This window comes from Rhipicephalus microplus, unplaced genomic scaffold (assembly GCF_043290135.1).
Source record: "Rhipicephalus microplus isolate Deutch F79 unplaced genomic scaffold, USDA_Rmic scaffold_81, whole genome shotgun sequence".
NCBI lineage: Eukaryota > Metazoa > Arthropoda > Arachnida > Ixodida > Ixodidae > Rhipicephalus > Rhipicephalus microplus.
The window spans coordinates 1,157,748-1,288,071 of record NW_027464653.1 but is presented as its reverse complement, the minus strand read 5'-3'; positions in this window follow the sequence as shown (position 1 = coordinate 1,288,071).

Below are 130,324 nucleotides of genomic sequence, written 5' to 3'. Positions count from 1 at the left end.
GAGTTTCTAGTTGTGAAGTCTCTAGTTTTGCAGTTTCTAGCTGTGGAGTTTCTAGATATGGAATTTCTAGTTGCCGAATCTGTATTTGTGGAGTTTGTAGTTGTGGAGTTTCTAGTTGTGGAGTTTCTAGTTTAGGAGTCTCTAGTTGCGGAGTTTCTAGTTGCGGAGTTTCTAGTTGTGGAGTTTCTGGTTGTGGAGTTTCTAGTTGAGGAGTTTCAAGTTGAAGAGTTTTTAGTTGTGGAGTGTCTAGTTGTGGAGTTTCCAGTTGTGGAGTTTCGAGTTGTGGAGTTTCTAGTTTTGGAGTTTCTAGTTGTGGAGTTTCTAGTTGTAGAGTCTCCTGTTGCGGAGTTTCTAGTTGCGGAGTTTCTAGTTGGGGAGTTTCCAGTTGTGGAGTTTCTAGTTGTGGAGTTTCTATTTGTGGAGTCTATAGTTGTGTAGTTTCTAGCTGCGGAGTTTCTAGTTGCGGAGTTTCTAGTTGTGGAGTTTCGAGTTGTGGAGTCTCTAGTTGTGGAGTTTCTAGTTGTGGAGTTTCCAGTTGTGGAGTATCTAGTTGTGGAGTTTCAAGTTGTGGAGTTCCTTAATGCGGATTTTCTAGTTGCGGAGTTTTTAATAGCGGAGTTTATTGTGGTGGAGTTTCAAGTTGCGGAGTCTCAAGTTGTGGAGTTTCCAGTTGTGAAGTTTTTAGTTGTGGAGTTTCTAGTTGTTGAGTTTTAGTTGTGAAGTCTCTAGTTTTACAGTTTCTCGTTGTGGAGTTTCTAGATATGAAATTTCTAGTTGCCGAGTCTCTATTTGTGGAGTTTCTAGTTGCGGAGTTTCTAGTTGTGGAGTTTCTGGTTGGGGAGTTTCTAGTTGTGGAGTTTCAAGTTGTGGAGTTTCTAGTTGTGGAGTCTCTAGTTGCGGAGTTTCTAGTTGTGAAGTTTCTAGTTGTGGAGTTTCTAGTTTTGAAGTTTCTAGTTGTGGAGTTTCCAGTTGTAGAGTCTCCTGTTGCGGAGTTTCTAGTTGCGGAGTTTCTAGTTGGGGAGTTTCCAGTTGTGGAGTTTCTAGTTGTGGAGTTTCTTGTGGAGTCTCAAGTTGTGGAGTTTAAACTTGTGGAGTTTCAAGTTGTGGAGTCTATAGTTGTGGAGTTTCTAGTTGTAGATTTTCTAGTTGTGGAGTATCTAGTTGTGGATTTTCCAGTTGTGGAGTTTCTAGTTGTTCAGTTGCGGAGTATCTAGTTGTTGAGTTTCTAGTTGCAGAGTCTCTAGTTGTGGAGTTTCAAATTGTGAAGTCTCTAGATGTGGAGTTTCTAGTTGTCGAGTTTCCAGTTGTGGAGTATCTAGTAGTGGAGTTTCGAGTTGTGGAGTCCCTAGTTGCGGAGTTTCTAGTTGCGAAGTTTCAAGTTGTGGAGTTTCAAGTTGCGGAGTCTCAAGCTGTTGAGTTTCTAGTTGTGGAGTTTCCAGTTGTGGAGTTTCGAGTTGTGGAGTTTCTAGTTGCAGAGTCTCTAGTTGTGGAGTTTCAAGTTGTAGAGTCTCTAGTTGTGGAGTTTCTAGTTGCCGAGTTTCCAGTTGTGGAGTATCTAGTAGTGGAGTTTCCAGTTGTGGAGTTTCTAGTTGTGGAGTTTCTAGTTGCGGAGTCCCTAGTTGTGGAGTTTCTAGTTGCGGAGTCTCAGGCTTCGGAGTTTCAAGTTGTGGAGTTTCTAGTTGTGGAGTCTCAAGTTGTGGAGTTTCAAGTTGTGGAGTTTCAAGTTGTGGAGTCTCTAGTTCTGGAGTTTCTAGTTGCAGAGTATCTAGTTGTGGAGTTTCCAGTTGTGGAGTTTCTAGTTGTGAAGCTGTGGAGTCTCTGGTTGTGGAGTTTTTAGTTGTGGAGTTTCTAGTTGTGGAGTTTCGAGTTGAGGAGTCTCTAGTTGTGGAGTTTCCAGTTGTGGAGTATCTAGTTGTGGAGTTTCCAGTTGTGAAGTATCTAGTTGTGGAGTTTCCAGTTGTGGAGTATCTAGTTGTGGAGTTTTAAGTTGTGAAGTTTCTAGTTGCGGAGTTTTTAATAGCGGAGTTTCTAGTTGTGAAGTTTCAAGTTGCGGAGTCTCAAGTTGTGGAGTTTTTAGTTGTGGAGTTTCTAGTTGTTGAGTTTCTAGTTGTGAAGTCTCTAGTTTTGCAGTTACTAGTTGTGGAGTTTCTAGATATGGAATTTCTAGTTGCCGAGTCTGTATTTGTGGAGTTTGTAGTTGTGGAGTTTCTAGTTGTTGAGTTTCTAGTTGTGGAGTCTCTAGTTGCGGAGTTTCTAGTTGAGGAGTTTCTAGTTGTGGAGTTTCTGGTTGTGGAGTTTCTAGTTGAGGAGTTTCAAGTTGTGGAGTTTCTAGTTGTGGAGTCTCAAGTTGTGGAGTTTAAACTTGTGGAGTTTCTAGTTGTGGAGTTTCTCGTTTTGGAGTTTCTAGTTGTGGAGTTTCTAGTTGTACAGTCTCCTGTTGCGGAGTTTCTAGTTGCGGAGTTTCTAGTTGGGGAGTTTTCAGTTGTGGAGTTTCTAGTTGTGGAGTCTCAAGTTGTGGAGTTTACACTTGTGGAGTTACAAGTTGTAGGGTCTATAGTTGTGGAGTTTCTAGTTGTATATTTTTTAGTTGTGGAGTATCTAGTTGTGGATTTTCCAGTTGTGGAGTTTCTAGTTGTTGAGTTGCGCAGTCTCTAGTTGTTGAGTTTCTAGTTGCAGTCTCTAGTTGTGGAGTTTCAAGTTGTGGAGTCCCTAGTTGTGGAGTTTCTAGTTGCGGAGTCTCAAGCTGTGGAGTTTCAAGTTGTGGAGTTTCCAGTTGTGGAGTCTCAAGCTATGGAGTTTAAAGTTGTGGAGTTTCGAGTTGTGGAGTCTCTAGTTGTGGAGTTTCTAGTTGCAGAGTATCTATTTGTGGAGTTTCAAGTTGTGGAGTTTCTAGTTGTGAAGTAGCGGAGTCTCTGGTTGTGGAGTTTCTAGTTGTGGAGTTTCTAGTTGTGGAGTTTCGACTTGTGGAGTCTCTAGTTGTGGAGTTTCTAGTTGTGGAGTTTTTAGTTGTGGAGTATCTAGTTGTGAAGTTTCCAGTTGTGAAGTATCTAGTTGTGGAGTTTCCAGTTGTGGAGTATCTAGTTGTGGAGTTTTAAGTTGTGGAGTTTCTAGTTGCGGAGTTTCTAGTTGCGGAGTTTTTAATAGCGGAGTTTCTAGTTGTGAAGTTTCAAGTTGCGGAGTCTCAAGTTGTGGAGTTTCCAGTTGTGGAGTTTTTAGTTGTGGAGTTTCTAGTTGTTGAGTTTCTAGTTGTAAAGTCTCTAGTTTTGCAGTTTCTAGCTGTGTAGTTTCTAGATATGGACTTTCTAGTTGCCGAACCTGTATTTGTGGAGTTTGTAGTTGTGGAGTTTCTAGTTGTGGAGTTTCTAGTTTAGGAGTCTCTAGTTGCGGAGTTTCTAGTTGCGGAGTTTCTAGTTGTGAAGTTTCTGGTTGTGGAGTTTCTAGTTGAGGAGTTTCAAGTTGAAGAGTTTTTAGTTGTGGAGTGTCTAGTTGTGGAGTTTCGAGTTGTGGAGTTTCGAGTTGTGGAGTTTCTAGTTTTGGAGTTTCTAGTCGTGGAGTTTCTAGTTGTAGAGTCTCCTGTTGCGGAGTTTCTAGTTGCGGAGTTTCTAGTTGGGGAGTTTCCAGTTGTGGAGTTTCTAGTTGTGGAGTTTCTATTTGTGGAGTCTCTAGTTGTGTAGTTTCTAGCTGCGGAGTTTCTAGTTGCGGAGTTTCTATTTGTGGAGTTTCTAGCTGCGGAGTTTCTAGTTGCGGAGTCTCTGGTTGTGGAGTTTCTAGTTGCGGAATCTCTAGTGGAGTTTCTAGTTGTGGAGTTTCTAGTTGTGGAGTTTCTAGTTGTGGAGTTTCTAGTTGCGGAGTTTCTAGTTGTGGAGTTTCTAGTTGTGGAGTCTCTAGTTGCAGAGTTTCTAGTTGTGGAGTTTCTAGTTGTGGAGTTTCAAGTTGTGGAGTCTCTAGTTGTGGAGTTTCTAGTTGCGGAGTATCTAGTTGTGGAGTTTCCAGTTGTGGAGTTTCTAGTTGTGGAGTTTCTAATTGTGGAGTTTCGAGTTGTGGAGTCTCTAGTTGTGGAGTTTCTAGTTGTGGAGTTTCCAGTTGTGGAGTATCTAGTTGTGGAGTTTCCATTTGTGAAATATCTAGTTGTGGAGTTTCCAGTTGTGGAGTCTCAAGTTGTGGAGTTTCCAGTTGTGGAGTTTCTAGTTGCGGAGTTTCTAGTTGTTGAGTTTCTAGTTGTGAAGTCTAGTTTTACAGTTTCTCGTTGTGGAGTTTCTAGATATGAAATTTCTAGTTGCCGAGTCTCTATTTGTGGAGTTTCTAGTTGCGGAGTTTCTAGTTGTGGAGTTTCTGGTTGTGGAGTGTCTAGTTGTGGAGTTTCAAGTTGTGGAGTTTCTAGTTGTGGAGTCTCTAGTTGCGGAATTTCTAGTTGTGAAGTTTCTAGTTGTGGAGTTTCTAGTTTTGAAGTTTCTAGTTGTAGAGTCTCCTGTTGCGGAGTTTCTAGTTGCGGAGTTTCTAGTTGGGGAGTTTCCAGTTGTGGAGTTTCTAGTTGTGGAGTTTCTACTTGTGGAGTCTCAAGTTGTGGAGTTTAAACTTGTGGAGTTTCAAGTTGTGGAGTCTATAGTTGTGGAGTTTCTAGTTGTAGATTTTCTAGTTGTGGAGTATCTAGTTGTGGATTTTCCAGTTGTGGAGTTTCTAGTTGTTCAGTTGCGGAGTATCTAGTTGTTGAGTTTCTAGTTGCAGAGTCTCTAGTTGTGGAGTTTCAAATTGTGGTCTCTAGATGTGGAGTTTCTAGTTGTCGAGTTTCCAGTTGTGAAGTATCTAGTAGTGGAGTTTCGAGTTGTGGAGTTTCTAGTTGTGGAGTTTCTAGTTGTGGAGTCCCTAGTTGCGGAGTTTCTAGTTGCGAAGTTTCAAGTTGTGGAGTTTCAAGTTGCGGAGTCTCAAGCTGTTGAGTTTCTAGTTGTGGAGTTTCCAGTTGTGGAGTTTCGAGTTGTGGAGTTTCTAGTTGTGGAGTTTCCAGTTGTGGAGTTTCTAGTTGTGAAGCTGTGGAGTCTCTGGTTGTGGAGTTTTTAGTTGTGGAGTTTCTAGTTGTGGAGTTTCGAGTTGAGGAGTCTCTAGTTGTGGAGTTTCCAGTTGTGGAGTTTCTAGTTGTGGAGTTTCCAGTTGTGAAGTATCTAGTTGTGGAGTTTCCAGTTGTGGAGTATCTAGTTGTGGAGTTTTAAGTTGTGAAGTTTCTAGTTGCGGAGTTTTTAATAGCGGAGTTTCTAGTTGTGAAGTTTCAAGTTGCGGAGTCTCAAGTTGTGGAGTTTCCAGTTGTGGAGTTTTTAGTTGTGGAGTTTCTAGTTGTTGAGTTTCTAGTTGTGAAGTCTCTAGTTTTGCAGTTACTAGTTGTGGAGTTTCTAGATATGGAATTTCTAGTTGCCGAGTCTGTATTTGTGGAGTTTGTAGTTGTGGAGTTTCTAGTTGTGGAGTTTCTAGTTGTGGAGTCTCTAGTTGCGGAGTTTCTAGTTGCGGAGTTTCTAGTTGTGGAGTTTCTGGTTGTGGAGTTTCTAGTTGAGGAGTTTCAAGTTGTGGAGTTTCTAGTTGTGGAGTCTCAAGTTGTGGAGTTTAAACTTGTGGAGTTTCTAGTTGTGGAGTTTCTCGTTTTGGAGTTTCTAGTTGTGGAGTTTCTAGTTGTAGAGTCTCCTGTTGCGGAGTTTCTAGTTGCGGAGTTTCTAGTTGGGGAGTTTTCAGTTGTGGAGTTTCTAGTTGTGGAGTCTCAAGTTGTGGAGTTTACACTTGTGGAGTTACAAGTTGTAGGGTCTATAGTTGTGGAGTTTCTAGTTGTATATTTTTTAGTTGTGGAGTATCTAGTTGTGGATTTTCCAGTTGTGGAGTTTCTAGTTGTTGAGTTGCGCAGTCTCTAGTTGTTGAGTTTCTAGTTGCAGTCTCTAGTTGTGGAGTTTCAAGTTGTGGAGTCTCTAGATGTTGAGTTTCTAGTTGTCGAGTTTCCAGTTGTGGAGTATCTAGTAGTGGAGTTTCGAGTTGTGGAGTTTCTAGTTTTGGAGTTTCTAGTTGTGGAGTCCCTAGTTGCGGAGTTTCTAGTTGTGGAGTTTCAAGTTGCGGAGTCTCAAGCTGTGGAGATTCTAGTTGTTGAGTTTTTAGTTGTGGAGTTTCTAGTTGTTGAGTTTCTAGTTTGAAGTCTCTAGTTGTAGATTCTCTAGTTATGGAGCCTCTAGTTTAGGAGTTTCTAGTTGAAGAGTTTTTGTTGTGGAGTGTCTAGTTGTGGAATTCCAGTTGTGGAGTTTCGAGTTGTGGAGTTTCTAGTTGCAGATTTTCTAGTCGTGGAGTTTCAAGTTGTGGAGTCTCTAGTCGTAGAGTTTCTAGTTGCCGAGTTTCCAGTTGTGGAGTATCTAGTAGTGGAGTTTAAAGTTGTGGAGTTTCTAGCTGTGGAGTTTCTAGTTGCGGAGTCCCTAGTTGTGGAATTTCTAGTTGCGGAGTCTCAAGCTGCGGAGTTTCTAGTGGCCGAGTTTCCAGTTGTGGAGTATCTAGTAGTGGATTTTCCAGTTGTGGAGTTTCTAGTTGTGGAGTTTCTAGTTGCGGAGTCCCTAGTTGTGGAGTTTCTAGTTGCGGAGTCTCAGGCTTCGGAGTTTCAAGTTGTGGAGTTTCTAGTTGTGGAGTCTCAAGTTGTGGAGTTTCAAGTTGTGGAGTTTCAAGTTGTGGAGTCTCTAGTTCTGGAGTTTCTAGTTGCAGAGTATCTAGTTGTGGAGTTTCCAGTTGTGGAGTTTCTAGTTGTGAAGCTGTGGAGTCTCTGGTTGTGGAGTTTCTAGTTGTGGAGTTTCCAGTTGTGGAGTTTCGAGTTGTGGAGTTTCTAGTTGTGGAGTTTCCAGTTGTGGAGTTTCTAGTTGTGAAGCTGTGGAGTCTCTGGTTGTGGAGTTTTTAGTTGTGGAGTTTCTAGTTGTGGAGTTTCCAGTTGAGGAGTCTCTAGTTGTGGAGTTTCCAGTTGTGGAGTTTCTAGTTGTGGAGTTTCCAGTTGTGAAGTATCTAGTTGTGGAGTTTCCAGTTGTGGAGTATCTAGTTGTGGAGTTTTAAGTTGTGAAGTTTCTAGTTGCGGAGTTTTTAATAGCGGAGTTTCTAGTTGTGAAGTTTCAAGTTGCGGAGTCTCAAGTTGTGGAGTTTCCAGTTGTGGAGTTTTTAGTTGTGGAGTTTCTAGTTGTTGAGTTTCTAGTTGTGAAGTCTCTAGTTTTGCAGTTACTAGTTGTGGAGTTTCTAGATATGGAATTTCTAGTTGCCGAGTCTGTATTTGTGGAGTTTGTAGTTGTGGAGTTTCTAGTTGTGGAGTTTCTAGTTGTGGAGTCTCTAGTTGCGGAGTTTCTAGTTGCGGAGTTTCTAGTTGTGGAGTTTCTGGTTGTGGAGTTTCTAGTTGAGGAGTTTCAAGTTGTGGAGTTTCTAGTTGTGGAGTCTCAAGTTGTGGAGTTTAAACTTGTGGAGTTTCTAGTTGTGGAGTTTCTCGTTTTGGAGTTTCTAGTTGTGGAGTTTCTAGTTGTAGAGTCTCCTGTTGCGGAGTTTCTAGTTGCGGAGTTTCTAGTTGGGGAGTTTTCAGTTGTGGAGTTTCTAGTTGTGGAGTCTCAAGTTGTGGAGTTTACACTTGTGGAGTTACAAGTTGTAGGGTCTATAGTTGTGGAGTTTCTAGTTGTATATTTTTTAGTTGTGGAGTATCTAGTTGTGGATTTTCCAGTTGTGGAGTTTCTAGTTGTTGAGTTGCGCAGTCTCTAGTTGTTGAGTTTCTAGTTGCAGTCTCTAGTTGTGGAGTTTCAAGTTGTGGAGTCTCTAGATGTGGTGTTTCTAGTTGTCGAGTTTCCAGTTGTGGAGTATCTAGTAGTGGAGTTTCGAGTTGTGGAGTTTCTAGTTTTGGAGTTTCTAGTTGTGGAGTCCCTAGTTGCGGAGTTTCTTGTTGTGGAGTTTCAAGTTGCGGAGTCTCAAGCTGTGGAGTTTCTAGTTGTTGAGTTTTTAGTTGTGGAGTTTCTAGTTGTTGAGTTTCTAGTTTGAAGTCTCTAGTTGTAGATTCTCTAGTTGTGGAGCCTCTAGTTTAGGAGTTTCTATTTGAAGAGTTTTTGTTGTGGAGTGTCTAGTTGTGGAATTCCAGTTGTGGAGTTTCGAGTTGTGGAGTTTCTAGTTGCAGAGTTTCTAGTCGTGGAGTTTCAAGTTGTGGAGTCTCTAGTCGTAGAGTTTCTAGTTGCCGAGTTTCCAGTTGTGGAGTATCTAGTAGTGGAGTTTAAAGTTGTGGAGTTTCTAGCTGTGGAGTTTCTAGTTGCGGAGTCCCTAGTTGTGGAATTTCTAGTTGCGGAGTCTCAAGCTGCGGAGTTTCAAGTTGCGGAGTTTCTAGTTGTGGAGTCTCAAGTTGTGGAGCTTAAAGTTGTGGAGTTTCAAGTTGTGGAGTCTCTAGTTGTGGAGTTTCTAGTTGTGGAGTTGCGGAGTTTCTGGTTGTGGAGTTTCTAGTTGTGGAGTTTCTAGTTGTGGAGTCTCTAGTTGTGGAGTTTCTAGTTGTGGAGTATCTAGTTGTGGAGTTTCCAGTTGTGAAGTATCTAGTTGTGGAGTTTCCAGTTGTGGAGTATCTAGTTGTGGAGTTTTAAGTTGTGGAGTTTTTAGTTGCGGAGTTTCTAGTTGCGGAGTTTTTAATAGTGGAGTTTCTAGTTGTGAAGTTTCAAGTTGCGGAGTCTCAAGTTGTGGAGTTTCCAGTTGTGGAGTTTTTAGTTGTGGAGTTTCTAGTTGTTGAGTTTCTAGTTGTGAAGTCTCTAGTTTTGCAGTTTCTAGCTGTGGAGTTTCTAGATATGGAATTTCTAGTTGCCGAATCTGTATTTGTGGAGTTTGTAGTTGTGGAGTTTCTAGTTTAGGAGTCTCTAGTTGCGGAGTTTCAAGTTGTGGAGTTTCTAGTTGTGGAGTTTCTATTTGTGGAGTCTCTAGTTGTGTAGTTTCTAGCTGCGGAGTTTCTAGTTGCGGAGTTTCTATTTGTGGAGTTTCTAGCTGCGGAGTTTCTAGTTGCGGAGTCTCTGGTTGTGGAGTTTCTAGTTGCGGAATCTCTAGTTGTGGAGTTTCTAGTTGTGGAGTTTCTAGTTGTGGAGTTTCTAGTTGTGGAGTTTCTAGTTGCGGAGTTTCTAGTTGTGGAGTTTCTAGTTGTGGAGTCTCTAGTTGCAGAGTTTCTAGTTGTGGAGTTTCTAGTTGTGGAGTTTCTAGTTGTGGAGTCTCTAGTTGTGGAGTTTCTAGTTGCGGAGTATCTAGTTGTGGAGTTTCCAGTTGTGGAGTTTCTAGTTGTGGAGTTTCTAATTGTGGAGTTTCGAGTTGTGGAGTCTCTAGTTGTGGAGTTTCTAGTTGTGGAGTTTCCAGTTGTGGAGTATCTAGTTGTGGAGTTTCCATTTGTGAAGTATCTAGTTGTGGAGTTTCCAGTTGTGGAGTCTCAAGTTGTGGAGTTTCCAGTTGTAGAGTTTCTAGTTGCGGAGTTTCTAGTTGTTGAGTTTCTAGTTGTGAAGTCTCTAGTTTTGCAGTTACTAGTTGTGGAGTTTCTAGATATGGAATTTCTAGTTGCCGAGTCTGTATTTGTGGAGTTTGTAGTTGTGGAGTTTCTAGTTGTGGAGTTTCTAGTTGTGGAGTCTCTAGTTGCGGAGTTTCTAGTTGCGGAGTTTCTAGTTGTGGAGTTTCTGGTTGTGGAGTTTCTAGTTGAGGAGTTTCAAGTTGTGGAGTTTCTAGTTGTGGAGTCTCAAGTTGTGGAGTTTAAACTTGTGGAGTTTCTAGTTGTGGAGTTTCTCGTTTTGGAGTTTCTAGTTGTGGAGTTTCTAGTTGTAGAGTCTCCTGTTGCGGAGTTTCTAGTTGCGGAGTTTCTAGTTGGGGAGCTTTCAGTTGTGGAGTTTCTAGTTGTGGAGTCTCAAGTTGTGGAGTTTACACTTGTGGAGTTACAAGTTGTAGGGTCTATAGTTGTGGAGTTTCTAGTTGTATATTTTTTAGTTGTGGAGTATCTAGTTGTGGATTTTCCAGTTGTGGAGTTTCTAGTTGTTGAGTTGCGCAGTCTCTAGTTGTTGAGTTTCTAGTTGCAGTCTCTAGTTGTGGAGTTTCAAGTTGTGGAGTCTCTAGATGTGGTGTTTCTAGTTGTCGAGTTTCCAGTTGTGGAGTATCTAGTAGTGGAGTTTCGAGTTGTGGAGTTTCTAGTTTTGGAGTTTCTAGTTGTGGAGTCCCTAGTTGCGGAGTTTCTTGTTGTGGAGTTTCAAGTTGCGGAGTCTCAAGCTGTGGAGTTTCTAGTTGTTGAGTTTTTAGTTGTGGAGTTTCTAGTTGTTGAGTTTCTAGTTTGAAGTCTCTAGTTGTAGATTCTCTAGTTGTGGAGCCTCTAGTTTAGGAGTTTCTATTTGAAGAGTTTTTGTTGTGGAGTGTCTAGTTGTGGAATTCCAGTTGTGGAGTTTCGAGTTGTGGAGTTTCTAGTTGCAGAGTTTCTAGTCGTGGAGTTTCAAGTTGTGGAGTCTCTAGTCGTAGAGTTTCTAGTTGCCGAGTTTCCAGTTGTGGAGTATCTAGTAGTGGAGTTTAAAGTTGTGGAGTTTCTAGCTGTGGAGTTTCTAGTTGCGGAGTCCCTAGTTGTGGAATTTCTAGTTGCGGAGTCTCAAGCTGCGGAGTTTCAAGTTGCGGAGTTTCTAGTTGTGGAGTCTCAAGTTGTGGAGCTTAAAGTTGTGGAGTTTCAAGTTGTGGAGTCTCTAGTTGTGGAGTTTCTAGTTGTGGAGTTGCGGAGTTTCTGGTTGTGGAGTTTCTAGTTGTGGAGTTTCTAGTTGTGGAGTCTCTAGTTGTGGAGTTTCTAGTTGTGGAGTATCTAGTTGTGGAGTTTCCAGTTGTGAAGTATCTAGTTGTGGAGTTTCCAGTTGTGGAGTATCTAGTTGTGGAGTTTTAAGTTGTGGAGTTTTTAGTTGCGGAGTTTCTAGTTGCGGAGTTTTTAATAGTGGAGTTTCTAGTTGTGAAGTTTCAAGTTGCGGAGTCTCAAGTTGTGGAGTTTCCAGTTGTGGAGTTTTTAGTTGTGGAGTTTCTAGTTGTTGAGTTTCTAGTTGTGAAGTCTCTAGTTTTGCAGTTTCTAGCTGTGGAGTTTCTAGATATGGAATTTCTAGTTGCCGAATCTGTATTTGTGGAGTTTGTAGTTGTGGAGTTTCTAGTTTAGGAGTCTCTAGTTGCGGAGTTTCAAGTTGTGGAGTTTCTAGTTGTGGAGTTTCTATTTGTGGAGTCTCTAGTTGTGTAGTTTCTAGCTGCGGAGTTTCTAGTTGCGGAGTTTCTATTTGTGGAGTTTCTAGCTGCGGAGTTTCTAGTTGCGGAGCCTCTGGTTGTGGAGTTTCTAGTTGCGGAATCTCTAGTTGTGGAGTTTCTAGTTGTGGAGTTTCTAGTTGTGGAGTTTCTAGTTGTGGAGTTTCTAGTTGCGGAGTTTCTAGTTGTGGAGTTTCTAGTTGTGGAGTCTCTAGTTGCAGAGTTTCTAGTTGTGGAGTTTCTAGTTGTGGAGTTTCTAGTTGTGGAGTCTCTAGTTGTGGAGTTTCTAGTTGCGGAGTATCTAGTTGTGGAGTTTCCAGTTGTGGAGTTTCTAGTTGTGGAGTTTCTAATTGTGGAGTTTCGAGTTGTGGAGTCTCTAGTTGTGGAGTTTCTAGTTGTGGAGTTTCCAGTTGTGGAGTATCTAGTTGTGGAGTTTCCATTTGTGAAGTATCTAGTTGTGGAGTTTCCAGTTGTGGAGTCTCAAGTTGTGGAGTTTCCAGTTGTAGAGTTTCTAGTTGCGGAGTTTCTAGTTGTTGAGTTTCTAGTTCTGAAGTCTAGTTTTACAGTTTCTCGTTGTGGAGTTTCTAGATATGAAATTTCTAGTTGCCGAGTCTCTATTTGTGGAGTTTCTAGTTGCGGAGTTTTTAGTTGTGGAGTTTCTGGTTGTGGGGTTTCTAGTTGTGGAGTTTCAAGTTGTGGAGTTTCTAGTTGTGGAGTCTCTAGTTGCGGAATTTCTAGTTGTGAAGTTTCTAGTTGTGGAGTTTCTAGTTTTGAAGTTTCTAGTTGTGGAGTTTCTAGTTGTAGAGTCTCCTGTTGCGGAGTTTCTAGTGGCGGAGTTTCTAGTTGGGGAGTTTCCAGTTGTGGAGTTTCTAGTTGTGGAGTTTCTACTTGTGGAGTCTCAAGTTGTGGAGTTTAAACTTGTGGAGTTTCAAGTTGTGGAGTCTATAGTTGTGGAGTTTCTAGTTGTAGATTTTCTAGTTGTGGAGTATCTAGTTGTGGATTTTCCAGTTGTGGAGTTTCTAGTTGTTCAGTTGCGGAGTATCTAGTTGTTGAGTTTCTAGTTGCAGAGTCTCTAGTTGTGGAGTTTCAAATTGTGGAGTTTCTAGTTGTGGAGTCTCTAGTTGCGGAGTTTCTAGTTGTGAAGTTTCTAGTTGTGGAGTTTCTAGTTGTCGAGTTTCCAGTTGTGGAGTATCTAGTAGTGGAGTTTCGAGTTGTGGAGTTTCTAGTTGTGGAGTTTCTAGTTGTGGAGTCCCTAGTTGCGGAGTTTCTAGTTGCGAAGTTTCAAGTTGTGGAGTTTCAAGTTGCGGAGTCTCAAGCTGTTGAGTTTCTTGTTGTGGAGTTTCCAGTTGTGGAGTTTCGAGTTGTGGAGTTTCTAGTTGTGGAGTTTCCAGTTGTGGAGTTTCTAGTTGTGAAGCTGTGGAGTCTCTGTTTGTGGAGTTTTTAGTTGTGGAGTTTCTAGTTGTGGAGTTTCGAGTTGAGGAGTCTCTAGTTGTGGAGTTTCCAGTTGTGGAGTTTCTAGTTGTGGAGTTTCCAGTTGTGAAGTATCTAGTTGTGGAGTTTCCAGTTGTGGAGTATCTAGTTGTGGAGTTTTAAGTTGTGAAGTTTCTAGTTGCGGAGTTTTTAATAGCGGAGTTTCTAGTTGTGAAGTTTCAAGTTGCGGAGTCTCAAGTTGTGGAGTTTCCAGTTGTGGAGTTTTTAGTTGTGGAGTTTCTAGTTGTTGAGTTTCTAGTTGTGAAGTCTCTAGTTTTGCAGTTACTAGTTGTGGAGTTCCTAGATATGGAATTTCTAGTTGCCGAGTCTGTATTTGTGGAGTTTGTAGTTGTGGAGTTTCTAGTTGTGGAGTTTCTAGTTGTGGAGTCTCTAGTTGCGGAGTTTCTAGTTGCGGAGTTTCTAGTTGTGGAGTTTCTGGTTGTGGAGTTTCTAGTTGAGGAGTTTCAAGTTGTGGAGTTTCTAGTTGTGGAGTCTCAAGTTGTGGAGTTTAAACTTGTGGAGTTTCTAGTTGTGGAGTTTCTCGTTTTGGAGTTTCTAGTTGTGGAGTTTCTAGTTGTAGAGTCTCCTGTTGCGGAGTTTCTAGTTGCGGAGTTTCTAGTTGGGGAGATTTCAGTTGTGGAGTTTCTAGTTGTGGAGTCTCAAGTTGTGGAGTTTACACTTGTGGAGTTTCAAGTTGTAGGGTCTATAGTTGTGGAGTTTCTAGTTGTATATTTTTTAGTTGTGGAGTATCTAGTTGTGGATTTTCCAGTTGTGGAGTTTCTAGTTGTTGAGTTGCGCAGTCTCTAGTTGTTGAGTTTCTAGTTGCAGTCTCTAGTTGTGGAGTTTCAAGTTGTGGAGTCTCTAGATGTGGAGTTTCTAGTTGTCGAGTTTCCAGTTGTGGAGTATCTAGTAGTGGAGTTTCGAGTTGTGGAGTTTCTAGTTTTGGAGTTTCTAGTTGTGGAGTCCCTAGTTGCAGAGTTTCTAGTTGTGGAGTTTCAAGTTGCGGAGTCTCAAGCTGTGGAGTTTCTAGTTGTTGAGTTTTTAGTTGTGGAGTTTCTAGTTGTTGAGTTTCTAGTTTGAAGTCTCTAGTTGTAGATTCTCTAGTTGTGGAGCCTCTAGTTTAGGAGTTTCTAGTTGAAGAGTTTTTTGTTGTGGAGTGTCTAGTTGTGGAATTCCAGTTGTGGAGTTTCGAGTTGTGGAGTTTCTAGTTGCAGAGTTTCTAGTCGTGGAGTTTCAAGTTGTGGAGTCTCTAGTCGTAGAGTTTCTAGTTGCCGAGTTTCCAGTTGTGGAGTATCTAGTAGTGGAGTTTAAAGTTGTGGAGTTTCTAGCTCTGGAGTTTCTAGTTGCGGAGTCCCTAGTTGTGGAATTTCTAGTTGCGGAGTCTCAAGCTGCGGAGTTTCAAGTTGCGGAGTTTCTAGTTGTGGAGTCTCAAGTTGTGGAGCTTAAAGTTGTGGAGTTTCAAGTTGTGGAGTCTCTAGTTGTGGAGTTTCTAGTTGTGGAGTTGCGGAGTTTCTGGTTGTGGAGTTTCTAGTTGTGGAGTTTCTAGTTGTGGAGTTTCTAGTTGTGGAGTCTCTAGTTGTGGAGTTTCTAGTTGTGGAGTATCTAGTTGTGGAGTTTCCAGTTGTGAAGTATCTAGTTGTGGAGTTTCCAGTTGTGGAGTATCTAGTTGTGGAGTTTTAAGTTGTGGAGTTTTTAGTTGCGGAGTTTCTAGTTGCGGAGTTTTTAATAGTGGAGTTTCTAGTTGTGAAGTTTTAAGTTGCGGAGTCTCAAGTTGTGGAGTTTCCAGTTGTGGAGTTTTTAGTTGTGGAGTTTCTAGTTGTTGAGTTTCTAGTTGTGAAGTCTCTAGTTTTGCAGTTACTAGTTGTGGAGTTTCTAGATATGGAATTTCTAGTTGCCGAGTCTGTATTTGTGGAGTTTGTAGTTGTGGAGTTTCTAGTTGTGGAGTTTCTAGTTGTGGAGTCTCTAGTTGCAGAGTTTCTAGTTGCGGAGTTTCTAGTTGTGGAGTTTCTGGTTGTGGAGTTTCTAGTTGAGGAGTTTCAAGTTGTGGAGTTTCTAGTTGTGGAGTCTCAAGTTGTGGAGTTTAAACTTGTGGAGTTTCTAGTTGTGGAGTTTCTCGTTTTGGAGTTTCTAGTTGTGGAGTTTCTAGTTGTAGAGTCTCCTGTTGCGCATTTTCTAGTTGCGGAGTTTCTAGTTGGGGAGTTTTCAGTTGTGGAGTTTCTAGTTGTGGAGTCTCAAGTTGTGGAGTTTACACTTGTGGAGTTTCAAGTTGTAGGGTCTATAGTTGTGGAGTTTCTAGTTGTATATTTTTAGTCGTGGAGTATCTAGTTGTGGATTTTCCAGTTGTGGAGTTTCTAGTTGTTGAGTTGCGCAGTCTCTAGTTGTTGAGTTTCTAGTTGCAGTCTCTAGTTGTGGAGTTTCAAGTTGTGGAGTCTCTAGATGTGGAGTTTCTAGTTGTCGAGTTTCCAGTTGTGGAGTATCTAGTAGTGGAGTTTCTAGTTGTGGAGTTTAATGTTGTGGAGTTTCTAGCTGTGGAGTTTCTAGTTGCGGAGTCCCTAGTTGTGGAATTTCTAGTTGCGGAGTCTCAAGCTGCGGAGTTTCAAGTTGCGGAGTTTCTAGTTGTGGAGTCTCAAGTTGTGGAGCTTAGAGTTGTGGAGTTTCAAGTTGTGGAGTGTCTAGTTGTGGAGTTTCTAGTTGCAGAGTATCTAGTTGTGGAGTTTCCAGTTGTGGAGTTTCTAGTTGTGGAGTTGCAGAGTTTCTGGTTGTGGAGTTTCTAGTTGTGGAGTTTCGAGTTGTGGAGTCTCTCGTTGTGGAGTTTCTAGTTGTGGAGTTTCGAGTTGTGGAGTATCTAGTTGTGGAGTTTCCAGTTGTGAAGTATCTAGTTGTGGAGTTTCCAGTTGTGGAGTATCTAGTTGTGGAGTTTTAAGTTGTGGAGTTTTTAGTTGCGGAGTTTCTAGTTGCGGAGTTTTTAATAGTGGAGTTTCTAGTTGTGAAGTTTCAAGTTGCGGAGTCTCAAGTTGTGGAGTTTCCAGTTGTGGAGTTTTTAGTTGTGGAGTTTCTAGTTGTTGAGTTTCTAGTTGTGAAGTCTCTAGTTTTGCAGTTTCTAGTTGTGGAGTTTCTAGATATGGAATTTCTAGTTGCCGAGTCTGTTTTAATGGAGTTTGAAGTTGTGGAGTTTCTAGTTGTGGAGTTTCTAGTTGTGGAGTCTCTAGTTGCGGAGTTTCTAGTTGCGGAGTTTCTAGTTGTGGAGTTTCTGGTTGTGGAGTTTCTATTTGAGGAGTTTCAAGTTGTGAAGTTTCTAGTTGTGGAGTCTCTAGTTGCGGAGTTTCTAGTTGTGAAGTTTCTAGTTGTGGAGTTTCTAGTTTTCGAGTTTCTAGTTGTGGAGTTTCTAGTTGTAGAGTCTCCTGTTGCGGAGTTTCTAGTTGCGGAGTTTCTAGTTGGGGATTTTCCAGTTGTGGAGTTTCTAGTTGCGGAGTTTCTAGTTGTGGAGTCTCAAGTTGTGGAGTTTAAACTTGTGGAGTTTCAAGTTGTGGAGTCTATAGTTGTGGAGTTTCTAGTTGTAGATTTTCTAGTTGTGGAGTATCTAGTTGTGGATTTTCCAGTTGTGGAGTTTTTAGTTGTTGAGTTGCGGAGTCTCTAGTTGTTGAGTTTCTTGTTGCAGAGTCTCTAGTTGTGGAGTTTCAAGTTGTGGAGTCTCTAGATGTGAAGTTTCTAGTTGTCAAGTTTTCAGTTGTGGAGTATCTAGTAGTGGAGTTTCGAGTTGTGAAGTTTCTAGTTGTGGAGTTTCTAGTTGTGGAGTTTCTAGTTGTGGAGTTTCAAGTTGCGGAGTTTCTAGTTGTGGAGTTTCAAGTTGCGGAGTCTCAAGCTGGGGAGTTTCTAGTTGTTGAGTTTTTAGTTGTGGAGTTTCTAGTTGTTGAGTTTCTAGTTTGAAGTCTCTAGTTCTAGATTCTGTAGTTGTGGAGTCTCTAGTTTAGGAGTTTCTAGTTGAAGATTTTTTTGTGTTCGAGTGTCTCGTTGTGGAGTTTCCAGTTGTGGAGTTTCGAGTTGTGGAGTTTCTAGTTGCAGAGTCTCTAGTTGTGGAGTTTCAAGTTGTGAAGTCTCTAGTTGTGGAGTTTCTAGTTGCCGAGTTTTCAGTTGTGGAGTATCTAGTAGTGGAGTTTCCAGTTGAGGAGTCCCTAGTTGTGGAGTTTCTAGTTGCGGAGTCTCAAGCTGTGGAGTTTCAAGTTGTGGAGTTTCCAGTTGTGGAGTCTTAAGCTATGGAGTTTAAAGTTGTGGAGTTTCAAGTTGTGGAGTCTCTAGTTGTGGAGTTTCTAGTTGCAGAGTATCTATTTGTGGAGTTTCCAGTTGTGGAGTTTCTAGTTGTGAAGTCGCGGAGTCTCTGGTTGTGGAGTTTCTAGTTGTGGAGTTTCTAGTTGTGGAGTTTCGACTTGTGGAGTCTCTAGTTGTGGAGTTTCTAGTTGTGGAGTTTTAGTTGTGGAGTATCTAGTTGTGAAGTTTCCAGTTGTGAAGTATCTAGTTGTGGAGTTTCCAGTTGTGGAGTATCTAGTTGTGGAGTTTTAAGTTGTGGAGTTTCTAGTTGCGGAGTTTTTAATAGCGGAGTTTCTAGTTGTGAAGTTTCAAGTTGCGGAGTCTCAAGTTGTGGAGTTTCCAGTTGTGGAGTTTTTAGTTGTGGAGTTTCTAGTTGTTGAGTTTCTAGTTGTAAAGTCTCTAGTTTTGCAGTTTCTAGCTGTCGAGTTTCTAGATATGGAATTTCTAGTTGCCGAATCTGTATTTGTGGAGTTTGTAGTTGTGGAGTTTCTAGTTGTGGAGTTTCTAGTTTAGGAGTCTCTAGTTGCGGAGTTTCTAGTTGCGGAGTTTCTAGTTGTGAAGTTTCTGGTTGTGGAGTTTCTAGTTGAGGAGTTTCAAGTTGAAGAGTTTTTAGTTGTGGAGTGTCTAGTTGTGGAGTTTCCAGTTGTGGAGTTTCGAGTGTTGAAGTTTCTAGTTTTGGAGTTTCTAGTCGTGGAGTTTCTAGTTGTAGAGTCTCCTGTTGCGGAGTTTCTAGTTGCGGAGTTTCTAGTTGGGGAGTTTCCAGTTGTGGAGTTTCTAGTTGTGGAGTTTCTATTTGTGGAGTCTCTAGTTGTGTAGTTTCTAGCTGCGGAGTTTCTAGTTGCGGAGTTTCTATTTGTGGAGTTTCTAGCTGCGGAGTTTCTAGTTGCGGAGTCTCTGGTTGTGGAGTTTCTAGTTGCGGAATCTCTAGTTGTGGAGTTTCTAGTTGTGGAGTTTCTAGTTGTGGAGTTTCTAGTTGTGGAGTTTCTAGTTGAGGAGTTTCTAGTTGTGGAGTTTCTAGTTGTGGAGTCTCTAGTTGCAGAGTTTCAAGTTGTGGAGTTTCTAGTTGTGGAGTTTCAAGTTGTGGAGTCTCTAGTTGTGGAGTTTCTAGTTGCGGAGTATCTAGTTGTGGAGTTTCTAGTTGTGGAGTTTCGAGTTGTGGAGTTTCGAGTTGTGGAGTCTCTAGTTGTGGATTTTCTAGTTGTGGAGTTTCCAGTTGTGGAGTATCTAGTTGTGGAGTTTCCATTTGTGAAGTATCTAGTTGTGGAGTTTCCAGTTGTGGAGTATCTAGTTGTGGAGTTTCAAGTTGTGGAGTTTCTAGTTGCGGAGTTTCTAGTTGCGGAGTTTTAATAGCGGAGTTTATTGTTGTGGAGTTTCAAGTTGCGGAGTCTCAAGGGTTGGAGTTTTTAGTTGTGGAGTTTCTAGTTGTTGAGTTTCTAGTTGTGAAGTCTAGTTTTCCAGTTTCTCGTTGTGGAGTTTCTAGATATGAAATTTCTAGTTGCCGAGTCTCTATTTGTGGAGTTTCTAGTTGCGGAGTTTCTAGTTGTGGAGTTTCTGGTTGTGGAGTTTCTAGTTGTGGAGTTTCAAGTTGTGGAGTTTCTAGTTGTGGAGTCTCTAGTTGCGGAGTTTCTAGTTGTGAAGTTTCTAGTTGTGGAGTTTCTAGTTTTGAAGTTTCTAGTTGTGGAGTTTCTAGTGTTAGAGTCTCCTGTTGCGGAGTTTCTAGTTGGGGAGTTTCCAGTTGTGGAGTTTCTAGTTGTAGAGTTTCTACTTGTGGAGTCTCAAGTTGTGGAGTTTAAACTTGTGGAGTTTCAAGTTGTGGAGTCTATAGTTGTGGAGTTTCTAGTTGTAGATTTTCTAGTTGTGGAGTATCTAGTTGTGGATTTTCCAGTTGTGGAGTTTCTAGTTGTTCAGTTGTGGAGTATCTAGTTGTTGAGTTTCTAGTTGCAGAGTCTCTAGCTGTGGAGTTTCTAGTTGTGGAGTTTCTAGTTGCGAAGTTTCAAGTTGTGGAGTTTCAAGTTGCGGAGTCTCAAGCTGTGGAGTTTCTAGTTGTGGAGTTTAAAGTTGTGTAGTTTCGAGTTGTGGAGTTTCTAGTTGCAGAGTCTCTAGTTGCGGAGTTTCAAGTTGTGGAGTCTCTAGTTGTGGAGTTTCTAGTTGCCGAGTTTCCAGTTGTGGAGTATCTAGTAGTGGAGTTTCCAGTTGTGGAGTTTCTAGTTGTGGAGTTTCTAGTTGCGGAGTCCCTAGTTGTGGAGTTTCTAGTTGCGGAGTCTAGAGCTGCGGAGTTTCAAGTTGTGGAGTTTCTAGTTGTGGAGTCTCAAGTTGTGGAGTTTCAAGTTGTGGAGTTTCAAGTTGTGGAGTCTCTAGTTGTGGAGTTTCTAGTTGCAGAGTATCTAGTTGTGGAGTTTCAAGTTGTGGAGTTTCTAGTTGTGAAGCTGTGGAGTCTCTGGTTGTGGAGTTTTTAGTTGTGGAGTTTCTAGTTGTGGAGTTTCGAGTTGTGGAGTCTCTAGTTGTGGAGTTTCCAGTTGTGGAGTATCTAGTTGTGGAGTTTCCAGTTGTGAAGTATCTGGTTGTGGAGTTTCCAGTTGTTGAGTATCTAGTTGTGGAGTTTTAAGTTGTGAAGATTCTAGTTGCGGAGTTTCTAGTTGCGGAGTTTCTAGTTGCAGAGTTTCTAGATGTGAAGTTTCAAGTTGCGGAGTTTCCAGTTGTGGAGTTTTTAGTTGTGGAGTTTCTAGTTCTTGAGTTTCTAGTTGCGGAGTATCTAGTTGTGGAGTTTCCAGTTGTGGAGTTTTTAGTTGTGGAGTTTCTAGTTGTGGAGTTTCGAGTTGTGGAGTCTCTAGTTGTGGAGTTTCTAGTTGTGGAGTTTCCAGTTGTGGAGTATCTAGTTGTGGAGTTTCCATTTGTGAAGTATCTAGTTGTGGAGTTTCCAGTTGTGGAGTATCTAGTTGTGGAGTGTCAAGTTGTGGAGTTTCTAGTTGCGGAGTTTCTAGTTGCGGAGTTTTTAATAGCGGAGTTTATTGTTGTGGAGTTTCAAGTTGCGGAGTCTCAAGTTGTGGAGTTTCCAGTTGTGGAGTTTTTAGTTGTGGAGTTTCTAGTTGTTGAGTTTCTAGTTGTGAAGTCTAGTTTTACAGTTTCTCGTTGTGGAGTTTCTAGATATGAAATTTCTAGTTGCCGAGTCTCTATTTGTGGAGTTTCTAGTTGTGGAGTTTCTAGTTGTGGAGTTTCTGGTTGTGGAGTTTCTAGTTGTGGAGTTTCAAGTTGTGGAGTTTCTAGTTGTGGAGTCTCTAGTTGCGGAGTTTCTAGTTGTGAAGTTTCTAGTTGTGGAGTTTCTAGTTTCGAAGTTTCTGGTTGTGGAGTTTCTAGAGTTAGAGTCTCCTGTTGCGGAGTTTCTAGTTGCGGAGTTTCTAGTTGGGGAGTTTCCAGCTGTGGAGTTTCTAGTTGTGGAGTTTCTACTTGTGGAGTCTCAAGTTGTGGAGTTTAAACTTGTGGAGTTTCAAGTTGTGGAGTCTATAGTTGTGGAGTTTCTAGTTGTAGATTTTCTAGTTGTGGAGTATCTAGTTGTGGATTTTCCAGTTGTGGAGTTTCTAGTTGTTCAGTTGTGGAGTATCTAGTTGTTGAGTTTCTAGTTGCAGAGTCTCTAGTTGTGGAGTTTCAAATTGTGGAGTCTCTAGATGTGGAGTTTCTAGTTGTCGAGTTTCCAGTTGTGGAGTATCTAGTAGTGGAGTTTCGAGTTGTGGAGTTTCGAGTTGTGGAGTTTCTAGTTGTGGATTCCCTAGTTGCGGAGTTTCTAGTTGCGAAGTTTCAAGTTGTGGAGTTTCAAGTTGCGGAGTCTCAAGCTGTTGAGTTTCTAGTTGTGGAGTTTCCAGTTGTGGAGTTTCGAGTTGTGGAGTTTCTAGTTGCAGAGTCTCTAGTTGTGGAGTTTCAAGTTGTGGAGTCTCTAGTCGTAGAGTTTCTAGTTGCCGAGTTTCCAGTTGTGGAGTATCTAGTAGTGGAGTTTCCAGTTGTGGAGTTTCTAGTTGTGGAGTTTCTAGTTGCGGAGTCCCTAGTTGTGGAGTTTCTAGTTGCGGAGTCTAGAGCTGCGGAGTTTCAAGTTGTGGAGTTTCTAGTTGTGGAGTCTCAAGTTGTGGAGTTTCAAGTTGTGGAGTTTCAAGTTGTGGAGTCTCTAGTTGTGGAGTTTCTAGTTGCAGAGCATCTAGTTGTGGAGTTTCAAGTTGTGGAGTTTCTAGTTGTGAAGCTGTGGAGTCTCTGGTTGTGGAGTTTTTAGTTGTGGAGTTTCTAGTTGTGGAGTTTCGAGTTGTGGAGTCTCTAGTTGTGGAGTTTCCAGTTGTGGAGTATCTAGTTGTGGAGTTTCCAGTTGTGAAGTATCTGGTTGTGGAGTTTCCAGTTGTTGAGTATCTAGTTGTGGAGTTTTAAGTTGTGAAGATTCTAGTTGCGGAGTTTCTAGTTGCGGAGTTTCTAGTTGCAGAGTTTCTAGATGTGAAGTTTCAAGTTGCGGAGTTTCCAGTTGTGGAGTTTTTAGTTGTGGAGTTTCTAGTTGTTGAGTTTCTAGTTGCGGAGTATCTAGTTGTGGAGTTTCTAGTTGTAGATTTTCTAGTTGTGGAGTATCTAGTTGTGGATTTTCCAGTTGTGGAGTTTCTAGTTGTTCAGTTGTGGAGTATCTAGTTGTTGAGTTTCTTGTTGCAGAGTCTCTAGTTGTGGAGTTTCAAGTTGTGGAGTCTCTAGATGTGAAGTTTCTAGTTGTCAAGTTTTCAGTTGTGGAGTATCTAGTAGTGGAGTTTCGAGTTGTGAAGTTTCTAGTTGTGGAGTTTCTAGTTGTGGAGTTTCTAGTTGTGGAGTTTCAAGTTGCGGAGTTTCTAGTTGTGGAGTTTCAAGTTGCGGAGTCTCAAGCTGGGGAGTTTCTAGTTGTTGAGTTTTTAGTTGTGGAGTTTCTAGTTGTTGAGTTTCTAGTTTGAAGTCTCTAGTTCTAGATTCTGTAGTTGACGAGTCTCTAGTTTAGGAGTTTCTAGTTGAAGATTTTTTTGTGTTCGAGTGTCTCGTTGTGGAGTTTCCAGTTGTGGAGTTTCGAGTTGTGGAGTTTCTAGTTGCAGAGTCTCTAGTTGTGGAGTTTCAAGTTGTGAAGTCTCTAGTTGTGGAGTTTCTAGTTGCCGAGTTTTCAGTTGTGGAGTATCTAGTAGTGGAGTTTCCAGTTGAGGAGTCCCTAGTTGTGGAGTTTCTAGTTGCGGAGTCTCAAGCTGTGGAGTTTCAAGTTGTGGTGTTTCCAGTTGTGGAGTCTTAAGCTATGGAGTTTAAAGTTGTGGAGTTTCAAGTTGTGGAGTCTCTAGTTGTGGAGTTTCTAGTTGCAGAGTATCTATTTGTGGAGTTTCCAGTTGTGGAGTTTCTAGTTGTGAAGTCGCGGAGTCTCTGGTTGTGGAGTTTCTAGTTGTGGAGTTTCTAGTTGTGGAGTTTCGACTTGTGGAGTCTCTAGTTGTGGAGTTTCTAGTTGTGGAGTTTTAGTTGTGGAGTATCTAGGTGTGAAGTTTCCAGTTGTGAAGTATCTAGTTGTGGAGTTTCCAGTTGTGGAGTATCTAGTTGTGGAGTTTTAAGTTGTGGAGTTTCTAGTTGCGGAGTTTTTAATAGCGGAGTTTCTAGTTGTGAAGTTTCAAGTTGCGGAGTCTCAAGTTGTGGAGTTTCCAGTTGTGGAGTTTTTAGTTGTGGAGTTTCTAGTTGTTGAGTTTCTAGTTGTAAAGTCTCTAGTTTTGCAGTTTCTAGCTGTCGAGTTTCTAGATATGGAATTTCTAGTTGCCGAATCTGTATTTGTGGAGTTTGTAGTTGTGGAGTTTCTAGTTGTGGAGTTTCTAGTTTAGGAGTCTCTAGTTGCGGAGTTTCTAGTTGCGGAGTTTCTAGTTGTGAAGTTTCTGGTTGTGGAGTTTCTAGTTGAGGAGTTTCAAGTTGAAGAGTTTTTAGTTGTGGAGTGTCTAGTTGTGGAGTTTCCAGTTGTGGAGTTTCGAGTGTTGAAGTTTCTAGTTTTGGAGTTTCTAGTCGTGGAGTTTCTAGTTGTAGAGTCTCCTGTTGCGTAGTTTCTAGTTGCGGAGTTTCTAGTTGGGGAGTTTCCAGTTGTGGAGTTTCTAGTTGTGGAGTTTCTATTTGTGGAGTCTCTAGTTGTGTAGTTTCTAGCTGCGGAGTTTCTAGTTGCGGAGTTTCTATTTGTGGAGTTTCTAGCTGCGGAGTTTCTAGTTGCGGAGTCTCTGGTTGTGGAGTTTCTAGTTGCGGAATCTCTAGTTGTGGAGTTTCTAGTTGTGGAGTTTCTAGTTGTGGAGTTTCTAGTTGTGGAGTTTCTAGTTGTGGAGTTTCAAGTTGTGGAGTCTCTAGTTGTGGAGTTTTTAGTTGCGGAGTATCTAGTTGTGGAGTTTCTAGTTGTGGAGTTTCGAGTTGTGGAGTTTCGAGTTGTGGAGTCTCTAGTTGTGGATTTTCTAGTTGTGGAGTTTCCAGTTGTGGAGTATCTAGTTGTGGAGTTTCCATTTGTGAAGTATCTAGTTGTGGAGTTTCCAGTTGTGGAGTATCTAGTTGTGGAGTTTCAAGTTGTGGAGTTTCTAGTTGCGGAGTTTCTAGTTGCGGAGTTTTAATAGCGGAGTTTATTGTTGTGGAGTTTCAAGTTGCGGAGTCTCAAGGGTTGGAGTTTTTAGTTGTGGAGTTTCTAGTTGTTGAGTTTCTAGTTGTGAAGTCTAGTTTTCCAGTTTCTCGTTGTGGAGTTTCTAGATATGAAATTTCTAGTTGCCGAGTCTCTATTTGTGGAGTTTCTAGTTGCGGAGTTTCTAGTTGTGGAGTTTCTGGTTGTGGAGTTTCTAGTTGTGGAGTTTCAAGTTGTGGAGTTTCTAGTTGTGGAGTCTCTAGTTGCGGAGTTTCTAGTTGTGAAGTTTCTAGTTGTGAAGTTTCTAGTTTTGAAGTTTCTAGTTGTGGAGTTTCTAGTGTTAGAGTCTCCTGTTGCGGAGTTTCTAGTTGGGGAGTTTCCAGTTGTGGAGTTTCTAGTTGTAGAGTTTCTACTTGTGGAGTCTCAAGTTGTGGAGTTTAAACTTGTGGAGTTTCAAGTTGTGGAGTCTATAGTTGTGGAGTTTCTAGTTGTAGATTTTCTAGTTGTGGAGTATCTAGTTGTGGATTTTCCAGTTGTGGAGTTTCTAGTTGTTCAGTTGTGGAGTATCTAGTTGTTGAGTTTCTAGTTGCAGAGTCTCTAGCTGTGGAGTTTCTAGTTGTGGAGTTTCTAGTTGCGAAGTTTCAAGTTGTGGAGTTTCAAGTTGCGGAGTCTCAAGCTGTGGAGTTTCTAGTTGTGGAGTTTAAAGTTGTGTAGTTTCGAGTTGTGGAGTTTCTAGTTGCAGAGTCTCTAGTTGCGGAGTTTCAAGTTGTGGAGTCTCTAGTTGTGGAGTTTCTAGTTGCCGAGTTTCCAGTTGTGGAGTATCTAGTAGTGGAGTTTCCAGTTGTGGAGTTTCTAGTTGTGGAGTTTCTAGTTGCGGAGTCCCTAGTTGTGGAGTTTCTAGTTGCGGAGTCTAGAGCTGCGGAGTTTCAAGTTGTGGAGTTTCTAGTTGTGGAGTCTCAAGTTGTGGAGTTTCAAGTTGTGGAGTTTCAAGTTGTGGAGTCTCTAGTTGTGGAGTTTCTAGTTGCAGAGTATCTAGTTGTGGAGTTTCAAGTTGTGGAGTTTCTAGTTGTGAAGCTTTGGAGTCTCTGGTTGTGGAGGTTTTAGTTGTGGAGTTTCTAGTTGTGGAGTTTCGAGTTGTGGAGTCTCTAGTTGTGGAGTTTCCAGTTGTGGAGTATCTAGTTGTGGAGTTTCCAGTTGTGAAGTATCTGGTTGTGGAGTTTCCAGTTGTTGAGTATCTAGTTGTGGAGTTTTAAGTTGTGAAGATTCTAGTTGCGGAGTTTCTAGTTGCGGAGTTTCTAGTTGCAGAGTTTCTAGATGTGAAGTTTCAAGTTGCGGAGTTTCCAGTTGTGGAATTTTTAGTTGTGGAGTTTCTAGTTGTTGAGTTTCTAGTTGCGGAGTATCTAGTTGTGGAGTTTCCAGTTGTGGAGTTTTTAGTTGTGGAGTTTCTAGTTGTGGAGTTTCGAGTTGTGGAGTCTCTAGTTGTGGAGTTTCTAGTTGTGGAGTTTCCAGTTGTGGAGTATCTAGTTGTGGAGTTTCCATTTGTGAAGTATCTAGTTGTGGAGTTTCCAGTTGTGGAGTATCTAGTTGTGGAGTTTCAAGTTGTGGAGTTTCTAGTTGCGGAGTTTCTAGTTGCGGAGTTTTTAATAGCGGAGTTTATTGTTGTGGAGTTTCAAGTTGCGGAGTCTCAAGTTGCGGAGTTTCCAGTTGTGGAGTTTTTAGTTGTGGAGTTTCTAGTTGTTGAGTTTCTAGTTGTGAAGTCTAGTTTTACAGTTTCTCGTTGTGGAGTTTCTAGATATGAAATTTCTAGTTGCCGAGTCTCTATTTGTGGAGTTTCTAGTTGTGGAGTTTCTAGTTGTGGAGTTTCTGGTTGTGGAGTTTCTAGTTGTGGAGTTTCAAGTTGTGGAGTTTCTAGTTGTGGAGTCTCTAGTTGCGGAGTTTCTAGTTGTGAAGTTTCTAGTTGTGGAGTTTCTAGTTTTGAAGTTTCTGGTTGTGGAGTTTCTAGTGTTAGAGTCTCCTGTTGCGGAGTTTCTAGTTGCGGAGTTTCTAGTTGGGGAGTTTCCAGCTGTGGAGTTTCTAGTTGTGGAGTTTCTACTTGTGGAGTCTCAAGTTGTGGAGTTTAAACTTGTGGAGTTTCAAGTTGTGGAGTCTATAGTTGTGGAGTTTCTAGTTGTAGATTTTCTAGTTGTGGAGTATCTAGTTGTGGATTTTCCAGTTGTGGAGTTTCTAGTTGTTCAGTTGTGGAGTATCTAGTTGTTGAGTTTCTAGTTGCAGAGTCTCTAGTTGTGGAGTTTCAAATTGTGGAGTCTCTAGGTGTGGAGTTTCTAGTTGTCGAGTTTCCAGTTGTGGAGTATCTAGTAGTGGAGTTTCGAGTTGTGGAGTTTCGAGTTGTGGAGTTTCTAGTTGTGGATTCCCTAGTTGCGGAGTTTCTAGTTGCGAAGTTTCAAGTTGTGGAGTTTCAAGTTGCGGAGTCTCAAGCTGTTGAGTTTCTAGTTGTGGAGTTTCCAGTTGTGGAGTTTCGAGTTGTGGAGTTTCTAGTTGCAGAGTCTCTAGTTGTGGAGTTTCAAGTTGTGGAGTCTCTAGTCGTAGAGTTTCTAGTTGCCGAGTTTCTAGTTGTGGAGTATCTAGTAGTGGAGTTTCCAGTTGTGGAGTTTCTAGTTGTGGAGTTTCTAGTTGTGGAGTCCCTAGTTGTGGAGTTTCTAGTTGCGGAGTCTAGAGCTGCGGAGTTTCAAGTTGTGGAGTTTCTAGTTGTGGAGTCTCAAGTTGTGGAGTTTCAAGTTGTGGAGTTTCAAGTTGTGGAGTCTCTAGTTGTGGAGTTTCTAGTTGCAGAGTATCTAGTTGTGGAGTTTCAAGTTGTGGAGTTTCTAGTTGTGAAGCTGTGGAGTCTCTGGTTGTGGAGTTTTTAGTTGTGGAGTTTCTAGTTGTGGAGTTTCGAGTTGTGGAGTCTCTAGTTGTGGAGTTTCCAGTTGTGGAGTATCTAGTTGTGGAGTTTCCAGTTGTGAAGTATCTGGTTGTGGAGTTTCCAGTTGTTGAGTATCTAGTTGTGGAGTTTTAAGTTGTGAAGATTCTAGTTGCGGAGTTTCTAGTTGCGGAGTTTCTAGTTGCAGAGTTTCTAGATGTGAAGTTTCAAGTTGCGGAGTTTCCAGTTGGGGAGTTTTTAGTTGTGGAGTTTCTAGTTGTTGATTTTCTAGTTGCGGAGTATCTAGTTGTGGAGTTTCTAGTTGTAGATTTTCTAGTTGTGGAGTATCTAGTTGTGGATTTTCCAGTTGTGGAGTTTCTAGTTGTTCAGTTGTGGAGTATCTAGTTGTTGAGTTTCTAGTTGCAGAGTCTCTAGTTGTGGAGTTTCAAATTGTGGAGTCTCTAGATGTGGAGTTTCTAGTTGTCGAGTTTCCAGTTGTGGAGTATCTAGTAGTGGAGTTTCGAGTTGTGGAGTTTCGAGTTGTGGAGTTTCTAGTTGTGGATTCCCTAGTTGCGGAGTTTCTAGTTGCGAAGTTTCAAGTTGTGGAGTTTCAAGTTGCGGAGTCTCAAGCTGTTGAGTTTCTAGTTGTGGAGTTTCCAGTTGTGGAGTTTCGAGTTGTGGAGTTTCTAGTTGCAGAGTCTCTAGTTGTGGAGTTTCAAGTTGTGGAGTCTCTAGTCGTAGAGTTTCTAGTTGCCGAGTTTCCAGTTGTGGAGTATCTAGTAGTGGAGTTTCCAGTTGTGGAGTTTCTAGTTGTGGAGTTTCTAGTTGCGGAGTCCCTAGTTGTGGAGTTTCTAGTTGCGGAGTCTAGAGCTGCGGAGTTTCAAGTTGTGGAGTTTCTAGTTGTGGAGTCTCAAGTTGTGGAGTTTCAAGTTGTGGAGTTTCAAGTTGTGGAGTCTCTAGTTGTGGAGTTTCTAGTTGCAGAGTATCTAGTTGTGGAGTTTCAAGTTGTGGAGTTTCTAGTTGTGAAGCTGTGGAGTCTCTGGTTGTGGAGTTTTTAGTTGTGGAGTTTCTAGTTGTGGAGTTTCGAGTTGTGGAGTCTCTAGTTGTGGAGTTTCCAGTTGTGGAGTATCTAGTTGTGGAGTTTCCAGTTGTGAAGTATCTGGTTGTGGAGTTTCCAGTTGTTGAGTATCTAGTTGTGGAGTTTTAAGTTGTGAAGATTCTAGTTGCGGAGTTTCTAGTTGCGGAGTTTCTAGTTGCAGAGTTTCTAGATGTGAAGTTTCAAGTTGCGGAGTTTCCAGTTGTGGAGTTTTTAGTTGTGGAGTTTCTAGTTGTTGAGTTTCTAGTTGCGGAGTATCTAGTTGTGGAGTTTCCAGTTGTGGAGTTTTTAGTTGTGGAGTTTCTAGTTGTGGAGTTTCGAGTTGTGGAGTCTCTAGTTGTGGAGTTTCTAGTTGTGGAGTTTCCAGTTGTGGAGTATCTAGTTGTGGAGTTTCCATTTGTGAAGTATCTAGTTGTGGAGTTTCCAGTTGTGGAGTATCTAGTTGTGGAGTTTCAAGTTGTGGAGTTTCTAGTTGCGGAGTTTCTAGTTGCGGAGTTTTTAATAGCGGAGTTTATTGTTGTGGAGTTTCAAGTTGCGGAGTCTCAAGTTGTGGAGTTTCCAGTTGTGGAGTTTTTAGTTGTGGAGTTTCTAGTTGTTGAGTTTCTAGTTGTGAAGTCTAGTTTTACAGTTTCTCGTTGTGGAGTTTCTAGATATGAAATTTCTAGTTGCCGAGTCTCTATTTGTGGAGTTTCTAGTTGAGGAGTTTCTAGTTGTGGAGTTTCTAGTTGTGGAGTCTCTAGTTGCAGAGTTTCTAGTTGTGGAGTTTCTAGTTGTGGAGTTTCAAGTTGTGGAGTCTCTAGTTGTGGAGTTTCTAGTTGCGGAGTATCTAGTTGTGGAGTTTCTAGTTGTGGAGTTTCGAGTTGTGGAGTTTCGAGTTGTGGAGTCTCTAGTTGTGGATTTTCTAGTTGTGGAGTTTCCAGTTGTGGAGTATCTAGTTGTGGAGTTTCCATTTGTGAAGTATCTAGTTGTGGAGTTTCCAGTTGTGGAGTATCTAGTTGTGGAGTTTCAAGTTGTGGAGTTTCTAGTTGCGGAGTTTCTAGTTGCGGAGTTTTAATAGCGGAGTTTATTGTTGTGGAGTTTCAAGTTGCGGAGTCTCAAGGGTTGGAGTTTTTAGTTGTGGAGTTTCTAGTTGTTGAGTTTCTAGTTGTGAAGTCTAGTTTTCCAGTTTCTCGTTGTGGAGTTTCTAGATATGAAATTTCTAGTTGCCGAGTCTCTATTTGTGGAGTTTCTAGTTGCGGAGTTTCTAGTTGTGGAGTTTCTGGTTGTGGAGTTTCTAGTTGTGGAGTTTCAAGTTGTGGAGTTTCTAGTTGTGGAGTCTCTAGTTGCGGAGTTTCTAGTTGTGAAGTTTCTAGTTGTGGAGTTTCTAGTTTTGAAGTTTCTAGTTGTGGAGTTTCTAGTGTTAGAGTCTCCTGTTGCGGAGTTTCTAGTTGGGGAGTTTCCAGTTGTGGAGTTTCTAGTTGTAGAGTTTCTACTTGTGGAGTCTCAAGTTGTGGAGTTTAAACTTGTGGAGTTTCAAGTTGTGGAGTCTATAGTTGTGGAGTTTCTAGTTGTAGATTTTCTAGTTGTGGAGTATCTAGTTGTGGATTTTCCAGTTGTGGAGTTTCTAGTTGTTCAGTTGTGGAGTGTCTAGTTGTTGAGTTTCTAGTTGCAGAGTCTCTAGCTGTGGAGTTTCTAGTTGTGGAGTTTCTAGTTGCGAAGTTTCAAGTTGTGGAGTTTCAAGTTGCGGAGTCTCAAGCTGTGGAGTTTCTAGTTGTGGAGTTTAAAGTTGTGTAGTTTCGAGTTGTGGAGTTTCTAGTTGCAGAGTCTCTAGTTGCGGAGTTTCAAGTTGTGGAGTCTCTAGTTGTGGAGTTTCTAGTTGCCGAGTTTCCAGTTGTGGAGTATCTAGTAGTGGAGTTTCCAGTTGTGGAGTTTCTAGTTGTGGAGTTTCTAGTTGCGGAGTCCCTAGTTGTGGAGTTTCTAGTTGCGGAGTCTAGAGCTGCGGAGTTTCAAGTTGTGGAGTTTCTAGTTGTGGAGTCTCAAGTTGTGGAGTTTCAAGTTGTGGAGTTTCAAGTTGTGGAGTCTCTAGTTGTGGAGTTTCTAGTTGCAGAGTATCTAGTTGTGGAGTTTCAAGTTGTGGAGTTTCTAGTTGTGAAGCTGTGGAGTCTCTGGTTGTGGAGTTTTTAGTTGTGGAGTTTCTAGTTGTGGAGTTTCGAGTTGTGGAGTCTCTAGTTGTGGAGTTTCCAGTTGTGGAGTATCTAGTTGTGGAGTTTCCAGTTGTGAAGTATCTGGTTGTGGAGTTTCCAGTTGTTGAGTATCTAGTTGTGGAGTTTTAAGTTGTGAAGATTCTAGTTGCGGAGTTTCTAGTTGCGGAGTTTCTAGTTGCAGAGTTTCTAGATGTGAAGTTTCAAGTTGCGGAGTTTCCAGTTGTGGAGTTTTTAGTTGTGGAGTTTCTAGTTGTTGAGTTTCTAGTTGCGGAGTATCTAGTTGTGGAGTTTCCAGTTGTGGAGTTTTTAGTTGTGGAGTTTCTAGTTGTGGAGTTTCGAGTTGTGGAGTCTCTAGTTGTGGAGTTTCTAGTTGTGGAGTTTCCAGTTGTGGAGTATCTAGTTGTGGAGTTTCCATTTGTGAAGTATCTAGTTGTGGAGTTTCCAGTTGTGGAGTATCTAGTTGTGGAGTTTCAAGTTGTGGAGTTTCTAGTTGCGGAGTTTCTAGTTGCGGAGTTTTTAATAGCGGAGTTTATTGTTGTGGAGTTTCAAGTTGCGGAGTCTCAAGTTGTGGAGTTTCCAGTTGTGGAGTTTTTAGTTGTGGAGTTTCTAGTTGTTGAGTTTCTAGTTGTGAAGTCTAGTTTTACAGTTTCTCGTTGTGGAGTTTCTAGATATGAAATTTCTAGTTGCCGAGTCTCTATTTGTGGAGTTTCTAGTTGTGGAGTTTCTAGTTGTGGAGTTTCTGGTTGTGGAGTTTCTAGTTGTGGAGTTTCAAGTTGTGGAGTTTCTAGTTGTGGAGTCTCTAGTTGCGGAGTTTCTAGTTGTGAAGTTTCTAGTTGTGGAGTTTCTAGTTTTGAAGTTTCTGGTTGTGGAGTTTCTAGTGTTAGAGTCTCCTGTTGCGGAGTTTCTAGTTGCGGAGTTTCTAGTTGGGGAGTTTCCAGCTGTGGAATTTCTAGTTGTGGAGTTTCTACTTGTGGAGTCTCAAGTTGTGGAGTTTAAACTTGTGGAGTTTCAAGTTGTGGAGTCTATAGTTGTGGAGTTTCTAGTTGTAGATTTTCTAGTTGTGGAGTATCTAGTTGTGGATTTTCCAGTTGTGGAGTTTCTAGTTGTTCAGTTGTGGAGTATCTAGTTGTTGAGTTTCTAGTTGCAGAGTCTCTAGTTGTGGAGTTTCAAATTGTGGAGTCTCTAGATGTGGAGTTTCTAGTTGTCGAGTTTCCAGTTGTGGAGTATCTAGTAGTGGAGTTTCGAGTTGTGGAGTTTCGAGTTGTGGAGTTTCTAGTTGTGGATTCCCTAGTTGCGGAGTTTCTAGTTGCGAAACTTCAAGTTGTGGAGTTTCAAGTTGCGGAGTCTCAAGCTGTTGAGTTTCTAGTTGTGGAGTTTCCAGTTGTGGAGTTTCGAGTTGTGGAGATTCTAGTTGCAGAGTCTCTAGTTGTGGAGTTTCAAGTTGTGGAGTCTCTAGTCGTAGAGTTTCTAGTTGCCGAGTTTCCAGTTGTGGAGTATCTAGTAGTGGAGTTTCCAGTTGTGGAGTTTCTAGTTGTGGAGTTTCTAGTTGCGGAGTCCCTAGTTGTGGAGTTTCTAGTTGCGGAGTCTAGAGCTGCGGAGTTTCAAGTTGTGGAGTTTCTAGTTGTGGAGTCTCAAGTTGTGGAGTTTCAAGTTGTGGAGTTTCAAGTTGTGGAGTCTCTAGTTGTGGAGTTTCTAGTTGCAGAGTATCTAGTTGTGGAGTTTCAAGTTGTGGAGTTTCTAGTTGTGAAGCTGTGGAGTCTCTGGTTGTGGAGTTTTTAGTTGTGGAGTTTCTAGTTGTGGAGTTTCGAGTTGTGGAGTCTCTAGTTGTGGAGTTTCCAGTTGTGGAGTATCTAGTTGTGGAGTTTCCAGTTGTGAAGTATCTGGTTGTGGAGTTTCCAGTTGTTGAGTATCTAGTTGTGGAGTTTTAAGTTGTGAAGATTCTAGTTGCGGAGTTTCTAGTTGCGGAGTTTCTAGTTGCAGAGTTTCTAGTTGTGAAGTCTAGTTTTCCAGTTTCTCGTTGTGGAGTTTCTAGATATGAAATTTCTAGTTGCCGAGTCTCTATTTGTGGAGTTTCTAGTTGCGGAGTTTCTAGTTGTGGAGTTTCTGGTTGTGGAGTTTCTAGTTGTGGAGTTTCAAGTTGTGGAGTTTCTAGTTGTGGAGTCTCTAGTTGCGGAGTTTCTAGTTGTGAAGTTTCTAGTTGTGGAGTTTCTAGTTTTGAAGTTTCTAGTTGTGGAGTTTCTAGTGTTAGAGTCTCCTGTTGCGGAGTTTCTAGTTGGGGAGTTTCCAGTTGTGGAGTTTCTAGTTGTAGAGTTTCTACTTGTGGAGTCTCAAGTTGTGGAGTTTAAACTTGTGGAGTTTCAAGTTGTGGAGTCTATAGTTGTGGAGTTTCTAGTTGTAGATTTTCTAGTTGTGGAGTATCTAGTTGTGGATTTTCCAGTTGTGGAGTTTCTAGTTGTTCAGTTGTGGAGTATCTAGTTGTTGAGTTTCTAGTTGCAGAGTCTCTAGCTGTGGAGTTTCTAGTTGTGGAGTTTCTAGTTGCGAAGTTTCAAGTTGTGGAGTTTCAAGTTGCGGAGTCTCAAGCTGTGGAGTTTCTAGTTGTGGAGTTTAAAGTTGTGTAGTTTCGAGTTGTGGAGTTTCTACTTGCAGAGTCTCTAGTTGCGGAGTTTCAAGTTGTGGAGTCTCTAGTTGTGGAGTTTCTAGTTGCCGAGTTTCCAGTTGTGGAGTATCTAGTAGTGGAGTTTCCAGTTGTGGAGTTTCTAGTTGTGGAGTTTCTAGTTGTGGATTCCCTAGTTGCGGAGTTTCTAGTTGCGAAGTTTCAAGTTGTGGAGTTTCAAGTTGCGGAGTCTCAAGCTGTTGAGTTTCTAGTTGTGGAGTTTCCAGTTGTGGAGTTTCGAGTTGTGGAGTTTCTAGTTGCAGAGTCTCTAGTTGTGGAGTTTCAAGTTGTGGAGTCTCTAGTCGTAGAGTTTCTAGTTGCCGAGTTTCCAGTTGTGGAGTATCTAGTAGTGGAGTTTCCAGTTGTGGAGTTTCTAGTTGTGGAGTTTCTAGTTGCGGAGTCCCTAGTTGTGGAGTTTCTAGTTGCGGAGTCTAGAGCTGCGGAGTTTCAAGTTGTGGAGTTTCTAGTTGTGGAGTCTCAAGTTGTGGAGTTTCAAGTTGTGGAGTTTCAAGTTGTGGAGTCTCTAGTTGTGGAGTTTCTAGTTGCAGAGTATCTAGTTGTGGAGTTTCAAGTTGTGGAGTTTCTAGTTGTGAAGCTGTGGAGTCTCTGGTTGTGGAGTTTTTAGTTGTGGAGTTTCTAGTTGTGGAGTTTCGAGTTGTGGAGTCTCTAGTTGTGGAGTTTCCAGTTGTGGAGTATCTAGTTGTGGAGTTTCCAGTTGTGAAGTATCTGGTTGTGGAGTTTCCAGTTGTTGAGTATCTAGTTGTGGAGTTTTAAGTTGTGAAGATTCTAGTTGCGGAGTTTCTAGTTGCGGAGTTTCTAGTTGCAGAGTTTCTAGATGTGAAGTTTCAAGTTGCGGAGTTTCCAGTTGTGGAGTTTTTAGTTGTGGAGTTTCTAGTTGTTGAGTTTCTAGTTGCGGAGTATCTAGTTGTGGAGTTTCCAGTTGTGGAGTTTTTAGTTGTGGAGTTTCTAGTTGTGGAGTTTCGAGTTGTGGAGTCTCTAGTTGTGGAGTTTCTAGTTGTGGAGTTTCCAGTTGTGGAGTATCTAGTTGTGGAGTTTCCATTTGTGAAGTATCTAGTTGTGGAGTTTCCAGTTGTGGAGTATCTAGTTGTGGAGTTTCAAGTTGTGGAGTTTCTAGTTGCGGAGTTTCTAGTTGCGGAGTTTTTAATAGCGGAGTTTATTGTTGTGGAGTTTCAAGTTGCGGAGTCTCAAGTTGTGGAGTTTCCAGTTGTGGAGTTTTTAGTTGTGGAGTTTCTAGTTGTTGAGTTTCTAGTTGTGAAGTCTAGTTTTACAGTTTCTCGTTGTGGAGTTTCTAGATATGAAATTTCTAGTTGCCGAGTCTCTATTTGTGGAGTTTCTAGTTGAGGAGTTTCTAGTTGTGGAGTTTCTAGTTGTGGAGTCTCTAGTTGCAGAGTTTCTAGTTGTGGAGTTTCTAGTTGTGGAGTTTCAAGTTGTGGAGTCTCTAGTTGTGGAGTTTCTAGTTGCGGAGTATCTAGTTGTGGAGTTTCTAGTTGTGGAGTTTCGAGTTGTGGAGTTTCGAGTTGTGGAGTCTCTAGTTGTGGATTTTCTAGTTGTGGAGTTTCCAGTTGTGGAGTATCTAGTTGTGGAGTTTCCATTTGTGAAGTATCTAGTTGTGGAGTTTCCAGTTGTGGAGTATCTAGTTGTGGAGTTTCAAGTTGTGGAGTTTCTAGTTGCGGAGTTTCTAGTTGCGGAGTTTTAATAGCGGAGTTTATTGTTGTGGAGTTTCAAGTTGCGGAGTCTCAAGGGTTGGAGTTTTTAGTTGTGGAGTTTCTAGTTGTTGAGTTTCTAGTTGTGAAGTCTAGTTTTCCAGTTTCTCGTTGTGGAGTTTCTAGATATGAAATTTCTAGTTGCCGAGTCTCTATTTGTGGAGTTTCTAGTTGCGGAGTTTCTAGTTGTGGAGTTTCTGGTTGTGGAGTTTCTAGTTGTGGAGTTTCAAGTTGTGGAGTTTCTAGTTGTGGAGTCTCTAGTTGCGGAGTTTCTAGTTGTGAAGTTTCTAGTTGTGGAGTTTCTAGTTTTGAAGTTTCTAGTTGTGGAGTTTCTAGTGTTAGAGTCTCCTGTTGCGGAGTTTCTAGTTGGGGAGTTTCTACTTGTGGAGTCTCAAGTTGTGGAGTTTAAACTTGTGGAGTTTCAAGTTGTGGAGTCTATAGTTGTGGAGTTTCTAGTTGTAGATTTTCTAGTTGTGGAGTATCTAGTTGTGGATTTTCCAGTTGTGGAGTTTCTAGTTGTTCAGTTGTGGAGTATCTAGTTGTTGAGTTTCTAGTTGCAGAGTCTCTAGTTGTGGAGTTTCAAATTGTGGAGTCTCTAGATGTGGAGTTTCTAGTTGTCGAGTTTCCAGTTGTGGAGTATCTAGTAGTGGAGTTTCGAGTTGTGGAGTTTCGAGTTGTGGAGTTTCTAGTTGTGGATTCCCTAGTTGCGGAGTTTCTAGTTGCGAAACTTCAAGTTGTGGAGTTTCAAGTTGCGGAGTCTCAAGCTGTTGAGTTTCTAGTTGTGGAGTTTCCAGTTGTGGAGTTTCGAGTTGTGGAGATTCTAGTTGCAGAGTCTCTAGTTGTGGAGTTTCAAGTTGTGGAGTCTCTAGTCGTAGAGTTTCTAGTTGCCGAGTTTCCAGTTGTGGAGTATCTAGTAGTGGAGTTTCCAGTTGTGGAGTTTCTAGTTGTGGAGTTTCTAGTTGCGGAGTCCCTAGTTGTGGAGTTTCTAGTTGCGGAGTCTAGAGCTGCGGAGTTTCAAGTTGTGGAGTTTCTAGTTGTGGAGTCTCAAGTTGTGGAGTTTCAAGTTGTGGAGTTTCAAGTTGTGGAGTCTCTAGTTGTGGAGTTTCTAGTTGCAGAGTATCTAGTTGTGGAGTTTCAAGTTGTGGAGTTTCTAGTTGTGAAGCTGTGGAGTCTCTGGTTGTGGAGTTTTTAGTTGTGGAGTTTCTAGTTGTGGAGTTTCGAGTTGTGGAGTCTCTAGTTGTGGAGTTTCCAGTTGTGGAGTATCTAGTTGTGGAGTTTCCAGTTGTGAAGTATCTGGTTGTGGAGTTTCCAGTTGTTGAGTATCTAGTTGTGGAGTTTTAAGTTGTGAAGATTCTAGTTGCGGAGTTTCTAGTTGCGGAGTTTCTAGTTGCAGAGTTTCTAGTTGTGAAGTCTAGTTTTCCAGTTTCTCGTTGTGGAGTTTCTAGATATGAAATTTCTAGTTGCCGAGTCTCTATTTGTGGAGTTTCTAGTTGCGGAGTTTCTAGTTGTGGAGTTTCTGGTTGTGGAGTTTCTAGTTGTGGAGTTTCAAGTTGTGGAGTTTCTAGTTGTGGAGTCTCTAGTTGCGGAGTTTCTAGTTGTGAAGTTTCTAGTTGTGGAGTTTCTAGTTTTGAAGTTTCTAGTTGTGGAGTTTCTAGTGTTAGAGTCTCCTGTTGCGGAGTTTCTAGTTGGGGAGTTTCCAGTTGTGGAGTTTCTAGTTGTAGAGTTTCTACTTGTGGAGTCTCAAGTTGTGGAGTTTAAACTTGTGGAGTTTCAAGTTGTGGAGTCTATAGTTGTGGAGTTTCTAGTTGTAGATTTTCTAGTTGTGGAGTATCTAGTTGTGGATTTTCCAGTTGTGGAGTTTCTAGTTGTTCAGTTGTGGAGTATCTAGTTGTTGAGTTTCTAGTTGCAGAGTCTCTAGCTGTGGAGTTTCTAGTTGTGGAGTTTCTAGTTGCGAAGTTTCAAGTTGTGGAGTTTCAAGTTGCGGAGTCTCAAGCTGTGGAGTTTCTAGTTGTGGAGTTTAAAGTTGTGTAGTTTCGAGTTGTGGAGTTTCTACTTGCAGAGTCTCTAGTTGCGGAGTTTCAAGTTGTGGAGTCTCTAGTTGTGGAGTTTCTAGTTGCCGAGTTTCCAGTTGTGGAGTATCTAGTAGTGGAGTTTCCAGTTGTGGAGTTTCTAGTTGTGGAGTTTCTAGTTGTGGATTCCCTAGTTGCGGAGTTTCTAGTTGCGAAGTTTCAAGTTGTGGAGTTTCAAGTTGCGGAGTCTCAAGCTGTTGAGTTTCTAGTTGTGGAGTTTCCAGTTGTGGAGTTTCGAGTTGTGGAGTTTCTAGTTGCAGAGTCTCTAGTTGTGGAGTTTCAAGTTGTGGAGTCTCTAGTCGTAGAGTTTCTAGTTGCCGAGTTTCCAGTTGTGGAGTATCTAGTAGTGGAGTTTCCAGTTGTGGAGTTTCTAGTTGTGGAGTTTCTAGTTGCGGAGTCCCTAGTTGTGGAGTTTCTAGTTGCGGAGTCTAGAGCTGCGGAGTTTCAAGTTGTGGAGTTTCTAGTTGTGGAGTCTCAAGTTGTGGAGTTTCAAGTTGTGGAGTTTCAAGTTGTGGAGTCTCTAGTTGTGGAGTTTCTAGTTGCAGAGTATCTAGTTGTGGAGTTTCAAGTTGTGGAGTTTCTAGTTGTGAAGCTGTGGAGTCTCTGGTTGTGGAGTTTTTAGTTGTGGAGTTTCTAGTTGTGGAGTTTCGAGTTGTGGAGTCTCTAGTTGTGGAGTTTCCAGTTGTGGAGTATCTAGTTGTGGAGTTTCCAGTTGTGAAGTATCTGGTTGTGGAGTTTCCAGTTGTTGAGTATCTAGTTGTGGAGTTTTAAGTTGTGAAGATTCTAGTTGCGGAGTTTCTAGTTGCGGAGTTTCTAGTTGCAGAGTTTCTAGATGTGAAGTTTCAAGTTGCGGAGTTTCCAGTTGTGGAGTTTTTAGTTGTGGAGTTTCTAGTTGTTGAGTTTCTAGTTGCGGAGTATCTAGTTGTGGAGTTTCCAGTTGTGGAGTTTTTAGTTGTGGAGTTTCTAGTTGTGGAGTTTCGAGTTGTGGAGTCTCTAGTTGTGGAGTTTCTAGTTGTGGAGTTTCCAGTTGTGGAGTATCTAGTTGTGGAGTTTCCATTTGTGAAGTATCTAGTTGTGGAGTTTCCAGTTGTGGAGTATCTAGTTGTGGAGTTTCAAGTTGTGGAGTTTCTAGTTGCGGAGTTTCTAGTTGCGGAGTTTTTAATAGCGGAGTTTATTGTTGTGGAGTTTCAAGTTGCGGAGTCTCAAGTTGTGGAGTTTCCAGTTGTGGAGTTTTTAGTTGTGGAGTTTCTAGTTGTTGAGTTTCTAGTTGTGAAGTCTAGTTTTACAGTTTCTCGTTGTGGAGTTTCTAGATATGAAATTTCTAGTTGCCGAGTCTCTATTTGTGGAGTTTCTAGTTGAGGAGTTTCTAGTTGTGGAGTTTCTAGTTGTGGAGTCTCTAGTTGCAGAGTTTCTAGTTGTGGAGTTTCTAGTTGTGGAGTTTCAAGTTGTGGAGTCTCTAGTTGTGGAGTTTCTAGTTGCGGAGTATCTAGTTGTGGAGTTTCTAGTTGTGGAGTTTCGAGTTGTGGAGTTTCGAGTTGTGGAGTCTCTAGTTGTGGATTTTCTAGTTGTGGAGTTTCCAGTTGTGGAGTATCTAGTTGTGGAGTTTCCATTTGTGAAGTATCTAGTTGTGGAGTTTCCAGTTGTGGAGTATCTAGTTGTGGAGTTTCAAGTTGTGGAGTTTCTAGTTGCGGAGTTTCTAGTTGCGGAGTTTTAATAGCGGAGTTTATTGTTGTGGAGTTTCAAGTTGCGGAGTCTCAAGGGTTGGAGTTTTTAGTTGTGGAGTTTCTAGTTGTTGAGTTTCTAGTTGTGAAGTCTAGTTTTCCAGTTTCTCGTTGTGGAGTTTCTAGATATGAAATTTCTAGTTGCCGAGTCTCTATTTGTGGAGTTTCTAGTTGCGGAGTTTCTAGTTGTGGAGTTTCTGGTTGTGGAGTTTCAAGTTGTGGAGTTTCTAGTTGTGGAGTCTCTAGTTGCGGAGTTTCTAGTTGTGAAGTTTCTAGTTGTGGAGTTTCTAGTTTTGAAGTTTCTAGTTGTGGAGTTTCTAGTGTTAGAGTCTCCTGTTGCGGAGTTTCTAGTTGGGGAGTTTCCAGTTGTGGAGTTTCTAGTTGTAGAGTTTCTACTTGTGGAGTCTCAAGTTGTGGAGTTTAAACTTGTGGAGTTTCAAGTTGTGGAGTCTATAGTTGTGGAGTTTCTAGTTGTAGATTTTCTAGTTGTGGAGTATCTAGTTGTGGATTTTCCAGTTGTGGAGTTTCTAGTTGTTCAGTTGTGGAGTATCTAGTTGTTGAGTTTCTAGTTGCAGAGTCTCTAGCTGTGGAGTTTCTAGTTGTGGAGTTTCTAGTTGCGAAGTTTCAAGTTGTGGAGTTTCAAGTTGCGGAGTCTCAAGCTGTGGAGTTTCTAGTTGTGGAGTTTAAAGTTGTGTAGTTTCGAGTTGTGGAGTTTCTAGTTGCAGAGTCTCTAGTTGCGGAGTTTCAAGTTGTGGAGTCTCTAGTTGTGGAGTTTCTAGTTGCCGAGTTTCCAGTTGTGGAGTATCTAGTAGTGGAGTTTCCAGTTGTGGAGTTTCTAGTTGTGGAGTTTCTAGTTGCGGAGTCCCTAGTTGTGGAGTTTCTAGTTGCGGAGTCTAGAGCTGCGGAGTTTCAAGTTGTGGAGTTTCTAGTTGTGGAGTCTCAAGTTGTGGAGTTTCAAGTTGTGGAGTTTCAAGTTGTGGAGTCTCTAGTTGTGGAGTTTCTAGTTGCAGAGTATCTAGTTGTGGAGTTTCAAGTTGTGGAGTTTCTAGTTGTGAAGCTGTGGAGTCTCTGGTTGTGGAGTTTTTAGTTGTGGAGTTTCTAGTTGTGGAGTTTCGAGTTGTGGAGTCTCTAGTTGTGGAGTTTCCAGTTGTGGAGTATCTAGTTGTGGAGTTTCCAGTTGTGAAGTATCTGGTTGTGGAGTTTCCAGTTGTTGAGTATCTAGTTGTGGAGTTTTAAGTTGTGAAGATTCTAGTTGCGGAGTTTCTAGTTGCGGAGTTTCTAGTTGCAGAGTTTCTAGATGTGAAGTTTCAAGTTGCGGAGTTTCCAGTTGTGGAGTTTTTAGTTGTGGAGTTTCTAGTTGTTGAGTTTCTAGTTGCGGAGTATCTAGTTGTGGAGTTTCCAGTTGTGGAGTTTTTAGTTGTGGAGTTTCTAGTTGTGGAGTTTCGAGTTGTGGAGTCTCTAGTTGTGGAGTTTCTAGTTGTGGAGTTTCCAGTTGTGGAGTATCTAGTTGTGGAGTTTCCATTTGTGAAGTATCTAGTTGTGGAGTTTCCAGTTGTGGAGTATCTAGTTGTGGAGTTTCAAGTTGTGGAGTTTCTAGTTGCGGAGTTTCTAGTTGCGGAGTTTTTAATAGCGGAGTTTATTGTTGTGGAGTTTCAAGTTGCGGAGTCTCAAGTTGTGGAGTTTCCAGTTGTGGAGTTTTTAGTTGTGGAGTTTCTAGTTGTTGAGTTTCTAGTTGTGAAGTCTAGTTTTACAGTTTCTCGTTGTGGAGTTTCTAGATATGAAATTTCTAGTTGCCGAGTCTCTATTTGTGGAGTTTCTAGTTGTGGAGTTTCTAGTTGTGGAGTTTCTGGTTGTGGAGTTTCTAGTTGTGGAGTTTCAAGTTGTGGAGTTTCTAGTTGTGGAGTCTCTAGTTGCGGAGTTTCTAGTTGTGAAGTTTCTAGTTGTGGAGTTTCTAGTTTTGAAGTTTCTGGTTGTGGAGTTTCTAGTGTTAGAGTCTCCTGTTGCGGAGTTTCTAGTTGCGGAGTTTCTAGTTGGGGAGTTTCCAGCTGTGGAATTTCTAGTTGTGGAGTTTCTACTTGTGGAGTCTCAAGTTGTGGAGTTTAAACTTGTGGAGTTTCAAGTTGTGGAGTCTATAGTTGTGGAGTTTCTAGTTGTAGATTTTCTAGTTGTGGAGTATCTAGTTGTGGATTTTCCAGTTGTGGAGTTTCTAGTTGTTCAGTTGTGGAGTATCTAGTTGTTGAGTTTCTAGTTGCAGAGTCTCTAGTTGTGGAGTTTCAAATTGTGGAGTCTCTAGATGTGGAGTTTCTAGTTGTCGAGTTTCCAGTTGTGGAGTATCTAGTAGTGGAGTTTCGAGTTGTGGAGTTTCGAGTTGTGGAGTTTCTAGTTGTGGATTCCCTAGTTGCGGAGTTTCTAGTTGCGAAACTTCAAGTTGTGGAGTTTCAAGTTGCGGAGTCTCAAGCTGTTGAGTTTCTAGTTGTGGAGTTTCCAGTTGTGGAGTTTCGAGTTGTGGAGATTCTAGTTGCAGAGTCTCTAGTTGTGGAGTTTCAAGTTGTGGAGTCTCTAGTCGTAGAGTTTCTAGTTGCCGAGTTTCCAGTTGTGGAGTATCTAGTAGTGGAGTTTCCAGTTGTGGAGTTTCTAGTTGTGGAGTTTCTAGTTGCGGAGTCCCTAGTTGTGGAGTTTCTAGTTGCGGAGTCTAGAGCTGCGGAGTTTCAAGTTGTGGAGTTTCTAGTTGTGGAGTCTCAAGTTGTGGAGTTTCAAGTTGTGGAGTTTCAAGTTGTGGAGTCTCTAGTTGTGGAGTTTCTAGTTGCAGAGTATCTAGTTGTGGAGTTTCAAGTTGTGGAGTTTCTAGTTGTGAAGCTGTGGAGTCTCTGGTTGTGGAGTTTTTAGTTGTGGAGTTTCTAGTTGTGGAGTTTCGAGTTGTGGAGTCTCTAGTTGTGGAGTTTCCAGTTGTGGAGTATCTAGTTGTGGAGTTTCCAGTTGTGAAGTATCTGGTTGTGGAGTTTCCAGTTGTTGAGTATCTAGTTGTGGAGTTTTAAGTTGTGAAGATTCTAGTTGCGGAGTTTCTAGTTGCGGAGTTTCTAGTTGCAGAGTTTCTAGTTGTGAAGTCTAGTTTTCCAGTTTCTCGTTGTGGAGTTTCTAGATATGAAATTTCTAGTTGCCGAGTCTCTATTTGTGGAGTTTCTAGTTGCGGAGTTTCTAGTTGTGGAGTTTCTGGTTGTGGAGTTTCTAGTTGTGGAGTTTCAAGTTGTGGAGTTTCTAGTTGTGGAGTCTCTAGTTGCGGAGTTTCTAGTTGTGAAGTTTCTAGTTGTGGAGTTTCTAGTTTTGAAGTTTCTAGTTGTGGAGTTTCTAGTGTTAGAGTCTCCTGTTGCGGAGTTTCTAGTTGGGGAGTTTCCAGTTGTGGAGTTTCTAGTTGTAGAGTTTCTACTTGTGGAGTCTCAAGTTGTGGAGTTTAAACTTGTGGAGTTTCAAGTTGTGGAGTCTATAGTTGTGGAGTTTCTAGTTGTAGATTTTCTAGTTGTGGAGTATCTAGTTGTGGATTTTCCAGTTGTGGAGTTTCTAGTTGTTCAGTTGTGGAGTATCTAGTTGTTGAGTTTCTAGTTGCAGAGTCTCTAGCTGTGGAGTTTCTAGTTGTGGAGTTTCTAGTTGCGAAGTTTCAAGTTGTGGAGTTTCAAGTTGCGGAGTCTCAAGCTGTGGAGTTTCTAGATGTGGAGTTTAAAGTTGTGTAGTTTCGAGTTGTGGAGTTTCTACTTGCAGAGTCTCTAGTTGCGGAGTTTCAAGTTGTGGAGTCTCTAGTTGTGGAGTTTCTAGTTGCCGAGTTTCCAGTTGTGGAGTATCTAGTAGTGGAGTTTCCAGTTGTGGAGTTTCTAGTTGTGGAGTTTCTAGTTGCGGAGTCCCTAGTTGTGGAGTTTCTAGTTGCGGAGTCTAGAGCTGCGGAGTTTCAAGTTGTGGAGTTTCTAGTTGTGGAGTCTCAAGTTGTGGAGTTTCAAGTTGTGGAGTTTCAAGTTGTGGAGTCTCTAGTTGTGGAGTTTCTAGTTGCAGAGTATCTAGTTGTGGAGTTTCAAGTTGTGGAGTTTCTAGTTGTGAAGCTGTGGAGTCTCTGGTTGTGGAGTTTTTAGTTGTGGAGTTTCTAGTTGTGGAGTTTCGAGTTGTGGAGTCTCTAGTTGTGGAGTTTCCAGTTGTGGAGTATCTAGTTGTGGAGTTTCCAGTTGTGAAGTATCTGGTTGTGGAGTTTCCAGTTGTTGAGTATCTAGTTGTGGAGTTTTAAGTTGTGAAGATTCTAGTTGCGGAGTTTCTAGTTGCGGAGTTTCTAGTTGCAGAGTTTCTAGATGTGAAGTTTCAAGTTGCGGAGTTTCCAGTTGTGGAGTTTTTAGTTGTGGAGTTTCTAGTTGTTGAGTTTCTAGTTGCGGAGTACCTAGTTGTGGAGTTTCCAGTTGTGGAGTTTTTAGTTGTGGAGTTTCTAGTTGTGGAGTTTCGAGTTGTGGAGTCTCTAGTTGTGGAGTTTCTAGTTGTGGAGTTTCCAGTTGTGGAGTATCTAGTTGTGGAGTTTCCATTTGTGAAGTATCTAGTTGTGGAGTTTCCAGTTGTGGAGTATCTAGTTGTGGAGTTTCAAGTTGTGGAGTTTCTAGTTGCGGAGTTTCTAGTTGCGGAGTTTTTAATAGCGGAGTTTATTGTTGTGGAGTTTCAAGTTGCGGAGTCTCAAGTTGTGGAGTTTCCAGTTGTGGAGTTTTTAGTTGTGGAGTTTCTAGTTGTTGAGTTTCTAGTTGTGAAGTCTAGTTTTACAGTTTCTCGTTGTGGAGTTTCTAGATATGAAATTTCTAGTTGCCGAGTCTCTATTTGTGGAGTTTCTAGTTGTGGAGTTTCTAGTTGTGGAGTTTCTGGTTGTGGAGTTTCTAGTTGTGGAGTTTCAAGTTGTGGAGTTTCTAGTTGTGGAGTCTCTAGTTGCGGAGTTTCTAGTTGTGAAGTTTCTAGTTGTGGAGTTTCTAGTTTTGAAGTTTCTAGTTGTGGAGTTTCTAGTGTTAGAGTCTCCTGTTGCGGAGTTTCTAGTTGCGGAGTTTCTAGTTGGGGAGTTTCCAGCTGTGGAGTTTCTAGTTGTGGAGTTTCTACTTGTGGAGTCTCAAGTTGTGGAGTTTAAACTTGTGGAGTTTCAAGTTGTGGAGTCTATAGTTGTGGAGTTTCTAGTTGTAGATTTTCTAGTTGTGGAGTATCTAGTTGTGGATTTTCCAGTTGTGGAGTTTCTAGTTGTTCAGTTGTGGAGTATCTAGTTGTTGAGTTTCTAGTTGCAGAGTCTCTAGTTGTGGAGTTTCAAATTGTGGAGTCTCTAGATGTGGAGTTTCTAGTTGTCGAGTTTCCAGTTGTGGAGTATCTAGTAGTGGAGTTTCGAGTTGTGGAGTTTCGAGTTGTGGAGTTTCTAGTTGTGGATTCCCTAGTTGCGGAGTTTCTAGTTGCGAAACTTCAAGTTGTGGAGTTTCAAGTTGCGGAGTCTCAAGCTGTTGAGTTTCTAGTTGTGGAGTTTCCAGTTGTGGAGTTTCGAGTTGTGGAGTTTCTAGTTGCAGAGTCTCTAGTTCTGGAGTTTCAAGTTGTGGAGTCTCTAGTCGTAGAGTTTCTAGTTGCCGAGTTTCCAGTTGTGGAGTATCTAGTAGTGGAGTTTCCAGTTGTGGAGTTTCTAGTTGTGGAGTTTCTAGTTGCGGAGTCCCTAGTTGTGGAGTTTCTAGTTGCGGAGTCTAGAGCTGCGGAGTTTCAAGTTGTGGAGTTTCTAGTTGTGGAGTCTCAAGTTGTGGAGTTTCAAGTTGTGGAGTTTCAAGTTGTGGAGTCTCTAGTTGTGGAGTTTCTAGTTGCAGAGTATCTAGTTGTGGAGTTTCAAGTTGTGGAGTTTCTAGTTGTGAAGCTGTGGAGTCTCTGGTTGTGGAGTTTTTAGTTGTGGAGTTTCTAGTTGTGGAGTTTCGAGTTGTGGAGTCTCTAGTTGTGGAGTTTCCAGTTGTGGAGTATCTAGTTGTGGAGTTTCCAGTTGTGAAGTATCTGGTTGTGGAGTTTCCAGTTGTTGAGTATCTAGTTGTGGAGTTTTAAGTTGTGAAGATTCTAGTTGCGGAGTTTCTAGTTGCGGAGTTTCTAGTTGCAGAGTTTCTAGTTGTGAAGTCTAGTTTTCCAGTTTCTCGTTGTGGAGTTTCTAGATATGAAATTTCTAGTTGCCGAGTCTCTATTTGTGGAGTTTCTAGTTGCGGAGTTTCTAGTTGTGGAGTTTCTGGTTGTGGAGTTTCTAGTTGTGGAGTTTCAAGTTGTGGAGTTTCTAGTTGTGGAGTCTCTAGTTGCGGAGTTTCTAGTTGTGAAGTTTCTAGTTGTGGAGTTTCTAGTTTTGAAGTTTCTAGTTGTGGAGTTTCTAGTGTTAGAGTCTCCTGTTGCGGAGTTTCTAGTTGGGGAGTTTCCAGTTGTGGAGTTTCTAGTTGTAGAGTTTCTACTTGTGGAGTCTCAAGTTGTGGAGTTTAAACTTGTGGAGTTTCAAGTTGTGGAGTCTATAGTTGTGGAGTTTCTAGATGTAGATTTTCTAGTTGTGGAGTATCTAGTTGTGGATTTTCCAGTTGTGGAGTTTCTAGTTGTTCAGTTGTGGAGTATCTAGTTGTTGAGTTTCTAGTTGCAGAGTCTCTAGCTGTGGAGTTTCTAGTTGTGGAGTTTCTAGTTGCGAAGTTTCAAGTTGTGGAGTTTCAAGTTGCGGAGTCTCAAGCTGTGGAGTTTCTAGTTGTGGAGTTTAAAGTTGTGTAGTTTCGAGTTGTGGAGTTTCTACTTGCAGAGTCTCTAGTTGCGGAGTTTCAAGTTGTGGAGTCTCTAGTTGTGGAGTTTCTAGTTGCCGAGTTTCCAGTTGTGGAGTATCTAGTAGTGGAGTTTCCAGTTGTGGAGTTTCTAGTTGTGGAGTTTCTAGTTGCGGAGTCCCTAGTTGTGGAGTTTCTAGTTTCGGAGTCTAGAGCTGCGGAGTTTCAAGTTGTGGAGTTTCTAGTTGTGGAGTCTCAAGTTGTGGAGTTTCAAGTTGTGGAGTTTCAAGTTGTGGAGTCTCTAGTTGTGGAGTTTCTAGTTGCAGAGTATCTAGTTGTGGAGTTTCAAGTTGTGGAGTTTCTAGTTGTGAAGCTGTGGAGTCTCTGGTTGTAGAGTTTTTAGTTGTGGAGTTTCTAGTTGTGGAGTTTCGAGTTGTGGAGTCTCTAGTTGTGGAGTTTCCAGTTGTGGAGTATCTAGTTGTGGAGTTTCCAGTTGTGAAGTATCTGGTTGTGGAGTTTCCAGTTGTTGAGTTTCTAGTTGTGGAGTTTTAAGTTGTGAAGATTCTAGTTGCGGAGTTTCTAGTTGCGGAGTTTCTAGTTGCAGAGTTTCTAGATGTGAAGTTTCAAGTTGCGGAGTTTCCAGTTGTGGAGTTTTTAGTTGTGGAGTTTCTAGTTGTTGAGTTTCTAGTTGCGGAGTACCTAGTTGTGGAGTTTCCAGTTGTGGAGTTTTTAGTTGTGGAGTTTCTAGTTGTGGAGTTTCGAGTTGTGGAGTCTCTAGTTGTGGAGTTTCTAGTTGTGGAGTTTCCAGTTGTGGAGTATCTAGTTGTGGAGTTTCCATTTGTGAAGTATCTAGTTGTGGAGTTTCCAGTTGTGGAGTATCTAGTTGTGGAGTTTCAAGTTGTGGAGTTTCTAGTTGCGGAGTTTCTAGTTGCGGAGTTTTTAATAGCGGAGTTTATTGTTGTGGAGTTTCAAGTTGCGGAGTCTCAAGTTGTGGAGTTTCCAGTTGTGGAGTTTTTAGTTGTGGAGTTTCTAGTTGTTGAGTTTCTAGTTGTGAAGTCTAGTTTTACAGTTTCTCGTTGTGGAGTTTCTAGATATGAAATTTCTAGTTGCCGAGTCTCTATTTGTGGAGTTTCTAGTTGTGGAGTTTCTAGTTGTGGAGTTTCTGGTTGTGGAGTTTCTAGTTGTGGAGTTTCAAGTTGTGGAGTTTCTAGTTGTGGAGTCTCTAGTTGCGGAGTTTCTAGTTGTGAAGTTTCTAGTTGTGGAGTTTCTAGTTTTGAAGTTTCTGGTTGTGGAGTTTCTAGTGTTAGAGTCTCCTGTTGCGGAGTTTCTAGTTGCGGAGTTTCTAGTTGGGGAGTTTCCAGCTGTGGAGTTTCTAGTTGTGGAGTTTCTACTTGTGGAGTCTCAAGTTGTGGAGTTTAAACTTGTGGAGTTTCAAGTTGTGGAGTCTATAGTTGTGGAGTTTCTAGTTGTAGATTTTCTAGTTGTGGAGTATCTAGTTGTGGATTTTCCAGTTGTGGAGTTTCTAGTTGTTCAGTTGTGGAGTATCTAGTTGTTGAGTTTCTAGTTGCAGAGTCTCTAGTTGTGGAGTTTCAAATTGTGGAGTCTCTAGATGTGGAGTTTCTAGTTGTCGAGTTTCCAGTTGTGGAGTATCTAGTAGTGGAGTTTCGAGTTGTGGAGTTTCGAGTTGTGGAGTTTCTAGTTGTGGATTCCCTAGTTGCGGAGTTTCTAGTTGCGAAGTTTCAAGTTGTGGAGTTTCAAGTTGCGGAGTCTCAAGCTGTTGAGTTTCTAGTTGTGGAGTTTCCAGTTGTGGAGTTTCGAGTTGTGGAGTTTCTAGCTGCAGAGTCTCTAGTTGTGGAGTTTCAAGTTGTGGAGTCTCTAGTCGTAGAGTTTCTAGTTGCCGAGTTTCCAGTTGTGGAGTATCTAGTAGTGGAGTTTCCAGTTGTGGAGTTTCTAGTTGTGGAGTTTCTAGTTGCGGAGTCCCTAGTTGTGGAGTTTCTAGTTGCGGAGTCTAGAGCTGCGGAGTTTCAAGTTGTGGAGTTTCTAGTTGTGGAGTCTCAAGTTGTGGAGTTTCAAGTTGTGGAGTTTCAAGTTGTGGAGTCTCTAGTTGTGGAGTTTCTAGTTGCAGAGTATCTAGTTGTGGAGTTTCAAGTTGTGGAGTTTCTAGTTGTGAAGCTGTGGAGTCTCTGGTTGTGGAGTTTTTAGTTGTGGAGTTTCTAGTTGTGGAGTTTCGAGTTGTGGAGTCTCTAGTTGTGGAGTTTCCAGTTGTGGAGTATCTAGTTGTGGAGTTTCCAGTTGTGAAGTATCTGGTTGTGGAGTTTCCAGTTGTTGAGTATCTAGTTGTGGAGTTTTAAGTTGTGAAGATTCTAGTTGCGGAGTTTCTAGTTGCGGAGTTTCTAGTTGCAGAGTTTCTAGATGTGAAGTTTCAAGTTGCGGAGTTTCCAGTTGTGGAGTTTTTAGTTGTGGAGTTTCTAGTTGTTGAGTTTCTAGTTGCGGAGTATCTAGTTGTGGAGTTTCCAGTTGTGGAGTTTTTAGTTGTGGAGTTTCTAGTTGTGGAGTTTCGAGTTGTGGAGTCTCTAGTTGTGGAGTTTCTAGTTGTGGAGTTTCCAGTTGTGGAGTATCTAGTTGTGGAGTTTCCATTTGTGAAGTATCTAGTTGTGGAGTTTCCAGTTGTGGAGTATCTAGTTGTGGAGTTTCAAGTTGTGGAGTTTCTAGTTGCGGAGTTTCTAGTTGCGGAGTTTTTAATAGCGGAGTTTATTGTTGTGGAGTTTCAAGTTGCGGAGTCTCAAGTTGTGGAGTTTCCAGTTGTGGAGTTTTTAGTTGTGGAGTTTCTAGTTGTTGAGTTTCTAGTTGTGAAGTCTAGTTTTACAGTTTCTCGTTGTGGAGTTTCTAGATATGAAATTTCTAGTTGCCGAGTCTCTATTTGTGGAGTTTCTAGTTGTGGAGTTTCTAGTTGTGGAGTTTCTGGTTGTGGAGTTTCTAGTTGTGGAGTTTCAAGTTGTGGAGTTTCTAGTTGTGGAGTCTCTAGTTGCGGAGTTTCTAGTTGTGAAGTTTCTAGTTGTGGAGTTTCTAGTTTTGAAGTTTCTAGTTGTGGAGTTTCTAGTGTTAGAGTCTCCTGTTGCGGAGTTTCTAGTTGCGGAGTTTCTAGTTGGGGAGTTTCCAGCTGTGGAGTTTCTAGTTGTGGAGTTTCTACTTGTGGAGTCTCAAGTTGTGGAGTTTAAACTTGTGGAGTTTCAAGTTGTGGAGTCTATAGTTGTGGAGTTTCTAGTTGTAGATTTTCTAGTTGTGGAGTATCTAGTTGTGGATTTTCCAGTTGTGGAGTTTCTAGTTGTTCAGTTGTGGAGTATCTAGTTGTTGAGTTTCTAGTTGCAGAGTCTCTAGTTGTGGAGTTTCAAATTGTGGAGTCTCTAGATGTGGAGTTTCTAGTTGTCGAGTTTCCAGTTGTGGAGTATCTAGTAGTGGAGTTTCGAGTTGTGGAGTTTCGAGTTGTGGAGTTTCTAGTTGTGGATTCCCTAGTTGCGGAGTTTCTAGTTGCGAAGTTTCAAGTTGTGGAGTTTCAAGTTGCGGAGTCTCAAGCTGTTGAGTTTCTAGTTGTGGAGTTTCCAGTTGTGGAGTTTCGAGTTGTGGAGTTTCTAGTTGCAGAGTCTCTAGTTGTGGAGTTTCAAGTTGTGGAGTCTCTAGTCGTAGAGTTTCTAGTTGCCGAGTTTCCAGTTGTGGAGTATCTAGTAGTGGAGTTTCCAGTTGTGGAGTTTCTAGCTGTGGAGTTTCTAGTGGCGGAGTCCGTAGTTGTGGAATTTCCAGTTGCGGAGTCTCAAGCTGCGGAGTTTCAAGTTGCGGAGTTTCTAGTTGTGCAGTCTCAAGTTGTGGAGCTTAAAGTTGTGGAGTTTCAAGTTGTGGAGTCTCTAGTTGTGGAGTTTCTATTTGCAGAGTATCTAGTTATGGAGTTTCCAGTTGTGGAGTTTCTAGTTGTGGAGTTGCGGAGTTTCTGGTTGTGGAGTTTCTAGTTGTGGAGTTTCTAGTTGTGGAGTTTCGAGTTGTGGAGTCTCTAGTTGTGGAGTTTCTAGTTGTGGAGTTTCCAGTTGTGAAGTATCTAGTTGTGGAGTTTCCAGTTGTGGAGTATCTAGTTGTGGAGTTTTAAGTTGTGGAGTTTTTAGTTGCGGAGTTTCTAGTTGCGGAGTTTTTAATAGCGGAGTTTCTAGTTGTGAAGTTTCAAGTTGCGGAGTCCCAAGTTGTGGAGTTTCCAGTTGTGGAGTTTTTAGTTGTGGAGTTTCTAGTTGTTGAGTTTCTAGTTGTGAAGTCTCTAGTTTTGCAGTTACTAGTTGTGGAGTTTCTAGATATGGAATTTCTAGTTGCCGAGTCTGTATTTGTGGAGTTTGTAGTTGTGGAGTTTCTAGTTGTAGAGTTTCTAGTTGTGGAGTCTCTAGTTGCAGAGTTTCTAGTTGCGGAGTTTCTAGTTGTGGAGTTTCTGGTTGTGGAGTTTCTAGTTGAGGAGTTTCAAGTTGTGGAGTTTCTAGTTGTGGAGTCTCAAGTTGTGGAGTTTACACTTGTGGAGTTTCAAGTTGTAGGGTCTATAGTTGTGGAGTTTCTAGTTGTATATTTTTTAGTTGTGGAGTATCTAGTTGTGGATTTTCCAGTTGAGGAGTTTCTAGTTGTTGAGTTGCGCAGTCTCTAGTTGTTGAGTTTCTAGTTGCAGTCTCTAGTTGTGGAGTTTCAAGTTGTGGAGTCTCTAGATGTGGAGTTTCTAGTTGTCGAGTTTCCAGTTGTGGAGTATCTAGTAGTGGAGTTTCGAGTTGTGGAGTTTCTAGTTTTGGAGTTTCTAGTTGTGGAGTCCCTAGTTGCGGAGCTTCTAGTTGTGGAGTTTCAAGTTGCGGAGTCTCAAGCTGTGGAGTTTCTAGTTGTTGAGTTTTTAGTTGTGGAGTTTATAGTTGTTGAGTTTCTAGTTTGAAGTCTCTAGTTGTAGATTCTCTAGTTGTGGAGCCTCTAGTTTAGGAGTTTCTAGTTGAAGAGTTTTTTGTTGTGGAGTGTCTAGTTGTGGAATTCCAGTTGTGGAGTTTCGAGTTGTGGAGTTTCTAGTTGCAGAGTTTCTAGTCGTGGAGTTTCAAGTTGTGGAGTCTCTAGTCGTAGAGTTTCTAGTTGCCGAGTTTCCAGTTGTGGAGTATCTAGTAGTGGAGTTTAAAGTTGTGGTGTTTCTAGCTGTGGAGTTTCTAGTTGCGGAGTCCCTAGTTGTGGAATTTCTAGTTGCGGAGTCTCAAGCTGCGGAGTTTCAAGTTGCGGAGTTTCTAGTTGTGGAGTCTCAAGTTGTGGAGCTTAAAGTTGTGGAGTTTCAAGTTGTGGAGTCTCTAGTTGTGGAGTTTCTAGTTGTGGAGTTGCGGAGTTTCTGGTTGTGGAGTTTCTAGTTGTGGAGTTTCTAGTTGTGGAGTTTCTAGTTGTGGAGTCTCTAGTTGTGGAGTTTCTAGTTGTGGAGTTTCCAGTTGTGGAGTATCTAGTTGTGGAGTTTCCAGTTGTGAAGTATCTAGTTGTGGAGTTTCCAGTTGTGGAGTATCTAGTTGTGGAGTTTTAAGTTGTGGAGTTTTTAGTTGCGGAGTTTCTAGTTGCGGAGTTTTTAATAGTGGAGTTTCTAGTTGTGAAGTTTCAAGTTGCGGAGTCTCAAGTTGTGGAGTTTCCAGTTGTGGAGTTTTTAGTTGTGGAGTTTCTAGTTGTTGAGTTTCTAGTTGTGAAGTCTCTAGTTTTGCAGTTTCTAGTTGTGGAGTTTCTAGATATGGAATTTCTAGTTGCCGAGTCTGTTTTATTGGAGTTTGAAGTTGTGGAGTTTCTAGTTGTGGAGTTTCTAGTTGTGGAGTCTCTAGTTGCGGAGTTTCTAGTGGCGGAGTTTCTAGTTGTGGAGTTTCTGGTTGTGGAGTTACTATTTGAGGAGTTTCAAGTTGTGAAGTTTCTAGTTGTGGAGTCTCTAGTTGCGGAGTTTCTAGTTGTGAAGTTTCTAGTTGTGGAGTTTCTAGTTTTCGAGTTTCTAGTTGTGGAGTTTCTAGTTGTAGAGTCTCCTGTTGCGGAGTTTCTAGTTGCGGAGTTTCTAGTTGGGTGTTTCCAGTTGTGGAGTTTCTAGTTGCGGATGTTCTAGTTGTGGAGTCTCAAGTTGTGGAGTTTAAACTTGTGGAGTTTCAAGTTGTGGAGTCTATAGTTGTGGAGTTTCTAGTTGTAGATTTTCTAGTTGTGGAGAATCTAGTTGTGGATTTTCCAGTTGTGGAGTTTCTAGTTGTTGAGTTTCTAGTTGCAGAGTCTCTAGTTGTGGAGTTTCAAGTTGTGGAGTCTCTAGATGTGAAGGTTCAGGTTGTCGAGTTTCCAGTTGTGGAGTATCTAGTAGTGGAGTTTCGAGTTGTGAAGTTTCTAGTTGTGGAGTTTCTAGTTGTCGAGTCCCTTGTTGTGGAGTTTCAAGTTGCGGAGTTTCTAGTTGTGGAGTTTCAAGTTGCGGAGTCTCAAGCTGGGGAGTTTCTAGTTGTTGAGTTTTTAGTTGTGGAGTTTCTAGTTGTTGAGTTTCTAGTTTGAAGTCTCTAGTTCTAGATTCTCTAGTTGTAGAAGTCTCTAGTTTAGGAGTTTCTAGTTGAAGAGTTTTTTGTTGTGGAGTGTCTCGTTGTGGAGTTTCCAGTTGTGGAGTTTCGAGTTGTGGAGTTTCTAGTTGCAGAGTCTCTAGTTGTGGAGTTTCAAGTTGTGGAGTCTCTAGTTGTGGAGTTTCTAGTTGCCGAGTTTTCAGTTGTGGAGTATCTAGTAGTGGAGTTTCCAGTTGTGGAGTCCCTAGTTGTGGAGTTTCTAGTTGCGGAGTCTCAAGCTGTGGAGTTTCAAGTTGTGGAGTTTCCAGTTGTGGAGTCTCAAGCTATGGAGTTTAAAGTTGTGGAGTTTCAAGTTGTGGAGTCTCTAGTTGTGGAGTTTCTAGTTGCAGAGTATCTATTTGTGGAGTTTCCAGTTGTGGAGTTTCTAGTTGTGAAGTCGCGGAGTCTCTGGTTGTGGAGTTTCTAGTTGTGGAGTTTCTAGTTGTGGAGTTTCGACTAGTGGAGTCTCTAGTTGTGGAGTTTCTAGTTGTGGAGTTTTTAGTTGTGGAGTATCTAGTTGTGAAGTTTCCAGTTGTGAAGTATCTAGTTGTGGAGTTTCCAGTTGTGGAGTATCTAGTTGTGGAGTTTTAAGTTGTGGAGTTTCTAGTTGCGGAGTTTCTAGTTGCGGAGTTTTTAATAGCGGAGTTTCTAGTTGTGAAGTTTAAAGTTGCGGAGTCTCAAGTTGTGGAGTTTCCAGTTGTGGAGTTTTTAGTTGTGGAGTTTCTAGCTGTTGAGTTTCTAGTTGTAAAGTCTCTAGTTTTGCAGTTTCTAGCTTTGGAGTTTCTAGATATGGAATTTCTAGTTGCCGAATCTGTATTTGTGTAGTTTGTAGTTGTGGAGTTTCTAGTTGTGGAGTTTCTAGTTTAGGAGTCTCTAGTTGCGGAGTTTCTAGTTGCGGAGTTTCGAGTTGTGGAGTTTCAAGTTGAAGAGTTTTTAGTTGTGGAGTGTCTAGTTGTGGAGTTTCTAGCTGCGGAGTTTCTAGTTGCGGAGTCTCTGGTTGTGGAGTTTCTAGTTGCGGAATCTCTAGTTGTGGAGTTTCTAGTTGTGGAGTTTCTAGTTGTGGAGTTTCTAGTTGCGGAGTTTCTAGTTGTGGAGTTTCTAGTTGTGGAGTCTCTAGTTGCAGAGTTTCTATTTGTGGAGTTTCTAGTTGTGGAGTTTCAAGTTGTGGAGTCTCTAGTTGTGGAGTTTCTAGTTGCGGAGTATCTAGTTGTGGAGTTTCCGGTTGTGGAGTTTCTAGTTGTGGAGTTTCTAGTTGTGGAGTTTCGAGTTGTGGAGTCTCTAGTTGTGGAGTTTCTAGTTGTGGAGTTTCCAGTTGTGGAGTATCTAGTTGTGGAGTTTCCATTTGTGAAGTATCTAGTTGTGGAGTTTCCAGTTGTGGAGTATCTAGTTGTGGAGTTTCAAGTTGTGGAGTTTCTAGTTGCGGAGTTTCTAGTTGCGGAGTTTTAATAGCGGAGTTTATTGTTGTGGAGTTTCAAGTTGCGGAGTCTCAAGTTGTGGAGTTTCCAGTTGTGGAGTTTTTAGTTGTGGAGTTTCTTGTTGTTGAGTTTCTAGTTGTGAAGTCTAGTTTTACAGTTTCTCGTTGTGGAGTTTCTAGATATGAAATTTCTAGTTGCCGAGTCTCTATTTGTGGAGTTTCTAGTTGCGGAGTTTCTAGTTGTGGAGTTTCTGGTTGTGGAGTTTCTAGTTGTGGAGTTTCAAGTTGTGGAGTTTCTAGTTGTGGAGTCTCTAGTTGCGGAGTTTCTAGTTGTGAAGTTTCTAGTTGTGGAGTTTCTAGTTTTGAAGTTTCTAGTTGTGGAGTTTCTAGTTGTAGAGTCTCCTGTTGCGGAGTTTCTAGTTGCGGAGTTTCTAGTTGGGGAGTTTCCAGTTGTGGAGTTTCTAGTTGCGGAGTTTCTACTTGTGGAGTCTCAAGTTGTGGAGTTTAAACTTGTGGAGTTTCAAGTTGTGGAGTATCTAGTTGTGGATTTTCCAGTTGTGGAGTTTCTAGTTGTTCAGTTGCGGAGTATCTAGTTGTTGAGTTTCTAGTTGCAGAGTCTCTAGTTGTGGAGTTTCAAATTGTGGAGTCTCTAGATGTGGAGTTTCTAGTTGTCGAGTTTCCAGTTGTTGAGTATCTAGTAGTGGAGTTTCGAGTTGTGGAGTTTCTAGTTGTGGAGTTTCTAGTTGAGGAGTCCCTAGTTGCGGAGTTTCTAGTTGCAAAGTTTCAAGTTGTGGAGTTTCAAGTTGCGGAGTCTCAAGCTGTTGAGTTTCTAGTTGTGCAGTTTCCAGTTGTGGAATTTCGAGTTGTGGAGTTTCTAGTTGCAGAGTCTCTAGTTGTGGAGTTTCAAGTTGTGGAGTCTCTAGTTGTGGAGTTTCTAGTTGCCGAGTTTCCAGTTGTGGAGTATCTAGTAGTGGAGTTTCCAGTTGTGGAGTTTCTAGTTGTGGAGTTTCTAGTTGCGGAGTCCCTAGTTGTGGAGTTTCTAGTTGCGGAGTCTCAAGCTGCGGAGTTTCAAGTTGTGGAGTTTCTAGTTGTGGAGTCTCAAGTTGTGGAGTTTCAAGTTGTGGAGTTTCAAGTTGTGGAGTCTCTAGTTGTGGAGTTTCTAGTTGCAGAGTATCTAGTTGTGGAGTTTCCAGTTGTGGAGTTTCTAGTTGTGAAGCTGTGGAGTCTCTGGTTGTGGAGTTTTTAGTTGTGGAGTTTCTAGTTGTGGAGTTTCGAGTTGAGGAGTCTCTAGTTGTGGAGTTTCCAGTTGTGTAGTTTGTAGTTGTGGAGTTTCTAGTTGTGGAGTTTCTAGTTTAGGAGTCTCTAGTTGTGGAGTTTCTAGTTGCGGAGTTTCTATTTGTGAAGTTTCTGGTTGTGGAGTTTCTAGTTGAGGAGTTTCAAGTTGAAGAGTTTTTAGTTGTGGAGTGTCTAGTTGTGGAGTTTCCAGTTTTGGAGTTTCGAGTTGTGGAGTTTCTAGTTTTGGAGTTTCTAGTCGTGGAGTTTCTAGTTGTAGAGTCTTCTGTTGCAGAGTTTCTAGTTGCGGACTTTCTAGTTGGGGAGTTTCCAGTTGGGGAGTTTCTAGTTGTGGAGTTTCTATTTGTGGAGTCTCTAGTTGTGTAGTTTCTAGCTGCGGAGTTTCTAGTTGCGGAGTTTCTATTTGTGGAGTTTCTTTCTGCGGAGTTTCTAGTTGCGGAGTCTCTGGTTGTGGAGATTCTAGTTGCGGAATCTCTAGTTGTGGAGTTTCTAGTTGTGGAGTTTCTAGTTGTGGAGTTTCTAGTTGTGGAGTTTCTAGTTGCGGAGTTTCTAGTTGTGGAGTTTCTAGTTGTGGAGTCTCTAGTTGCAGAGTTTCTATTTGTGGAGTTTCTAGTTGTGGAGTTTCAAGTTGTGGAGTCTCTAGTTGTGGAATTTCTAGTTGCGGAGTATCTAGTTGGGGAGTTTCCAGTTGTGGAGTTTCTAGTTGTGGAGTTTCTAGTTGTGGAGTTTCGAGTTGTGGAGTCTCTAGTTGTGGAGTTTCTAGTTGTGGAGTTTCCAGTTGTGGAGTATCTAGTTGTGGAGTTTCAATTTGTGAAGTATCTAGTTGTGGAGTTTCCAGTTGTGGAGTATCTAGTTGTGGAGTTTCAAGTTGTGGAGTTTCTAGTTGCGGAGTTTCTAGTTGCGGAGTTTTAATAGCGGAGTTTATTGTTGTGGAGTTTCAAGTTGCGGAGTCTCAAGTTGTGGAGTTTCCAGTTGTGGAGTTTTTAGTTGTGGAGTTTCTAGTTGTTGAGTTTCTAGTTGTGAAGTCTAGTTTTACAGTTTCTCGTTGTGGAGTTTCTAGATATGAAATTTCTAGTTGCCGAGTCTCTATTTGTGGAGTTTCTAGTTGCGGAGTTTCTAGTTGTGGAGTTTCTGGTTGTGGAGTTTCTAGTTGTGGAGTTTCAAGTTGTGGAGTTTCTAGTTGTGGATTCTCTAGTTGCGGAGTTTCTAGTTGTGAAGTTTCTAGTTGTGGAGTTTCTAGTTTTGAAGTTTCTAGTTGTGGAGTTTCTAGTTGTAGAGTCTCCTGTTGCGGAGTTTCTAGTTGCGCAGTTTCTAGTTGGGGAGTTTCCAGTTGTGGAGTTTCTAGTTGTGGAGTTTCTACTTGTGGAGTCTCAGTTGTGGAGTTTAAACTTGTGGAGTTTCAAGTTGTGGAGTCTATAGTTGTGGAGTTTCTAGTTGTAGATTTTCTAGTTGTGGAGTATCTAGTTGTGGATTTTCCAGTTGTGGAGTTTCTAGTTGTTCAGTTGCGGAGTATCTAGTTGTTGAGTTTCTAGTTGCAGAGTCTCTAGTTGTGGAGTTTCAAATTGTGGAGTCTCTAGATGTGGAGTTTCTAGTTGTCGAGTTTCCAGTTGTGGAGTATCTAGTAGTGGAGTTTCGAGTTGTGGAGTTTCTAGTTGTGGAGTTTCTAGTTGTGGAGTTTCAAGTTGTGGAGTCTCTAGTCGTAGAGTTTCTAGTTGCCGAGTTTCCAGATGTGGAGTATCTAGTAGTGGAGTTTCCAGTTGTGGAGTTTCTAGCTGTGGAGTTTCTAGTGGCGGAGTCCGTAGTTGTGGAATTTCCAGTTGCGGAGTCTCAAGCTGCGGAGTTTCAAGTTGCGGAGTTTCTAGTTGTGCAGTCTCAAGTTGTGGAGCTTAAAGTTGTGGAGTTTCAAGTTGTGGAGTCTCTAGTTGTGGAGTTTCTAGTTGCAGAGTATCTAGTTATGGAGTTTCCAGTTGTGGAGTTTCTAGTTGTGGAGTTGCGGAGTTTCTGGTTGTGGAGTTTCTAGTTGTGGAGTTTCTAGTTGTGGAGTTTCGAGTTGTGGAGTCTCTAGTTGTGGAGTTTCTAGTTGTGGAGTTTCCAGTTGTGAAGTATCTAGTTGTGGAGTTTCCAGTTGTGGAGTATCTAGTTGTGGAGTTTTAAGTTGTGGAGTTTTTAGTTGCGGAGTTTCTAGTTGCGGAGTTTTTAATAGCGGAGTTTCTAGTTGTGAAGTTTCAAGTTGCGGAGTCCCAAGTTGTGGAGTTTCCAGTTGTGGAGTTTTTAGTTGTGGAGTTTCTAGTTGTTGAGTTTCTAGTTGTGAAGTCTCTAGTTTTGCAGTTTCTAGTTGTGGAGTTTCTAGATATGGAATTTCTAGTTGCCGAGTTTGTTTTAATGGAGTTTGAAGTTGTGGAGTTTCTAGTTGTGGAGTTTCTAGTTGTGGAGTCTCTAGTTGCGGAGTTTCTAGTTGCGGAGTTTCTAGTTGTGGAGTTTCTGGTTGTGGAGTTTCTATTTGAGGAGTTTCAAGTTGTGAAGTTTCTAGTTGTGGAGTCTCTAGTTGCGGAGTTTCTAGTTGTGAAGTTTCTATTTGTGGAGTTTCTAGTTTTTGAGTTTCTAGTTGTGGAGTTTCTAGTTGTAGAGTCTCCTGTTGCGGAGTTTCTAGTTGCGGAGTTTCTAGTTGGGGAGTTTCCAGTTGTGGAGTTTCTAGTTGTGGAGTTTCTAGTTGTGGAGTCTCAAGTTGTGGAGTTTAAACTTGTGGAGTTTCATGTTGTGGAGTCTCGAGTTGTGGAGTTTCAAGTTGTGGAGTCTCTAGATGTGGAGTTTCTAGTTGTCGAGTTTCCAGTTGTGGAGTATCTAGTAGTGGAGTTTCGAGTTGTGGAGTTTCTAGTTGTGGAGTTTCGAGTTGTGGAGTCCCTAGTTGTGGAGTTTCTAGTTGCGGAGTTTCTAGTTGTGGAGTTTCAAGTTGCGGAGTCTCAAGCTGTGGAGTTTCTAGTTGTTGAGTTTTTAGTTGTGGAGTTTCTAGTTGTTGAGTTTCTAGTTTGAAGTCTCTAGTTGTAGATTCTCTAGTTGTGGAGCCTCTAGTTTAGGAGTTTCTAGTTGAAGAGTTTTTTGTTGTGGAGTGTCTAGTTGTGGAATTCCAGTTGTGGAGTTTCGAGTTGTGGAGTTTCTAGTTGCAGAGTTTCTAGTTGTGGAGTTTCAAGTTGTGGAGTATCTAGTAGTGGAGTTTAATGTTGTGGAGTTTCTAGCTGTGGAGTTTCTAGTTGCGGAGTCCCTAGTTGTGGAATTTCTAGTTGCGGAGTCTCAAGCTGCGGAGTTTCAAGTTGCGGAGTTTCTAGTTGTGGAGTCTCAAGTTGTGGAGCTTAGAGTTGTGGAGTTTCAAGTTGTGGAGTGTCTAGTTGTGGAGTTTCTAGTTGCAGAGTATCTAGTTGTGGAGTTTCCAGTTGTGGAGTTTCTAGTTGTGGAGTTGCGGAGTTTCTGGTTGTGGAGTTTCTAGTTGTGGAGTTTCGAGTTGTGGAGTCTCAAGTTGTGGAGTTTCTAGTTGTGGAGTTTCGAGTTGTGGAGTATCTAGTTGTGGAGTTTCCAGTTGTGAAGTATCTAGTTGTGGAGTTTCCAGTTGTGGAGTATCTAGTTGTGGAGTTTTAAGTTGTGGAGTTTTTAGTTGCGGAGTTTCTAGTTGCGGAGTTTTTAATAGTGGAGTTTCTAGTTGTGAAGTTTCAAGTGGCGGAGTCTCAAGTTGTGGAGTTTCCAGTTGTGGAGTTTTTATTTGTGGAGTTTCTAGTTGTTGAGTTTCTAGTTGTGAAGTCTCTAGTTTTGCAGTTTCTAGTTGTGGAGTTTCTAGATATGGAATTTCTAGTTGCCGAGTCTGTTTTAATGGAGTTTGAAGTTGTGGAGTTTCTAGTTGTGGAGTTTCTAGTTGTGGAGTCTCTAGTTGCGGAGTTTCTAGTTGCGGAGTTTCTAGTTGTGGAGTTTCTGGTTGTGGAGTTTCTATTTGAGGAGTTTCAAGTTGTGAAGTTTCTAGTTGTGGAGTCTCTAGTTGCGGAGTTTCTAGTTGTGAAGTTTCTAGTTGTGGAGTTTCTAGTTTTCGAGTTTCTAGTTGTGGAGTTTCTAGTTGTAGAGTCTCCTGTTGCGGAGTTTCTAGTTGCGGAGTTTCTAGTTGGGGAGTTTCCAGTTGTGGAGTTTCTAGTTGTGGAGTTTCAAGTTGTGGAGTCTATAGTTGTGGAGTTTCTAGTTGTAGATTTTCTAGTTGTGGAGTATCTAGTTGTGGATTTTCCAGTTGTGGAGTTTTTAGTTGTTGAGTTGCGGAGTCTCTAGTTGTTGAGTTTCTTGTTGCAGAGTCTCTAGTTGTGGAGTTTCAAGTTGTGGAGTCTCTAGATGTGAAGTTTCTAGTTGTCAAGTTTTCAGTTGTGGAGTATCTAGTAGTGGAGTTTCGAGTTGTGAAGTTTCAAGTTGCGGAGTTTCTAGTTGTGGAGTTTCAAGTTGCGGAGTCTCAAGCTGGGGAGTTTCTAGTTGTTGAGTTTTTAGTTGTGGAGTTTCTAGTTGTTGAGTTTCTAGTTTGAAGTCTCTAGTTCTAGATTCTGTAGTTGTGGAGTCTCTAGTTTAGGAGTTTCTAGTTGAAGATTTTTTTGTGTTCGAGTGTCTCGTTGTGGAGTTTCCAGTTGTGGAGTTTCGAGTTGTGGAGTTTCTAGTTGCAGAGTCTCTAGTTGTGGAGTTTCAAGTTGTGAAGTCTCTAGTTGTGGAGTTTCTAGTTGCCGAGTTTTCAGTTGTGGAGTATCTAGTAGTGGAGTTTCCAGTTGAGGAGTCCCTAGTTGTGGAGTTTCTAGTTGCGGAGTCTCAAGCTGTGGAGTTTCAAGTTGTGGAGTTTCCAGTTGTGGAGTCTTAAGCTATGGAGTTTAAAGTTGTGGAGTTTCAAGTTGTGGAGTCTCTAGTTGTGGAGTTTCTAGTTGCAGAGTATCTATTTGTGGAGTTTCCAGTTGTGGAGTTTCTAGTTGTGAAGTCGCGGAGTCTCTTGTTGTGGAGTTTCTAGTTGTGGAGTTTCTAGTTGTGGAGTTTCGACTTGTGGAGTCTCTAGTTGTGGAGTTTCTAGTTGTGGAGTTTTAGTTGTGGAGTATCTAGTTGTGAAGTTTCCAGTTGTGAAGTATCTAGTTGTGGAGTTTCCAGAGCTGGAGTATCTAGTTATGGAGTTTTAAGTTGTGGAGTTTCTAGTTGCGGAGTTTTTAATAGCGGAGTTTATAGTTGTGAAGTTTCAAGTTGCGGAGTTTTTAGTTGTGGAGTTTCCAGTTGTGGAGTTTTTAGTTGTGGAGTTTCTAGTTGTTGAGTTTCTGGTTGTAAAGTCTCTAGTTTTGCAGTTTCTAGCTGTCGAGTTTCTAGATATGGAATTTCTAGTTGCCGAATCTGTATTTGTGGAGTTTGTAGTTGTGGAGTTTCTAGTTGTGGAGTTTCTAGTTTAGGAGTCTCTAGTTGCGGAGTTTCTAGTTGCGGAGTTTCTAGTTGTGAAGTTTCTGGTTGTGGAGTTTCTAGTTGAGGAGTTTCAAGTTGAAGAGTTTTTAGTTGTGGAGTGTCTAGTTGTGGAGTTTCCAGTTGTGGAGTTTCGAGTGTTGAAGTTTCTAGTTTTGGAGTTTCTAGTCGTGGAGTTTCTAGTTGTAGAGTCTCCTGTTGCGGAGTTTCTAGTTGCGGAGTTTCTAGTTGGGGAGTTTCTAGCTGCGGAGTTTCTAGTTGCGGAGTTTCTATTTGTGGAGTTTCTAGCTGCGGAGTTTCTAGTTGCGGAGTCTCTGGTTGTGGAGTTTCTAGTTGCGGAATCTCTAGTTGTGGAGTTTCTAGTTGTGGAGTTTCTAGTTGTGGAGTTTCTAGTTGTGGAGTTTCTAGTTGAGGAGTTTCTAGTTGTGGAGTTTCTAGTTGTGGAGTCTCTAGTTGCAGAGTTTCTAGTTGTGGAGTTTCTAGTTGTGGAGTTTCAAGTTGTGGAGTCTCTAGTTGTGGAGTTTCTAGTTGCGGAGTATCTAGTTGTGGAGTTTCCAGTTGTGGAGTTTCTAGTTGTGGAGTTTCTAGTTGTGGAGTTTCGAGTTGTGGAGTCTCTAGTTGTAGATTTTCTAGTTGTGGAGTTTCCAGTTGTGGAGTATCTAGTTGTGGAGTTTCCATTTGTGAAGTATCTAGTTGTGGAGTTTCCAGTTGTGGAGTATCTAGTTGTGGAGTTTCAAGTTGTGGAGTTTCTAGTTGCGGAGTTTTAATAGCGGAGTTTATTGTTGTGGAGTTTCAAGTTGCGGAGTCTCAAGGGTTGGAGTTTTTAGTTGTGGAGTTTCTAGTTGTTGAGTTTCTAGTTGTGAAGTCTAGTTTTACAGTTTCTCGTTGTGGAGTTTCTAGATATGAAATTTCTAGTTGCCGAGTCTCTATTTGTGGAGTTTCTAGTTGCGGAGTTTCTAGTTGTGGAGTTTCTGGTTGTGGAGTTTCTAGTTGTGGAGTTTCAAGTTGTGGAGTTTCTAGTTGTGGAGTCTCTAGTTGCGGAGTTTCTAGTTGTGAAGTTTCTAGTTGTGGAGTTTCTAGTTTTGAAGTTTCTAGTTGTGGAGTTTCTAGTGTTAGAGTCTCCTGTTGCGGAGTTTCTAGTTGGGGAGTTTCCAGTTGTGGAGTTTCTAGTTGTAGAGTTTCTACTTGTGGAGTCTCAAGTTGTGGAGTTTAAACTTGCGGAGTTTCAAGTTGTGGAGTCTATAGTTGTGGAGTTTCTAGTTGTAGATTTTCTAGTTGTGGAGTATCTAGTTGTGGATTTTCCAGTTGTGGAGTTTCTAGTTGTTCAGTTGTGGAGTATCTAGTTGTTGAGTTTCTAGTTGCAGAGTCTCTAGTTGTGGAGTTTCAAATTGTGGAGTCTCTAGATGTGGAGTTTCTAGTTGTCGAGTTTCCAGTTGTGGAGTATCTAGTTGTGGAGTTTCGAGTTGTGGAGTTTCTAGTTGTGGAGTTTCAAGTTGTGGAGTCTCTAGTTGTGGAGTTTCTAGTTGCCGAGTTTCCAGTTGTGGAGTATCTAGTAGTGGAGTTTCCAGTTGTGGAGTTTCTAGTTGTGGAGTTTCTAGTTGCGGAGTCCCTAGTTGTGGAGTTTCTAGTTGCGGAGTCTAGAGCTGCGGAGTTTCAAGTTGTGGAGTTTCTAGTTGTGGAGTCTCAAGTTGTGCAGTTTCAAGTTGTGGAGTTTCAAGTTGTGGAGTCTCTAGTTGTGGAGTTTCTAGTTGCAGAGTATCTAGTTGTGGAGTTTCAAGTTGTGGAGTTTCTAGTTGTGAAGCTGTGGAGTCTCTGGTTGTGGAGTTTTTAGTTGTGGAGTTTCTAGTTGTGGAGTTTCGAGTTGTGGAGTCTCTAGTTGTGGAGTTTCCAGTTGTGGAGTATCTAGTTGTGGAGTTTCCAGTTGTGAAGTATCTGGTTGTGGAGTTTCCAGTTGTTGAGTATCTAGTTGTGGAGTTTTAAGTTGTGAAGATTCTAGTTGCGGAGTTTCTAGTTGCGGAGTTTTTAATAGCGGAGTTTCTAGATGTGAAGTTTCAAGTTGCGGAGTCTCAAGTTGTGGAGTTTCCAGTTGTGGAGTTTCGAGTTGTGGAGTTTCTAGTTGCAGAGTCTCTAGTTGTGGAGTTTCAAGTTGTGGAGTCTCTAGTTGTGGAGTTTCTAGTTGCCGAGTTTCCAGTTGTGGAGTATCTAGTAGTGGAGTTTCCAGTTGTGGAGTTTCTAGTTGTGGAGTTTCTAGTTGCGGAGTCCCTAGTTGTGGAGTTTCTAGTTGCGGAGTCTAGAGCTGCGGAGTTTCAAGTTGTGGAGTTTCTAGTTGTGGAGTCTCAAGTTGTGCAGTTTCAAGTTGTGGAGTTTCCAGTTGTGGAGTATCTAGTTGTGGAGTTTCGAGTTGTGGAGTTTCTAGTTGTGGAGTTTCTTGTTGTGGAGTCCCTAGTTGCGGAGTTTCTAGTTGCGAAGTTTCAAGTTGTGGAGTTTCAAGTTGCGGAGTCTCAAGCTGTGGAGTTTCTAGTTGTGGAGTTTCCAGTTGTGTAGTTTCGAGTTGTGGAGTTTCTAGTTGCAGAGTCTCTAGTTGTGGAGTTTCAAGTTGTGGAGTCTCTAGTTGTGGAGTTTCTAGTTGCCGAGTTTCCAGTTGTGGAGTATCTAGTAGTGGAGTTTCCAGTTGTGGAGTTTCGAGTTGTGGAGTTTCTAGTTTTGGAGTTTCTAGTCGTGGAGTTTCTAGTTGTAGAGTCTCCTGTTGCGGAGTTTCTAGTTGCGGAGTTTCTATTTGGGGAGTTTGCAGAGTTGGAGTTTCTAGTTGTGGAGTTTCTATTTGTGGAGTCTCTAGTTGTGTAGTTTCTAGCTGCGGAGTTTCTAGTTGCGGAGTTTCTATTTGTAGAGTTTCTAGCTGCGGAGTTTCTAGTTGAGGAGTTTCTAGTTGTGGAGTTTCTAGTTGCGGAATCTCTAGTTGTGGAGTTTCTAGTTGTGGAGTTTCTAGTTGTGGAGTTTCAAGTTGTGGAGTCTCTAGTTGTGGAGTTTCTAGTTGCGGAGTATCTAGTTGTGGAGTTTCCAGTTGTGGAGTTTCTAGTTGTGGAGTTTCGAGTTGTGGAGTTTCGAGTTGTGGAGTCTCTAGTTGTGGATTTTCTAGTTGTGGAGTTTCCAGTTGTGGAGTATCTAGTTGTGGAGTTTCCATTTGTGAAGTATCTAGTTGTGGAGTTTCCAGTTGTGGAGTATCTAGTTGTGGAGTTTCAAGTTGTGGAGTTTCTAGTTGCGGAGTTTCTAGTTGCGGAGTTTTTAATAGCGGAGTTTATTGTTGTGGAGTTTCAAGTTGCGGAGTCTCAAGTTGTGGAGTTTCCAGTTGTGGAGTTTTTAGTTGTGGAGTTTCTAATTGTTGAGTTTCTAGTTGTGAAGTCTAGTTTTACAGTTTCTCGTTGTGGAGTCTCTAGATATGAAATTTCTAGTTGCCGAGTCTCTATTTGTGGAGTTTCTAGTTGCGGAGTTTCTAGTTGTGGAGTTTCTGGTTGTGGAGTTTCTAGTTGTGGAGTTTCAAGTTGTGGAGTTTCTAGTTGTGGAGTCTCTAGTTGCGGAGTTTCTAGTTGTGAAGTTTCTAGTTGTGGAGTTTCTAGTTTTGAAGTTTCTAGTTGTGGAGTTTCTAGTGTTAGAGTCTCCTGTTGCGGAGTTTCTAGTTGGGGAGTTTCCAGTTGTGGAGTTTCTAGTTGTAGAGTTTCTACTTGTGGAGTCTCAAGTTGTGGAGTTTAAACTTGTGGAGTTTCAAGTTGTGGAGTCTATAGTTGTGGAGTTTCTAGTTGTAGATTTTCTAGTTGTGGAGTATCTAGTTGTGGATTTTCCAGTTGTGGATTTTCCAGTTGTGGAGTTTCTAGTTGTTCAGTTGTGGAGTACCTAGTTGTTGAGTTTCTAGTTGCAGAGTCTCTAGTTGTGGAGTTTCAAATTGTGGAGTCTCTAGATGTGGAGTTTCTAGTTGTCGAGTTTCCAGTTGTGGAGTATCTAGTAGTGGAGTTTCGAGTTGTGGAGTTTCTAGTTGTGGAGTTTCTAGTTGTGGAGTCCCTAGTTGCGGAGTTTCTAGTTGCGAAGTTTCAATTTGTGGAGTTTCAAGTTGCGGAGTCTCAAGCTGTGGAGTTTCTAGTTGTGGAGTTTCTAGTTGCAGAGTCTCTAGTTGTGGAGTTTCAAGTTGTGGAGTCTCTAGTTGTGGAGTTTCTAGTTGCCGAGTTTCCAGTTGTGGAGTATCTAGTAGTGGAGTTTCCAGTTGTGGAGTTTCTAGTTGTGGAGTTTCTAGTTGCGGAGTCCCTAGTTGTGGAGTTTCTAGTTGCGGAGTCTCAAGCTGCGGAGTTTCAAGTTGTGGAGTTTCTAGTTGTGGAGTCTCAAGTTGTGGATTTTCAAGTTGTGGAGTTTCAAGTTGTGGAGTCTCTAGTTGTGGAGTTTCTAGTTGCAGAGTATCTAGTTGTGGAGTTTCCAGTTGTGGAGTTTCTAGTTGTGGAGTTTCCAGTTGTGGAGTATCTAGTTGTGGAGTTTTAATTTGTGAAGTTTCTAGTTGCGGAGTTTTTAGTTGCGGAGTTTTTAATAGCGGAGTTTCTAGTTGTGAAGTTTCAAGTTGCGGAGTCTCAAGTTGTGGAGTTTCCAGTTGTGGAGTTTTTAGTTGTGGAGTTTCTAGTTGTGGAGTTTCGAGTTGTGGAGTCTCTAGTTGTGGAGTTTCCAGTTGTGGAGTATCCAGTTGTGGAGTATCTAGTTGTGGAGTTTCCAGTTGTGAAGTATCTAGTTGTGGAGTTTCCAGTTGTTGAGTATCTAGTTGTGGAGTTTTAAGTTGTGAAGATTCTAGTTGTGGAGTTTCTAGTTGCGGAGTTTTTAATAGCGGAGTTTCTAGATGTGAAGTTTCAAGTTGCGGAGTCTCAAGTTGTGGAGTTTCCAGTTGTGGAGTTTTTAGTTGTGCAGTTTCTAGTTGTTGAGTTTCTAGTTGTGAAGTCTCTAGTTTTGCAGTGACTAGTTGTGGAGTTTCTAGATATGGAATTTCTAGTTGCCGAGTCTGTATTTGTGGAGTTTCTAGTTGTAGAGTTTCTAGTTGTGGAGTCTCTAGTTGCAGAGTTTCTAGTTGCGGAGTTTCTAGTTGTGGAGTTTCTGGTTGTGGAGTTTCTAGTTGAGGAGTTTCAAGTTGTGGAGTTTCTAGTTGTGGAGTCTCAAGTTGTGGGCTTTAAACTTGTGGAGTTTCTAGTTGTGGAGTTTCTCGTTTTGGAGTTTCTAGTTGTGGAGCTTCTAGTTGTAGAGTCTCCTGTTGCGGAGTTTCTAGTTGCGGAGTTTCTAGTTGTGAAGTTTCTGGTTGTGGAGTTTCTAGTTGAGGAGTTTCAAGTTGAAGAGTTTTTAGTTGTGGAGTGTCTAGTTGTGGAGTTTCCAGTTGTGGAGTTTCGAGTTGTGGAGTTTCTAGTTTTGGAGTTTCTAGTCGTGGAGTTTCTAGTTGTAGAGTCTCCTGTTGCGGAATTTCTAGTTGCGGAGTTTCTAGTTGGGGAGTTTCCAGTTGTGGAGTTTCTAGTTGTGGAGTTTCTATTTGTGGAGTCTCTAGTTGTGTAGTTTCTAGCTGCGGAGTTTCTAGTTGCGGAGTTTCTATTTGTGGAGTTTCTAGCTGCGGAGTTTCCAGTTGTGGAGTATCTAGTTGTGGAGTTTCCATTTGTGGAGTATCTAGTTGTGGAGTTTCAAGTTGTGGAGTTTCTAGTTGCGGAGTTTCTAGTTGCGGAGTTTTTAATAGCGGAGTTTATTGTTGTGGAGTTTCAAGTTGCGGAGTCTCAAGTTGTGGAGTTTCCAGTTGTGGAGTTTTTAGTTGTGGAGTTTCTAATTGTTGAGTTTCTAGTTGTGAAGTCTAGTTTTACAGTTTCTCGTTGTGGAGTTTCTAGATATGAAATTTCTAGTTGCCGAGTCTCTATTTGTGGAGTTTCTAGTTGCGGAGTTTCTAGTTGTGGAGTTTCTGGTTGTGGAGTTTCTAGGTGTGGAGTTTCAAGTTGTGGAGTTTCTAGTTGTGGAGTCTCTAGTTGCGGAGTTTCTAGTTGTGAAGTTTCTAGTTGTGGAGTTTCTAGTTTTGAAGTTTCTAGTTGTGGAGTTTCTAGTGTTAGAGTCTCCTGTTGCGGAGTTTCTAGTTGCGGAGTTTCTAGTTGGGGAGTTTCCAGTTGTGGAGTTTCTAGTTGTGGAGTTTCTACTTGTGGAGTCTCAAGTTGTGGAGTTTAAACTTGTGGAGTTTCAAGTTGTGGAGTCTATAGTTGTGGAGTTTCTAGTTGTAGATTTTGTAGTTGTGGAGTATCTAGTTGTGGATTTTCCAGTTGTGGATTTTCCAGTTGTGGAGTTTCTAGTTGTTCAGTTGTGGAGTACCTAGTTGTTGAGTTTCTAGTTGCAGAGTCTCTAGTTGTGGAGTTTCAAATTGTGGAGTCTCTAGATGTGGAGTTTCTAGTTGTCGAGTTTCCAGTTGTGGAGTATCTAGTAGTGGAGTTTCGAGTTGTGGAGTTTCTAGTTGTGGAGTTTCTAGTTGTGGAGTCCCTAGTTGCGGAGTTTCTAGTTGCGAAGTTTCAATTTGTGGAGTTTCAAGTTGCGGAGTCTCAAGCTGTGGAGTTTCTAGTTGTGGAGTTTCTAGTTGCAGAGTCTCTAGTTGTGGAGTTTCAAGTTGTGGAGTCTCTAGTTGTGGAGTTTCTAGTTGCCGAGTTTCCAGTTGTGGAGTATCTAGTAGTGGAGTTTCCAGTTGTGGAGTTTCTAGTTGTGGAGTTTCTAGTTGCGGAGTCCCTAGTTGTGGAGTTTCTAGTTGCGGAGTCTCAAGCTGCGGAGTTTCAAGTTGTGGAGTTTCTAGTTGTGGAGTCTCAAGTTGTGGATTTTCAAGTTGTGGAGTTTCAAGTTGTGGAGTCTCTAGTTGTGGAGTTTCTAGTTGCAGAGTATCTAGTTGTGGAGTTTCCAGTTGTGGAGTTTCTAGTTGTGGAGTTTCCAGTTGTGGAGTATCTAGTTGTGGAGTTTTAATTTGTGAAGTTTCCAGTTGCGGAGTTTTTAGTTGCGGAGTTTTTAATAGCGGAGTTTCTAGTTGTGAAGTTTCAAGTTGCGGAGTCTCAAGTTGTGGAGTTTCCAGTTGTGGAGTTTTTAGTTGTGGAGTTTCTAGTTGTTGAGTTTCTAGTTGTGAAGTCTCTAGTTGTGGAGTTTCCAGTTGTGGAGTATCTAGTTGTGGAGTTTCCAGTTGTGAAGAATCTAGTTGTGGAGTTTCCAGTTGTGGAGTATCTAGTTGTGGAGTTTCCAGTTGTGGAGTATCTAGTTGTGGAGTTTTAAGTTGTGAAGTTTCTAGTTGCGGAGTTTCTAGTTGCGGAGTTTTTAATAGCGGAGTTTCTAGATGTGAAGTTTCAAGTTGCGGAGTCTCAAGTTGTGGAGTTTCCAGTTGTGGAGTTTTTAGTTGTGGAGTTTCTAGTTGTTGAGTTTCTAGTTGTGAAGTCTCTAGTTTTGCAGTTACTAGTTGTGGAGTTTCTAGATATGGAATTTCTAGTTGCCGAGTCTGTATTTGTGGAGTTTGTAGTTGTGGAGTTTCAGGTTGTGGAGTTTCTAGTTGTGGAGTCTCTAGTTGCGGAGTTTCTAGTTGCGGAGTTTGTAGTTGTGGAGTTTCTGGTTGTGGAGTTTCTAGTTGAGGAGTTTCAAGTTGTGGAGTTTCTAGTTGTGGAGTCTCAAGTTGTGGACTTTAAACTTGTGGAGTTTCTAGTTGTGGAGTTTCTCGTTTTGGAGTTTCTAGTTGTGGAGTTTCTAGTTGTAGAGTCTCCTGTTGCGGAGTTTCTAGTTGTGAAGTTTCTGGTTGTGGAGTTTCTAGTTGAGGAGTTTCAAGTTGAAGAGTTTTTAGTTGTGGAGTGTCTAGTTGTGGAGTTTCCAGTTGTGGAGTTTCGAGTTGTGGAGTTTCTAGTTTTGGAGTTTCTAGTCGTGGAGTTTCTAGTTGTAGAGTCTCCTGTGGCGGAGTTTCTAGTTGCGGAGTTTCTAGTTGGGGAGTTTCCAGTTGTGGAGTTTCTAGTTGTGGAGTTTCTATTTGTGGAGTCTCTAGTTGTGTAGTTTCTAGCTGCGGAGTTTCTAGTTGCGGAGTTTCTATTTGTGGAGTTTCTAGCTGCGGAGTTTCTAGTTGCGGAGTCTCTAGTTGTGGAGTTTCTAGTTGCGGAATCTCTAGTTGTGGAGTTTCTAGTTGTGGAGTTTATAGTTGTGGAGTTTCTAGTTGCGGAGTTTCTAGTTGTGGAGTTTCTAGTTGTGGAGTCTCTAGTTGCAGAGTTTCTAGTTGTGGAGTTTTTAGTTGTGGAGTTTCAAGTTGTGGAGTCTCTAGTTGTGGAGTTTCTAGTTGCGGAGTATCTAGTTGTGGAGTTTCCAGTTGTGGAGTTTCTAGTTGTGGAGTTTCTAGTTGTGGAGTTTCGAGTTGTGGAGTCTCTAGTTGTGGAGTTTCTAGTTGTGGAGTTTCCAGTTGTGGAGTATCTAGTTGTGGAGTTTCCATTTGTGAAGTATCTAGTTGTGGAGTTTCCAGTTGTGGAGTATCTAGTTGTGGAGTTTCAAGTTGTGGAGTTTCTAGTTGTGGAGTTTCTAGTTGCGGAGTTTTTAATAGCGGAGTTTATTGTTGTTGAGTTTCAAGTTGCGGAGTCTCAAGTTGTGGAGTTTCCAGTTGTGGAGTTTTTAGTTGTGGAGTTTCTAGTTGTTGAGTTTCTAGTTGTGAAGTCTAGTTTTACGGTTTCTCGTTGTGGAGTTTCTAGATATGAAATTTCTAGTTGCCGAGTCTCTATTTGTGGAGTTTCTAGTTGCGGAGTTTCTAGTTGTGGAGTTTCTGGTTGTGGAGTTTCTAGTTGTGGAGTTTCAAGTTGTGGAGTTTCTAGTTGTGGAGTCTCTAGTTGCGGAGTTTCTAGTTGTGAAGTTTCTAGTTGCGGAGTTTCTAGTTTTGAAGTTTCTAGTTGTGGAGTTTCTAGTGTTAGAGTCTCCTGTTGCGGAGTTTCTAGTTGCGGAGTTTCTAGTTGGGGAGTTTCCAGTTGTGGAGTTTCTAGTTGTGGAGTTTCTACTTGTGGAGTCTCAAGTTGTGGAGTTTAAACTTGTGGAGTTTCAAGTTGTGGAGTCTATAGTTGTGGAGTTTCTAGTTGTAGATTTTCTAGTTGTGGAGTATCTAGTTGTGGATTTTCCAGTTGTGGAGTTTCTAGTTGTTCAGTTGTGGAGTATCTAGTTGTTGAGTTTCTAGTTGCAGAGTCTCTAGTTGTGGAGTTTCAAATTGTGGAGTCTCTAGATGTGGAGTTTCTAGTTGTCGAGTTTCCAGTTGTGGAGTATCTAGTAGTAGAGTTTCGAGGTGTGGAGTTTCTAGTTGTGGAGTTTCTAGTTGTGGAGTCCCTAGTTGCGGAGTTTCTAGTTGCGAAGTTTCAAGTTGTGGAGTTTCAAGTTGTGGAGTCTCAAGCTGTGGAGTTTCTAGTTGTGGAGTTTCCAGTTGTGGAGTTTCGAGTTGTGGAGTTTCTAGTTGCAGAGTCTCTAGTTGTGGAGTTTCAAGTTGTGGAGTCTCTAGTTGTGGAGTTTCTAGTTGCCGAGTTTCCAGTTGTGGAGTATCTAGTAGTGGAGTTTCCAGTTGTGGAGTTTCTAGTTGCGGAGTCTCAAGCTGCGGAGTTTCAAGTTGTGGAGTTTCTAGGTGTGGAGTCTCAAGTTGTGGAGTTTCAAGTTGTGGAGTTTCAAGTTGTGGAGTCTCTAGTTGTGGAGTTTCTAGTTGCAGATTATCTAGTTGTGGAGTTTCCAGTTGTGGAGTTTCTAGTTGTGGAGTTTCCAGTTGTGGAGTATCTAGTTGTGGAGTTTTAAGTTGTGAAGTTTCTAGTTGCGGAGTTTCTAGTTGCGGAGTTTTTAATAGCGGAGTTTCTAGTTGTGAAGTTTCAAGTTGCGGAGTCTCAAGTTGTGGAGTTTCCAGTTGTGGAGTTTTTAGTTGTGGAGTTTCTAGTTGTTGAGTTTCTAGTTGTGAAGTCTCTAGTTGTGGAGTTTCCAGTTGTGGAGTATCTAGTTGTGGAGTTTCCAGTTGTGAAGTATCTAGTTGTGGAGTTTCCAGTTGTGGAGTATCTAGTTGTGGAGTTTCCAGTTGTGGAGTATCTAGTTGTGGAGTTTTAAGTTGTGAAGTTTCTAGTTGCGGAGTTTCTAGTTGCGGAGTTTTTAATAGCGGAGTTTCTAGATGTGAAGTTTCAAGTTGCGGAGTCTCAAGTTGTGCAGTTTCCAGTTGTGGAGTTTTTAGTTGTGGAGTTTCTAGTTGTTGAGTTTCTAGTTGTGAAGTCTCTAGTTTTGCAGTTACTAGTTGTGGAGTTTCTAGATATGGAATTTCTAGTTGCCGAGTCTGTATTTGTGGAGTTTGTAGTTGTGGAGTTTCAGGTTGTGGAGTTTCTAGTTGTGGAGTCTCTAGTTGCGGAGTTTCTAGTTGCGGAGTTTCTAGTTGTGGAGTTTCTGGTTGTGGAGTTTCTAGTTGAGGAGTTTCAAGTTGTGGAGTTTCTAGTTGTGGAGTCTCAAGTTGTGGACTTTAAACTTGTGGAGTTTCTAGTTGCGGAGTTTCTCGTTTTGGAGTTTCTAGTTGTGGAGCTTCTAGTTGTAGAGTCTCCTGTTGCGGAGTTTCTAGTTGCGGAGTTTCTAGTTGTGAAGTTTCTGGTTGTGGAGTTTCTAGTTGAGGAGTTTCAAGTTGAAGAGTTTTTAGTTGTGGAGTGTCTAGTTGTGGAGTTTCCAGTTGTGGAGTTTCGAGTTGTGGAGTTTCTAGTTTTGGAGTTTCTAGTCGTGGAGTTTCTAGTTGTAGAGTCTCCTGTTGCGGAGTTTCTAGTTGCGGAGTTTCTAGTTGGGGAGTTTCCAGTTGTGGAGTTTCTAGTTGTGGAGTTTCTATTTGTGGAGTCTCTAGTTGTGTAGTTTCTAGCTGCGGAGTTTCTAGTTGCGGAGTTTCTATTTGTGGAGTTTCTAGCTGCGGAGTTTCTAGTTGCGGAGTCTCTGGTTGTGGAGTTTCTAGTTGCGGAATCTCTAGTTGTGGGGTTTCTAGTTGTGGAGTTTCTAGTTGTGGAGTTTCTAGTTGCGGAGTTTCTAGTTGTGGAGTTTCTAGTTGTGGAGTCTCTAGTTGCAGAGTTTCTAGTTGTGGAGTTTCTAGTTGTGGAGTTTCAAGTTGTGGAGTCTCTAGTTGTGGAGTTTCCAATTGTGGAGTATCTAGTTGTGGAGTTTCCATTTGTGGAGTATCTAGTTGTGGAGTTTCAAGTTGTGGAGTTTCTAGTTGCGGAGTTTCTAGTTGCGGAGTTTTTAATAGCGGAGTTTATTGTTGTGGAGTTTCAAGTTGCGGAGTCTCAAGTTGTGGAGTTTCCAGTTGTGGAGTTTTTAGTTGTGGAGTTTCTAACTGTTGAGTTTCTAGTTGTGAAGTCTAGTTTTACAGTTTCTCGTTGTGGAGTTTCTAGATATGAAATTTCTAGTTGGCGAGTCTCTATTTGTGGAGTTTCTAGTTGCGGAGTTTCTAGTTGTGGAGTTTCTGGTTGTGGAGTTTCCAGGTGTGGAGTTTCAAGTTGTGGAGTTTCTAGTTGTGGAGTCTCTAGTTGCGGAGTTTCTAGTTGTGAAGTTTCTAGTTGTGGAGTTTCTAGTTTTGAAGTTTCTAGTTGTGGAGTTTCTAGTGTTAGAGTCTCCTGTTGCGGAGTTTCTAGTTGCGGAGTTTCTAGTTGGGGAGTTTCCAGTTGTGGAGTTTCTAGTTGTGGAGTTTCTACTTGTGGAGTCTCAAGTTGTGGAGTTTAAACTTGTGGAGTTTCAAGTTGTGGAGTCTATAGTTGTGGAGTTTCTAGTTGTAGATTTTCTAGTTGTGGAGTATCTAGTTGTGGATTTTCCAGTTGTGGAGTTTCTAGTTGTTCAGTTGTGGAGTACCTAGTTGTTGAGTTTCTAGTTGCAGAGTCTCTAGTTGTGGAGTTTCAAATTGTGGAGTCTCTAGATGTGGAGTTTCTAGTTGTCGAGTTTCCAGTTGTGGAGTATCTAGTAGTGGAGTTTCGAGTTGTGGAGTTTCTAGTTGTGGAGTTTCTAGTTGTGGAGTCCCTAGTTGCGGAGTTTCTAGTTGCGAAGTTTCAATTTGTGGAGTTTCAAGTTGCGGAGTCTCAAGCTGTGGAGTTTCTAGTTGTGGAGTTTCTAGTTGCAGAGTCTCTAGTTGTGGAGTTTCAAGTTGTGGAGTCTCTAGTTGTGGAGTTTCTAGTTGCCGAGTTTCCAGTTGTGGAGTATCTAGTAGTGGAGTTTCTTGTTGCGGAGTCCCTAGTTGTGGAGTTTCTAGTTGCGGAGTCTCAAGCTGCGGAGTTTCAAGTTGTGGAGTTTCTAGTTGTGGAGTCTCAAGTTGTGGATTTTCAAGTTGTGGAGTTTCAAGTTGTGGAGTCTCTAGTTGTGGAGTTTCTAGTTGCAGAGTATCTAGTTGTGGAGTTTCCAGTTGTGGAGTTTCTAGTTGTGGAGTTTCCAGTTGTGGAGTATCTAGTTGTGGAGTTTTAAGTTGTGAAGTTTCTAGTTGCGGAGTTTTTAGTTGCGGAGTTTTTAATAGTGGAGTTTCTAGTTGTGAAGTTTCAAGTTGCGGAGTCTCAAGTTGTGGAGTTTCCAGTTGTGGAGTTTTTAGTTGTGGAGTTTCTAGTTGTTGAGTTTCTAGTTGTGAAGTCTCTAGTTGTGGAGTTTCCAGTTGTGGAGTATCTAGTTGTGGAGTTTCCAGTTGTGAAGAATCTAGTTGTGGAGTTTCCAGTTGTGGAGTATCTAGTTGTGGAGTTTCCAGTTGTGGAGTATCTAGTTGTGGAGTTTTAAGTTGTGAAGTTTCTAGTTGCGGAGTTTCTAGTTGCGGAGTTTTTAATAGCGGAGTTTCTAGATGTGAAGTTTCAAGTTGCGGAGTCTCAAGTTGTGGAGTTTCCAGTTGTGGAGTTTTTAGTTGTGGAGTTTCTAGTTTTTGAGTTTCTAGTTGTGAAGTCTCTAGTTTTGCAGTTACTAGTTGTGGAGTTTCTAGATATGGAATTTCTAGTTGCCGAGTCTGTATTTGTGGAGTTTGTAGTTGTGGAGTTTCAGGTTGTGGAGTTTCTAGTTGTGGAGTCTCTAGTTGCGGAGTTTCTAGTTGCGGAGTTTGTAGTTGTGGAGTTTCTGGTTGTGGAGTTTCTAGTTGAGGAGTTTCAAGTTGTGGAGTTTCTAGTTGTGGAGTCTCAAGTAGTGGACTTTAAACTTGTGGAGTTTCTAGTTGTGGAGTTTCTCGTTTTGGAGTTTCTAGTTGTGGAGTTTCTAGTTGTAGAGTCTCCTGTTGCGGAGTTTCTAGTTGTGAAGTTTCTGGTTGTGGAGTTTCTAGTTGAGGAGTTTCAAGTTGAAGAGTTTTTAGTTGTGGAGTGTCTAGTTGTGGAGTTTCCAGTTGTGGAGTTTCGAGTTGTGGAGTTTCTAGTTTTGGAGTTTCTAGTCGTGGAGTTTCTAGTTGTAGAGTCTCCTGTTGCGGAGTTTCTAGTTGCGGAGTTTCTAGTTGGGGAGTTTCCAGTTGTGGAGTATCTAGTTGTGGAGTTTTAAGTTGTGAAGTTTCTAGTTGCGGAGTTTCTAGTTGCGGAGTTTTTAATAGCGGAGTTTCTAGATGTGAAGTTTCAAGTTGCGGAGTCTCAAGTTGTGGAGTTTCCAGTTGTGGAGTTTTTAGTTGTGGAGTTTCTAGTTGTGGAGTTTCTATTTGTGGAGTCTCTAGTTGTGTAGTTTCTAGCTGCGGAGTTTCTAGTTGTGGAGTTTCTAGCTGCGGAGTTTCTAGTTGCGGAGTCTCTAGTTGTGGAGTTTCAAGTTGTGGAGTCTCTAGTTGTGGAGTTTCTAGTTGCGGAGTATCTAGTTGTGGAGTTTCCAGTTGTGGAGTTTCTAGTTGTGGAGTTTCTAGTTGTGGAGTATCTAGTTGTGGAGTTTCCATTTGTGAAGTATCTAGTTGTGGAGTTTCCAGTTGTGGAGTATCTAGTTGTGGAGTTTCAAGTTGTGGAGTTTCTAGTTGCGGAGTTTCTAGTTGCGGAGTTTTTAATAGCGGAGTTTATTGTTGTGGAGTTTCAAGCTGCGGAGTCTCAAGTTGTGGAGTTTCCAGTTGTGGAGTTTTTTGTTGTGGAGTTTCTAGTTGTTGAGTTTCTAGTTGTGAAGTCTAGTTTTACAGTTTCTCGTTGTGGAGTTTCTAGATATGAAATTTCTAGTTGCCGAGTCTCTATTTGTGGAGTTTCTAGTTGCGGAGTTTCTAGTTGTGGAGTTTCTGGTTGTGGAGTTTCTTGTTGTGGAGTTTCAAGTTGTGGAGTTTCTAGTTGTGGAGTCTCTAGTTGCGGAGTTTCTAGTCGTGGAGTTTCTAGTTGTAGAGTCTCCTGTTGCGGAGTTTCTAGTTGCGGAGTTTCTAGTTGGGGAGTTTCCAGTTGTGGAGTATCTAGTTGTGGAGTTTTAAGTTGTGAAGTTTCTAGTTGCGGAGTTTCTAGTTGCGGAGTTATTAATAGCGGAGTTTCTAGATGTGAAGTTTCAAGTTGCGGAGTCTCAAGTTGTGGAGTTTCCAGTTGTGGAGTTTTTAGTTGTGGAGTTTCTAGTTGTGGAGTTTCTATTTGGGGAGTCTCTAGTTGTGTAGTTTCTAGCTGCGGAGTTTCTAGTTGTGGAGTTTCTAGCTGCGGAGTTTCTAGTTGCGGAGTCTCTAGTTGTGGAGTTTCAAGTTGTGGAGTCTCTAGTTGTGGAGTTTCTAGTTGCGGAGTATCTAGTTGTGGAGTTTCCAGTTGTGGAGTTTCTAGTTGTGGAGTTTCTAGTTGTGGAGTATCTAGTTGTGGAGTTTCCATTTGTGAAGTATCTAGTTGTGGAGTTTCCAGTTGTGGAGTATCTAGTTGTGGAGTTTCAAGTTGTGGAGTTTCTAGTTGCGGAGTTTCTAGTTGCGGAGTTTTTAATAGCGGAGTTTATTGTTGTGGAGTTTCAAGTTGCGGAGTCTCAAGTTGTGGAGTTTCCAGTTGTGGAGTTTTTAGTTGTGGAGTTTCTAGTTGTTGAGTTTCTAGTTGTGAAGTCTAGTTTTACAGTTTCTCGTTGTGGAGTTTCTAGATATGAAATTTCTAGTTGCCGAGTCTCTATTTGTGGAGTTTCTAGTTGCGGAGTTTCTAGTTGTGGAGTTTCTGGTTGTGGAGTTTCTAGTTGTGGAGTTTCAAGTTGTGGAGTTTCTAGTTGTGGAGTCTCTAGTTGCGGAGTTTCTAGTTGTGAAGTTTCTAGTTGTGGAGTTTCTAGTTTTGAAGTTTCTAGTTGTGGAGTTTCTAGTGTTAGAGTCTCCTGTTGCGGAGTTTCTAGTTGCGGAGTTTCTAGTTGGGGAGTTTCCAGTTGTGGAGTTTCTAGTTGTGGAGTTTCTACTTGTGGAGTCTCAAGTTGTGGAGTTTAAACTTGTGGAGTTTCAAGTTGTGGAGTCTATAGTTGTGGAGTTTCTAGTTGTAGATTTTCTAGTTGTGGAGTATCTAGTTGTGGATTTTCCAGTTGTGGAGTTTCTAGTTGTTCAGTTGTGGAGTATCTAGTTGTTGAGTTTCTAGTTGCAGAGTCTCTAGTTGTGGAGTTTCAAATTGTGGAGTCTCTAGATGTGGAGTTTCTAGTTGTCGAGTTTCCAGTTGTGGAGTATCTAGTAGTAGAGTTTCGAGTTGTGGAGTTTCTAGTTGTGGAGTTTCTAGTTGTGGAGTCCCTAGTTGCGGAGTTTCTAGTTGCGAAGTTTCAAGTTGTAGAGTTTCAAGTTGTGGAGTCTCAAGCTGTGGAGTTTCTAGTTGTGGAGTTTCCAGTTGTGGAGTTTCGAGTTGTGGAGTTTCTAGTTGCAGAGTCTCTAGTTGTGGAGTTTCAAGTTGTGGAGTCTCTAGTTGTGGAGTTTCTAGTTGCCGAGTTTCCAGTTGTCGAGTTTCCAGTTGTGGAGTATCTAGTAGTAGAGTTTCGAGTTGTGGAGTTTCTAGTTGTGGAGTTTCTAGTTGTGGAGTCCCTAGTTGCGGAGTTTCTAGTTGCGAAGTTTCAAGTTGTAGAGTTTCAAGTTGTGGAGTCTCAAGCTGTGGAGTTTCTAGTTGTGGAGTTTCCAGTTGTGGAGTTTCGAGTTGTGGAGTTTCTAGTTGCAGAGTCTCTAGTTGCGGAGTTTCAAGTTGTGGAGTATCTAGTTGTGGAGTTTCCAGTTGTGAAGTATCTAGTTGTGGAGTTTCCAGTTGTGGAGTATCAAGTTGTGGAGTTTCCAGTTGTGGAGTATCTAGTTGTGGAGTTTTAAGTTGTGAAGTTTCTAGTTGCGGAGTTTCTAGTTGCGGAGTTTTTAATAGCGGAGTTTCTAGATGTGAAGTTTCAAGTTGCGGAGTCTCAAGTTGTGCAGTTTCTAGTTGTGGAGTTTTTAGTTGTGGAGTTTCTAGTTGTTGAGTTTCTAGTTGTGAAGTCTCTAGTTTGGCAGTTACTAGTTGTGGAGTTTCTAGATATGGAATTTCTAGTTGCCGAGTCTGTATTTGTGGAGTTTGTAGTTGTGGAGTTTCAGGTTGTGGAGTTTCTAGTTGTGGAGTTTCTGGTTGTGGAGTTTCTAGTTGAGGAGTTTCAAGTTGTGGAGTTTCTAGTTGTGGAGTCTCAAGTTGTGGACTTTAAACTTGTGGAGTTTCTAGTTGTGGAGTTTCTCGTTTTGGAGTTTCTAGTTGTGGAGTTTCTAGTTGTGGAGTCTCTAGTTGCGGAGTTTCTAGTTGCGGAGTTTCTAGTTGTGGAGTTTCTAGTTGTGGAGTTTCCAGTTGTGGAGTTTCGAGTTGTGGAGTTTCTAGTTGCAGAGTCTCTAGTTGTGGAGTTTCAAGTTGTGGAGTCTCTAGTTGTGGAGTTTCTAGTTGCCGAGTTTCCAGTTGTGGAGTATCTAGTAGTGGAGTTTCCAGTTGTGGAGTTTCTAGTTGTGGAGTTTCTAGTTGCGGAGTCCCTAGTTGTGGAGTTTCTAGTTGCGGAGTCTCAAGCTGCGGAGTTTCAAGTTGTGGAGTTTCTAGTTGTGGAGTCTCAAGTTGTGGAGTTTCAAGTTGTGGAGTTTCAAGTTGTGGAGTCTCTAGTTGTGGAGTTTCTAGTTGCAGAGTATCTAGTTGTGGAGTTTCCAGTTGTGGAGTTTCTAGTTGTGAAGCTGTGGAGTCTCTGGTTGTGGAGTTTTTAGTTGTGGAGTTTCTAGTTGTGGAGTTTCGAGTTGTTGAGTCTCCAGTTGTGGAGTTTCGAGTTGTGGAGTATCTAGTTGTGGAGTTTCCAGTTGTGAAGTATCTAGTTTTGGAGTTTCCAGTTGTGGAGTATCTTGTTGTGGAGTTTTAAGTTGTGAAGTTTCTAGTTGCGGAGTTTCTAGTTGCGGAGTTTTTAATAGCGGAGTTTCTAGATGTGAAGTTTCAAGTTGCGGAGTCTCAAGTTGTGGAGTTTCCAGTTGTGGAGTTTTTAGTTGTGGAGTTTCTAGTTGTTGAGTTTCTAGTTGTGAAGTCTCTAGTTTTGCAGCTACTAGTTGTGGAGTTTCTAGATATGGAATTTCTAGTTGCCGAGTCTGTATTTGTGGAGTTTGTAGTTGTGGAGTTTCAGGTTGTGGAGTTTCTAGTTGTGGAGTCTCTAGTTGCGGAGTTTCTAGTTGCGGAGTTTCTAGTTGTGGAGTTTCTGGTTGTGGAGTTTCTAGTTGAGGAGTTTCAAGTTGTGGAGTTTCTAGTTGTGGAGTCTCAAGTTGTGGACTTTAAACTTGTGGAGGTTCTAGTTGTGGAGTTTCTCGTTTTGGAGTTTCTAGTTGTGGAGTTTCTAGTTGTAGAGTCTCCTGTTGCGGAGTTTCTAGTTGTGAAGTTTCTGGTTGTAGAGTTTCTAGTTTAGGAGTTTCAAGTTGAAGAGTTTTTAGTTGTGGAGTGTCTAGTTGTGGAGTTTCCAGTTCTGGAGTTTCGAGTTGTGGAGTTTCTAGTTTTGGAGTTTCTAGTCGTGGAGTTTCTAGTTGTAGAGTCTCCTGTTGCGGAGTTTCTAGTTGCGGAGTTTCTAGTTGGGGAGTTTCCAGTTGTGGAGTTTCTAGTTGTGGAGTTTCTATTTGTGGAGTCTCTAGTTGTGTAGTTTCTAGCTGCGGAGTTTCTAGTTGCGGAGTTTCTATTTGTGGAGTTTCTAGCTGCGGAGTTTCTAGTTGCGGAGTCTCTGGTTGTGGAGTTTCTAGTTGCGGAATCTCTAGTTGTGGAGTTTCTAGTTGTGGAGTTTCTAGTTGTGGAGTTTCTAGTTGTGGAGTTTCTAGTTGCGGAGTTTCTAGTTGTGGAGTTTCTAGTTGTGGAGTCTCTAGTTGCAGAGTTTCTAGTTGTGGAGTTTCAAGTTGTGGAGTCTCTAGTTGTGGAGTTTCCAGTTGTGGAGTATCTAGTTGTGGAGTTTCCATTTGTGAAGTATCTAGTTGTGGAGTTTCCAGTTGTGGAGTATCTAGTTGTGGAGTTTCAAGTTGTGGAGTTTCTAGTTGCGGAGTTTCTAGTTGCGGAGTTTTTAATAGCGGAGTTTATTGTTGTGGAGTTTCAAGTTGCGGAGTCTCAAGTTGTGGAGTTTCCAGTTGTGGAGTTTTTAGTTGTGGAGTTTCTAATTGTTGAGTTTCTAGTTGTGAAGTCTAGTTTTACAGTTTCTCGTTGTGGAGTTTCTAGATATGAAATTTCTAGTTGCCGAGTCTCTATTTGTGGAGTTTCTAGTTGCGGAGTTTCTAGTTGTGGAGTTTCTGGTTGTGGAGTTTCTAGGTGTGGAGTTTCAAGTTGTGGAGTTTCTAGTTGTGGAGTCTCTAGTTGCGGAGTTTCTAGTTGTGAAGTTTCTAGTTGTGGAGTTTCTAGTTTTGAAGTTTCTAGTTGTGGAGTTTCTAGTGTTAGAGTCTCCTGTTGCGGAGTTTCTAGTTGCGGAGTTTCTAGTTGGGGAGTTTCCAGTTGTGGAGTTTCTAGTTGTGGAGTTTCTACTTGTGGAGTCTCAAGTTGTGGAGTTTAAACTTGTGGAGTTTCAAGTTGTGGAGTCTATAGTTGTGGAGTTTCTAGTTGTAGATTTTCTAGTTGTGGAGTATCTAGTTGTGGATTTTCCAGTTGTGGAGTTTCTAGTTGTTCAGTTGTGGAGTACCTAGTTGTTGAGTTTCTAGTTGCAGAGTCTCTAGTTGTGGAGTTTCAAATTGTGGAGTCTCTAGATGTGGAGTTTCTAGTTGTCGAGTTTCCAGTTGTGGAGTATCTAGTAGTGGAGTTTCGAGTTGTGGAGTTTCTAGTTGTGGAGTTTCTAGTTGTGGAGTCCCTAGTTGCGGAGTTTCTAGTTGCGAAGTTTCAATTTGTGGAGTTTCAAGTTGCGGAGTCTCAAGCTGTGGAGTTTCTAGTTGTGGAGTTTCTAGTTGCAGAGTCTCTAGTTGTGGAGTTTCAAGTTGTGGAGTCTCTAGTTGTGGAGTTTCTAGTTGCCGAGTTTCCAGTTGTGGAGTATCTAGTAGCTGAGTTTCCAGTTGTGGAGTTTCTAGTTGTGGAGTTTCTAGTTGCGGAGTCCCTAGTTGTGGAGTTTCTAGTTGCGGAGTATCTTGTTGTGGAGTTTCCAGTTGTGGGGTTTCTAGTTGTGGAGTTTCTAGTTGTGGAGTTTCGAGTTGTGGAGTCTCTAGTTGTGCAGTTTCTAGTTGTGGAGTTTCCAGTTGTGGAGTATCTAGTTGTGGAGTTTCCATTTGTGAAGTATCTAGTTGTGGAGTTTCCAGTTGTGGAGTATCTAGTTGTGGAGTTTCAAGTTGTGGAGTTTCTAGTTGCGGAGTTTCTAGTTGCGGAGTTTTTAATAGCGGAGTTTATTGTTGTGGAGTTTCAAGTTGCGGAGTCTCAAGTTGTGGAGTTTCCAGTTGTGGAGTTTTTAGTTGTGGAGTTTCTAGTTGTTGAGTTTCTAGTTGTGAAGTCTAGTTTTACAGTTTCTCGTTGTGGAGTTTCTAGTTATGAAATTTCTAGTTGCCGAGTCTCTATTTGTGGAGTTTCTAGTTGCGGAGTTTCTAGTTGTGGAGTTTCTGGTTGTGGAGTTTCTAGTTGTGTAGTTTCAAGTTGTGGAGTTTCTAGTTGTGGAGTCTCTAGTTGCGGAGTTTCTAGTTGTGAAGTTTCTAGTTGTGGAGTTTCTAGTGTTAGAGTCTCCTGTTGCGGAGTTTCTAGTTGCGGAGTTTCTAGTTGGGGAGTTTCCAGTTGTGGAGTTTCTAATTGTGGAGTTTCTACTTGTGGAGTCTCAAGTTGTGGAGTTTAAACTTGTGGAGTTTCAAGTTGTGGAGTCTATAGTTGTGGAGTTTCTAGTTGTAGATTTTCTAGTTGTGGAGTATCTAGTTGTGGATTTTCCCGTTGTGGAGTTTCTAGTTGTTCAGTTGTGGAGTATCTAGTTGTTGAGTTTCTAGTTGCAGAGTCTCTAGTTGTGGAGTTTCTAGTTGTGGAGTTTCTAGTTGAGGAGTTTCAAGTTGTGGAGTTTCTAGTTGTGGAGTCTCAAGTTGTGGACTTTAAACTTGTGGAGTTTCTGGTTGTGGAGTTTCTATTCGTGGAGTTTCTAGTTGTGGAGTTTCGAGTTGTGGAGTCTCTAGTTGTGGAGTTTCTAGTTGTGGAGTTTCCAGTTGCGGAGTATCTAGTTGTTGAGTTTCCCGTTGTGAAGTATCTAGTTGTGGAGTTTCCAGTTGTGGAGTATCTAGTTGTGGAGTTTTAAGTTGTGGAGTTTTTAGTTGCGGAGTTTCTAGTTGCGGAGTTTTTAATAGCGGAGTTTCTAGTTGTGAATTTTCAAGTTGCGGAGTCTCAAGTTGTGGAGTTTCCAGTTGTGGAATTTTTAGTTCTGGAGTTTCTAGTTGTTGAGTTTCTAGTTGTTAAGTCTCTAGTTTTGCAGTTTCTAGTTGTGGAGTTTCTAGATATGGAATTTCTAGTTGCCGAGTCTGTTTTCATGGAGTTTCAAGTTGTGGAGTTTCTAGTTGTGGGGTTTCTAGTTGTGGAGTCTCTAGTTGCGGAGTTTCTAGTTGTGGAGTCTCTAGTTGTGGAGTTTCTAGTTGCCGAGTTTCCAGTTGTGGAGTATCTAGTAGTGGAGTTTCCAGTTGTGGAGTTTCTAGTTGTGGAGTTTCTAGTTGCGGAGTCCCTAGTTGTGGAGTTTCTAGTTGCGGAGTCTCAAGCTGCGGAGTTTCAAGTTGTGGAGTTTCTAGTTGTGGAGTCTCAAGTTGTGGAGTTTCAAGTTGTGGAGTTTCAAGTTGTGGAGTCTCTAGTTGTGGAGTTTCTAGTTGCAGAGTATCTAGTTGTGTAGTTTCCAGTTGTGGAGTTTCTAGTTGTGAAGCTGTGGAGTCTCTGGTTGTGCAGTTTTTAGTTGTGGAGTTTCTAGTTGTGGAGTTTCGAGTTGTGGAGTCTCTAGTTGTGGAGTTTCCAGTTGTGGAGTATCTAGTTGTGGAGTTTTAAGTTGTGAAGATTCTAGTTGCGGAGTTTCTAGTTGCGGAGTTTTTAATAGCGGAGTTTCTAGATGTGAAGTTTCAAGTTGCGGAGTCTCAAGTTTTGGAGTTTCCAGTTGTGGAGTTTTTAGTTGTGGAGTTTCTAGTTGTTGAGTTTCTAGTTGTGAAGTCTCTAGTTTTGCAGTTACTAGTTGTGGAGTTTCTAGATATAGAATTTCTAGTTGCCGAGTCTGTATTTGTGGAGTTTGTAGTTGTGGAGTTTCTAGTTGTGGAGTTTCTAGTTGTGGAGTCTCTAGTTGCGGAGTTTCTAGTTGCGGAGTTTCTAGTTGTGGAGTTTCTGGTTGTGGAGTTTCTAGTTGAGGAGTTTCAAGTTGTGGAGTTTCTAGTTGTGGAGTCTCAAGTTGTGGACTTTAAACTTGTGGAGTTTCTAGTTGTGGAGTTTCTCGTTTTGGAGTTTCTAGTTGTGGAGCTTCTAGTTGTAGAGTCTCCTGTTGCGAAGTTTCTAGTTGCGGAGTTTCTAGTTGTGAAGTTTCTGGTTGTGGAGTTTCTAGTTGAGGAGTTTCAAGTTGAAGAGTTTTAGTTGTGGAGTGTCTAGTTGTGGAGTTTCCAGTTGTGGAGTTTCGAGTTGTGGAGTTTCTAGTTTTGGAGTTTCTAGTCGTGGAGTTTCTAGTTGTAGAGTCTCCTGTTGCGGAGTTTCTAGTTGCGGAGTTTCTAGTTGGGGAGTTTCCAGTTGTGGAGTTTCTAGTTGTGGAGTTTCTATTTGTGGAGTCTCTAGTTGTGTAGTTTCTAGCTGCGGAGTTTCTAGTTGCGGAGTTTCTATTTGTGGAGTTTCTAGCTGCGGAGTTTCTAGTTGCGGAGTCTCTGGTTGTGGAGTTTCTAGTTGCGGAATCTCTAGTTGTGGAGTTTCTAGTTGTGGAGTTTCTAGTTGTGGAGTTTCTAGTTGCGGAGTTTCTAGTTGCGGAGTTTCTAGTTGTGGAGTTTCTGGTTGTGGAGTTTCTAGTTGTGGAGTCTCAAGTTGTGGACTTTAAACTTGTGGAGTTTCTAGTTGTGGAGTTTCTCGTTTTGGAGTTTCTAGTTGTGGAGTTTCTAGTTGTAGAGTCTCCTGTTGCGGAGTTTCTAGTTGGGAAGTTTCTGGTTGTGGAGTTTCTAGTTGAGGAGTTTCAAGTTGAAGAGTTTTTAGTTGTGGAGTGTCTAGTTGTGGAGTTTCCAGTTGTGGAGTTTCGAGTTGTGGAGTTTCTAGTTTTGGAGTTTCTAGTCGTGGAGTTTCTAGTTGTAGAGTCTCCTGTTGCGGAGTTTCTAGTTGCGGAGTTTCTAGTTGGGGAGTTTCCAGTTGTGGAGTTTCTAGTTGTGGAGTTTCTATTTGTGGAGTCTCTAGTTGTGTAGTTTCTAGCTGCGGAGTTTCTAGTTGCGGAGTTTCTATTTGTGGAGTTTCTAGCTGCGGAGTTTATAGTTGCGGAGTCTCTGGTTGTGGAGTTTCTAGTTGCGGAATCTCTAGTTGTGGAGTTTCTAGTTGTGGAGTTTCTAGTTGTGGAGTTTCTAGTTGCGGAGTTTCTAGTTGTGGAGTTTCTAGTTGTGGAGTTTCTAGTTGCAGAGTTTCTAGTTGTGGAGTTTCTAGTTGTGGAGTTTCAAGTTGTGGAGTCTCTAGTTGTGGAGTTTCTAGTTGCGGAGTATCTAGTTGTGGAGTTTCCAGTTGTGGAGTTTCTAGTTGTGGAGTTTCTAGTTGTGGAGTTCCGAGTTGTGGAGTCTCTAGTTGTGGAGTTTCTAGTTGTGGAGTTTCCAGTTGTGGAGTATCTAGTTGTGGAGTTTCCATTTGTGAAGTATCTAGTTGTGGAGTTTCCAGTTGTGGAGTATCTAGTTGTGGAGTTTCAAGTTGTGGAGTTTCTTGTTGCGGAGTTTCTAGTTGCGGAGTTTTTAATAGCGGAGTTTATTGTTGTGGAGTTTCAAGTTGCGAAGTCTCAACTTGTGGAGTTTCCAGTTGTGGAGTTTTTAGTTGTGGAGTTTCTAGTTTTTGAGTTTCTAGTTGTGAAGTCTAGTTTTACAGTTTCTCGTTGTGGAGTTTCTAGATATGAAATTTCTAGTTGCCGAGTCTCTATTTGTGGAGTTTCTAGTTGCGGAGTTTCTAGTTGTGGAGTTTCTGGTTGTGGAGTTTCTAGTTGTGGAGTTTCAAGTTGTGGAGTTTCTAGTTGTGGAGTCTCTAGTTGCGGAGTTTCTAGTTGTGAAGTTTCTAGTTGTGGAGTTTCTAGTTTTGAAGTTTCTAGTTGTGGAGTTTCTAGTGTTAGAGTCTCCTGTTGCGGAGTTTCTAGTTGCGGAGTTTCTAGTTGGGGAGTTTCCAGTTGTGGAGTTTCTAGTTGTGGAGTTTCTACTTGTGGAGTCTCAAGTTGTGGAGTTTAAACTTGTGGAGTTTCAAGTTCTGGAGTCTATAGTTGTGGAGTTTCTAGTTGTAGATTTTCTAGTTGTGGAGTATCTAGTTGTGGATTTTCCAGTTGTGGAGTTTCTAGTTGTTCAGTTGTGGAGTACCTAGTTGTTAAGTTTCTAGTTGCAGAGTCTCTAGTTGTGGAGTTTCAAATTGTGGAGTCTCTAGATGTGGAGTTTCTAGTAGTCGAGTTTCCAGTTGTGGAGTATCTAGTAGTGGAGTTTCGAGTTGTGGAGTTTCTAGTTGTGGAGTTTCTAGTTGTGGAGTCCCTAGTTGCGGAGTTTCTAGTTGCGAAGTTTCTAGTTGCGGAGTCTCAAGCTGCGGAGTTTCAAGTTGTGGAGTTTCTAGTTGTGGAGTCTCAAGTTGTGGAGTTTGAAGTTGTGGAGTTTCAAGTTGTGGAGTCTCTAGTTGTGGAGTTTCTAGTTGCAGAGTATCTAGTTGTGGAGTTTCCAGTTGTGGAGTTTCTAGTTGTGAAGCTGTGGAGTCTCTGGTTGTGAAGTTTTTAGTTGTGGAGTTTCTAGTTGTGGAGTTTCGAGTTGTGGAGTCTCTAGTTGTGGAGTTTCCAGTTGTGGAGTATCTAGTTGTGGAGTTTCCAGTTGTGAAGTATCTAGTTGTGGAGTTTCCAGTTGTGGAGTATCTAGTTGTGGAGTTTTAAGTTGTGAAGTTTCTAGTTGCGGAGTTTCTAGTTGCGGAGTTTTTAATAGCGGAGTTTCTAGATGTGAAGTTTCAAGTTGCGGAGTCTCAAGTTGTGGAGTTTCCAGTTGTGGAGTTTTTAGTTGTGGAGTTTCTAGTTGTTGAGTTTCTAGTTGTGAAGTCTCTAGTTTTGCAGTTACTAGTTGTGGAGTTTCTAGATATGGAATTTCTAGTTGCCGAGTCTGTATTTGTGGAGTTTGTAGTTGTGGAGTTTCTAGTTGTGGAGTTTCTAGTTGTGGAGTCTCTAGTTGCGGAGTTTCTAGTTGCGGAGTTTCTAGTTGTGGAGTTTCTGGTTGTGGAGTTTCTAGTTGAGGAGTTTCAAGTTGTGGAGTTTCTAGTTGTGGAGTCTCAAGTTGTGGACTTTAAACTTGTGGAGTTTCTAGTTGTGGAGTTTCTCGTTTTGGAGTTTCTAGTTGTGGAGTTTCTAGTTGTAGAGTCTCATGTTGCGGAGTTTCTAGTTGTGAAGTTTCTGGTTGTGGAGTTTCTAGTTGAGGAGTTTCAAGTTGAAGAGTTTTTAGTTGTGGAGTGTCTAGTTGTGGAGTTTCCAGTTGTGGAGTTTCGAGTTGTGGAGTTTCTAGTTTTGGAGTTTCTAGTCGTGGAGTTTCTAGTTGTAGAGTCTCCTGTTGCGGAGTTTCTAGTTGCGGAGTTTCTAGTTGGGGAGTTTCCAGTTGTGGAGTTTCTAGTTGTGGAGTTTCTATTTGTGGAGTCTCTAGTTGTGTAGTTTCTAGCTGCGGAGTTTCTAGTTGCGGAGTTTCTATTTGTGGAGTTTCTAGCTGCGGAGTTTCTAGTTGCGGAGTCTCTGGTTGTGGAGTTTCTAGTTGCGGAATCTCTAGTTGTGGAGTTTCTAGTTGTGGAGTTTCTAGTTGTGGAGTTTCTAGTTGTGGAGTTTCTAGTTGCGGAGTTTCTAGTTGTGGAGTTTCTAGTTGTGGAGTCTCTAGTTGCAGAGTTTCTAGTTGTGGAGTTTCTAGTTGTGGAGTTTCAAGTTGTGGAGTCTCTAGTTGTGGAGTTTCCAGTTGTGGAGTATCTAGTTGTGGAGTTTCCATTTGTGAAGTATCTAGTTGTGGAGTTTCCAGTTGTGGAGTATCTAGTTGTGGAGTTTCAAGTTGTGGAGTTTCTAGTTGCGGAGTTTCTAGTTGCGGAGTTTTTAATAGCGGAGTTTATTGTTGTGGAGTTTCAAGTTGCGGAGTCTCAAGTTGTGGAGTTTCCAGTTGTGGAGTTTTTAGTTGTGGAGTTTCTAATTGTTGAGTTTCTAGTTGTGAAATCTAGTTTTACAGTTTCTCGTTGTGGAGTTTCTAGATAAGAAATTTCTAGTTGCCGAGTCTCTATTTGTGGAGTTTCTAGTTGCGGAGTTTCTAGTTGTGGAGTTTCTGGTTGTGGAATTTCTAGGTGTGGAGTTTCAAGTTGTGGAGTTTCTAGTTGTGGAGTCTCTAGTTGCGGAGTTTCTAGTTGTGAAGTTTCTAGTTGTGGAGTTTCTAGTTTTGAAGTTTCTAGTTGTGGAGTTTCTAGTGTTAGAGTCTCCTGTTGCGGAGTTTCTAGTTGCGGAGTTTCTAGTTGGGGAGTTTCCAGTTGTGGAGTTTCTAGTTGTGGAGTTTCTACTTGTGGAGTCTCAAGTTGTGGAGTTTAAACTTGTGGAGTTTCAAGTTGTGGAGTCTATAGTTGTGGAGTTTCTAGTTGTAGATTTTCTAGTTGTGGAGTATCTAGTTGTGGATTTTCCAGTTGTGGAGTTTCTAGTTGTTCAGTTGTGGAGTACCTAGTTGTTGAGTTTCTAGTTGCAGAGTCTCTAGTTGTGGAGTTTCAAATTGTGGAGTCTCTAGATGTGGAGTTTCTAGTTGTCGAGTTTCCAGTTGTGGAGTATCTAGTAGTGGAGTTTCGAGTTGTGGAGTTTCTAGTTGTGGAGTTTCTAGTTGTGGAGTCCCTAGTTGCGGAGTTTCTAGTTGCGAAGTTTCAATTTGTGGAGTTTCAAGTTGCGGAGTCTCAAGCTGTGGAGTTTCTAGTTGTGGAGTTTCTAGTTGCAGAGTCTCTAGTTGTGGAGTTTCAAGTTGTGGAGTCTCTAGTTGTGGAGTTTCTAGTTGCCGAGTTTCCAGTTGTGGAGTATCTAGTAGTGGAGTTTCCAGTTGTGGAGTTTCTAGTTGTGGAGTTTCTAGTTGCGGAGTCCCTAGTTGTGGAGTTTCTAGTTGCGGAGTATCTTGTTGTGGAGTTTCCAGTTGTGGAGTTTCTAGTTGTGGAGTTTCTAGTTGTGGAGTTTCGAGTTGTGGAGTCTCTAGTTGTGGAGTTTCTAGTTGTGGAGTTTCCAGTTGTGGAGTATCTAGTTGTGGAGTTTCCATTTGTGAAGTATCTAGTTGTGGAGTTTCCAGTTGTGGAGTATCTAGTTGTGGAGTTTCAAGTTGTGGAGTTTCTAGTTGCGGAGTTTCTAGTTGCGGAGTTTTTAATAGCGGAGTTTATTGTTGTGGAGTTTCAAGTTGCGGAGTCTCAAGTTGTGGAGTTTCCAGTTGTGGAGTTTTTAGTTGTGGAGTTTCTAGTTGTTGAGTTTCTAGTTGTGAAGTCTAGTTTTACAGTTTCTCGTTGTGGAGTTTCTAGTTATGAAATTTCTAGTTGCCGAGTCTCTATTTGTGGAGTTTCTAGTTGCGGAGTTTCTAGTTGTGGAGTTTCTGGTTGTGGAGTTTCTAGTTGTGGAGTTTCAAGTTGTGGAGTTTCTAGTTGTGGAGTCTCTAGTTGCGGAGTTTCTAGTTGTGAAGTTTCTAGTTGTGGAGTTTCTAGTGTTAGAGTCTCCTGTTGCGGAGTTTCTAGTTGCGGAGTTTCTAGTTGGGGAGTTTCCAGTTGTGGAGTTTCTAATTGTGGAGTTTCTACTTGTGGAGTCTCAAGTTGTGGAGTTTAAACTTGTGGAGTTTCAAGTTGTGGAGTCTATAGTTGTGGAGTTTCTAGTTGTAGATTTTCTAGTTGTGGAGTATCTAGTTGTGGATTTTCCCGTTGTGGAGTTTCTAGTTGTTCAGTTGTGGAGTATCTAGTTGTTGAGTTTCTAGTTGCAGAGTCTCTAGTTGTGGAGTTTCTAGTTGTGGAGTTTCTAGTTGAGGAGTTTCAAGTTGTGGAGTTTCTAGTTGTGGAGTCTCAAGTTGTGGACTTTAAACTTGTGGAGTTTCTGGTTGTGGAGTTTCTATTCGTGGAGTTTCTAGTTGTGGAGTTTCGAGTTGTGGAGTCTCTAGTTGTGGAGTTTCTAGTTGTGGAGTTTCCAGTTGCGGAGTATCTAGTTGTTGAGTTTCCCGTTGTGAAGTATCTAGTTGTGGAGTTTCCAGTTGTGGAGTATCTAGTTGTGGAGTTTTAAGTTGTGGAGTTTTTAGTTGCGGAGTTTCTAGTTGCGGAGTTTTTAATAGCAGAGTTTCTAGTTGTGAATTTTCAAGTTGCGGAGTCTCAAGTTGTGGAGTTTCCAGTTGTGGAATTTTTAGTTGTGGAGTTTCTAGTTGTTGAGTTTCTAGTTGTTAAGTCTCTAGTTTTGCAGTTTCTAGTTGTGGAGTTTCTAGATATGGAATTTCTAGTTGCCGAGTCTGTTTTCATGGAGTTTCAAGTTGTGGAGTTTCTAGTTGTGGGGTTTCTAGTTGTGGAGTCTCTAGTTGCGGAGTTTCTAGTTGTGGAGTCTCTAGTTGTGGAGTTTCTAGTTGCCGAGTTTCCAGTTGTGGAGTATCTAGTAGTGGAGTTTCCAGTTGTGGAGTTTCTAGTTGTGGAGTCCCTAGTTGCGGAGTTTCTAGTTGCGAAGTTTCTAGTTGCGGAGTCTCAAGCTGCGGAGTTTCAAGTTGTGGAGTTTCTAGTTGTGGAGTCTCAAGTTGTGGAGTTTGAAGTTGTGGAGTTTCAAGTTGTGGAGTCTCTAGTTGTGGAGTTTCTAGTTGCAGAGTATCTAGTTGTGGAGTTTCCAGTTGTGGAGTTTCTAGTTGTGAAGCTGTGGAGTCTCTGGTTGTGAAGTTTTTAGTTGTGGAGTTTCTAGTTGTGGAGTTTCGAGTTGTGGAGTCTCTAGTTGTGGAGTTTCCAGTTGTGGAGTATCTAGTTGTGGAGTTTCCAGTTGTGAAGTATCTAGTTGTGGAGTTTCCAGTTGTTGAGTATCTAGTTGTGGAGTTTTAAGTTGTGAAGTTTCTAGTTGCGGAGTTTCTAGTTGCGGAGTTTTTAATAGCGGAGTTTCTAGATGTGAAGTTTCAAGTTGCGGAGTCTCAAGTTGTGGAGTTTCCAGTTGTGGAGTTTTTAGTTGTGGAGTTTCTAGTTGTTGAGTTTCTAGTTGTGAAGTCTCTAGTTTTGCAGTTACTAGTTGTGGAGTTTCTAGATATGGAATTTCTAGTTGCCGAGTCTGTATTTGTGGAGTTTGTAGTTGTGGAGTTTCTAGTTGTGGAGTTTCTAGTTGTGGAGTCTCTAGTTGCGGAGTTTCTAGTTGCGGAGTTTCTAGTTGTGGAGTTTCTGGTTGTGGAGTTTCTAGTTGAGGAGTTTCAAGTTGTGGAGTTTCTAGTTGTGGAGTCTCAAGTTGTGGACTTTAAACTTGTGGAGTTTCTAGTTGTGGAGTTTCTCGTTTTGGAGTTTCTAGTTGTGGAGTTTCTAGTTGTAGAGTCTCCTGTTGCGGAGTTTCTAGTTGTGAAGTTTCTGGTTGTGGAGTTTCTAGTTGAGGAGTTTCAAGTTGAAGAGTTTTTAGTTGTGGAGTGTCTAGTTGTGGAGTTTCCAGTTGTGGAGTTTCGAGTTGTGGAGTTTCTAGTTTTGGAGTTTCTAGTCGTGGAGTTTCTAGTTGTAGAGTCTCCTGTTGCGGAGTTTCTAGTTGCGGAGTTTCTAGTTGGGGAGTTTCCAGTTGTGGAGTTTCTAGTTGTGGAGTTTCTATTTGTGGAGTCTCTAGTTGTGTAGTTTCTAGCTGCGGAGTTTCTAGTTGCGGAGTTTCTATTTGTGGAGTTTCTAGCTGCGGAGTTTCTAGTTGCGGAGTCTCTGGTTGTGGAGTTTCTAGTTGCGGAATCTCTAGTTGTGGAGTTTCTAGTTGTGGAGTTTCTAGTTGTGGAGTTTCTAGTTGTGGAGTTTCTAGTTGCGGAGTTTCTAGTTGTGGAGTTTCTAGTTGTGGAGTCTCTAGTTGCAGAGTTTCTAGTTGTGGAGTTTCTAGTTGTGGAGTTTCAAGTTGTGGAGTCTCTAGTTGTGGAGTTTCCAGTTGTGGAGTATCTAGTTGTGGAGTTTCCATTTGTGAAGTATCTAGTTGTGGAGTTTCCAGTTGTGGAGTATCTAGTTGTGGAGTTTCAAGTTGTGGAGTTTCTAGTTGCGGAGTTTCTAGTTGCGGAGTTTTTAATAGCGGAGTTTATTGTTGTGGAGTTTCAAGTTGCGGAGTCTCAAGTTGTGGAGTTTCCAGTTGTGGAGTTTTTAGTTGTGGAGTTTCTAATTGTTGAGTTTCTAGTTGTGAAGTCTAGTTTTACAGTTTCTCGTTGTGGAGTTTCTAGATAAGAAATTTCTAGTTGCCGAGTCTCTATTTGTGGAGTTTCTAGTTGCGGAGTTTCTAGTTGTGGAGTTTCTGGTTGTGGAGTTTCTAGGTGTGGAGTTTCAAGTTGTGGAGTTTCTAGTTGTGGAGTCTCTAGTTGCGGAGTTTCTAGTTGTGAAGTTTCTAGTTGTGGAGTTTCTAGTTTTGAAGTTTCTAGTTGTGGAGTTTCTAGTGTTAGAGTCTCCTGTTGCGGAGTTTCTAGTTGCGGAGTTTCTAGTTGGGGAGTTTCCAGTTGTGGAGTTTCTAGTTGTGGAGTTTCTACTTGTGGAGTCTCAAGTTGTGGAGTTTAAACTTGTGGAGTTTCAAGTTGTGGAGTCTATAGTTGTGGAGTTTCTAGTTGTAGATTTTCTAGTTGTGGAGTATCTAGTTGTGGATTTTCCAGTTGTGGAGTTTCTAGTTGTTCAGTTGTGGAGTACCTAGTTGTTGAGTTTCTAGTTGCAGAGTCTCTAGTTGTGGAGTTTCAAATTGTGGAGTCTCTAGATGTGGAGTTTCTAGTTGTCGAGTTTCCAGTTGTGGAGTATCTAGTAGTGGAGTTTCGAGTTGTGGAGTTTCTAGTTGTGGAGTTTCTAGTTGTGGAGTCCCTAGTTGCGGAGTTTCTAGTTGCGAAGTTTCAATTTGTGGAGTTTCAAGTTGCGGAGTCTCAAGCTGTGGAGTTTCTAGTTGTGGAGTTTCTAGTTGCAGAGTCTCTAGTTGTGGAGTTTCAAGTTGTGGAGTCTCTAGTTGTGGAGTTTCTAGTTGCCGAGTTTCCAGTTGTGGAGTATCTAGTAGTGGAGTTTCCAGTTGTGGAGTTTCTAGTTGTGGAGTTTCTAGTTGCGGAGTTCCTAGTTGTGGAGTTTCTAGTTGCGGAGTATCTTGTTGTGGAGTTTCCAGTTGTGGAGTTTCTAGTTGTGGAGTTTCTAGTTGTGGAGTTTCGAGTTGTGGAGTCTCTAGTTGTGGAGTTTCTAGTTGTGGAGTTTCCAGTTGTGGAGTATCTAGTTGTGGAGTTTCCATTTGTGAAGTATCTAGTTGTGGAGTTTCCAGTTGTGGAGTATCTAGTTGTGGAGTTTCAAGTTGTGGAGTTTCTAGTTGCGGAGTTTCTAGTTGCGGAGTTTTTAATAGCGGAGTTTATTGTTGTGGAGTTTCAAGTTGCGGAGTCTCAAGTTGTGGAGTTTCCAGTTGTGGAGTTTTTAGTTGTGGAGTTTCTAGTTGTTGAGTTTCTAGTTGTGAAGTCTAGTTTTACAGTTTCTCGTTGTGGAGTTTCTAGTTATGAAATTTCTAGTTGCCGAGTCTCTATTTGTGGAGTTTCTAGTTGCGGAGTTTCTAGTTGTGGAGTTTCTGGTTGTGGAGTTTCTAGTTGTGGAGTTTCAAGTTGTGGAGTTTCTAGTTGTGGAGTCTCTAGTTGCGGAGTTTCTAGTTGTGAAGTTTCTAGTTGTGGAGTTTCTAGTGTTAGAGTCTCCTGTTGCGGAGTTTCTAGTTGCGGAGTTTCTAGTTGGGGAGTTTCCAGTTGTGGAGTTTCTAATTGTGGAGTTTCTACTTGTGGAGTCTCAAGTTGTGGAGTTTAAACTTGTGGAGTTTCAAGTTGTGGAGTCTATAGTTGTGGAGTTTCTAGTTGTAGATTTTCTAGTTGTGGAGTATCTAGTTGTGGATTTTCCCGTTGTGGAGTTTCTAGTTGTTCAGTTGTGGAGTATCTAGTTGTTGAGTTTCTAGTTGCAGAGTCTCTAGTTGTGGAGTTTCTAGTTGTGGAGTTTCTAGTTGAGGAGTTTCAAGTTGTGGAGTTTCTAGTTGTGGAGTCTCAAGTTGTGGACTTTAAACTTGTGGAGTTTCTGGTTGTGGAGTTTCTATTCGTGGAGTTTCTAGTTGTGGAGTTTCGAGTTGTGGAGTCTCTAGTTGTGGAGTTTCTAGTTGTGGAGTTTCCAGTTGCGGAGTATCTAGTTGTTGAGTTTCCCGTTGTGAAGTATCTAGTTGTGGAGTTTCCAGTTGTGGAGTATCTAGTTGTGGAGTTTTAAGTTGTGGAGTTTTTAGTTGCGGAGTTTCTAGTTGCGGAGTTTTTAATAGCAGAGTTTCTAGTTGTGAATTTTCAAGTTGCGGAGTCTCAAGTTGTGGAGTTTCCAGTTGTGGAATTTTTAGTTGTGGAGTTTCTAGTTGTTGAGTTTCTAGTTGTTAAGTCTCTAGTTTTGCAGTTTCTAGTTGTGGAGTTTCTAGATATGGAATTTCTAGTTGCCGAGTCTGTTTTCATGGAGTTTCAAGTTGTGGAGTTTCTAGTTGTGGGGTTTCTAGTTGTGGAGTCTCTAGTTGCGGAGTTTCTAGTTGTGGAGTCTCTAGTTGTGGAGTTTCTAGTTGCCGAGTTTCCAGTTGTGGAGTATCTAGTAGTGGAGTTTCCAGTTGTGGAGTTTCTAGTTGTGGAGTTTCTAGTTGCGGAGTCCCTAGTTGTGGAGTTTCTAGTGGCGGAGTCTCAAGCTGCGGAGTTTCAAGTTGTGGAGTTTCTAGTTGTGGAGTCTCAAGTTGTGGAGTTTCAAGTTGTGGAGTTTCAAGTTGTGGAGTCTCTAGTTGTGGAGTTTCTAGTTGCAGAGTATCTAGTTGTGTAGTTTCCAGTTGTGGAGTTTCTAGTCGTGAAGCTGTGGAGTCTCTGGTTGTGGAGTTTTTAGTTGTGGAGTTTCTAGTTGTGGAGTTTCGAGTTGTGGAGTCTCTAGTTGTGGAGTTTCCAGTTGTGGAGTATCTAGTTGTGGAGTTTCCAGTTGTGAAGTATCTAGTTGTGGAGTTTCCAGTTGTTGAGTATCTAGTTGTGGAGTTTTAAGTTGTGAAGATTCTAGTTGCGGAGTTTCTAGTTGCGGAGTTTTTAATAGCGGAGTTTCTAGATGTGAAGTTTCAAGTTGCGGAGTCTCAAGTTTTGGAGTTTCCAGTTGTGGAGTTTTTAGTTGTGGAGTTTCTAGTTGTTGAGTTTCTAGTTGTGAAGTCTCTAGTTTTGCAGTTACTAGTTGTGGAGTTTCTAGATATGGAATTTCTAGTTGCCGAGTCTGTATTTGTGGAGTTTGTAGTTGTGGAGTTTCTAGTTGTGGAGTTTCTAGTTGTGGAGTCTCTAGTTGCGGAGTTTCTAGTTGCGGAGTTTCTAGTTGTGGAGTTTCTGGCTGTGGAGTTTCTAGTTGAGGAGTTTCAAGTTGTGGAGTTTCTAGTTGTGGAGTCTCAAGTTGTGGACTTTAAACTTGTGGAGTTTCTAGATGTGGAGTTTCTCGTTTTGGAGTTTCTAGTTGTGGAGCTTCTAGTTGTAGAGTCTCCTGTTGCGGAGTTTCTAGTTGCGGAGTTTCTAGTTGTGAAGTTTCTGGTTGTGGAGTTTCTAGTTGAGGAGTTTCAAGTTGAAGAGTTTTAGTTGTGGAGTGTCTAGTTGTGGAGTTTCCAGTTGTGGAGTTTCGAGTTGTGGAGTTTCTAGTTTTGGAGTTTCTAGTCGTGGAGTTTCTAGTTGTAGAGTCTCCTGTTGCGGAGTTTCTAGTTGCGGAGTTTCTAGTTGGGGAGTTTCCAGTTGTGGAGTTTCTAGTTGTGGAGTTTCTATTTGTGGAGTCTCTAGTTGTGTAGTTTCTAGCTGCGGAGTTTCTAGTTGCGGAGTTTCTATTTGTGGAGTTTCTAGCTGCGGAGTTTCTAGTTGCGGAGTCTCTGGTTGTGGAGTTTCTAGTTGCGGAATCTCTAGTTGTGGAGTTTCTAGTTGTGGAGTTTCTAGTTGTGGAGTTTCTAGTTGCGGAGTTTCTAGTTGCGGAGTTTCTAGTTGTGGAGTTTCTGGTTGTGGAGTTTCTAGTTGTGGAGTCTCAAGTTGTGGACTTTAAACTTGTGGAGTTTCTAGTTGTGGAGTTTCTCGTTTTGGAGTTTCTAGTTGTGGAGTTTCTAGTTGTAGAGTCTCCTGTTGCGGAGTTTCTAGTTGGGAAGTTTCTGGTTGTGGAGTTTCTAGTTGAGGAGTTTCAAGTTGAAGAGTTTTTAGTTGTGGAGTGTCTAGTTGTGGAGTTTCCAGTTGTGGAGTTTCGAGTTGTGGAGTTTCTAGTTTTGGAGTTTCTAGTCGTGGAGTTTCTAGTTGTAGAGTCTCCTGTTGCGGAGTTTCTAGTTGCGGAGTTTCTAGTTGGGGAGTTTCCAGTTGTGGAGTTTCTAGTTGTGGAGTTTCTATTTGTGGAGTCTCTAGTTGTGTAGTTTCTAGCTGCGGAGTTTCTAGTTGCGGAGTTTCTATTTGTGGAGTTTCTAGCTGCGGAGTTTATAGTTGCGGAGTCTCTGGTTGTGGAGTTTCTAGTTGCGGAATCTCTAGTTGTGGAGTTTCTAGTTGTGGAGTTTCTAGTTGTGGAGTTTCTAGTTGCGGAGTTTCTAGTTGTGGAGTTTCTAGTTGTGGAGTCTCTAGTTGCAGAGTTTCTAGTTGTGGAGTTTCTAGTTGTGGAGTTTCAAGTTGTGGAGTCTCTAGTTGTGGAGTTTCTAGTTGCGGAGTATCTAGTTGTGGAGTTTCCAGTTGTGGAGTTTCTAGTTGTGGAGTTTCTAGTTGTGGAGTTCCGAGTTGTGGAGTCTCTAGTTGTGGAGTTTCTAGTTGTGGAGTTTCCAGTTGTGGAGTATCTAGTTGTGGAGTTTCCATTTGTGAAGTATCTAGTTGTGGAGTTTCCAGTTGTGGAGTATCTAGTTGTGGAGTTTCAAGTTGTGGAGTTTCTTGTTGCGGAGTTTCTAGTTGCGGAGTTTTTAATAGCGGAGTTTATTGTTGTGGAGTTTCAAGTTGCGAAGTCTCAACTTGTGGAGTTTCCAGTTGTGGAGTTTTTAGTTGTGGAGTTTCTAGTTTTTGAGTTTCTAGTTGTGAAGTCTAGTTTTACAGTTTCTCGTTGTGGAGTTTCTAGATATGAAATTTCTAGTTGCCGAGTCTCTATTTGTGGAGTTTCTAGTTGCGGAGTTTCTAGTTGTGGAGTTTCTGGTTGTGGAGTTTCTAGTTGTGGAGTTTCAAGTTGTGGAGTTTCTAGTTGTGGAGTCTCTAGTTGCGGAGTTTCTAGTTGTGAAGTTTCTAGTTGTGGAGTTTCTAGTTTTGAAGTTTCTAGTTGTGGAGTTTCTAGTGTTAGAGTCTCCTGTTGCGGAGTTTCTAGTTGCGGAGTTTCTAGTTGGGGAGTTTCCAGTTGTGGAGTTTCTAGTTGTGGAGTTTCTACTTGTGGAGTCTCAAGTTGTGGAGTTTAAACTTGTGGAGTTTCAAGTTCTGGAGTCTATAGTTGTGGAGTTTCTAGTTGTAGATTTTCTAGTTGTGGAGTATCTAGTTGTGGATTTTCCAGTTGTGGAGTTTCTAGTTGTTCAGTTGTGGAGTACCTAGTTGTTAAGTTTCTAGTTGCAGAGTCTCTAGTTGTGGAGTTTCAAATTGTGGAGTCTCTAGATGTGGAGTTTCTAGTAGTCGAGTTTCCAGTTGTGGAGTATCTAGTAGTGGAGTTTCGAGTTGTGGAGTTTCTAGTTGTGGAGTTTCTAGTTGTGGAGTCCCTAGTTGCGGAGTTTCTAGTTGCGAAGTTTCTAGTTGCGGAGTCTCAAGCTGCGGAGTTTCAAGTTGTGGAGTTTCTAGTTGTGGAGTCTCAAGTTGTGGAGTTTGAAGTTGTGGAGTTTCAAGTTGTGGAGTCTCTAGTTGTGGAGTTTCTAGTTGCAGAGTATCTAGTTGTGGAGTTTCCAGTTGTGGAGTTTCTAGTTGTGAAGCTGTGGAGTCTCTGGTTGTGAAGTTTTTAGTTGTGGAGTTTCTAGTTGTGGAGTTTCGAGTTGTGGAGTCTCTAGTTGTGGAGTTTCCAGTTGTGGAGTATCTAGTTGTGGAGTTTCCAGTTGTGAAGTATCTAGTTGTGGAGTTTCCAGTTGTGGAGTATCTAGTTGTGGAGTTTTAAGTTGTGAAGTTTCTAGTTGCGGAGTTTCTAGTTGCGGAGTTTTTAATAGCGGAGTTTCTAGATGTGAAGTTTCAAGTTGCGGAGTCTCAAGTTGTGGAGTTTCCAGTTGTGGAGTTTTTAGTTGTGGAGTTTCTAGTTGTTGAGTTTCTAGTTGTGAAGTCTCTAGTTTTGCAGTTACTAGTTGTGGAGTTTCTAGATATGGAATTTCTAGTTGCCGAGTCTGTATTTGTGGAGTTTGTAGTTGTGGAGTTTCTAGTTGTGGAGTTTCTAGTTGTGGAGTCTCTAGTTGCGGAGTTTCTAGTTGCGGAGTTTCTAGTTGTGGAGTTTCTGGTTGTGGAGTTTCTAGTTGAGGAGTTTCAAGTTGTGGAGTTTCTAGTTGTGGAGTCTCAAGTTGTGGACTTTAAACTTGTGGAGTTTCTAGTTGTGGAGTTTCTCGTTTTGGAGTTTCTAGTTGTGGAGTTTCTAGTTGTAGAGTCTCCTGTTGCGGAGTTTCTAGTTGTGAAGTTTCTGGTTGTGGAGTTTCTAGTTGAGGAGTTTCAAGTTGAAGAGTTTTTAGTTGTGGAGTGTCTAGTTGTGGAGTTTCCAGTTGTGGAGTTTCGAGTTGTGGAGTTTCTAGTTTTGGAGTTTCTAGTCGTGGAGTTTCTAGTTGTAGAGTCTCCTGTTGCGGAGTTTCTAGTTGCGGAGTTTCTAGTTGGGGAGTTTCCAGTTGTGGAGTTTCTAGTTGTGGAGTTTCTATTTGTGGAGTCTCTAGTTGTGTAGTTTCTAGCTGCGGAGTTTCTAGTTGCGGAGTTTCTATTTGTGGAGTTTCTAGCTGCGGAGTTTCTAGTTGCGGAGTCTCTGGTTGTGGAGTTTCTAGTTGCGGAATCTCTAGTTGTGGAGTTTCTAGTTGTGGAGTTTCTAGTTGTGGAGTTTCTAGTTGTGGAGTTTCTAGTTGCGGAGTTTCTAGTTGTGGAGTTTCTAGTTGTGGAGTCTCTAGTTGCAGAGTTTCTAGTTGTGGAGTTTCTAGTTGTGGAGTTTCAAGTTGTGGAGTCTCTAGTTGTGGAGTTTCCAGTTGTGGAGTATCTAGTTGTGGAGTTTCCATTTGTGAAGTATCTAGTTGTGGAGTTTCCAGTTGTGGAGTATCTAGTTGTGGAGTTTCAAGTTGTGGAGTTTCTAGTTGCGGAGTTTCTAGTTGCGGAGTTTTTAATAGCGGAGTTTATTGTTGTGGAGTTTCAAGTTGCGGAGTCTCAAGTTGTGGAGTTTCCAGTTGTGGAGTTTTTAGTTGTGGAGTTTCTAATTGTTGAGTTTCTAGTTGTGAAGTCTAGTTTTACAGTTTCTCGTTGTGGAGTTTCTAGATAAGAAATTTCTAGTTGCCGAGTCTCTATTTGTGGAGTTTCTAGTTGCGGAGTTTCTAGTTGTGGAGTTTCTGGTTGTGGAGTTTCTAGGTGTGGAGTTTCAAGTTGTGGAGTTTCTAGTTGTGGAGTCTCTAGTTGCGGAGTTTCTAGTTGTGAAGTTTCTAGTTGTGGAGTTTCTAGTTTTGAAGTTTCTAGTTGTGGAGTTTCTAGTGTTAGAGTCTCCTGTTGCGGAGTTTCTAGTTGCGGAGTTTCTAGTTGGGGAGTTTCCAGTTGTGGAGTTTCTAGTTGTGGAGTTTCTACTTGTGGAGTCTTAAGTTGTGGAGTTTAAACTTGTGGAGTTTCAAGTTGTGGAGTCTATAGTTGTGGAGTTTCTAGTTGTAGATTTTCTAGTTGTGGAGTATCTAGTTGTGGATTTTCCAGTTGTGGAGTTTCTAGTTGTTCAGTTGTGGAGTACCTAGTTGTTGAGTTTCTAGTTGCAGAGTCTCTAGTTGTGGAGTTTCAAATTGTGGAGTCTCTAGATGTGGAGTTTCTAGTTGTCGAGTTTCCAGTTGTGGAGTATCTAGTAGTGGAGTTTCGAGTTGTGGAGTTTCTAGTTGTGGAGTTTCTAGTTGTGGAGTCCCTAGTTGCGGAGTTTCTAGTTGCGAAGTTTCAATTTGTGGAGTTTCAAGTTGCGGAGTCTCAAGCTGTGGAGTTTCTAGTTGTGGAGTTTCTAGTTGCAGAGTCTCTAGTTGTGGAGTTTCAAGTTGTGGAGTCTCTAGTTGTGGAGTTTCTAGTTGCCGAGTTTCCAGTTGTGGAGTATCTAGTAGTGGAGTTTCCAGTTGTGGAGTTTCTAGTTGTGGAGTTTCTAGTTGCGGAGTCCCTAGTTGTGGAGTTTCTAGTTGCGGAGTATCTTGTTGTGGAGTTTCCAGTTGTGGAGTTTCTAGTTGTGGAGTTTCTAGTTGTGGAGTTTCGAGTTGTGGAGTCTCTAGTTGTGGAGTTTCTAGTTGTGGAGTTTCCAGTTGTGGAGTATCTAGTTGTGGAGTTTCCATTTGTGAAGTATCTAGTTGTGGAGTTTCCAGTTGTGGAGTATCTAGTTGTGGAGTTTCAAGTTGTGGAGTTTCTAGTTGCGGAGTTTCTAGTTGCGGAGTTTTTAATAGCGGAGTTTATTGTTGTGGAGTTTCAAGTTGCGGAGTCTCAAGTTGTGGAGTTTCCAGTTGTGGAGTTTTTAGTTGTGGAGTTTCTAGTTGTTGAGTTTCTAGTTGTGAAGTCTAGTTTTACAGTTTCTCGTTGTGGAGTTTCTAGTTATGAAATTTCTAGTTGCCGAGTCTCTATTTGTGGAGTTTCTAGTTGCGGAGTTTCTAGTTGTGGAGTTTCTGGTTGTGGAGTTTCTAGTTGTGGAGTTTCAAGTTGTGGAGTTTCTAGTTGTGGAGTCTCTAGTTGCGGAGTTTCTAGTTGTGAAGTTTCTAGTTGTGGAGTTTCTAGTGTTAGAGTCTCCTGTTGCGGAGTTTCTAGTTGCGGAGTTTCTAGTTGGGGAGTTTCCAGTTGTGGAGTTTCTAATTGTGGAGTTTCTACTTGTGGAGTCTCAAGTTGTGGAGTTTAAACTTGTGGAGTTTCAAGTTGTGGAGTCTATAGTTGTGGAGTTTCTAGTTGTAGATTTTCTAGTTGTGGAGTATCTAGTTGTGGATTTTCCCGTTGTGGAGTTTCTAGTTGTTCAGTTGTGGAGTATCTAGTTGTTGAGTTTCTAGTTGCAGAGTCTCTAGTTGTGGAGTTTCTAGTTGTGGAGTTTCTAGTTGAGGAGTTTCAAGTTGTGGAGTTTCTAGTTGTGGAGTCTCAAGTTGTGGACTTTAAACTTGTGGAGTTTCTGGTTGTGGAGTTTCTATTCGTGGAGTTTCTAGTTGTGGAGTTTCGAGTTGTGGAGTCTCTAGTTGTGGAGTTTCTAGTTGTGGAGTTTCCAGTTGCGGAGTATCTAGTTGTTGAGTTTCCCGTTGTGAAGTATCTAGTTGTGGAGTTTCCAGTTGTGGAGTATCTAGTTGTGGAGTTTTAAGTTGTGGAGTTTTTAGTTGCGGAGTTTCTAGTTGCGGAGTTTTTAATAGCAGAGTTTCTAGTTGTGAATTTTCAAGTTGCGGAGTCTCAAGTTGTGGAGTTTCCAGTTGTGGAATTTTTAGTTGTGGAGTTTCTAGTTGTTGAGTTTCTAGTTGTTAAGTCTCTAGTTTTGCAGTTTCTAGTTGTGGAGTTTCTAGATATGGAATTTCTAGTTGCCGAGTCTGTTTTCATGGAGTTTCAAGTTGTGGAGTTTCTAGTTGTGGGGTTTCTAGTTGTGGAGTCTCTAGTTGCGGAGTTTCTAGTTGTGGAGTCTCTAGTTGTGGAGTTTCTAGTTGCCGAGTTTCCAGTTGTGGAGTATCTAGTAGTGGAGTTTCTAGTTGTGGAGTTTCTAGTTGTGGAGTTTCTAGTTGCGGAGTCCCTAGTTGTGGAGTTTCTAGTTGCGGAGTCTCAAGCTGCGGAGTTTCAAGTTGTGGAGTTTCTAGTTGTGGAGTCTCAAGTTGTGGAGTTTCAAGTTGTGGAGTTTCAAGTTGTGGAGTCTCTAGTTGTGGAGTTTCTAGTTGCAGAGTATCTAGTTGTGTAGTTTCCAGTTGTGGAGTTTCTAGTCGTGAAGCTGTGGAGTCTCTGGTTGTGGAGTTTTTAGTTGTGGAGTTTCTAGTTGTGGAGTTTCGAGTTGTGGAGTCTCTAGTTGTGGAGTTTCCAGTTGTGGAGTATCTAGTTGTGGAGTTTCCAGTTGTGAAGTATCTAGTTGTGGAGTTTCCAGTTGTTGAGTATCTAGTTGTGGAGTTTTAAGTTGTGAAGATTCTAGTTGCGGAGTTTCTAGTTGCGGAGTTTTTAATAGCGGAGTTTCTAGATGTGAAGTTTCAAGTTGCGGAGTCTCAAGTTTTGGAGTTTCCAGTTGTGGAGTTTTTAGTTGTGGAGTTTCTAGTTGTTGAGTTTCTAGTTGTGAAGTCTCTAGTTTTGCAGTTACTAGTTGTGGAGTTTCTAGATATGGAATTTCTAGTTGCCGAGTCTGTATTTGTGGAGTTTGTAGTTGTGGAGTTTCTAGTTGTGGAGTTTCTAGTTGTGGAGTCTCTAGTTGCGGAGTTTCTAGTTGCGGAGTTTCTAGTTGTGGAGTTTCTGGCTGTGGAGTTTCTAGTTGAGGAGTTTCAAGTTGTGGAGTTTCTAGTTGTGGAGTCTCAAGTTGTGGACTTTAAACTTGTGGAGTTTCTAGATGTGGAGTTTCTCGTTTTGGAGTTTCTAGTTGTGGAGCTTCTAGTTGTAGAGTCTCCTGTTGCGGAGTTTCTAGTTGCGGAGTTTCTAGTTGTGAAGTTTCTGGTTGTGGAGTTTCTAGTTGAGGAGTTTCAAGTTGAAGAGTTTTAGTTGTGGAGTGTCTAGTTGTGGAGTTTCCAGTTGTGGAGTTTCGAGTTGTGGAGTTTCTAGTTTTGGAGTTTCTAGTCGTGGAGTTTCTAGTTGTAGAGTCTCCTGTTGCGGAGTTTCTAGTTGCGGAGTTTCTAGTTGGGGAGTTTCCAGTTGTGGAGTTTCTAGTTGTGGAGTTTCTATTTGTGGAGTCTCTAGTTGTGTAGTTTCTAGCTGCGGAGTTTCTAGTTGCGGAGTTTCTATTTGTGGAGTTTCTAGCTGCGGAGTTTCTAGTTGCGGAGTCTCTGGTTGTGGAGTTTCTAGTTGCGGAATCTCTAGTTGTGGAGTTTCTAGTTGTGGAGTTTCTAGTTGTGGAGTTTCTAGTTGCGGAGTTTCTAGTTGCGGAGTTTCTAGTTGTGGAGTTTCTGGTTGTGGAGTTTCTAGTTGTGGAGTCTCAAGTTGTGGACTTTAAACTTGTGGAGTTTCTAGTTGTGGAGTTTCTCGTTTTGGAGTTTCTAGTTGTGGAGTTTCTAGTTGTAGAGTCTCCTGTTGCGGAGTTTCTAGTTGGGAAGTTTCTGGTTGTGGAGTTTCTAGTTGAGGAGTTTCAAGTTGAAGAGTTTTTAGTTGTGGAGTGTCTAGTTGTGGAGTTTCCAGTTGTGGAGTTTCGAGTTGTGGAGTTTCTAGTTTTGGAGTTTCTAGTCGTGGAGTTTCTAGTTGTAGAGTCTCCTGTTGCGGAGTTTCTAGTTGCGGAGTTTCTAGTTGGGGAGTTTCCAGTTGGGGAGTTTCTAGTTGTGGAGTTTCTATTTGTGGAGTCTCTAGTTGTGTAGTTTCTAGCTGCGGAGTTTCTAGTTGCGGAGTTTCTATTTGTGGAGTTTCTAGCTGCGGAGTTTCTAGTTGCGGAGTCTCTGGTTGTGGAGTTTCTAGTTGCGGAATCTCTAGTTGTGGAGTTTCTAGTTGTGGAGTTTCTAGTTGTGGAGTTTCTAGTTGCGGAGTTTCTAGTTGTGGAGTTTCTAGTTGTGGAGTCTCTAGTTGCAGAGTTTCTAGTTGTGGAGTTTCTAGTTGTGGAGTTTCAAGTTGTGGAGTCTCTAGTTGTGGAGTTTCTAGTTGCGGAGTATCTAGTTGTGGAGTTTCCAGTTGTGGAGTTTCTAGTTGTGGAGTTTCTAGTTGTGGAGTTCCGAGTTGTGGAGTCTCTAGTTGTGGAGTTTCTAGTTGTGGAGTTTCCAGTTGTGGAGTATCTAGTTGTGGAGTTTCCATTTGTGAAGTATCTAGTTGTGGAGTTTCCAGTTGTGGAGTATCTAGTTGTGGAGTTTCAAGTTGTGGAGTTTCTTGTTGCGGAGTTTCTAGTTGCGGAGTTTTTAATAGCGGAGTTTATTGTTGTGGAGTTTCAAGTTGCGAAGTCTCAACTTGTGGAGTTTCCAGTTGTGGAGTTTTTATTTGTGGAGTTTCTAGTTTTTGAGTTTCTAGTTGTGAAGTCTAGTTTTACAGTTTCTCGTTGTGGAGTTTCTAGATATGAAATTTCTAGTTGCCGAGTCTCTATTTGTGGAGTTTCTAGTTGCGGATTTTCTAGTTGTGGAGTTTCTGGTTGTGGAGTTTCTAGTTGTGGAGTTTCAAGTTGTGGAGTTTCTAGTTGTGGAGTCTCTAGTTGCGGAGTTTCTAGTTGTGAAGTTTCTAGTTGTGGAGTTTCTAGTTTTGAAGTTTCTAGTTGTGGAGTTTCTAGTGTTAGAGTCTCCTGTTGCGGAGTTTCTAGTTGCGGAGTTTCTAGTTGGGGAGTTTCCAGTTGTGGAGTTTCTAGTTGTGGAGTTTCTACTTGTGGAGTCTCAAGTTGTGGAGTTTAAACTTGTGGAGTTTCAAGTTCTGGAGTCTATAGTTGTGGAGTTTCTAGTTGTAGATTTTCTAGTTGTGGAGTATCTAGTTGTGGATTTTCCAGTTGTGGAGTTTCTAGTTGTTCAGTTGTGGAGTACCTAGTTGTTGAGTTTCTAGTTGCAGAGTCTCTAGTTGTGGAGTTTCAAATTGTGGAGTCTCTAGATGTGGAGTTTCTAGTAGTCGAGTTTCCAGTTGTGGAGTATCTAGTAGTGGAGTTTCGAGTTGTGGAGTTTCTAGTTGTGGAGTTTCTAGTTGTGGATTCCCTAGTTGCGGAGTTTCTAGTTGCGAAACTTCAAGTTGTGGAGTTTCAAGTTGCGGAGTCTCAAGCTGTTGAGTTTCTAGTTGTGGAGTTTCCAGTTGTGGAGTTTCGAGTTGTGGAGTTTCTAGTTGCAGAGTCTCTAGTTCTGGAGTTTCAAGTTGTGGAGTCTCTAGTCGTAGAGTTTCTAGTTGCCGAGTTTCCAGTTGTGGAGTATCTAGTAGTGGAGTTTCCAGTTGTGGAGTTTCTAGTTGTGGAGTTTCTAGTTGCGGAGTCCCTAGTTGTGGAGTTTCTAGTTGCGGAGTCTAGAGCTGCGGAGTTTCAAGTTGTGGAGTTTCTAGTTGTGGAGTCTCAAGTTGTGGAGTTTCAAGTTGTGGAGTTTCAAGTTGTGGAGTCTCTAGTTGTGGAGTTTCTAGTTGCAGAGTATCTAGTTGTGGAGTTTCAAGTTGTGGAGTTTCTAGTTGTGAAGCTGTGGAGTCTCTGGTTGTGGAGTTTTTAGTTGTGGAGTTTCTAGTTGTGGAGTTTCGAGTTGTGGAGTCTCTAGTTGTGGAGTTTCCAGTTGTGGAGTATCTAGTTGTGGAGTTTCCAGTTGTGAAGTATCTGGTTGTGGAGTTTCCAGTTGTTGAGTATCTAGTTGTGGAGTTTTAAGTTGTGAAGATTCTAGTTGCGGAGTTTCTAGTTGCGGAGTTTCTAGTTGCAGAGTTTCTAGTTGTGAAGTCTAGTTTTCCAGTTTCTCGTTGTGGAGTTCTAGATATGAAATTTCTAGTTGCCGAGTCTCTATTTGTGGAGTTTCTAGTTGCGGAGTTTCTAGTTGTGGAGTTTCTGGTTGTGGAGTTTCTAGTTGTGGAGTTTCAAGTTGTGGAGTTTCTAGTTGTGGAGTCTCTAGTTGCGGAGTTTCTAGTTGTGAAGTTTCTAGTTGTGGAGTTTCTAGTTTTGAAGTTTCTAGTTGTGGAGTTTCTAGTGTTAGAGTCTCCTGTTGCGGAGTTTCTAGTTGGGGAGTTTCCAGTTGTGGAGTTTCTAGTTGTAGAGTTTCTACTTGTGGAGTCTCAAGTTGTGGAGTTTAAACTTGTGGAGTTTCAAGTTGTGGAGTCTATAGTTGTGGAGTTTCTAGATGTAGATTTTCTAGTTGTGGAGTATCTAGTTGTGGATTTTCCAGTTGTGGAGTTTCTAGTTGTTCAGTTGTGGAGTATCTAGTTGTTGAGTTTCTAGTTGCAGAGTCTCTAGCTGTGGAGTTTCTAGTTGTGGAGTTTCTAGTTGCGAAGTTTCAAGTTGTGGAGTTTCAAGTTGCGGAGTCTCAAGCTGTGGAGTTTCTAGTTGTGGAGTTTAAAGTTGTGTAGTTTCGAGTTGTGGAGTTTCTACTTGCAGAGTCTCTAGTTGCGGAGTTTCAAGTTGTGGAGTCTCTAGTTGTGGAGTTTCTAGTTGCCGAGTTTCCAGTTGTGGAGTATCTAGTAGTGGAGTTTCCAGTTGTGGAGTTTCTAGTTGTGGAGTTTCTAGTTGCGGAGTCCCTAGTTGTGGAGTTTCTAGTTTCGGAGTCTAGAGCTGCGGAGTTTCAAGTTGTGGAGTTTCTAGTTGTGGAGTCTCAAGTTGTGGAGTTTCAAGTTGTGGAGTTTCAAGTTGTGGAGTCTCTAGTTGTGGAGTTTCTAGTTGCAGAGTATCTAGTTGTGGAGTTTCAAGTTGTGGAGTTTCTAGTTGTGAAGCTGTGGAGTCTCTGGTTGTAGAGTTTTTAGTTGTGGAGTTTCTAGTTGTGGAGTTTCGAGTTGTGGAGTCTCTAGTTGTGGAGTTTCCAGTTGTGGAGTATCTAGTTGTGGAGTTTCCAGTTGTGAAGTATCTGGTTGTGGAGTTTCCAGTTGTTGAGTTTCTAGTTGTGGAGTTTTAAGTTGTGAAGATTCTAGTTGCGGAGTTTCTAGTTGCGGAGTTTCTAGTTGCAGAGTTTCTAGATGTGAAGTTTCAAGTTGCGGAGTTTCCAGTTGTGGAGTTTTTAGTTGTGGAGTTTCTAGTTGTTGAGTTTCTAGTTGCGGAGTACCTAGTTGTGGAGTTTCCAGTTGTGGAGTTTTTAGTTGTGGAGTTTCTAGTTGTGGAGTTTCGAGTTGTGGAGTCTCTAGTTGTGGAGTTTCTAGTTGTGGAGTTTCCAGTTGTGGAGTATCTAGTTGTGGAGTTTCCATTTGTGAAGTATCTAGTTGTGGAGTTTCCAGTTGTGGAGTATCTAGTTGTGGAGTTTCAAGTTGTGGAGTTTCTAGTTGCGGAGTTTCTAGTTGCGGAGTTTTTAATAGCGGAGTTTATTGTTGTGGAGTTTCAAGTTGCGGAGTCTCAAGTTGTGGAGTTTCCAGTTGTGGAGTTTTTAGTTGTGGAGTTTCTAGTTGTTGAGTTTCTAGTTGTGAAGTCTAGTTTTACAGTTTCTCGTTGTGGAGTTTCTAGATATGAAATTTCTAGTTGCCGAGTCTCTATTTGTGGAGTTTCTAGTTGTGGAGTTTCTAGTTGTGGAGTTTCTGGTTGTGGAGTTTCTAGTTGTGGAGTTTCAAGTTGTGGAGTTTCTAGTTGTGGAGTCTCTAGTTGCGGAGTTTCTAGTTGTGAAGTTTCTAGTTGTGGAGTTTCTAGTTTTGAAGTTTCTGGTTGTGGAGTTTCTAGTGTTAGAGTCTCCTGTTGCGGAGTTTCTAGTTGCGGAGTTTCTAGTTGGGGAGTTTCCAGCTGTGGAGTTTCTAGTTGTGGAGTTTCTACTTGTGGAGTCTCAAGTTGTGGAGTTTAAACTTGTGGAGTTTCAAGTTGTGGAGTCTATAGTTGTGGAGTTTCTAGTTGTAGATTTTCTAGTTGTGGAGTATCTAGTTGTGGATTTTCCAGTTGTGGAGTTTCTAGTTGTTCAGTTGTGGAGTATCTAGTTGTTGAGTTTCTAGTTGCAGAGTCTCTAGTTGTGGAGTTTCAAATTGTGGAGTCTCTAGATGTGGAGTTTCTAGTTGTCGAGTTTCCAGTTGTGGAGTATCTAGTAGTGGAGTTTCGAGTTGTGGAGTTTCGAGTTGTGGAGTTTCTAGTTGTGGATTCCCTAGTTGCGGAGTTTCTAGTTGCGAAGTTTCAAGTTGTGGAGTTTCAAGTTGCGGAGTCTCAAGCTGTTGAGTTTCTAGTTGTGGAGTTTCCAGTTGTGGAGTTTCGAGTTGTGGAGTTTCTAGCTGCAGAGTCTCTAGTTGTGGAGTTTCAAGTTGTGGAGTCTCTAGTCGTAGAGTTTCTAGTTGCCGAGTTTCCAGTTGTGGAGTATCTAGTAGTGGAGTTTCCAGTTGTGGAGTTTCTAGTTGTGGAGTTTCTAGTTGCGGAGTCCCTAGTTGTGGAGTTTCTAGTTGCGGAGTCTAGAGCTGCGGAGTTTCAAGTTGTGGAGTTTCTAGTTGTGGAGTCTCAAGTTGTGGAGTTTCAAGTTGTGGAGTTTCAAGTTGTGGAGTCTCTAGTTGTGGAGTTTCTAGTTGCAGAGTATCTAGTTGTGGAGTTTCAAGTTGTGGAGTTTCTAGTTGTGAAGCTGTGGAGTCTCTGGTTGTGGAGTTTTTAGTTGTGGAGTTTCTAGTTGTGGAGTTTCGAGTTGTGGAGTCTCTAGTTGTGGAGTTTCCAGTTGTGGAGTATCTAGTTGTGGAGTTTCCAGTTGTGAAGTATCTGGTTGTGGAGTTTCCAGTTGTTGAGTATCTAGTTGTGGAGTTTTAAGTTGTGAAGATTCTAGTTGCGGAGTTTCTAGTTGCGGAGTTTCTAGTTGCAGAGTTTCTAGATGTGAAGTTTCAAGTTGCGGAGTTTCCAGTTGTGGAGTTTTTAGTTGTGGAGTTTCTAGTTGTTGAGTTTCTAGTTGCGGAGTATCTAGTTGTGGAGTTTCCAGTTGTGGAGTTTTTAGTTGTGGAGTTTCTAGTTGTGGAGTTTCGAGTTGTGGAGTCTCTAGTTGTGGAGTTTCTAGTTGTGGAGTTTCCAGTTGTGGAGTATCTAGTTGTGGAGTTTCCATTTGTGAAGTATCTAGTTGTGGAGTTTCCAGTTGTGGAGTATCTAGTTGTGGAGTTTCAAGTTGTGGAGTTTCTAGTTGCGGAGTTTCTAGTTGCGGAGTTTTTAATAGCGGAGTTTATTGTTGTGGAGTTTCAAGTTGCGGAGTCTCAAGTTGTGGAGTTTCCAGTTGTGGAGTTTTTAGTTGTGGAGTTTCTAGTTGTTGAGTTTCTAGTTGTGAAGTCTAGTTTTACAGTTTCTCGTTGTGGAGTTTCTAGATATGAAATTTCTAGTTGCCGAGTCTCTATTTGTGGAGTTTCTAGTTGTGGAGTTTCTAGTTGTGGAGTTTCTGGTTGTGGAGTTTCTAGTTGTGGAGTTTCAAGTTGTGGAGTTTCTAGTTGTGGAGTCTCTAGTTGCGGAGTTTCTAGTTGTGAAGTTTCTAGTTGTGGAGTTTCTAGTTTTGAAGTTTCTAGTTGTGGAGTTTCTAGTGTTAGAGTCTCCTGTTGCGGAGTTTCTAGTTGCGGAGTTTCTAGTTGGGGAGTTTCCAGCTGTGGAGTTTCTAGTTGTGGAGTTTCTACTTGTGGAGTCTCAAGTTGTGGAGTTTAAACTTGTGGAGTTTCAAGTTGTGGAGTCTATAGTTGTGGAGTTTCTAGTTGTAGATTTTCTAGTTGTGGAGTATCTAGTTGTGGATTTTCCAGTTGTGGAGTTTCTAGTTGTTCAGTTGTGGAGTATCTAGTTGTTGAGTTTCTAGTTGCAGAGTCTCTAGTTGTGGAGTTTCAAATTGTGGAGTCTCTAGATGTGGAGTTTCTAGTTGTCGAGTTTCCAGTTGTGGAGTATCTAGTAGTGGAGTTTCGAGTTGTGGAGTTTCGAGTTGTGGAGTTTCTAGTTGTGGATTCCCTAGTTGCGGAGTTTCTAGTTGCGAAGTTTCAAGTTGTGGAGTTTCAAGTTGCGGAGTCTCAAGCTGTTGAGTTTCTAGTTGTGGAGTTTCCAGTTGTGGAGTTTCGAGTTGTGGAGTTTCTAGTTGCAGAGTCTCTAGTTGTGGAGTTTCAAGTTGTGGAGTCTCTAGTCGTAGAGTTTCTAGTTGCCGAGTTTCCAGTTGTGGAGTATCTAGTAGTGGAGTTTCCAGTTGTGGAGTTTCTAGCTGTGGAGTTTCTAGTGGCGGAGTCCGTAGTTGTGGAATTTCCAGTTGCGGAGTCTCAAGCTGCGGAGTTTCAAGTTGCGGAGTTTCTAGTTGTGCAGTCTCAAGTTGTGGAGCTTAAAGTTGTGGAGTTTCAAGTTGTGGAGTCTCTAGTTGTGGAGTTTCTATTTGCAGAGTATCTAGTTATGGAGTTTCCAGTTGTGGAGTTTCTAGTTGTGGAGTTGCGGAGTTTCTGGTTGTGGAGTTTCTAGTTGTGGAGTTTCTAGTTGTGGAGTTTCGAGTTGTGGAGTCTCTAGTTGTGGAGTTTCTAGTTGTGGAGTTTCCAGTTGTGAAGTATCTAGTTGTGGAGTTTCCAGTTGTGGAGTATCTAGTTGTGGAGTTTTAAGTTGTGGAGTTTTTAGTTGCGGAGTTTCTAGTTGCGGAGTTTTTAATAGCGGAGTTTCTAGTTGTGAAGTTTCAAGTTGCGGAGTCCCAAGTTGTGGAGTTTCCAGTTGTGGAGTTTTTAGTTGTGGAGTTTCTAGTTGTTGAGTTTCTAGTTGTGAAGTCTCTAGTTTTGCAGTTACTAGTTGTGGAGTTTCTAGATATGGAATTTCTAGTTGCCGAGTCTGTATTTGTGGAGTTTGTAGTTGTGGAGTTTCTAGTTGTAGAGTTTCTAGTTGTGGAGTCTCTAGTTGCAGAGTTTCTAGTTGCGGAGTTTCTAGTTGTGGAGTTTCTGGTTGTGGAGTTTCTAGTTGAGGAGTTTCAAGTTGTGGAGTTTCTAGTTGTGGAGTCTCAAGTTGTGGAGTTTACACTTGTGGAGTTTCAAGTTGTAGGGTCTATAGTTGTGGAGTTTCTAGTTGTATATTTTTTAGTTGTGGAGTATCTAGTTGTGGATTTTCCAGTTGAGGAGTTTCTAGTTGTTGAGTTGCGCAGTCTCTAGTTGTTGAGTTTCTAGTTGCAGTCTCTAGTTGTGGAGTTTCAAGTTGTGGAGTCTCTAGATGTGGAGTTTCTAGTTGTCGAGTTTCCAGTTGTGGAGTATCTAGTAGTGGAGTTTCGAGTTGTGGAGTTTCTAGTTTTGGAGTTTCTAGTTGTGGAGTCCCTAGTTGCGGAGCTTCTAGTTGTGGAGTTTCAAGTTGCGGAGTCTCAAGCTGTGGAGTTTCTAGTTGTTGAGTTTTTAGTTGTGGAGTTTATAGTTGTTGAGTTTCTAGTTTGAAGTCTCTAGTTGTAGATTCTCTAGTTGTGGAGCCTCTAGTTTAGGAGTTTCTAGTTGAAGAGTTTTTTGTTGTGGAGTGTCTAGTTGTGGAATTCCAGTTGTGGAGTTTCGAGTTGTGGAGTTTCTAGTTGCAGAGTTTCTAGTCGTGGAGTTTCAAGTTGTGGAGTCTCTAGTCGTAGAGTTTCTAGTTGCCGAGTTTCCAGTTGTGGAGTATCTAGTAGTGGAGTTTAAAGTTGTGGTGTTTCTAGCTGTGGAGTTTCTAGTTGCGGAGTCCCTAGTTGTGGAATTTCTAGTTGCGGAGTCTCAAGCTGCGGAGTTTCAAGTTGCGGAGTTTCTAGTTGTGGAGTCTCAAGTTGTGGAGCTTAAAGTTGTGGAGTTTCAAGTTGTGGAGTCTCTAGTTGTGGAGTTTCTAGTTGTGGAGTTGCGGAGTTTCTGGTTGTGGAGTTTCTAGTTGTGGAGTTTCTAGTTGTGGAGTTTCTAGTTGTGGAGTCTCTAGTTGTGGAGTTTCTAGTTGTGGAGTTTCCAGTTGTGGAGTATCTAGTTGTGGAGTTTCCAGTTGTGAAGTATCTAGTTGTGGAGTTTCCAGTTGTGGAGTATCTAGTTGTGGAGTTTTAAGTTGTGGAGTTTTTAGTTGCGGAGTTTCTAGTTGCGGAGTTTTTAATAGTGGAGTTTCTAGTTGTGAAGTTTCAAGTTGCGGAGTCTCAAGTTGTGGAGTTTCCAGTTGTGGAGTTTTTAGTTGTGGAGTTTCTAGTTGTTGAGTTTCTAGTTGTGAAGTCTCTAGTTTTGCAGTTTCTAGTTGTGGAGTTTCTAGATATGGAATTTCTAGTTGCCGAGTCTGTTTTATTGGAGTTTGAAGTTGTGGAGTTTCTAGTTGTGGAGTTTCTAGTTGTGGAGTCTCTAGTTGCGGAGTTTCTAGTGGCGGAGTTTCTAGTTGTGGAGTTTCTGGTTGTGGAGTTACTATTTGAGGAGTTTCAAGTTGTGAAGTTTCTAGTTGTGGAGTCTCTAGTTGCGGAGTTTCTAGTTGTGAAGTTTCTAGTTGTGGAGTTTCTAGTTTTCGAGTTTCTAGTTGTGGAGTTTCTAGTTGTAGAGTCTCCTGTTGCGGAGTTTCTAGTTGCGGAGTTTCTAGTTGGGTGTTTCCAGTTGTGGAGTTTCTAGTTGCGGATGTTCTAGTTGTGGAGTCTCAAGTTGTGGAGTTTAAACTTGTGGAGTTTCAAGTTGTGGAGTCTATAGTTGTGGAGTTTCTAGTTGTAGATTTTCTAGTTGTGGAGAATCTAGTTGTGGATTTTCCAGTTGTGGAGTTTCTAGTTGTTGAGTTTCTAGTTGCAGAGTCTCTAGTTGTGGAGTTTCAAGTTGTGGAGTCTCTAGATGTGAAGGTTCAGGTTGTCGAGTTTCCAGTTGTGGAGTATCTAGTAGTGGAGTTTCGAGTTGTGAAGTTTCTAGTTGTGGAGTTTCTAGTTGTCGAGTCCCTTGTTGTGGAGTTTCAAGTTGCGGAGTTTCTAGTTGTGGAGTTTCAAGTTGCGGAGTCTCAAGCTGGGGAGTTTCTAGTTGTTGAGTTTTTAGTTGTGGAGTTTCTAGTTGTTGAGTTTCTAGTTTGAAGTCTCTAGTTCTAGATTCTCTAGTTGTAGAAGTCTCTAGTTTAGGAGTTTCTAGTTGAAGAGTTTTTTGTTGTGGAGTGTCTCGTTGTGGAGTTTCCAGTTGTGGAGTTTCGAGTTGTGGAGTTTCTAGTTGCAGAGTCTCTAGTTGTGGAGTTTCAAGTTGTGGAGTCTCTAGTTGTGGAGTTTCTAGTTGCCGAGTTTTCAGTTGTGGAGTATCTAGTAGTGGAGTTTCCAGTTGTGGAGTCCCTAGTTGTGGAGTTTCTAGTTGCGGAGTCTCAAGCTGTGGAGTTTCAAGTTGTGGAGTTTCCAGTTGTGGAGTCTCAAGCTATGGAGTTTAAAGTTGTGGAGTTTCAAGTTGTGGAGTCTCTAGTTGTGGAGTTTCTAGTTGCAGAGTATCTATTTGTGGAGTTTCCAGTTGTGGAGTTTCTAGTTGTGAAGTCGCGGAGTCTCTGGTTGTGGAGTTTCTAGTTGTGGAGTTTCTAGTTGTGGAGTTTCGACTAGTGGAGTCTCTAGTTGTGGAGTTTCTAGTTGTGGAGTTTTTAGTTGTGGAGTATCTAGTTGTGAAGTTTCCAGTTGTGAAGTATCTAGTTGTGGAGTTTCCAGTTGTGGAGTATCTAGTTGTGGAGTTTTAAGTTGTGGAGTTTCTAGTTGCGGAGTTTCTAGTTGCGGAGTTTTTAATAGCGGAGTTTCTAGTTGTGAAGTTTAAAGTTGCGGAGTCTCAAGTTGTGGAGTTTCCAGTTGTGGAGTTTTTAGTTGTGGAGTTTCTAGCTGTTGAGTTTCTAGTTGTAAAGTCTCTAGTTTTGCAGTTTCTAGCTTTGGAGTTTCTAGATATGGAATTTCTAGTTGCCGAATCTGTATTTGTGTAGTTTGTAGTTGTGGAGTTTCTAGTTGTGGAGTTTCTAGTTTAGGAGTCTCTAGTTGCGGAGTTTCTAGTTGCGGAGTTTCGAGTTGTGGAGTTTCAAGTTGAAGAGTTTTTAGTTGTGGAGTGTCTAGTTGTGGAGTTTCTAGCTGCGGAGTTTCTAGTTGCGGAGTCTCTGGTTGTGGAGTTTCTAGTTGCGGAATCTCTAGTTGTGGAGTTTCTAGTTGTGGAGTTTCTAGTTGTGGAGTTTCTAGTTGCGGAGTTTCTAGTTGTGGAGTTTCTAGTTGTGGAGTCTCTAGTTGCAGAGTTTCTATTTGTGGAGTTTCTAGTTGTGGAGTTTCAAGTTGTGGAGTCTCTAGTTGTGGAGTTTCTAGTTGCGGAGTATCTAGTTGTGGAGTTTCCGGTTGTGGAGTTTCTAGTTGTGGAGTTTCTAGTTGTGGAGTTTCGAGTTGTGGAGTCTCTAGTTGTGGAGTTTCTAGTTGTGGAGTTTCCAGTTGTGGAGTATCTAGTTGTGGAGTTTCCATTTGTGAAGTATCTAGTTGTGGAGTTTCCAGTTGTGGAGTATCTAGTTGTGGAGTTTCAAGTTGTGGAGTTTCTAGTTGCGGAGTTTCTAGTTGCGGAGTTTTAATAGCGGAGTTTATTGTTGTGGAGTTTCAAGTTGCGGAGTCTCAAGTTGTGGAGTTTCCAGTTGTGGAGTTTTTAGTTGTGGAGTTTCTTGTTGTTGAGTTTCTAGTTGTGAAGTCTAGTTTTACAGTTTCTCGTTGTGGAGTTTCTAGATATGAAATTTCTAGTTGCCGAGTCTCTATTTGTGGAGTTTCTAGTTGCGGAGTTTCTAGTTGTGGAGTTTCTGGTTGTGGAGTTTCTAGTTGTGGAGTTTCAAGTTGTGGAGTTTCTAGTTGTGGAGTCTCTAGTTGCGGAGTTTCTAGTTGTGAAGTTTCTAGTTGTGGAGTTTCTAGTTTTGAAGTTTCTAGTTGTGGAGTTTCTAGTTGTAGAGTCTCCTGTTGCGGAGTTTCTAGTTGCGGAGTTTCTAGTTGGGGAGTTTCCAGTTGTGGAGTTTCTAGTTGCGGAGTTTCTACTTGTGGAGTCTCAAGTTGTGGAGTTTAAACTTGTGGAGTTTCAAGTTGTGGAGTATCTAGTTGTGGATTTTCCAGTTGTGGAGTTTCTAGTTGTTCAGTTGCGGAGTATCTAGTTGTTGAGTTTCTAGTTGCAGAGTCTCTAGTTGTGGAGTTTCAAATTGTGGAGTCTCTAGATGTGGAGTTTCTAGTTGTCGAGTTTCCAGTTGTTGAGTATCTAGTAGTGGAGTTTCGAGTTGTGGAGTTTCTAGTTGTGGAGTTTCTAGTTGAGGAGTCCCTAGTTGCGGAGTTTCTAGTTGCAAAGTTTCAAGTTGTGGAGTTTCAAGTTGCGGAGTCTCAAGCTGTTGAGTTTCTAGTTGTGCAGTTTCCAGTTGTGGAATTTCGAGTTGTGGAGTTTCTAGTTGCAGAGTCTCTAGTTGTGGAGTTTCAAGTTGTGGAGTCTCTAGTTGTGGAGTTTCTAGTTGCCGAGTTTCCAGTTGTGGAGTATCTAGTAGTGGAGTTTCCAGTTGTGGAGTTTCTAGTTGTGGAGTTTCTAGTTGCGGAGTCCCTAGTTGTGGAGTTTCTAGTTGCGGAGTCTCAAGCTGCGGAGTTTCAAGTTGTGGAGTTTCTAGTTGTGGAGTCTCAAGTTGTGGAGTTTCAAGTTGTGGAGTTTCAAGTTGTGGAGTCTCTAGTTGTGGAGTTTCTAGTTGCAGAGTATCTAGTTGTGGAGTTTCCAGTTGTGGAGTTTCTAGTTGTGAAGCTGTGGAGTCTCTGGTTGTGGAGTTTTTAGTTGTGGAGTTTCTAGTTGTGGAGTTTCGAGTTGAGGAGTCTCTAGTTGTGGAGTTTCCAGTTGTGTAGTTTGTAGTTGTGGAGTTTCTAGTTGTGGAGTTTCTAGTTTAGGAGTCTCTAGTTGTGGAGTTTCTAGTTGCGGAGTTTCTATTTGTGAAGTTTCTGGTTGTGGAGTTTCTAGTTGAGGAGTTTCAAGTTGAAGAGTTTTTAGTTGTGGAGTGTCTAGTTGTGGAGTTTCCAGTTTTGGAGTTTCGAGTTGTGGAGTTTCTAGTTTTGGAGTTTCTAGTCGTGGAGTTTCTAGTTGTAGAGTCTTCTGTTGCAGAGTTTCTAGTTGCGGACTTTCTAGTTGGGGAGTTTCCAGTTGGGGAGTTTCTAGTTGTGGAGTTTCTATTTGTGGAGTCTCTAGTTGTGTAGTTTCTAGCAGCGGAGTTTCTAGTTGCGGAGTTTCTATTTGTGGAGTTTCTTTCTGCGGAGTTTCTAGTTGCGGAGTCTCTGGTTGTGGAGATTCTAGTTGCGGAATCTCTAGTTGTGGAGTTTCTAGTTGTGGAGTTTCTAGTTGTGGAGTTTCTAGTTGTGGAGTTTCTAGTTGCGGAGTTTCTAGTTGTGGAGTTTCTAGTTGTGGAGTCTCTAGTTGCAGAGTTTCTATTTGTGGAGTTTCTAGTTGTGGAGTTTCAAGTTGTGGAGTCTCTAGTTGTGGAGTTTCTAGTTGCGGAGTATCTAGTTGGGGAGTTTCCAGTTGTGGAGTTTCTAGTTGTGGAGTTTCTAGTTGTGGAGTTTCGAGTTGTGGAGTCTCTAGTTGTGGAGTTTCTAGTTGTGGAGTTTCCAGTTGTGGAGTATCTAGTTGTGGAGTTTCAATTTGTGAAGTATCTAGTTGTGGAGTTTCCAGTTGTGGAGTATCTAGTTGTGGAGTTTCAAGTTGTGGAGTTTCTAGTTGCGGAGTTTCTAGTTGCGGAGTTTTAATAGCGGAGTTTATTGTTGTGGAGTTTCAAGTTGCGGAGTCTCAAGTTGTGGAGTTTCCAGTTGTGGAGTTTTTAGTTGTGGAGTTTCTAGTTGTTGAGTTTCTAGTTGTGAAGTCTAGTTTTACAGTTTCTCGTTGTGGAGTTTCTAGATATGAAATTTCTAGTTGCCGAGTCTCTATTTGTGGAGTTTCTAGTTGCGGAGTTTCTAGTTGTGGAGTTTCTGGTTGTGGAGTTTCTAGTTGTGGAGTTTCAAGTTGTGGAGTTTCTAGTTGTGGAGTCTCTAGTTGCGGAGTTTCTAGTTGTGAAGTTTCTAGTTGTGGAGTTTCTAGTTTTGAAGTTTCTAGTTGTGGAGTTTCTAGTTGTAGAGTCTCCAGTTGCGGAGTTTCTAGTTGCGCAGTTTCTAGTTGGGGAGTTTCCAGTTGTGGAGTTTCTAGTTGTGGAGTTTCTACTTGTGGAGTCTCAGTTGTGGAGTTTAAACTTGTGGAGTTTCAAGTTGTGGAGTCTATAGTTGTGGAGTTTCTAGTTGTAGATTTTCTAGTTGTGGAGTATCTAGTTGTGGATTTTCCAGTTGTGGAGTTTCTAGTTGTTCAGTTGCGGAGTATCTAGTTGTTGAGTTTCTAGTTGCAGAGTCTCTAGTTGTGGAGTTTCAAATTGTGGAGTCTCTAGATGTGGAGTTTCTAGTTGTCGAGTTTCCAGTTGTGGAGTATCTAGTAGTGGAGTTTCGAGTTGTGGAGTTTCTAGTTGTGGAGTTTCTAGTTGTGGAGTTTCAAGTTGTGGAGTCTCTAGTCGTAGAGTTTCTAGTTGCCGAGTTTCCAGATGTGGAGTATCTAGTAGTGGAGTTTCCAGTTGTGGAGTTTCTAGCTGTGGAGTTTCTAGTGGCGGAGTCCGTAGTTGTGGAATTTCCAGTTGCGGAGTCTCAAGCTGCGGAGTTTCAAGTTGCGGAGTTTCTAGTTGTGCAGTCTCAAGTTGTGGAGCTTAAAGTTGTGGAGTTTCAAGTTGTGGAGTCTCTAGTTGTGGAGTTTCTAGTTGCAGAGTATCTAGTTATGGAGTTTCCAGTTGTGGAGTTTCTAGTTGTGGAGTTGCGGAGTTTCTGGTTGTGGAGTTTCTAGTTGTGGAGTTTCTAGTTGTGGAGTTTCGAGTTGTGGAGTCTCTAGTTGTGGAGTTTCTAGTTGTGGAGTTTCCAGTTGTGAAGTATCTAGTTGTGGAGTTTCCAGTTGTGGAGTATCTAGTTGTGGAGTTTTAAGTTGTGGAGTTTTTAGTTGCGGAGTTTCTAGTTGCGGAGTTTTTAATAGCGGAGTTTCTAGTTGTGAAGTTTCAAGTTGCGGAGTCCCAAGTTGTGGAGTTTCCAGTTGTGGAGTTTTTAGTTGTGGAGTTTCTAGTTGTTGAGTTTCTAGTTGTGAAGTCTCTAGTTTTGCAGTTTCTAGTTGTGGAGTTTCTAGATATGGAATTTCTAGTTGCCGAGTTTGTTTTAATGGAGTTTGAAGTTGTGGAGTTTCTAGTTGTGGAGTTTCTAGTTGTGGAGTCTCTAGTTGCGGAGTTTCTAGTTGCGGAGTTTCTAGTTGTGGAGTTTCTGGTTGTGGAGTTTCTATTTGAGGAGTTTCAAGTTGTGAAGTTTCTAGTTGTGGAGTCTCTAGTTGCGGAGTTTCTAGTTGTGAAGTTTCTATTTGTGGAGTTTCTAGTTTTTGAGTTTCTAGTTGTGGAGTTTCTAGTTGTAGAGTCTCCTGTTGCGGAGTTTCTAGTTGCGGAGTTTCTAGTTGGGGAGTTTCCAGTTGTGGAGTTTCTAGTTGTGGAGTTTCTAGTTGTGGAGTCTCAAGTTGTGGAGTTTAAACTTGTGGAGTTTCATGTTGTGGAGTCTCGAGTTGTGGAGTTTCAAGTTGTGGAGTCTCTAGATGTGGAGTTTCTAGTTGTCGAGTTTCCAGTTGTGGAGTATCTAGTAGTGGAGTTTCGAGTTGTGGAGTTTCTAGTTGTGGAGTTTCGAGTTGTGGAGTCCCTAGTTGTGGAGTTTCTAGTTGCGGAGTTTCTAGTTGTGGAGTTTCAAGTTGCGGAGTCTCAAGCTGTGGAGTTTCTAGTTGTTGAGTTTTTAGTTGTGGAGTTTCTAGTTGTTGAGTTTCTAGTTTGAAGTCTCTAGTTGTAGATTCTCTAGTTGTGGAGCCTCTAGTTTAGGAGTTTCTAGTTGAAGAGTTTTTTGTTGTGGAGTGTCTAGTTGTGGAATTCCAGTTGTGGAGTTTCGAGTTGTGGAGTTTCTAGTTGCAGAGTTTCTAGTTGTGGAGTTTCAAGTTGTGGAGTATCTAGTAGTGGAGTTTAATGTTGTGGAGTTTCTAGCTGTGGAGTTTCTAGTTGCGGAGTCCCTAGTTGTGGAATTTCTAGTTGCGGAGTCTCAAGCTGCGGAGTTTCAAGTTGCGGAGTTTCTAGTTGTGGAGTCTCAAGTTGTGGAGCTTAGAGTTGTGGAGTTTCAAGTTGTGGAGTGTCTAGTTGTGGAGTTTCTAGTTGCAGAGTATCTAGTTGTGGAGTTTCCAGTTGTGGAGTTTCTAGTTGTGGAGTTGCGGAGTTTCTGGTTGTGGAGTTTCTAGTTGTGGAGTTTCGAGTTGTGGAGTCTCTAGTTGTGGAGTTTCTAGTTGTGGAGTTTCGAGTTGTGGAGTATCTAGTTGTGGAGTTTCCAGTTGTGAAGTATCTAGTTGTGGAGTTTCCAGTTGTGGAGTATCTAGTTGTGGAGTTTTAAGTTGTGGAGTTTTTAGTTGCGGAGTTTCTAGTTGCGGAGTTTTTAATAGTGGAGTTTCTAGTTGTGAAGTTTCAAGTGGCGGAGTCTCAAGTTGTGGAGTTTCCAGTTGTGGAGTTTTTATTTGTGGAGTTTCTAGTTGTTGAGTTTCTAGTTGTGAAGTCTCTAGTTTTGCAGTTTCTAGTTGTGGAGTTTCTAGATATGGAATTTCTAGTTGCCGAGTCTGTTTTAATGGAGTTTGAAGTTGTGGAGTTTCTAGTTGTGGAGTTTCTAGTTGTGGAGTCTCTAGTTGCGGAGTTTCTAGTTGCGGAGTTTCTAGTTGTGGAGTTTCTGGTTGTGGAGTTTCTATTTGAGGAGTTTCAAGTTGTGAAGTTTCTAGTTGTGGAGTCTCTAGTTGCGGAGTTTCTAGTTGTGAAGTTTCTAGTTGTGGAGTTTCTAGTTTTCGAGTTTCTAGTTGTGGAGTTTCTAGTTGTAGAGTCTCCTGTTGCGGAGTTTCTAGTTGCGGAGTTTCTAGTTGGGGAGTTTCCAGTTGTGGAGTTTCTAGTTGTGGAGTTTCAAGTTGTGGAGTCTATAGTTGTGGAGTTTCTAGTTGTAGATTTTCTAGTTGTGGAGTATCTAGTTGTGGATTTTCCAGTTGTGGAGTTTTTAGTTGTTGAGTTGCGGAGTCTCTAGTTGTTGAGTTTCTTGTTGCAGAGTCTCTAGTTGTGGAGTTTCAAGTTGTGGAGTCTCTAGATGTGAAGTTTCTAGTTGTGAAGTTTTCAGTTGTGGAGTATCTAGTAGTGGAGTTTCGAGTTGTGAAGTTTCAAGTTGCGGAGTTTCTAGTTGTGGAGTTTCAAGTTGCGGAGTCTCAAGCTGGGGAGTTTCTAGTTGTTGAGTTTTTAGTTGTGGAGTTTCTAGTTGTTGAGTTTCTAGTTTGAAGTCTCTAGTTCTAGATTCTGTAGTTGTGGAGTCTCTAGTTTAGGAGTTTCTAGTTGAAGATTTTTTTGTGTTCGAGTGTCTCGTTGTGGAGTTTCCAGTTGTGGAGTTTCGAGTTGTGGAGTTTCTAGTTGCAGAGTCTCTAGTTGTGGAGTTTCAAGTTGTGAAGTCTCTAGTTGTGGAGTTTCTAGTTGCCGAGTTTTCAGTTGTGGAGTATCTAGTAGTGGAGTTTCCAGTTGAGGAGTCCCTAGTTGTGGAGTTTCTAGTTGCGGAGTCTCAAGCTGTGGAGTTTCAAGTTGTGGAGTTTCCAGTTGTGGAGTCTTAAGCTATGGAGTTTAAAGTTGTGGAGTTTCAAGTTGTGGAGTCTCTAGTTGTGGAGTTTCTAGTTGCAGAGTATCTATTTGTGGAGTTTCCAGTTGTGGAGTTTCTAGTTGTGAAGTCGCGGAGTCTCTTGTTGTGGAGTTTCTAGTTGTGGAGTTTCTAGTTGTGGAGTTTCGACTTGTGGAGTCTCTAGTTGTGGAGTTTCTAGTTGTGGAGTTTTAGTTGTGGAGTATCTAGTTGTGAAGTTTCCAGTTGTGAAGTATCTAGTTGTGGAGTTTCCAGTTGTGGAGTATCTAGTTATGGAGTTTTAAGTTGTGGAGTTTCTAGTTGCGGAGTTTTTAATAGCGGAGTTTATAGTTGTGAAGTTTCAAGTTGCGGAGTTTTTAGTTGTGGAGTTTCCAGTTGTGGAGTTTTTAGTTGTGGAGTTTCTAGTTGTTCAGTTTCTGGTTGTAAAGTCTCTAGTTTTGCAGTTTCTAGCTGTCGAGTTTCTAGATATGGAATTTCTAGTTGCCGAATCTGTATTTGTGGAGTTTGTAGTTGTGGAGTTTCTAGTTGTGGAGTTTCTAGTTTAGGAGTCTCTAGTTGCGGAGTTTCTAGTTGCGGAGTTTCTAGTTGTGAAGTTTCTGGTTGTGGAGTTTCTAGTTGAGGAGTTTCAAGTTGAAGAGTTTTTAGTTGTGGAGTGTCTAGTTGTGGAGTTTCCAGTTGTGGAGTTTCGAGTGTTGAAGTTTCTAGTTTTGGAGTTTCTAGTCGTGGAGTTTCTAGTTGTAGAGTCTCCTGTTGCGGAGTTTCTAGTTGCGGAGTTTCTAGTTGGGGAGTTTCTAGCTGCGGAGTTTCTAGTTGCGGAGTTTCTATTTGTGGAGTTTCTAGCTGCGGAGTTTCTAGTTGCGGAGTCTCTGGTTGTGGAGTTTCTAGTTGCGGAATCTCTAGTTGTGGAGTTTCTAGTTGTGGAGTTTCTAGTTGTGGAGTTTCTAGTTGTGGAGTTTCTAGTTGAGGAGTTTCTAGTTGTGGAGTTTCTAGTTGTGGAGTCTCTAGTTGCAGAGTTTCTAGTTGTGGAGTTTCTAGTTGTGGAGTTTCAAGTTGTGGAGTCTCTAGTTGTGGAGTTTCTAGTTGCGGAGTATCTAGTTGTGGAGTTTCCAGTTGTGGAGTTTCTAGTTGTGGAGTTTCTAGTTGTGGAGTTTCGAGTTGTGGAGTCTCTAGTTGTAGATTTTCTAGTTGTGGAGTTTCCAGTTGTGGAGTATCTAGTTGTGGAGTTTCCATTTGTGAAGTATCTAGTTGTGGAGTTTCCAGTTGTGGAGTATCTAGTTGTGGAGTTTCAAGTTGTGGAGTTTCTAGTTGCGGAGTTTTAATAGCGGAGTTTATTGTTGTGGAGTTTCAAGTTGCGGAGTCTCAAGGGTTGGAGTTTTTAGTTGTGGAGTTTCTAGTTGTTGAGTTTCTAGTTGTGAAGTCTAGTTTTACAGTTTCTCGTTGTGGAGTTTCTAGATATGAAATTTCTAGTTGCCGAGTCTCTATTTGTGGAGTTTCTAGTTGCGGAGTTTCTAGTTGTGGAGTTTCTGGTTGTGGAGTTTCTAGTTGTGGAGTTTCAAGTTGTGGAGTTTCTAGTTGTGGAGTCTCTAGTTGCGGAGTTTCTAGTTGTGAAGTTTCTAGTTGTGGAGTTTCTAGTTTTGAAGTTTCTAGTTGTGGAGTTTCTAGTGTTAGAGTCTCCTGTTGCGGAGTTTCTAGTTGGGGAGTTTCCAGTTGTGGAGTTTCTAGTTGTAGAGTTTCTACTTGTGGAGTCTCAAGTTGTGGAGTTTAAACTTGCGGAGTTTCAAGTTGTGGAGTCTATAGTTGTGGAGTTTCTAGTTGTAGATTTTCTAGTTGTGGAGTATCTAGTTGTGGATTTTCCAGTTGTGGAGTTTCTAGTTGTTCAGTTGTGGAGTATCTAGTTGTTGAGTTTCTAGTTGCAGAGTCTCTAGTTGTGGAGTTTCAAATTGTGGAGTCTCTAGATGTGGAGTTTCTAGTTGTCGAGTTTCCAGTTGTGGAGTATCTAGTTGTGGAGTTTCGAGTTGTGGAGTTTCTAGTTGTGGAGTTTCAAGTTGTGGAGTCTCTAGTTGTGGAGTTTCTAGTTGCCGAGTTTCCAGTTGTGGAGTATCTAGTAGTGGAGTTTCCAGTTGTGGAGTTTCTAGTTGTGGAGTTTCTAGTTGCGGAGTCCCTAGTTGTGGAGTTTCTAGTTGCGGAGTCTAGAGCTGCGGAGTTTCAAGTTGTGGAGTTTCTAGTTGTGGAGTCTCAAGTTGTGCAGTTTCAAGTTGTGGAGTTTCAAGTTGTGGAGTCTCTAGTTGTGGAGTTTCTAGTTGCAGAGTATCTAGTTGTGGAGTTTCAAGTTGTGGAGTTTCTAGTTGTGAAGCTGTGGAGTCTCTGGTTGTGGAGTTTTTAGTTGTGGAGTTTCTAGTTGTGGAGTTTCGAGTTGTGGAGTCTCTAGTTGTGGAGTTTCCAGTTGTGGAGTATCTAGTTGTGGAGTTTCCAGTTGTGAAGTATCTGGTTGTGGAGTTTCCAGTTGTTGAGTATCTAGTTGTGGAGTTTTAAGTTGTGAAGATTCTAGTTGCGGAGTTTCTAGTTGCGGAGTTTTTAATAGCGGAGTTTCTAGATGTGAAGTTTCAAGTTGCGGAGTCTCAAGTTGTGGAGTTTCCAGTTGTGGAGTTTCGAGTTGTGGAGTTTCTAGTTGCAGAGTCTCTAGTTGTGGAGTTTCAAGTTGTGGAGTCTCTAGTTGTGGAGTTTCTAGTTGCCGAGTTTCCAGTTGTGGAGTATCTAGTAGTGGAGTTTCCAGTTGTGGAGTTTCTAGTTGTGGAGTTTCTAGTTGCGGAGTCCCTAGTTGTGGAGTTTCTAGTTGCGGAGTCTAGAGCTGCGGAGTTTCAAGTTGTGGAGTTTCTAGTTGTGGAGTCTCAAGTTGTGCAGTTTCAAGTTGTGGAGTTTCCAGTTGTGGAGTATCTAGTTGTGGAGTTTCGAGTTGTGGAGTTTCTAGTTGTGGAGTTTCTTGTTGTGGAGTCCCTAGTTGCGGAGTTTCTAGTTGCGAAGTTTCAAGTTGTGGAGTTTCAAGTTGCGGAGTCTCAAGCTGTGGAGTTTCTAGTTGTGGAGTTTCCAGTTGTGTAGTTTCGAGTTGTGGAGTTTCTAGTTGCAGAGTCTCTAGTTGTGGAGTTTCAAGTTGTGGAGTCTCTAGTTGTGGAGTTTCTAGTTGCCGAGTTTCCAGTTGTGGAGTATCTAGTAGTGGAGTTTCCAGTTGTGGAGTTTCGAGTTGTGGAGTTTCTAGTTTTGGAGTTTCTAGTCGTGGAGTTTCTAGTTGTAGAGTCTCCTGTTGCGGAGTTTCTAGTTGCGGAGTTTCTATTTGGGGAGTTTGCAGAGTTGGAGTTTCTAGTTGTGGAGTTTCTATTTGTGGAGTCTCTAGTTGTGTAGTTTCTAGCTGCGGAGTTTCTAGTTGCGGAGTTTCTATTTGTAGAGTTTCTAGCTGCGGAGTTTCTAGTTGAGGAGTTTCTAGTTGTGGAGTTTCTAGTTGCGGAATCTCTAGTTGTGGAGTTTCTAGTTGTGGAGTTTCTAGTTGTGGAGTTTCAAGTTGTGGAGTCTCTAGTTGTGGAGTTTCTAGTTGCGGAGTATCTAGTTGTGGAGTTTCCAGTTGTGGAGTTTCTAGTTGTGGAGTTTCGAGTTGTGGAGTTTCGAGTTGTGGAGTCTCTAGTTGTGGATTTTCTAGTTGTGGAGTTTCCAGTTGTGGAGTATCTAGTTGTGGAGTTTCCATTTGTGAAGTATCTAGTTGTGGAGTTTCCAGTTGTGGAGTATCTAGTTGTGGAGTTTCAAGTTGTGGAGTTTCTAGTTGCGGAGTTTCTAGTTGCGGAGTTTTTAATAGCGGAGTTTATTGTTGTGGAGTTTCAAGTTGCGGAGTCTCAAGTTGTGGAGTTTCCAGTTGTGGAGTTTTTAGTTGTGGAGTTTCTAATTGTTGAGTTTCTAGTTGTGAAGTCTAGTTTTACAGTTTCTCGTTGTGGAGTCTCTAGATATGAAATTTCTAGTTGCCGAGTCTCTATTTGTGGAGTTTCTAGTTGCGGAGTTTCTAGTTGTGGAGTTTCTGGTTGTGGAGTTTCTAGTTGTGGAGTTTCAAGTTGTGGAGTTTCTAGTTGTGGAGTCTCTAGTTGCGGAGTTTCTAGTTGTGAAGTTTCTAGTTGTGGAGTTTCTAGTTTTGAAGTTTCTAGTTGTGGAGTTTCTAGTGTTAGAGTCTCCTGTTGCGGAGTTTCTAGTTGGGGAGTTTCCAGTTGTGGAGTTTCTAGTTGTAGAGTTTCTACTTGCGGAGTCTCAAGTTGTGGAGTTTAAACTTGTGGAGTTTCAAGTTGTGGAGTCTATAGTTGTGGAGTTTCTAGTTGTAGATTTTCTAGTTGTGGAGTATCTAGTTGTGGATTTTCCAGTTGTGGATTTTCCAGTTGTGGAGTTTCTAGTTGTTCAGTTGTGGAGTACCTAGTTGTTGAGTTTCTAGTTGCAGAGTCTCTAGTTGTGGAGTTTCAAATTGTGGAGTCTCTAGATGTGGAGTTTCTAGTTGTCGAGTTTCCAGTTGTGGAGTATCTAGTAGTGGAGTTTCGAGTTGTGGAGTTTCTAGTTGTGGAGTTTCTAGTTGTGGAGTCCCTAGTTGCGGAGTTTCTAGTTGCGAAGTTTCAATTTGTGGAGTTTCAAGTTGCGGAGTCTCAAGCTGTGGAGTTTCTAGTTGTGGAGTTTCTAGTTGCAGAGTCTCTAGTTGTGGAGTTTCAAGTTGTGGAGTCTCTAGTTGTGGAGTTTCTAGTTCCGAGTTTCCAGTTGTGGAGTATCTAGTAGTGGAGTTTCCAGTTGTGGAGTTTCTAGTTGTGGAGTTTCTAGTTGCGGAGTCCCTAGTTGTGGAGTTTCTAGTTGCGGAGTCTCAAGCTGCGGAGTTTCAAGTTGTGGAGTTTCTAGTTGTGGAGTCTCAAGTTGTGGATTTTCAAGTTGTGGAGTTTCAAGTTGTGGAGTCTCTAGTTGTGGAGTTTCTAGTTGCAGAGTATCTAGTTGTGGAGTTTCCAGTTGTGGAGTTTCTAGTTGTGGAGTTTCCAGTTGTGGAGTATCTAGTTGTGGAGTTTTAATTTGTGAAGTTTCTAGTTGCGGAGTTTTTAGTTGCGGAGTTTTTAATAGCGGAGTTTCTAGTTGTGAAGTTTCAAGTTGCGGAGTCTCAAGTTGTGGAGTTTCCAGTTGTGGAGTTTTTAGTTGTGGAGTTTCTAGTTGTGGAGTTTCGAGTTGTGGAGTCTCTAGTTGTGGAGTTTCCAGTTGTGGAGTATCCAGTTGTGGAGTATCTAGTTGTGGAGTTTCCAGTTGTGAAGTATCTAGTTGTGGAGTTTCCAGTTGTTGAGTATCTAGTTGTGGAGTTTTAAGTTGTGAAGATTCTAGTTGTGGAGTTTCTAGTTGCGGAGTTTTTAATAGCGGAGTTTCTAGATGTGAAGTTTCAAGTTGCGGAGTCTCAAGTTGTGGAGTTTCCAGTTGTGGAGTTTTTAGTTGTGCAGTTTCTAGTTGTTGAGTTTCTAGTTGTGAAGTCTCTAGTTTTGCAGTGACTAGTTGTGGAGTTTCTAGATATGGAATTTCTAGTTGCCGAGTCTGTATTTGTGGAGTTTCTAGTTGTAGAGTTTCTAGTTGTGGAGTCTCTAGTTGCAGAGTTTCTAGTTGCGGAGTTTCTAGTTGTGGAGTTTCTGGTTGTGGAGTTTCTAGTTGAGGAGTTTCAAGTTGTGGAGTTTCTAGTTGTGGAGTCTCAAGTTGTGGGCTTTAAACTTGTGGAGTTTCTAGTTGTGGAGTTTCTCGTTTTGGAGTTTCTAGTTGTGGAGCTTCTAGTTGTAGAGTCTCCTGTTGCGGAGTTTCTAGTTGCGGAGTTTCTAGTTGTGAAGTTTCTGGTTGTGGAGTTTCTAGTTGAGGAGTTTCAAGTTGAAGAGTTTTTAGTTGTGGAGTGTCTAGTTGTGGAGTTTCCAGTTGTGGAGTTTCGAGTTGTGGAGTTTCTAGTTTTGGAGTTTCTAGTCGTGGAGTTTCTAGTTGTAGAGTCTCCTGTTGCGGAATTTCTAGTTGCGGAGTTTCTAGTTGGGGAGTTTCCAGTTGTGGAGTTTCTAGTTGTGGAGTTTCTATTTGTGGAGTCTCTAGTTGTGTAGTTTCTAGCTGCGGAGTTTCTAGTTGCGGAGTTTCTATTTGTGGAGTTTCTAGCTGCGGAGTTTCCAGTTGTGGAGTATCTAGTTGTGGAGTTTCCATTTGTGGAGTATCTAGTTGTGGAGTTTCAAGTTGTGGAGTTTCTAGTTGCGGAGTTTCTAGTTGCGGAGTTTTTAATAGCGGAGTTTATTGTTGTGGAGTTTCAAGTTGCGGAGTCTCAAGTTGTGGAGTTTCCAGTTGTGGAGTTTTTAGTTGTGGAGTTTCTAATTGTTGAGTTTCTAGTTGTGAAGTCTAGTTTTACAGTTTCTCGTTGTGGAGTTTCTAGATATGAAATTTCTAGTTGCCGAGTCTCTATTTGTGGAGTTTCTAGTTGCGGAGTTTCTAGTTGTGGAGTTTCTGGTTGTGGAGTTTCTAGGTGTGGAGTTTCAAGTTGTGGAGTTTCTAGTTGTGGAGTCTCTAGTTGCGGAGTTTCTAGTTGTGAAGTTTCTAGTTGTGGAGTTTCTAGTTTTGAAGTTTCTAGTTGTGGAGTTTCTAGTGTTAGAGTCTCCTGTTGCGGAGTTTCTAGTTGCGGAGTTTCTAGTTGGGGAGTTTCCAGTTGTGGAGTTTCTAGTTGTGGAGTTTCTACTTGTGGAGTCTCAAGTTGTGGAGTTTAAACTTGTGGAGTTTCAAGTTGTGGAGTCTATAGTTGTGGAGTTTCTAGTTGTAGATTTTCTAGTTGTGGAGTATCTAGTTGTGGATTTTCCAGTTGTGGATTTTCCAGTTGTGGAGTTTCTAGTTGTTCAGTTGTGGAGTACCTAGTTGTTGAGTTTCTAGTTGCAGAGTCTCTAGTTGTGGAGTTTCAAATTGTGGAGTCTCTAGATGTGGAGTTTCTAGTTGTCGAGTTTCCAGTTGTGGAGTATCTAGTAGTGGAGTTTCGAGTTGTGGAGTTTCTAGTTGTGGAGTTTCTAGTTGTGGAGTCCCTAGTTGCGGAGTTTCTAGTTGCGAAGTTTCAATTTGTGGAGTTTCAAGTTGCGGAGTCTCAAGCTGTGGAGTTTCTAGTTGTGGAGTTTCTAGTTGCAGAGTCTCTAGTTGTGGAGTTTCAAGTTGTGGAGTCTCTAGTTGTGGAGTTTCTAGTTGCCGAGTTTCCAGTTGTGGAGTATCTAGTAGTGGAGTTTCCAGTTGTGGAGTTTCTAGTTGTGGAGTTTCTAGTTGCGGAGTCCCTAGTTGTGGAGTTTCTAGTTGCGGAGTCTCAAGCTGCGGAGTTTCAAGTTGTGGAGTTTCTAGTTGTGGAGTCTCAAGTTGTGGATTTTCAAGTTGTGGAGTTTCAAGTTGTGGAGTCTCTAGTTGTGGAGTTTCTAGTTGCAGAGTATCTAGTTGTGGAGTTTCCAGTTGTGGAGTTTCTAGTTGTGGAGTTTCCAGTTGTGGAGTATCTAGTTGTGGAGTTTTAATTTGTGAAGTTTCCAGTTGCGGAGTTTTTAGTTGCGGAGTTTTTAATAGCGGAGTTTCTAGTTGTGAAGTTTCAAGTTGCGGAGTCTCAAGTTGTGGAGTTTCCAGTTGTGGAGTTTTTAGTTGTGGAGTTTCTAGTTGTTGAGTTTCTAGTTGTGAAGTCTCTAGTTGTGGAGTTTCCAGTTGTGGAGTATCTAGTTGTGGAGTTTCCAGTTGTGAAGAATCTAGTTGTGGAGTTTCCAGTTGTGGAGTATCTAGTTGTGGAGTTTCCAGTTGTGGAGTATCTAGTTGTGGAGTTTTAAGTTGTGAAGTTTCTAGTTGCGGAGTTTCTAGTTGCGGAGTTTTTAATAGCGGAGTTTCTAGATGTGAAGTTTCAAGTTGCGGAGTCTCAAGTTGTGGAGTTTCCAGTTGTGGAGTTTTTAGTTGTGGAGTTTCTAGTTGTTGAGTTTCTAGTTGTGAAGTCTCTAGTTTTGCAGTTACTAGTTGTGGAGTTTCTAGATATGGAATTTCTAGTTGCCGAGTCTGTATTTGTGGAGTTTGTAGTTGTGGAGTTTCAGGTTGTGGAGTTTCTAGTTGTGGAGTCTCTAGTTGCGGAGTTTCTAGTTGCGGAGTTTGTAGTTGTGGAGTTTCTGGTTGTGGAGTTTCTAGTTGAGGAGTTTCAAGTTGTGGAGTTTCTAGTTGTGGAGTCTCAAGTTGTGGACTTTAAACTTGTGGAGTTTCTAGTTGTGGAGTTTCTCGTTTTGGAGTTTCTAGTTGTGGAGTTTCTAGTTGTAGAGTCTCCTGTTGCGGAGTTTCTAGTTGTGAAGTTTCTGGTTGTGGAGTTTCTAGTTGAGGAGTTTCAAGTTGAAGAGTTTTTAGTTGTGGAGTGTCTAGTTGTGGAGTTTCCAGTTGTGGAGTTTCGAGTTGTGGAGTTTCTAGTTTTGGAGTTTCTAGTCGTGGAGTTTCTAGTTGTAGAGTCTCCTGTGGCGGAGTTTCTAGTTGCGGAGTTTCTAGTTGGGGAGTTTCCAGTTGTGGAGTTTCTAGTTGTGGAGTTTCTATTTGTGGAGTCTCTAGTTGTGTAGTTTCTAGCTGCGGAGTTTCTAGTTGCGGAGTTTCTATTTGTGGAGTTTCTAGCTGCGGAGTTTCTAGTTGCGGAGTCTCTAGTTGTGGAGTTTCTAGTTGCGGAATCTCTAGTTGTGGAGTTTCTAGTTGTGGAGTTTATAGTTGTGGAGTTTCTAGTTGCGGAGTTTCTAGTTGTGGAGTTTCTAGTTGTGGAGTCTCTAGTTGCAGAGTTTCTAGTTGTGGAGTTTTTAGTTGTGGAGTTTCAAGTTGTGGAGTCTCTAGTTGTGGAGTTTCTAGTTGCGGAGTATCTAGTTGTGGAGTTTCCAGTTGTGGAGTTTCTAGTTGTGGAGTTTCTAGTTGTGGAGTTTCGAGTTGTGGAGTCTCTAGTTGTGGAGTTTCTAGTTGTGGAGTTTCCAGTTGTGGAGTATCTAGTTGTGGAGTTTCCATTTGTGAAGTATCTAGTTGTGGAGTTTCCAGTTGTGGAGTATCTAGTTGTGGAGTTTCAAGTTGTGGAGTTTCTAGTTGTGGAGTTTCTAGTTGCGGAGTTTTTAATAGCGGAGTTTATTGTTGTTGAGTTTCAAGTTGCGGAGTCTCAAGTTGTGGAGTTTCCAGTTGTGGAGTTTTTAGTTGTGGAGTTTCTAGTTGTTGAGTTTCTAGTTGTGAAGTCTAGTTTTACGGTTTCTCGTTGTGGAGTTTCTAGATATGAAATTTCTAGTTGCCGAGTCTCTATTTGTGGAGTTTCTAGTTGCGGAGTTTCTAGTTGTGGAGTTTCTGGTTGTGGAGTTTCTAGTTGTGGAGTTTCAAGTTGTGGAGTTTCTAGTTGTGGAGTCTCTAGTTGCGGAGTTTCTAGTTGTGAAGTTTCTAGTTGCGGAGTTTCTAGTTTTGAAGTTTCTAGTTGTGGAGTTTCTAGTGTTAGAGTCTCCTGTTGCGGAGTTTCTAGTTGCGGAGTTTCTAGTTGGGGAGTTTCCAGTTGTGGAGTTTCTAGTTGTGGAGTTTCTACTTGTGGAGTCTCAAGTTGTGGAGTTTAAACTTGTGGAGTTTCAAGTTGTGGAGTCTATAGTTGTGGAGTTTCTAGTTGTAGATTTTCTAGTTGTGGAGTATCTAGTTGTGGATTTTCCAGTTGTGGAGTTTCTAGTTGTTCAGTTGTGGAGTATCTAGTTGTTGAGTTTCTAGTTGCAGAGTCTCTAGTTGTGGAGTTTCAAATTGTGGAGTCTCTAGATGTGGAGTTTCTAGTTGTCGAGTTTCCAGTTGTGGAGTATCTAGTAGTAGAGTTTCGAGGTGTGGAGTTTCTAGTTGTGGAGTTTCTAGTTGTGGAGTCCCTAGTTGCGGAGTTTCTAGTTGCGAAGTTTCAAGTTGTGGAGTTTCAAGTTGTGGAGTCTCAAGCTGTGGAGTTTCTAGTTGTGGAGTTTCCAGTTGTGGAGTTTCGAGTTGTGGAGTTTCTAGTTGCAGAGTCTCTAGTTGTGGAGTTTCAAGTTGTGGAGTCTCTAGTTGTGGAGTTTCTAGTTGCCGAGTTTCCAGTTGTGGAGTATCTAGTAGTGGAGTTTCCAGTTGTGGAGTTTCTAGTTGCGGAGTCTCAAGCTGCGGAGTTTCAAGTTGTGGAGTTTCTAGGTGTGGAGTCTCAAGTTGTGGAGTTTCAAGTTGTGGAGTTTCAAGTTGTGGAGTCTCTAGTTGTGGAGTTTCTAGTTGCAGATTATCTAGTTGTGGAGTTTCCAGTTGTGGAGTTTCTAGTTGTGGAGTTTCCAGTTGTGGAGTATCTAGTTGTGGAGTTTTAAGTTGTGAAGTTTCTAGTTGCGGAGTTTCTAGTTGCGGAGTTTTTAATAGCGGAGTTTCTAGTTGTGAAGTTTCAAGTTGCGGAGTCTCAAGTTGTGGAGTTTCCAGTTGTGGAGTTTTTAGTTGTGGAGTTTCTAGTTGTTGAGTTTCTAGTTGTGAAGTCTCTAGTTGTGGAGTTTCCAGTTGTGGAGTATCTAGTTGTGGAGTTTCCAGTTGTGAAGTATCTAGTTGTGGAGTTTCCAGTTGTGGAGTATCTAGTTGTGGAGTTTCCAGTTGTGGAGTATCTAGTTGTGGAGTTTTAAGTTGTGAAGTTTCTAGTTGCGGAGTTTCTAGTTGCGGAGTTTTTAATAGCGGAGTTTCTAGATGTGAAGTTTCAAGTTGCGGAGTCTCAAGTTGTGCAGTTTCCAGTTGTGGAGTTTTTAGTTGTGGAGTTTCTAGTTGTTGAGTTTCTAGTTGTGAAGTCTCTAGTTTTGCAGTTACTAGTTGTGGAGTTTCTAGATATGGAATTTCTAGTTGCCGAGTCTGTATTTGTGGAGTTTGTAGTTGTGGAGTTTCAGGTTGTGGAGTTTCTAGTTGTGGAGTCTCTAGTTGCGGAGTTTCTAGTTGCGGAGTTTCTAGTTGTGGAGTTTCTGGTTGTGGAGTTTCTAGTTGAGGAGTTTCAAGTTGTGGAGTTTCTAGTTGTGGAGTCTCAAGTTGTGGACTTTAAACTTGTGGAGTTTCTAGTTGCGGAGTTTCTCGTTTTGGAGTTTCTAGTTGTGGAGCTTCTAGTTGTAGAGTCTCCTGTTGCGGAGTTTCTAGTTGCGGAGTTTCTAGTTGTGAAGTTTCTGGTTGTGGAGTTTCTAGTTGAGGAGTTTCAAGTTGAAGAGTTTTTAGTTGTGGAGTGTCTAGTTGTGGAGTTTCCAGTTGTGGAGTTTCGAGTTGTGGAGTTTCTAGTTTTGGAGTTTCTAGTCGTGGAGTTTCTAGTTGTAGAGTCTCCTGTTGCGGAGTTTCTAGTTGCGGAGTTTCTAGTTGGGGAGTTTCCAGTTGTGGAGTTTCTAGTTGTGGAGTTTCTATTTGTGGAGTCTCTAGTTGTGTAGTTTCTAGCTGCGGAGTTTCTAGTTGCGGAGTTTCTATTTGTGGAGTTTCTAGCTGCGGAGTTTCTAGTTGCGGAGTCTCTGGTTGTGGAGTTTCTAGTTGCGGAATCTCTAGTTGTGGGGTTTCTAGTTGTGGAGTTTCTAGTTGTGGAGTTTCTAGTTGCGGAGTTTCTAGTTGTGGAGTTTCTAGTTGTGGAGTCTCTAGTTGCAGAGTTTCTAGTTGTGGAGTTTCTAGTTGTGGAGTTTCAAGTTGTGGAGTCTCTAGTTGTGGAGTTTCCAGTTGTGGAGTATCTAGTTGTGGAGTTTCCATTTGTGGAGTATCTAGTTGTGGAGTTTCAAGTTGTGGAGTTTCTAGTTGCGGAGTTTCTAGTTGCGGAGTTTTTAATAGCGGAGTTTATTGTTGTGGAGTTTCAAGTTGCGGAGTCTCAAGTTGTGGAGTTTCCAGTTGTGGAGTTTTTAGTTGTGGAGTTTCTAACTGTTGAGTTTCTAGTTGTGAAGTCTAGTTTTACAGTTTCTCGTTGTGGAGTTTCTAGATATGAAATTTCTAGTTGGCGAGTCTCTATTTGTGGAGTTTCTAGTTGCGGAGTTTCTAGTTGTGGAGTTTCTGGTTGTGGAGTTTCCAGGTGTGGAGTTTCAAGTTGTGGAGTTTCTAGTTGTGGAGTCTCTAGTTGCGGAGTTTCTAGTTGTGAAGTTTCTAGTTGTGGAGTTTCTAGTTTTGAAGTTTCTAGTTGTGGAGTTTCTAGTGTTAGAGTCTCCTGTTGCGGAGTTTCTAGTTGCGGAGTTTCTAGTTGGGGAGTTTCCAGTTGTGGAGTTTCTAGTTGTGGAGTTTCTACTTGTGGAGTCTCAAGTTGTGGAGTTTAAACTTGTGGAGTTTCAAGTTGTGGAGTCTATAGTTGTGGAGTTTCTAGTTGTAGATTTTCTAGTTGTGGAGTATCTAGTTGTGGATTTTCCAGTTGTGGAGTTTCTAGTTGTTCAGTTGTGGAGTACCTAGTTGTTGAGTTTCTAGTTGCAGAGTCTCTAGTTGTGGAGTTTCAAATTGTGGAGTCTCTAGATGTGGAGTTTCTAGTTGTCGAGTTTCCAGTTGTGGAGTATCTAGTAGTGGAGTTTCGAGTTGTGGAGTTTCTAGTTGTGGAGTTTCTAGTTGTGGAGTCCCTAGTTGCGGAGTTTCTAGTTGCGAAGTTTCAATTTGTGGAGTTTCAAGTTGCGGAGTCTCAAGCTGTGGAGTTTCTAGTTGTGGAGTTTCTAGTTGCAGAGTCTCTAGTTGTGGAGTTTCAAGTTGTGGAGTCTCTAGTTGTGGAGTTTCTAGTTGCCGAGTTTCCAGTTGTGGAGTATCTAGTAGTGGAGTTTCTTGTTGCGGAGTCCCTAGTTGTGGAGTTTCTAGTTGCGGAGTCTCAAGCTGCGGAGTTTCAAGTTGTGGAGTTTCTAGTTGTGGAGTCTCAAGTTGTGGATTTTCAAGTTGTGGAGTTTCAAGTTGTGGAGTCTCTA